The sequence below is a fragment of the Coregonus lavaretus genome, assembly GCF_964263955.1.
Source record: "Coregonus lavaretus genome assembly, contig: HAP1_SCAFFOLD_1023, whole genome shotgun sequence".
Taxonomy (NCBI): domain Eukaryota; kingdom Metazoa; phylum Chordata; class Actinopteri; order Salmoniformes; family Salmonidae; genus Coregonus; species Coregonus lavaretus.
In genome coordinates this window covers 3,499-147,180 of record NW_028162422.1, presented here as the reverse complement: position 1 = coordinate 147,180, position 143,682 = coordinate 3,499, and the positions used below count along the sequence as shown (strand labels likewise).

Genomic DNA, 143,682 nt, shown 5'->3' with positions numbered 1-143,682 from the left:
CAAAATCAAAAGTAACAGTCAGTATCTGGTGTGGCCACCAGCTGCATTAAGTACTGCAGTGCATCTCCTCCTCATGGACTGCACCAGATTTGCCAGTTCTTGCTGTGAGATGTTACCCCACTCTTCCACCAAGGCACCTGCAAGTTCCCGGACATTTCTTGGGGGAATGGCCCTAGCCCTCACCCTCCGATCAAACAGGTCCCAGACGTGCTCAATGGGATTGAGATCTGCGCTCTTCGCTGGTCATGGCAGAACACTGACATTCCTGTCTTGCAGGAAATCACGCACAGAACGAGCAGTATGGCTGGTGGCATTGTCATGCTGGAGGGTCATGTCAGGATGAGCCTGCAGGAAGGGTACCACATGAGGGAGGAGGATGTCTTCCCTGTAACGCACAGCATTGAGATTGCCTGCAATGACAACAAGCTCAGTCTGATGATGCTGTGACACACCGCCCAGACCATGACGGGCCCTCCACCTCCAAATCGATCCCTCTCCAGAGTACAGGCCTTAGTGTAACACTCATTCCTTCGACGATAAACGCGAATCCGACCATCACCCCTGGTGAGACACAACCGCGACTCGTCAGTGAAGAGCACTTTCTGCCAGTCCTGTCTGGTCCAGCGATGGTGGGTTTGTGCCCATAGGCGACGTTGTTGCCGGTGATGTCTGGTGAGGACCTGCCTTACAACATGCCTACAAGCCCTCAGTCCAGCCTCTCTCAGCCTATTGCGGACAGTCTGAGCACTGATGGAGGGATTGTGCGTTCCTGGTGTAACTCTGGCAGTTGTTGTTGCCATCCTGTACCTGTCCCGCAGGTGTGATGTTCAGATGTACCGATCCTGTGCAGGTGTTCTTCCACTGCGAGGACAATCAGCTGTCCATCCTGTCGCCCTGTAGCGCTGTCTTAGGCTTCTCACAATACGGACATTGCAATTTATTACCCTGGCCACATCTGCAGTCCTCATGCCTCCTTGCAGCATGCGCTAAGGCACGTTCACGCAGATGAGCAGGGACCCTGGGCATCTTTCTTTTGGTGTTTTTCAGAGTCAGTAGAAAGACCTCTTTAGTGTCCTAAGTTTTCATAACTGTGACCTTAATTGCCTACCCTCTGTAAGCTGTTAGTGTCTTAACGACCGTTCCACAGGTGCATGTTCATTAATTGTTTATGGTTCATTGAACAAGCATGGGAAACAGTGTTTAAATCCTTTACAATGAAGATATGTGAAGTTATTAGGATTTTTACAAATTATCTTTGAAAGACAGGGTCCTGAAAAAGGGACTTTCTTTTTTTATTGAGTTTATTTGTCTCAGACTAAGTAACTACTGCCAGGCAAGCATTTGTGTAGTAACTGAATTGTCGCAGCACGATCATACTACTACTCCTTGAAATGTCAGTACCCTCTTCGTCTCTGCCGTCACGAGAGGTCGTCACTAGTTACCACAGCCACAAAGTCATAACTATGGCTAAACCCCGCCTATTTCCAAAATGTATCTTCAAAAAAATCTGATGCTAAACCTAACCTTAACCACACTGCTAACCTTGTGCCTAATCACAACCTTAAATTAAGACCAATTGTTTTCATTAATTTTTATGATAGCCAATTCTGACTTTGTGGCTGTGGTAACGAGTGACAACCGTCCCGAGCGACCCATTCTGAACTTCACCAACCGTGAGAGCTCTGCTGAAGTTAAAAACTGCACGGGGTCCGAAAAGGCGCCCGCTTTCATCTCTTACTTTTTTCTCAGTCTTGGAACGATGGAGTTTAATCCAAAGAGGACTGTTTTGACGTTGCTTTTGATCCAGTGTAAGTAATTTGGCACTTCTATGGACTTCAGTATAAGATTAGAAAACTTTGTTTTGTAAAGTGTCAAGTGCCAGAGATATTCCAGTGCAATACAGGCTACTAATGCAATTGTATCAACGCTATGATTACGCTAGTTGGCTCTCTATGGAAAGTATACAAATGTTTCTAATGGCTCCCATGAGATAACTGGGCACAAGATACTGTTGTTTCAATCTCTCAGTGACATTTCTTTGAAAACATGTCAGTACAGATGAGGCTGGAGGGGTTCTCAAATATTGAAGATATTATGGATATCAGGAATAAAACACTTAATTTGGAGTGCAGTGTATTGGGTTATTTTACGTTATATTATGACTAGTCATCTGCTAGAAAGATAATGTTTTTTTGTAGTTGATGTCATGAGTGTTAGGCAGTGTTGGGAAAGCAGCACTATTGCAGGTTAGGTCAGGTTCTATTGCATTTCCATGTGTTCTCAGGTGAGAGCTGGGTTGACAGCCCAGTGAGATATTTGGTTGCCTGAAGCTATGAAAATTATTATTGTCAGCCAGGCATGCTCATACACTACATGACCAAAAGTATGTGGACACCTGCTCGTCGAACATCTCATTCCAAAATCATGGGCATTAATATGGAGTTGGTCCCCCTTTTGCTGCTATAACATCCTCCACTCTTCTGGGAAGGCTTTCCACAAGATGTTGGAACATTGCTGCGGCGACTTGCTTACATTCAGCCACGAGCATCGGGCACTGATGTTGGGTAATTAGGCCTGGCTCGCAGTCAGCGTTCCAATTAATCTCAAAGGTGTTCAATGGGGTTGAGGTCAGGGCTCTGTGCAGGCCAGTCAAGTTCTTCCACACCAATCTCGACAAACCATTTCTGTATGGACCTCACTTTGTGCCCGAGTGCATTGTCATGCTGAAAGAGGAAAGGGCCTTCCCCAAACTGTTGCCACAAAGTTGAAGCATAGAATTATCTAGAATGTCATTGTATGCTGTAGCATTAAGATTTCTCTTCACTGTAACTAAGGGGCCTAGGCCAAACCATAAAAACAGCCCCAGACCATTATTCCTCCTCCACCAAACTTTACAATTGGCTCTATGCATTGGGGCAGGTAGAGTGCTCCTGGCATCTGCAAAATCTAGATTATTCCATCGGACTGCCAGATGATGAAGCGTGATTAATCACGCCAGAGAACGCGTTTCCACTGCTCCAGAGTCCAATGGCGGTGAGCTTTACACCACTGCAGCCGACACTTAGCATTGCGCATGGTGATCTTAGGCTTGTGTGTGGCTGCTCGGCCATGGAAACCCATTTCATGAAGCTTCCAATGAACAGTTATTGTGCTGACGTTGCTTCCAGAGGCAGTTTGGAACTCGATAGTGAGTGTTGCATCCAATGACAGACAATTTTTACGCTCTATGCGCTTCAGCACTCAGCGGTCCTGTTCTATGAGCTTGTGTGGCCTACCACTTCACGGCTGAGCCGTTGTTACTCCTAGACGTTTCCACTTCACAATAACAGCACATACAGTTGACTGGGGCAGCTCTAGCAGGGCAGAAATGTGACAAACTGACTTGTTAGAAAGGTGGCATCCTATGACGGTGCCATGTTGAGCTCTTCAGTAAGGCCATTCTACTGCCAATGTTTGTCTATGGAGATTGCATGGCTGTGTGCTTTATATCTGTCAGCAAAGGGTGTTGCTCAAATTGCCAAATCCACTAATTTGAAGGGGTGTCCACATACTTTTGTATATATAGTGTATCATCATGATGAGGTTACAATGAGCTTTGCGAAGGAGGAGGACACACCTACTTCTCTGGCAGAGGTTTGTAGAGGTGTGTAGAAGAGCGTGCTGCAACAACGGTAGTAAAAACCACATTCTTCATTCTTTAGACTCTTGCCTGAAGAGTTTCAAAGCATAGTTAAAATGCCACAGTTAGGCAACTATTTATTAATGTATGGCATGATTCCTCCCTGTTTTTCCTCAGAGATGCTGACTGCAGTTCTCACCACCCAAACAAGCCATGTTTGCGATCATGTCATACAGTTGTTTGAGATGTTAGAGATGGTGAAAAGACAGCGTAGGGACCAGGAAGTCAGGGACCAGGAAGATCTCTAGTTTTATCTTATCTTGATTATTGTCCAGTCATATGGTCAAGTGCTGCAAAGAAATACCTAGTTAAGCTGCAGCTGGCCCAGAACTGAGCGGCACGTCTTGATCGTCATTGTAAGCAGAGGGCTAATATTAATGCCAGTTTCTGTTGGCTAAGGGTTGAGGAAAGACTGACTGCGTAACTTCTTGTTTTTATAAGAAACAATGTGTTGGAAATTCCAAATTGTTTGCATAGTCAACTTACACACAGCACTGACACACACACTTACCCCACCAGACATGCCACCAGGGGTCTTTTCACAGTCCCCAGGTCCAGAACAAATTCAAGGAAACGTACAGTATTATACAGAGCCATGAGTGCATGGAACTCCCTTCCATCTTATATAGCGCAAGTGAACAGCAAACCTGGTTTCAAAAAACAAATAAAGCAACACCTCACGGCACAATGGCTCTCCCACATGTGACCTACTTGTTGTGTTTATGTACTGACATGTATGTGTAACTGATAGATGCACACACACTACATGTTAATGTTTTTAAATGTATGCAAATTTTGTCTGTATTTTGTCTGTAATGTCTTTTTCGCTATATGTCGAACCCTAGTAAGACTAGTTGTCGCCATTGGTGCCGGCTAATGGGGATCCTAATAAATCTAATCAAATTAAAAAAAACTCCCAATAGACATGGATTGGATTGTCTATTGGATTCACCAGAGCCCCCGCTGCTCAGCCGCTGTCCAATGAGGTGCTCAGTCAGTCACAGAGCAGGGATCTAAAGTGGGTTATCCAGCTTGCTGCACACAATGCACCCAGCCGACTGGAACCACATTGGGACAGAATCAGCAAGGTTTACCTAGGGCCAGTGGGGACTCTCTCTGTATCTCTCTCTCTCTGAATCTCTGTATCTCTCTATCTCTCTCTCTCGCTCGCTCTCTCTCTCTCTCTGTCTCTGTCTGCCTGTCGGTCGGTCAGTCTGTGTATACATGTATATCTCACACGCACAAACACATACTCTCTCTCGCTCCCTCTACCGCTCTGCTCTACTCTCTCTCTCTCTCTCTCTCTTCTCTCTCTCTCTCTCTCTCTCTCTCTCTCTCTCTCTCTCTCTCTCTCTCTCTCTCTCTCTCTCTCTCTCTCTCTCTCTCTCTCTCTCTCTCTCTCTCTCTCCTCTCTCTCTCTCTCTCTCTCTCTCTCTCTCTCTCTCTCTCTCTCTCTCTCTCTCTCTCTCTCTCTCTCTCTGTCACACTGTATCTGTTCGCTTCAATTAAAGGTCCTCTTTGTGCTTTAGCCACTGCCTGGAATCCCTGTTTCCAGATGGGGAACATACTGACAGGGCATGCATGTGGTCGTTGACCATTTTGGCCAAGAGACAAAACATTTCTCACACATATCTCACATAGTCCGTCAGTGACAACCACAATGTTCTCTTATAGAATATGGGAAAATAACTTTAATCATTCAAAGTTTTTGTGGAAATATATTGACATCCAAGTTGAACTGTCAGAGTCATGTACACTATGTCACTGTGTTTGAGTAGTGTCTGAGGTATAGAGGATGTATTCATTGGTGTTGATGCTGTACATGAGCTCACTCTCAGGCACTCTTTAGGCAAGCGCTACCTAGCTTAACACAGACATGATAAATGGCTATAGATAGATCCACCAGTGTGACCACAACTCATAAGAGGATCATCACCTCGTCACATCCTGTTCTAAGATATCTGCCTGCCACTTGTCTAACGTGTGAATTAGACTCAAGACTGCATCCCAAATGGCATCCTATTTCCTATGTAGTGCACTACTTTTGACCAGAGCCCATAGGGAATAGCCTGGTCAAAAGTAGTGCACTACACAGGGAATATGGTGTAATTTGGAGCCTTTGGCCCTCTCACAGCCCTGTTTTAGTGTGTGGATGTGATGTGACTCACTGACCAGTTAGAAGGCATGCTGAACCATGATAATACTTAAGTAACTATACTATCGTATCTTTGCTGTCTAGTAGTATGGAGCAAAATATTGCAATTACAGAAGTGTGAGCCCTATTTCTCTATTTGTTTGGAAGTGTAAAGTTCACCTGGCCTGTGTTAGGTTAGGCCTTGTATGGTATGTGCATTTAACCTGATTGTGGTGTCACCACCCTACTAAGCAAATTATCTTTGTTGTTCCGCAGCATAAAATGCTCAGACCCCTTGGTTGGAATAAAGTTTATAAAATCTCTTTATGGTGGCTCACCTAGCATATGTGAAGAGTAACATTAGATCACATTCTTTATCACTGTCTCCAAGTAAGAAAAATGCATTATTGGGAAATGCTAAATCCTAACCCATTAATTATTTCTGTGCTTGTCAATTGTTCACGTTTTAAATGTTAGTCATTTAGCAGACGCTCTTATCCAGAGCGACTTATAGTTTTGTAAGACAATAGTCATAGTAAGTAAAACCTTTCCTCAATAAAGCAGCTATCAGCCAAGTCAGTGCTAGTAAGACAAGACAAGAAAGGCAAGGGTGTTAGTTTAAAAAACATACATTGCCAGTGTTTCTATTCTTACTCAGTGTCTCTGTTCAGTGTAGGCTCTGTTATAGAGCTTGTAGATGGTGTCGTGACGTGACTGTTGTTTTGTTGTCCTGAGAGGCCTTAGTAGTGGTTTGATATCCCTCACACTCATCTCAATAGGCCCCACTCTACTGTGTGTTCTCTATAAGGAGCCACTGCACTGACATGTCTGCACTTTAGACCAGTAATCTGAACATATTGTCATGCTGCTACTTGTCCAGATTGGTGATCACTGATACAGTCACACACAGCCAGATCCCTGTCTCTAGTTAAAGGATCTTCAGTACTATTGGGTAATGTAAGGCCGCTGAAAGTCTTACCTAGCTTTACAATAGAACAATGAGCATACTTCGGGCTGCTGTATGTATGAATTGTGATTTATACTAGCTAGGTCGTCTAAAAATGGAGTTGATTATTATTATTATTATTATTATCATTGTCATTATAGTTAGACCTAAAGTTCACATGGTGGAAGAATACTTTGTTTATGTTTCACTATGAATGCCTTAGGTGTTATGCCTTGATGGATGTGTTTGAATGTCTCTGCCAATCGATCACTCTGACATCTTTACTATTACAAGACCTGACACTGCGTAATACTGCATTATTGTTGGTATTAGGAATTTGTTGTTATTCCTGGTACAACGGTAGTATCCTAGGAACAAGGACAACACACACACACATAAAAGCTGAGCACTTCATATCACATATCACAGACGAAGAAGGTGTGGTGTTTTTTTGTCATTCAATTCATCTCCCTGTCTTACACAACCCTGAACCTGGCTGCTGCAGCATATTTGTGGTGGAGGAGAGTATTTTATTTATGATGGGAGTGTGATCTCTCTCTCTCTCTCTCTCTCTCTCTCTCTCTCTCTCTCTCTCTCTCTCTCTCTCTCTCTCTCTCTCTCTCTCTCTCTCTCTCTCTCTCTCTCTCTCTCTCTCTCTCTCTCTCTCTCTCTCTCTCTCTCTCTCTCTCTCTCTCTCTCTCTCTCTCTCTCTCTCTCTCTCTCTCTCTCTCTCTCTCTCTCTCTCTCTCTCTCTCCCTCTCTCCCTCTCTCCCTCTCTCCCTCTCTCTGCAGGTTGGAGCATCCCCCGATCCCTATCCTTTAATGTGGGGACGGCAGGAGCCAAGGTGTTCTCTGGACCTGCCGTAGAGGAGTTTGGATACACTGTGAAACAGTTCAGAAATCACCTGGGGAAATGGTGAGACTAGACTACTGAGTCATGCATAGGCTGCCATACAGAAGCAGTACAGAGTGGTAGAAAGTGCTAGACAGTGTTAGTTCTGACATGGTAAGAACAGCATCTCAGCACATTCACAGATGCACACTTGTACTACACTGTGCTTATGTACAGTTACTACAGTAGTACTGTGTCCAATCACTCTCGCACACAGTAAGCTGTATAGAGCCCAGGAGAGCTAAAACAAGCCCTAGGTTCGTTTGGGTCTGAGAGATCCATAACTGTTGTATAGCTGCTGGATTTGGAACCCCTACTGTGAGCATCCGTTTTCTCAAGCTAATGCTGTTCCTGTTCTCACAGTAGGTCACATGACCCTCCGGAGGGTTGTCAACGGGCAGGATGCAGGCACTTCAAACACTATATTGGCACACACATACACGCACACACGCACACACACACACACGCCCACACACTCACATTATACAGTTATCTGCTGATCACCACAGAGTAGACATCACAGACAGGGTTCTTGGTTTCACGTCTTGCTCACACACACACTTCCTGTAGTCCGTAGTGCCGTCTGTCTGCATCCGGGAGATCTCAGAGGAGACATTTTCCTTTTGAATGCATCTCTCCAGGGACATAACTGCCTTCCTTTCATTCTCATCATAAACAAACATGGAGACTGAGCCTGGCTTAACCTATGGCATATTAACTATGTGTGGATGGAAACATTGTTAACAAAGGAAAGGGCCCTGAAGATGTTGTTATGTCTCCACTAGACTAGATAAACATTTCATTAGAGGTTTTAGGGGGGAAATGATGGAAAAACACAAATAAATAGATGTCCCCTCTCATAAAGCACTTAGGCTGATGATGGGTTGTGTAATTGCATCAAGGACTTAAGTGGACTTCAATTGAATGTGGTTTTGACTAACCTCCTCCCCGGACTGACTCAACAGAAAGAGAGCTGGCTGGTAGACGAGACTAGGTTTTGACAAAATGACAGTAGAAAGAGGTTTACTGTTTCGTCATTTGTAATCTTGACAAATACCCCATTTGAAATGAGAGGCATAAAGACTCACAGCAGTGAATAACCCAACAGGGTCCTCTTAACCCCAGAGAAAAGAGGTGCATTGAAAGCCAGAGTGTATGACATCACAGAGATGGCCAGGTGAAAGTTCACTCCCTTTGTCTAATTGGCTGCCTCCTGTCTGAGAACGTGGGCTTTGGCTCTAACACAAAGTCAGTAAAGGCGTAGTTTTGGGATATTCAGAGAAACCACACCAAAACACGAATGCCAACCATTGGCAAACGTGTACCAAGTTCATAATGGAACTGAAATGTCTCTTTAGCTGTAACCAGTGGAATTCATGTTTATCTCTGTGGTTTAGTTTATAAACTAGGATGGCGAGGAAGTGTTTTTATCTGACCAGCCTATTTATTCTCCTGCATACTACTGATACCAAAGGTCATGCTTTGGGCTTCTATTCTGTCTTTATTAGGTTTAATATCACACCAACACACTGTGTCCTGGCCAAAAAGATATACAGTCACGACCTAAGTTATAGGCACCCTTGAAAAAGATTAGCAAAAAAGGCTGAATAAAATATAAAATACAAATACTGAGCTGTATTGTATACTCAAAATAATGGAGAGAAAAAAATAGTTTGCACCCCTAACGGTAAATAAAATCAAATAAAATTGAATATTTTTTTTATGAATCTCATCTTAAGGAACTGTATTGTGGCATTTCATGACATCCTGTTTCACTGGGGTATAAAAATGAGAACATGCATGTAAAATCCATTTGTCATCCATCACCATGGGAAAAGGCATATAACTCACAAATTTACCATGGGAAAAGGCATAGAACTCACAAATTAAAAGAGACAAATGGTTGTTGACTTTCATAAATCAGGCAATGGATACAAAAAAATTACTCAAAAACAAATATACCGCTTACCACTATTATGGCAGCAATTAGGACGTTTAAAACCACTGGAACAGTGGTAAACTTGCCTGGTAGAGGACCCAAGTGTATCTTGTCCCCACACACAGTGAGAAAGATGGTTTGGGAGGCAAAGAAAAGACCAAGGGCCACAGTTGGAGAATTACAGAACTTGGTCGCATCCTGGGGTCACCGAGTCTCCAAATCTACAATTAGACGCCACCATTTGGAAGGGTTGCCATAAAAAAAGCCTTTATTGAGGGCAACCAACAAATGTAAACGCCTGGTGTTTGCTAAACGGCATTGGCACTTGGATTTGAACCGGGTGCTTTGGTCAGATGACATGAAAATAGAGCTCTTTGGCCATGCACACCAGTGGTGGGTTTGGCCTCGAATTAAGGATGCATATGCAGAAAAGAACCTCATACCTGCTGTAAAATATGATGGTGGATCTTTGATGTTATGGACCTGTTTTGCTTCCACTGGTCCTGGGGCCCTTGTTAAGGTCAACGGCATGATGAACTCTACCAAGTACCTGGACATTTTAGCCAAAAACCTGGTTGCCTCTGCCAGGAGGCTGAAACTTGGCTGCAAGTGGTTCTTCCATCACACATCGAAATCCACAAAGAAATGGTTAATTGACCACAAAATCAACATTTGAATTGAAGAGGGCAGTTCTTAAGCGCAGACCGAAGGATATCAAGGATCTGGAAAGATTCTATATGGAGGAATCAAACATTATAGAAAAAGGCTAAGTCCCGTTATCCCTGCAAGGGGAGGGTGCACAAAGTATTCAAAACAGGGGTGCCGATCATTTTTAGATTATTTTTTTATTACCTGTTTGATAAAATATTTTTCTCTGAGCAATTGTATTAGTGGAAAATAATATACGTTTTAAATGTTTTTGGAGCATACAGTATTTAAACAATAAGGCATTAGAACCCGGGGATTATCATGTGTTATCTTCCGACTAAAGGCTGTTATTCTCCTAATTGAGGAGAATAAGAAAAATCCAAAATTTCTATTTGATACTGTCGCAAAGCTAACTAAAAAGCAGCATTCCCCAAGAGAGGATGCCTTTCACTTCAGCAGTGATGAATTCATGAACTTCTTCGACGAAAAGATCATGATCATTAGAAAGCAAATTACGGACTCCTCTTTGAATCTGCGTATTTCTACAAAGCTCAGCTGTCCTGAGTCTGCACAAAACTGCCAGGACCTAGGATCAATGGAGACACTCAAGTTTTTTAATCCTATATCTCTTGACACATTCATGAAAATAGTAATGGCCTCTAAACCTTCAAGCTGCATACTGGACCCTATTCCAACTAAATTACTGAAAGAGCTACTTCCTGTGCTTGGCCCTCTTATGTTGAACATAATAAATGGCTCCCTATCCACTGGATGTGTACCAAACTCACTAAAAGTGGCAGTAATAAAGCCTCTCTTGAAAAAGCCAAACCTTGACCCAGAAAATGTAAAATACTATCAGCCTATATCGAATCTCACATTCCTCTCAATTTTTTCTGAAAAAGCTGTTGTGCAGCAACTCACTGCCTTCATGAAGACAAATAATGTATACGAAACGCTTCAGTCTGGTTTTAGACCCCATCATAGTACTGAGACTGCACTCGTGAAGGTGGTACATGACCTCTTAATGGCGTCAGACCAAGGCTCTGCATCTGTCCTCATCGATCACCACATTGACACCATCGATCACCACATTATTTTGGAGAGATTGGAAACCTTAATTGGTCTACACGGACAAGTTCTTGCCTGGTTTAGATCTCATCTGTCGGAAAGATATCAGTTTGTCTCTGTGGATGGTTTGTCCTCTGACAAATCAGTTGTACGTTTCGGTGTCCCTCAAGGTTCCGTTTTAGGACCACTATTGTTTCCACTATATATTCTACCTGTTGGTGATGTCATTCGGAAACACAATGTTAACTTTCATTGCTATGCGGACGACACAAAGCTGTACATTACGATGAAACATGGTGAAGCCCCAAAATTGCCTACCCTGGAAGCCTGTGTTTCAGACATAAGGAAGGAGTTTTTACTTTTAAACTCAGACAAAAAGAGATGCTAGTTCTAGGTCCCAAGAAACAAAAATATCTTCTGTTGGATCTGACAATTAATCTTGATGGTTGTACAGTCATCTAAAAAAAAACTCTCTTTTGACGAACATATCAAGAATATTTAAAGGACAGCTTTTTTCCATCTTCATAACATTGCAAAAATCAGAACATTTTTGTCCAAAAATGAAGCAGAAAAGCTAATCCATGCTTTTGTCACTTCTAGATTAGACTACTGCAGTGCTCTACTCTCCGGCTACCCGGATAAAGCACTAAATAAACTTCAGTTAGTGCTAAACACGGCTGCTAGAATCTTGACTAGAACCCAAAATATATATAGGGCGGCAGGTAACTTAGTGGTTAAGAGTGTTGTGCCAGTAACCGAAAGGTCGCTGGTTCTAATCCCTGAGCCGACTAGGTGAAAAATCTGTCGATGTGCCCTTGAGCAAGGCACTTAACCCTAATTGCTCCTGTAAGTCGCTCTGGATAAGTATGTCTGCTAAATGACTTTAATGTGAATAATATTACTCCAGTGCTAGCCTCTCTACACTGGCTTCCTGTTAAGACCAGTGCTGATTTCAAGATTTTACTGCTAACCTACAAAGCATTACATGGGCTTGCTCCTACCTACAGTGAGGGAAAAAAGTATTTGATCCCCTGCTGATTTTGTACGTTTGCCCACTGACAAAGACATGATCAGTTTATAATTTTAATGGTAGGTTTATTTGAACAGTGTGAACAACAGAAAAATCCAGAAGAACACATGTCAAAAATGTTATACATTGATTTGTATTTTAATGAGGGAAATAAGTATTAGACCCCTCTGCAAAACATGACTTAGTACTTGGTGGCAAAACCCTTGTTGGCAATCACAGAGGTCAGATGTTTCTTGTAGTTGGCCACCAGGTTTGCACACATCTCAGGAGGGATTTTGTCCCACTCCTCTTTGCAGATCTTCTCCAAGTCATTAAGGTTTCGAGGCTGACGTTTGGCAACTCGAACCTTCAGCTCCCTCCACAGATTTTATATGGGATTAAGGTCTGGAGACTGGCTAGGCCACTCCAGGACCTTAATGTGCTTCTTCTTGAGCCACTCCTTTGTTGCCTTGGCCGTGTGTTTTGGGTCATTGTCATGCTGGAATACCCATCTACGACCCATTTTCAATGCCCTGGCTGAGGGAAGGAGGTTCTCACCCAAGATTTGACAGTACATGGCGCCGTCCATCGTCCCTTTGATGCGGTGAAGTTGTCCTGTCCCCTTAGCAGAAAAACACCCCCAAAGCATAATGTTTCCACCTCCATGTTTGACGGTGGGGATGGTGTTCTTGGGGTCATAGGCAGCATTCCTCCTCCTCCAAACACGGCGAGTTGAGTTGATGCCAAAGAGCTCGATTTTGGTCTCATCTGACCACAACACTTTCACCCAGTTCTCCTCTGAATCATTCAGATGTTCATTGGCAAACCTCAGACAGGCCTGTATATGTGCTTTCTTGAGCAGGGGGACCTTGCGGGCGCTGCAGGATTTCAGTCCTTCATGGCGTAGTGTGTTACCAATTGTTTTCTTGGTGACTATGGTCCCAGCTGCCTTGAGATCATTGACAAGATCCTTCCGTGTAGTTCTGGGCTGATTCCTCACCGTTCTCATGATCATTGCAACTCCACGAGGTTAGATCTTGCATGGAGCCCCAGGCCGAGCGAGATTGACATTTTTGTGTTGTTATTCTGTCTCTCACTGTTCAAATAAACCTACCATTAAAATTATAGACTGATCATTTCTTTGTCAGTGGGCAAACATACAAAATCAGCAGGGGATCAAATACTTTTTTCCCTCACTGTATCTCTCCGATTTGGTCCTGCTGTACATACCTACTCGTACGCTATGGTCACAAGACGCAGGCCTCCTTATTGTCCCTAGGATTTCTTAACAAACAGCTGGAGGCAGGGCTTTCTCCTATAGAGCTCAATTTTTATGGAATGGTCTGCCTATCCATGTGAGAGATGTAGACTCGGTCTCAACCTTTAAGTCTTTACTGAAGACTCATCTCTTCAGTAGGTCCTATGATTGAGTGTAGTCTGGCCCAGGGGTGTGAAGATGAATGGAAAGGCACTGGAGCGACGAACCACCCTTGCTCTCTCTGCCTGGCCGGTTCCCGTCTCTCCACTGAGATTCTCTGCCTCTGACCCTATTACGGGGGCTGAGTCACTGGCTTACTAGTGCTCTTCCATGCCATCCCTAGGAGGGGTGCGTCACTTGAGTGGGTTGAGTCACTGACGTGATCTTCCTGTCCGGTTTGTCACCCCCTTGGGCGCGTGCAGTGGAGGAGATCTTCGTGGGCTGTACTCAGCCTTGTCTCAGGATAGTAGGTTGGTTGCCTGTTGATATCTCTCTGGTGGTGTAGGGGCTGTGCTTTGGCAAAGTGGGTGGGGTTATATCCTGCCTGGTTGGCCCTGTCCGGGGGTATTGTCGGACGGTACCGTCTCAGCCTCCAGTATCTATGCTGCAATAGTCTATGTGCCAGGGGGCTAGGGTCAGTCTGTTATATCTGGTGTTATTCTCCTGTCTTATCCGGTGTCCTGTGTGAATTTAAGTATGCTCCCTCTAATTCTTTCTCTCTCCCTCCCTCACCTCCCGGAGGACCTGAGCCCTAGGACCATGCCTCAGGACTACCTGGCCTGATGACTACTTGCTGTCCCCAGTCCACCTGGTCGTGCTGCTGCTCCAGTTTCAACTCTTCTGCCTGCGGCTATGGAACCCTGACCTGTTCACCAGACGTACTATCTTGTACCAGACCTGCTGTTTTCAACTCTCTCTCTCTACCGCACCTGCTATTTCAACCTCTAAATGCCCACCTATGAAAAGCCAAGTGACATTTACTCCTGATGTACTGACCTGTTGCAACCTCTACAACCACTGTGATTATTATTTGACCCTGCTGGTCATCTATGAACGTTTGAACATCTTGGAGAAAAATCTGACCTTAATGGCCATGTACTGTTATAATCTCCACCCCTCAGAGCCTGGTTCCTCTCTAGGTTTCTTCCTAGGTTTCTGCCTTTCTAGGGAGTTTTTCATAGCCACCGTGCTTCTACATCTGCATTGCTTGCTGTTTGGGGTTTTAGGCTGGGTTTCTGTATAGCACTTTGTGACATCTGCTGATGTAAAAAGGGCTTTATAAATAAATATGATTGATTGATTCTTAGGGCCGAGGTGAAGCCAAGGGCCGGGAAACAGCTTTTAGGAGGGAGTTATCACACGATAATTCCCGGGTTCGGGTGCCTTATTGCTTTTATAAAATGGTTGCCAACATATAAAAAAATGATTAATGACATTAAAAACATTATTAAAAACATTATTTTAATGAGTAAATTAGTTTTATTTCACCCTTCCACCAGATGATATAGTCCGGGGAATATCCAGTTGTTCGTTCTGAACTTGCTAACCAAACAGGCTGGTCATTAATTATATTCTCATGTTTTGACCCAGTCATTCATTGGCATGTAGCTAGCTAGCAGAGGTTCAATGATTACAAGATAACTTCAATAAATAATGATCTAATAAATAATTTATAAATAGGCAACAACCAGCTGATTGTCGAGTCAATAATGTAGTTATGGAGGATAGCCAGGATAACGTTACTTCTCCTTTGTTAGCTAGCTAGCCAACTACAGCTATCACATCAAGCGGCTGAAATGACAGCAAACTATGTGTATTTTCATTTGTTTTATCTTAATTTTTATTGCCAATTCTTTGGATATATCCATTATAATGATACTGACAAATGAATTTGCCTGGATCAGATAAGCTGTCAGTCTCGTGACGGTCTGCACGGTGGAGATCGCAAAAAAAAACTGCAACATGTTGCACAGCACAGGTCGGATATGCACACAGTGAGGCTTATTAAGCTCCGCTGTACCAAACCAAATGCTAGGCTAGTAACATGAGGAAATACTGTCTAGATGCTTTTTTTCCAGGGGAGATTAAGTTTATACACTGAATAAAAATATCAACGCAACATGCAACAATTTCAAAGATTTTACTGAGTGACAGTTCATATAAGGAAATCAATCCATTTAAATAAATAAATTAGGCCGTAATCGATGGATTTCACATGACTGGGAATACAGATACCTTAAAAAAACTGTAGGTGCATGGATCAGAAAACCAGTCAGTATCTGGTGTGATCACCATTTGCATCATGCAGCGCGACACATCTCCTTCACATGGAGTTGATCAGGCTGTTGATTGTGGCCTGTGGAATGTTGTCCCACTCCTCTTCAATGGCTGTGCGAAGTTGCTGGATACTGGTGGGAACTGGAACACACTGTCGTACACGTTGATCCAGGGCTTCCCAGACTTGCTCAATGGGTGACATGTCTGGTGAGTATGCAGGCCATGGAAGAACTGGGACATTTTCAGCTTCCAGGAATTGTGTCCAGATCCTTGCGACATGGGGCCGTGCATTATCATGCTGAAACATGAGGTGATGGCAGCGGATGAATGGCACGACAATGGGCCTCAGGAGCTCGTCATGGTATCTCTGTGCATTCAAATTGCCATTGATAAAATGCAATTGTGTTCATTGTCCGTAGCTTATGCCTGCCCATACCATAACTCCACCGCCACAATGGGGCACTCTGTTCACAACGTTGACATCAGCAAACCGCTTGCCCACACAACGCCATACACAATGTCTGTCATCTTCCCAGTACAGTTGAAACTGGGATTCATCCGTGAAGAGCACACTTCTCCAGCGTGCCAGTGGTCATCGAATGTGAGCATTTTCCCACTGAAGTCAGTTATGAGACGGTTTCTGACAGTTTGTGCAGAAATTCTTCGTTTGTGCAAACCCACAGTTTCATCAGCTGTCTGGGTGGCTGGTCTCAGACCATCCCGCTGGTGAAGAAGCCGGATGTGGAGGTCCTGGGCTGGCGTGGTTACACGTGGTCTGCGAAATTCTCTAAAATGACGTTGGAGGCGGTTTATGGTAGAGAAATTAATATTCAATTCTCTGGCAACAGCTCTGGTGGACATTTCTGCAGTCAGCATGTCAATTGCATGCTCCTTTAAACTTGAGACATCTGTGGCATTGTGTTGTGTGGCAAAACTGCACATTTTATAGTGGCCTTTTATTGTCCCCAGCACAAGGTGTACCTGTGTAATGATCATGCTGTTTAATCAGCTTCTTGATATGCCACACCTGTCAGGTGGATGGATTATCTTGGCATAGGAGAAATGCTCACTAACAGGGATGTAAACAAATTTGTGCACAACATTTGAGAGAAATAAGGTTTTTGTGCGTATGGAACATTTCTGGGATCTTTTATTTTAGCTGATGAAATATGGGATCAACACTTTATATGATGCGTCTATATTTTTGTTCAGTATAAATTGACTGGCTGGGCTGTGCGACAGTGGATGCGCATTGATAAATCTAATGGAAATGTTAACAGGCATTACCCATGGAATGCGGGGATTGTGGTGCTACAACTCCCTGCTATCAACCAATCAGAATCCAGGATCCAAACAACCCATTTTATAAAGCTCAGTATTTGTATAATTTATTTTATACAGTATTTTTTGCTCATCTTTATCAAGGATCATGACTGTAGATTTAAAGCCGGTAGAATATCAAAAGGTTTATAGATCAACTACTGAGTGGTCTCTCTGTTCACACTATAGTCTAGCAAGGTGGGGCTTTTTTCAATGATGTGTAATGTGCAATGGAGTGGTCTTGGCATTTTTATGGTGTGTGTGTGTGTGTGTTAGGTCATCAGGAAAGGATAGTGTGACTTGTTTCTAATGTGGTAGGCTGGTTTGATGTCACACTGTGTAATGTAGTCGGCGTGTGTGTCCTGACTGATTGACTCACATGGCGGTAACTGGCAGTAACACCATGGATACCCAGGCCCTGAGCCACCAGCAGCAGACAACAGCACTGGCACAGGTCATTATGGCTCTCTCCTTCTCATGCAACAGGCAGAGTCTGAAAACATCCCTTCACTGTAAATGTCGCTGTACTTCCCCCTTCAGGGTTAAGGTGCTTATTATACTTTTCTCCCTAAGGTTAACTGTTAATGATGACCTTGGTAGAGTATGTGTTTACCTTCCACACCTGTAGATAACGAAAAACAGTACTTACTGATCATGTGCAAGTGGGTGTGAAATGGGTACTCTGTAAATGTCATTGTCTTGTTGTGAATGTATGGTACTGTTTCCAAATATGGGTACATATACAGTCTATGGTGTACAAGGACAGTCACATAAGTGTATTCCCTAACAATGGTATTAGCTACCAATAATTGTGTGTAATTTAGACACATGGCATTGTAATTATTATGTAATCAGTATGCAAATGCCTGTCTGTCTGTCTGTCTGCCTGTCTGTGTACATGCGTGTGTGTGTTCCCGCAGGTTGCTGGTTGGTTCTCCCTGGAGTGGATACAACCAGGACAGGAAAGGAGACATCTACAAGTGTGAGATCAGAGGGTCCAGTTCAGGCTGCCAGAGACTCAACCTGCAGAGTAAGACATACTTCATACTCTTCATACATACTTCATACTTTTCATACATGCTTCATACTCTTCATACATACTTCATACTCAACCTTTAGAGTAAGACATTGACAGATATTTATACTTTGCATACGACATTCAAACAGCTCCAGCTATTCATTAGCCTGGTCCCAGATCTGTTTGTGCTCTTGCCAACTCCATTGCTCTTATTGTCAAACCATTAAATTCCATAAAGAGTTGGCAAGAGAGTAGAAACAGACTAGCACCCAGGCTAGCAATTCCTTCTCCCTTTCTATATTTCTATCAACTCCTGCCCTTTTTTAGCAATCGTTGTATCCCCTAGCATTAGCTTGTGTTTCCCCACAATATTCTCTTTAAATCCCATTTGAATCCTGTCAAATCTGTCTGTAAGTCAGAGCGATGGCCACAGTGGTTAGAAAAGGAACTGTGTTCTTCAGAGTGTTGCAAGATCTCATTGTGTGTTTTAATGAATGTTAAGCACTGTAATTGCACCATGAGAATGTATTCGGTAACACTTATAGTGTTCTTAAAACTGTGTAATTATTTCTGTAAGGACACTGTAACAATGTATTTTCTCTCTCCTATACTTCAGACTCAGTCAGCATATCAACAGTGAAGAACGTCAATGTCAACATGAGTCTGGGGCTAACCCTCACCCGCACAGCTACAGAAGATAAATTCATGGTAAACAGTTTTTATACATCACTACATCTGTATAGAACTCCTAGCTATCCTAACCCTAACCCTAATCCTTACCCACACAGCTACAAAAGATACATTCATGGTAAACAGGTTTGGAATCATTACATCAGATTATTTACAGCCACACAAGATAGATTCATGGTTAACAGGTTTGGAATCATTATAAGTGATTCTTTACAGCCACTCAAGATAGATTCATGGTTAACAGGTTTGGAATCATTAGATCTGATTCTTTACAGCCACACAAGATAGATTAATCATGATAAACAGCTTTAACATCACTGCAGCTGGAGAGTTCATATAAGATCTTATCAGTCAATCAATCCCACATGTTTAGGGACTTGGGATTGATTGCCTAAATGTAATATTGTTTTGGATGTTTTACCTTATATCTTGTGTCTTCTTCTCCTGGTAGACATGTGGACCTCTGTGGGCTCAGAAGTGTGGCAGTCAGTATTATTACCCAGGGATCTGTGCAGAAGTTAGCCCTCTCTTCAGCCCCCTGTCTTCATTCTCACCTGCCCTTCAAAGTAAGAGTCCTTCATCATTTTAAATATCCTTAGCATAAGAGTTACAGTGGGGAAAAAAGGATTTAGTCAGCCACCAACTGTGCAAGTTCTCCCACTTAAAAAGATGAGAGAGGCCTGTAATTTTCATCATAGGTACACGTCAACTATGACAGGCAAATTGAGAAGAAAAAAATCCAGAAAATCACATTGTAGGATTTTAAATGAATGTATTTGCATATTATGGTGGAAAATAAGTATTTGGTCACCTACAAACAAGCAAGATTTCTGGCTCTCACAGACCTGTAACTTCTTCTTTCAGAGGCTCCTCTGTCCTCCACTAGTTACATGTATTAATGGCACCTGTTTGAACTTGTTATCAGTATAAAAGACACCTGTCCACAACCTCAAACAGTCACACTCCAAACTCCACTATGGCCAAGACCAAAGAGCTGTCAAAGGACACCAGAAACAAAATTGTAGACCTGCACCAGGCTGGGAAGACTGAATCTGCAATAGGTAAGCAGCTTGGTTTGAAGAAATCAACTGTGGGAGCAATTATTAGGAAATGGAAGACATACAAGACCACTGATAATCTCCCTCGATCTGGGGCTCCACGCAAGATCTCACCCCGTGGGGTCAAAATGATCACAAGAACGGTGAGCAAAAATCCCAGAACCACACGGGGGGACCTAGTGAATGACCTGCAGAGAGCTGGGACCAAAGTAACAAAGCCTACCATCAGTAACACACTACGCCGCCAGGGACTCAAATCCTGCAGTGCCAGACGTGTCCCCCTGCTTAAGCCAGTACATGTCCAGGCCCGTCTAAAGTTTGCTAGAGTGCATTTGGATGATCCAGAAGAGGATTGGGAGAATGTCATATGGTCAGATGAAACCAAAATATAACTTTTTGGTAAAAACTCAACTCGTCGTGTTTGGAGGACAAAGAATGCTGAGTTGCATCCAAAGAACACCATACCTACTGTGAAGCATGGGGGTGGAAACATCATGCTTTGGGGCTGTTTTTCTGCAAAGGGACCAGGACGACTGATCCGTGTAAAGGAAAGAATGAATGGGGCCATGTATCGTGAGATTTTGAGTGAAAACCTCCTTCCATCAGCAAGGGCATTGAAGATGAAACGTGGCTGGGTCTTTCAGCATGACAATGATCCCAAACACACTGCCCGGGCAACGAAGGAGTGGCTTCGTAAGGAGCATTTCAAGGTCCTGGAGTGGCCTAGCCAGTCTCCAGATCTCAACCCCATAGAAAATCTTTGGAGGGAGTTGAAAGTCTGTGTTGTCCAGCGACAGCACCAAAACATCACTGCTCTAGAGGAGATCTGCATGGAGGAATGGGCCAAAAAACCAGCAACAGTGTGTGAAAACCTTGTGAAGACTTACAAAAAACGTTTGACCTGTGTCATTGCCAACAAAGGGTATATAACAAAGTATTGAGAAACGTTTGTTATTGACCAAATACTTATTTTCCACCATAATTTGCAAATAAATTCATTAAAAATCCTACAATGTGATTTTCTGGATTTTTTTTCCTCATTTTGTCTGTCATAGTTGACGTGTACCTATGATGAAAATTACAGGCCTCTCTCATCTTTTTAAGTGGGAGAACTTGCACAATTGGTGGCTGACTAAATACTTTTTTTCCCCACTGTATGTATTGTTTTCACCATTGATTAAAAGTATAAATTAAAGCTAGAATCCTTATTTGAAACAATAACAAAGCATTCTCCCCATCCCTGTTTTGCTAAAAAAGCTAAGGGATGGGGCTGGAGAAATGTAACCACTCTCAAATTCATAGACAGAGCTGTGGATGCAAAGACTGTGTCACGATCGTCATTTGAAGAAACGGGCCAATGCGCAGCGTGGAATGCGAACATCTTTTATTTATATTTCACCACACGAACAAAAACGATACGTGAAGTCCTTGGGTTCATACACAAACCAACACGGAACAAGATCCCACAATACACTGTGCCAAACAGGCTGCTGATTCTCGTTGCCTCTGATTGAGAACCACCCCGGCCAACATAGATACACATGAACTAGATCCTAACATAGAAACACAAACACATAGAATCTACACACCCTGGCTCAACATATAAGAGTCCCAGAGCCAGGGCGTGACAGTACCCCCCCCCCCCCCAAAGGCGCGGACTGCGACCGCGCCAAACATAAACCGAACAGGGGAGGGCCGGGTGGGCATTCCTCCTCGGAGGCGGATCCGGCTCCGGGCGTGACCACCACCCTCTAATAACCCCCCCGTAGTGCCCCTGGTCTGGTCTGGCCCCGCTGGCTGGAGCTGGACTGGACATCGGTAGAGCGGATTGCTTAGGCTCCGGTGTGGAGCAGCTGACCGGTACCTGACCAGGCACCGGTGAACCGGGAACGGGCTGTGCCGGACTGATGACACGAACCCCAGGCTTGGTGCGGGAAGCAGGAATGGGCCGGACCGGGCTGACGACGCGCACCCCTGGCTTGGTGCGGGGAGCAGGAACGGGCCGGACCGGGCTGACGAAGCGCACCATAGGCTTGGTGCGGGGAGCAGGAACAGGCCGGGCCGGGCTGGCGACGCGCACCATTGGCTTGGTGCGAGGGGCAGGAACAGGCCGGGCCGGGCTGGCGACGCGCACCATTGGCTTGGTGCGAGGGGCAGGAACAGGCCGGGCCGGGCTGGCGACGCGCACCATTGGCTTGGTGCGAGGGGCAGGAACAGGCCGGGCCAGGCTGGCGACGCGCACCATTGGCTTGGTGCGAGGGGCAGGAACAGGCCGGGTCGGGCTGGCGACGCGCACCATTGGCTTGGTGCGAGGGGCAGGAACAGGCCGGACCGGGCTGGCGACGCGCATCACAGGCTTGGTGCGAGGGACAGGAACAGGCCGGACCGCACTGGGAACACACACCACTGGCCTTATACGGGGATCAGGAACGGGCCGGACCGGACTGGCAACACACTTCAGTACCTCTCGCCGTGCCTCTACACCTTCCCTCCCTCTCATCACCAATGGCTCCCGTAACCCGGTGGCCTTCTCTCCTCGTCCACAAACTCGCCCCTTATCTGCCTCCAGCAGCCACGTCGTCCATGCCATGTGCCCCCCCCCCCCTAAAAATGTATTGGGGTTGCCTCTCGCCTGTCCAACGACGACACTGTTGGCGCCGTACCTCCTCTCTCGCCAAAGCTTTAACCTTTGCCCATGGTCCTCTGCCCTCGAACATGTCCTCCCAGGACCACCATTGGCCCACCTGGGCCATCGCCAACTTCTCCATCTCCTTACCCGGCGTTAGCTCCGAAACACGCTGATTGGTCCAGTATTGGTGGTATCTTCTGTCACGATCGTCATTTGAAGAAACGGGCCAATGCGCAGCGTGGAATGCGAACATCTTTTATTTATATTTCACCACACGAACAAAAACAACAAAACGATACGTGAAGTCCTTGGGTACATACACAAACCAACACGGAACAAGATCCCACAATACACTGTGCCAAACAGGCTGCCTAAGTATGGTACCCAATCAGAGACAACAAGCAATAGCTGATTCTCGTTGCCTCTGATTGAGAACCACCCCGGCCAACATAGATACACATGAACTAGATCCTAACATAGAAACACAAACACATAGAATCTACACACCCTCAACATATAAGAGTCCCAGAGCCAGGGCGTGACAGACTGACCATCCATGATATTACATTTACATTTGTAACCACGTTTTGAGGCTATATAGAGTTAGTTTACATTTATGTTGTTTACAAATGTACACATTGGCATAAAACAAGCTTATATTTTGTGTTCTGATGGGGTACAACAGTTGAACTAAGCTCATGAGGCATTTCAAAGTTATATTCTTCAAGAACCAATGGGTTTACAGCTGTATATTAATTTATAATTCAAAAAATGGATGTAGAAACTAAGGATTCTAGCTAAGTCCTACTGTATATCATATTTAACACCCCTTTGTGATTGGAGTTATGAATGATTACCATAGAAAATGCACGTGCTGACATTAATTCAATTCTTATCTTGTCTTTCCAGCTTGTGGGGGTCCGATGGATATTGCTATTATTGTGGATGGATCCAACAGTATATATCCCTGGCCACCAGTTGTGGCTTTCCTCAAGAAACTGTTGGAGAATTTAGATATTGGACCGGATAATACTCAGGTAAGTGTGCTCACAGTTATCAATGTATATCAATTGCCAATTGTCAAGGTTGTTGACAATGCGTCTTTTAAAGACAATGTAGGTGTCTCATTCACGGTAAACACTGTATATATCAGCTCAGTCGGAAATTGCCTTTAAATGCTACATTGTTGACAACCCGCAGTCGGATTGAATCTCGGCCCAAGTAAATGATCTGTCCCTATCTGTTTTTGTTGCCTTTATGTTAATGCTTTCAGGCAAGTATTATACAGTACGGGGTTGATCCATTCGTTGAATTCAATCTGAACACCTACAAAACCAAAGACTCGATCATTGCGGCTGCAGCGAACATTCCCCAGAGGGAAGGCCTGGAGACCAACACCTTCCGGGCCATTGAATTTGCCAGGTGCGTCTCAGTCTACAACACTTTCTATTCTTGCAGTGCCAACATAGTCTAAGGCTGCATCCCAAATGGCACCATATTCCCTACATAGTGCACTACTTTTGGCCAGAAGTAGTGCACTATGTAAGGAAAAGGGTGCCATTAGGGATGCAAGCCTAAGGCATTTCCTCCTGTTCACTGCTAGTCAATGGGTCCTTAGGACTTACAGATGTAGAACATTTGATCACTCTTTTGTTGCTGTGAATTTTCCTGTACAGCAGGAAATGCAAACTTGTAGTGTATTCGAGGTTTAAAACGGCTTCTAAACGTAGTGATTTCCACTTTAAAATGTCAGACTTGATTTGTCCTAACGAAAAATGTATCAAGCCCTACAAAAAATTTAATTATAAGCCACATTTCCTGTTACTGCAGGATTATTTGCTGTAGCAAAGTGGCTCAAATTAAGATCCTACATTTGTAGGTGACCGTGACCCTCATGTATTCTAAATAAATATATCCTGACTCTGTTGACTCAACATATTTATAAAAAAGAACAAAAGGATCAGAATCTCTCTTTATATATTGAAAACCCCCCAAAGGGGGTTAGAATGGAACACTTTGAATGGAATAGAATGGAATACAACACAATGAAATGTGTTCAGAACAAACGTTTTAGAAGCTATTTATTTACATGGGTATTGAATCGGGTTTGAATATGTTGAGATGTGACACTTTTTGACCGTGTGTCTCAGACAGCAGGCGTTCCTGCCTAGGAACGGGGCTCGACCCGGTGCCAGCAAGGTGATGGTGGTGGTGACGGACGGAGAATCTCACGACAAGAACCTCCGAGATGACGTCATCAGGAAGTGTGAGAGTGAGAAGATCACCCGCTTTGGTATTGCTGTGAGTAAATATCCCACTTAACCTTTATTCATCCAGGTTAGTCTCGTTGACATAAAATCTCTTTAGCAAAAGACACCTGGATATACAGTACGTACAGTGTTGAGTGTGAGGTATTAACATTTACTGTTTGAGACCTTTGATACCTTTATAACATGACATTATTATGTTATAACAATCTTCCCTTTTATTCTAATATAAATTATTTTAAAATGTATTCTTTATTATGTTTCTAGGTCCTTGGGTATTACATAAGGAATGACATTGACACTAAGAACCTGATTGCTGAGATCAAGTCCATAGCCAGTACCCCGACAGATAGGTATTTCTTCAATGTATCAGCTGAGGAGGCTCTGCTCGAGATCGCTGGATCTCTGGGAGACCGCATCTTCAACATTGAGGGTAAAATATATATATATATATATTTTTAAAGTAATGCTGACTTAGTAAAGAAAGCAAATCTACATTGAAGATGGAATATCATGGTCCATTCTAACAATAATTAGTTACCTTTTACAAAGCTAGAAATAGTAACACAACCACTGTATTGCACTTAACCTAACCTGTTCATTGTGTTTTCTGGTGGTTAGGTACTGGGAAAGGTGGTGACTTTCAGATGGAGATGTCCCAAGTGGGATTCAGTGCCCACCAAACCAAGAAGCAGGTATGGGCTAAGAATACCGTCGTACAAACCCCAACTGTTACTTTAAATCGGCTTATTTGGTAACATTTTATTTTACGGGTGTCTACACATTCATAACACATTCATAACACATTCATAAGCAGTACATGAACATTTCTTAGTGTGTTTTAACAGGTACTTTTCTCGCTTTCATTACAGAACATGATTATGCTGGGTGCAGTGGGGGCCTATGGCTGGAGTGGTACTGTGGTTCACTACACTACCCAGAAATCAGACATCTTCCCCAAGACGGCCTTTGAGAAAATCCTAGAGGACAGAAACCACAGCTCACTATTAGGTAAATGAGTTTGCAATCATCTACGAGTCAATATTGATTCCTTTATCTTCATTTTATGTTGTGCTATTGTATTATTAGTTCATCAACACCAAGCCATCCTAAGGCCTCTTGCTTTTCCATTTCTAACTTCATTTGAATGTGTATTGAAGCTCAAACAATAGATATCTTGATTTACAGTGTGACTGGCAGTAAGACTACTAGCACTGGAAATTGTTACACATTTGTCAATAATATCCTGTTTGGCTGTTCTGCTCAGGCTACTCTGTGACAACGCTGAATGATGGGAGCATAGAGTACTATGTGGCTGGCGCTCCTCGGTCTAACCACACTGGACAGGTCATAGTGTACACCATCAACAGCAAGGGACAACCCACCGTCATAGACTCCCAGAGAGGAGACCAGGTAATGCTCTCTGATTCAAATGGAAGAGAAGAGCGGTTGACAATGTTGACAGTTCTGTAAGTTGCTTTGGATAGAAGTGTTTGCTAAATTAACCATATTGAAAAGAAGAATATGTAAATTGGTGTGGTGGTAGATGTTATGGCTCTATACTATATCTATCTATCTATCTATCTATCTATCTATCTATCTATCTATCTATCTATCTATCTATCTATCTATCTATCTATCTATCTATCTATCTATCTATCTATCTATCTATCTATCTATCTATCTATCTATCTATCTATCTATCTATCTATCTATCTATCTATCTATCTATCTATCTATCTATCTATCTATCTATCTATCTATCTATCTATCTATCTATCTATCTATCTATCTATCTATTCTATATATCTAGCTCTCTCTAATGATCTATCATATCTGACTTGTCCGATTTGTTCCCATCTGCTTTGTAAATGGCGTTATCCTTTGTTTCTGCTCATTGATTCTAAATATATTTTCTTCTTACTAGTTTGCTGTATGTGCTTTCGATTCTGTAGATAGGCTCCTACTACGGCAGCGTACTCTGTCCTCTGGATGTGGATAAAGATGGCGTGTCTGATCTACTACTGGTCGGAGCTCCCATGTTCATGAACGAACAGAAGAAGGAGAATGGAAAAGTGCATCTCCTGTCTTTCACTAAGGTAAGCCACACATACTGTACTGTATACAAAATCAGCCAGACACATCTTCCTAAAGCTTTTTATCTTTTTTGAGTGCAGACCCACTACTGTACATTTCATCTAATGGTTTAATTTTGGTGTACACACGGTATGCTCTGAGCACAGTGGGTTTCAAGACCTTTTGAAAGTCACATCTTCCTAAAGTACACTAATTTAAAGTAAACAACTTCATTGTTTGTTTTCCATTGGTGTTTCTAGGGCATCCTAAGTGACCAGGGGTTCCTGAAGGGTCCGTCCCAAGTGGAGAACGCTCGTTTTGGGATGTCTATCTCAGCGGTGCCTGACCTCAACATGGATGGCTACGGTGATGTGGTGGTGGGAGCCCCACTGGAAGACAACAATAAAGGTGTAATCTATGTCTTCAACGGGGACAAGAAGAGACTCAGGACACAGTACTCCCAGGTACAGCAGGTTGCAGATTGTGCTCAATGCTAACACTCAACGCAGCCTTATCCTAACTCTTGTCACTCGCTAGCACAGGGATGGGCAAACTACGGCCCATTCAATCCGGCCCACAGGAGTTTTTTTTAGTTTTTTTTTTTTGACTCCAGGCCACAGTTGAACGTCTAAAATAGATAGAAAGTATAAATTATAATAGATCTATATATTTGTTATAACTGAAATTTGTCTGGCCTGCAAATAAATTATCTGTGCGGCCTTCTATTGAATTTCTAAATCTCGATGTGGCCTTCGAGCCAAAAAGTTTGCCCACTCCTGCGCTACCAGCATGTCTCAATTTAACCTGTTGTGCCTGCATATAATTATCTGATGCTTTGGGATTCAATAGAAGTGTTTCTCTAGAAGTGTTTCTCAGTCTGTTGGAATTCAGCCAATGTGAGCATTTGATGTGAGATCAAGTTGTAAGATCATGTTTTATCCTGTTAATTTCAGAAAATCCTAGGCTCCAAGCTGGACCCTACATTGCAGTACTTCGGGCGGTCCATAGACGCCAGCTCCGACTTAAACGATGACACCATACCAGATGTCTCAGTGGGGGCTTACGGAAAGGTGGTCCAACTCTGGTGAGACTCGCTCCCTCGTTTCTTTCTCTTTTTTATATATTTTATTTTTCTTAACCCAGCTCGACCCCTCCTCTTCGGAGGACAACTATATAATTTTGTTTCCCTCAATTCACACACGTCTCACAAGTTATCTACTCGAATTACAGTGTTTACTTTAAACACTTGATACCAGCAAATTGGAACAGCTGTTTACGATGACCCAAAACTGAACAAATGAAATTACAGTAGGCTCTGAATGAAACATCTTATACTTACTGTATCTCCTCAAGTTTTTGTTGACTAAATGAGATGTGCTGTCTCATGGAAAGCCTTCTCTTACGTAACTGTGGGAAAGCATTTAATCTTGTCACCTCCCACTCCATCTAGAGAGCAGAACAGCTGGGTGGATTTGGTTTAAAGAGGTTATGCTGACCATTCCCATCTGGGTCTGACACTGCTAGTAACCACTTCTACGTAGTTCCTGATGTCACTTATATAATCAATACATGAATCAATCAATCAACCAATCTGAAGTTGACTCATACAGTAGTTGCCTTGTGATTAAAGCGTCTCTCAGTAGATGTAGTCATTCAAACATATAAAAGCTAGTTAGCTTGATATATGATTATGACACACTGATTATGACCTCTCCCAGGTCTCGTGGTATGGCCGTGGTGACAGCGAGGGCAACCTTCAACCCTGACATGGTCAGCATCCTGAGTAAGACGTGCGGGGTCAGTGGAAGGCTGGTGTCCTGCTTCAACACATCAGTCTGTTTCAGCGCCACCTTCAGGCCCAAGATACCTGTAGGACCTGTGGGTAAGCCCTGCTTTCCTCTCTCTCTCTCTCTCTCTCTCTCTCTCTCTCTCTCTCTCTCTCTCTCTCTCTCTCTCTCTCTCTCTCTCTCTCTCTCTCTCTCTCTCTCTCTCTCTCTCTCTCTCTCTCTCTCTCTCTCTCTCTCTCTCTCCCTGTTTCTCTTCCTCTTCCCCTCTCTCCCTCTTCACAGTGTCACTGTCAAATATGACAGGGGCTTTTCACATCCTAGCAATGGTCGTATCTCCCTCTAATTGTCTCTTGTTGCCTCTGTTACTTCTCACCTCAGCTGTCAGGTACAACCTGACCCTGGATGCTGAGCTCCAGTCGTCTCGTGTCACCTCCAGAGGTCAGTTCAGGAACTCAGAGAGAGTCATGCAGAAAGACATCAGGGTTTCCTCCGGGGAGGTCTGTGAGACCCTAGAGGTCTTTGTTCAGGTAAAGATAGATAATATTAAATGGTTTGATGATGATTTGCTGATTGAAGTATGTCTGGTTTTTCTCCTTTATCAGGCCTTATTGAATTACTGTGTTAATTTATAATGGAGGAAACATCCTTTTAACCAAGAATAATGTTTACTTGTATGTACAGTTGAAGTCAGAAGTTTACATATACTTAGGTTGGAGTCATTAAAACTCGTTTTTCAACCACTTCACAAATGTCTTGTTGTGGTCCTCTGTAGCTCAGCTGGTAGAGCACGGCGCTTGTAACGCCAAGGTAGTGGGTTCGATCCCCGGGACCACCCATACACAAAAATGTATGCACGCATGACTGTAAGTCGCTTTGGATAAAAGCGTCTGCTAAATGGCATATTATTATTATTATTAACAAACTATCGTTTTGGCAAGTCGGTTAGGTCATCTACTTTGTGCATGACACAAGTAATTTTTCCAACAATTGTTTACAGACAGATTATTTCACTTAGAATTCACTGTATCACAATTCCAGTGGGTCAGAAGTTTACATACACTAAGTTGACTGTGCCTTTAAACAGCTTGGAAAATTCCAGAAAATGATGTCATGGCTTTAGAAGCTTCTGATAGGCTAATTGACATAATTTGAGTCAATTGGAGGTGTACCTGTGGATTTATTTCAAGGCCTACCTTCAAACTCAGTGCCTCTTTGCTTGACATCATTGGATAATCAAAAGAAATCAGCCAAGACCTCAAAAAAATTATTGTAGACCTCCACGAGTCTGGTTCATCCTTGGGAGCAATTTCCAAATGCCTGAAGGTACCACATTCATCTGTACAAACAATAGTACGCAAGTATAAACACCATGGCACCACGCAGCCGTCATACCGCTCAGGAAGGAGATGCGTTCTGTCTCCTAGAGATTAATGTACTTTGGTGCGAAAAGTGCAAATCAATCCCAGAACAACAGCAAAGGACCTTGTGAAGATGCTGGAGGAAACAGGTACAAAAGTATCTATATCCACAGTAAAACGAGTCCTATATCGACATAACCTGAAAGTCCTCTCAGCAAGGAAGAAGCCACTGCTCCGAAACCGCCATAAAAAAGCCAGACTACGGTTTACAACTGCACATGGGGACAAAGATCGTACTTTTGAAGAAATGTCCTCTGGTCTGATGAAACAAAAATAGAACTGTTTGGCCATAATGACCATCGTTATGTTTGGAGGAAAAAGGGGAAGGCTTGCAAGCCGATGAACACCATCCCAACCGTGAAGCAAGAGGGTGGCAGCATCATGCTGTGGGGGTGCTTTGCTGCAGGAGGGACTGGTGCACTTCACAAAATAGATGGCATCATGAGGAAGGAAAATGATGTGGATATTTTGAAGCAACATCACAAGACATCAATCAGGAAGTTAAAGCTTGGTCACAAATGGGTCTTCCAAATGGACAATGACCCCAAGCATACTTCCAAAGTTGTGGCAAAATGGCTTAAGGACAACAAAGTCAAGGTATTGGAGTGGCCATCACAAAGCCCTGACCTCAATCCTATAGAAAATGTGTGGGCAGAACTGAAAAAGTGTGTGCGAGCAAGGAGGCCTACAAACCTGACTCAGTTACACCAGCTCTGTCAGGAGGAATGGGCCAATATTCACCCAACTTATTGTGGGATGCTTGTGGAAGGCTACTCGAAACGTTTGACCCAGTTTAAACAATTTAAAGGCAATGCTACCTAATTGAGTGTATGTAAACTTCTGACCCACTGGGAATGTGATGAAAGAAATAAAAGCGAAATAAATCATTCTCTCTACTATTATTCTGACATTTCACATTCTTAAAATAAAGTGGTGATCCTAACTGACCTAAGACAGGGAATTTTTACTAGGATTAAATGTCAGGAATTGTGAAAAACTGAGTTTAAATGTATTTGGCTAAGGTGTATGTAAACTTCCGACTTCAACTGTATGTATGTATGATGAAAAAAAACTGTGTACACTACTTTGCTGTATTATCTTGTGGTTTCCCTTTTGGACACTTATAGTTCTGATCCTGCTGATGAGAATTAGCTATGTAGTCAAATGAATTAAACTAATACAAAAAATCCTATATTTTGCTTATTGTTTGACAGGAGGCCCCTGACTTTTTGAGCTCGATCGGTCTGCGTGTGGACATCACTCTGCAGGACCCAGACTCCAGTCCTGTTCTGGATGTCCTCAGTCCCACTGCCTGGGAGTTCTTTGTGAGTTACCACTCAATTAAAATGCAATAATATGAGATGTACATTAAATGTATGTTGATGTTGCAATTGCTAGCAGTCGTGTCAGTGTCTATAGAAATGATCTGTGCTTTATGTGTTACTGATGATCCTTTTTGATGTTAATAGGAATGGAAATCTTGTAGTTTTAGACTATGATTTGATATCAAAGTGTCATGATTAGGCCTAGTCATGATCAAAGTTGAACCAGGATAGGACATGAAGCTAGGGTTAGGGTTAGGGTTAGGGTTGTGGTTGAGGCTAGGATATAGACATGAAGCTAGGGTTAGGGTAAATTCTTGTTATTTTATTATATATTGTATTACCTGGTCTTTGTTTATCAACTATTGTGCTCTTGTTATTTTATTACTATTTGTATTACTTTAATTAATCTACATTGTATATTGATAGTTTTGCTACTTTACATTTATTCTGCACTGTTGAGGAAAAGCTGCAAGTAAGCATTTAATTGTACCATTACACTTGCTGTATTCTGTGCATGTGACAAATAAACGTTGATTTTATTTTATTTGGCATGAAGGTAGGGTTAGGGTTGTGGTAGAGGCAATGGTTAGGGTTGAACCAGGACGTGGACATGAAGCTAGGGTTAGGTTTTGGGTTGTGGTTGAGGGTTAGGGTTAGGGTTGAACTGGGATGTGGACATGAAGCCAGGGTTAGCGTTACAGTTGTGGTTGAGGCTATGGTTGGGGTTGATCTGGGATGTGGACATGAAGCCAGGGTTAGCGTTACAGTTGTGGTTGAGGCTACGGTTGGGGTTGAACTGGGATGTGGACATGAAGCCAGGGTTAGCGTTACAGTTGTGGTTGAGGCTACGGTTGGGGTTGAACTGGGATGTTGAACAGTGATAAGGCTTCTCCACTTCTGAATTACCAATACCACAGAATGTAATGTGAACTCTTACAACAGATCCCATTCTCCAAAGACTGTGGCTCTGACGAGGTGTGTGAGAGTGAGCTGCTCTTGAAGTTGAAGAAAGGAGAGATGATTCCCAGGTGAAATCTGACACTCACTCAACCTAGCCTAGTAAAACCAGTCTGAACACGCCGCTCAATGTTGAGCACAGCATTCAGTCTGGTTAAACCAGGCTACTCTCAACCTACACTCTTCCTCCAAGAGCTCAGGAATAACAGACATGTCTCATATAAGTATTCCCAAATTCTATGGGACCAGACAAATAAATCCTGCTCTGTTCTGTTGGTCTGGTTTAGTGGGAAAACACTTCCTCTATTAAGCCTTGCTGGTTAAAGAAAACACATTAAAACTTGTTACATAAGTTCAATGACACAGGACGGGATTCAAACAAACCCCAATATGCCGACATTGCACTGCACTTGACTTTTAAAAGCAATTTCCCTGATGTTCGCGGAGATAGCATTTGCGGTAAACACTACAGATGTGTCTCAAACATAAATAACCTTTAACAGTCAAGTGCAATGCGATTTGTTTGAATCCCAGCCAGAGTCGTTATGATACACAGTTGACAGACAGACAGACAGACAGTGTCGTTATGACACACAGTAGACAGACAGACAAACAGACAGACAGACAGAGTCGTTATGATACACAGTTGACAGACAGACAGACAGACAGTCGTTATGACACGCAGTAGACAGACAGACACAAACGCACAGACAGCACCTCGTAAAGTGAGTGGTAAGGTCGTAAACCTTGGCCAGTCAGAATAACATATTTTATTTTCACTGCTCCAGTTAATGGTGACACCATACATGACCCATGAGATCTGTTCGTGGATTCCCAATCAAACTGTGGTGTCTTCATTCTACAGCATTGCATTTTCCCATTCACAAACAGGTATAATTATACATTAATTCTTACCCCCTCTGTATTGTTCTGAGTAAAATGAGTGTTGTGTTTTGCAGCTCGTCTAGGATGTTGGTCAGCTTTAAGGACAAGAGGCTCTCCTTTACTGTGTCTGTGACCAACAAGAAGGAGAATGCGTACAACACCCAAGTCACAGCCACATTCTCCAAAAACCTCTTCTACGCCTTCATCATTCCTCCAGTATGCATCAGCCTCTTTGCTTTTTAGGATGACACATACACATGCACTATAGGAGGACTATTTTGTTATTTATCAGTAAGCATTCCCTAACATTATGTTTCATTTCAGAGTGATGGAACAGAGGTGAAGTGCACCTCCACCAAAGAGTCTCTTACCCTCTTATGCAAGGTGGGATACCCAGCTTTAAGGCAGAACCAAGAGGTAAGACCTGACAACAAACAACAAAACAGCCGTCGTGTGTGTAGGTCTATCTCTCTGTCAGCCAGGGTTGTCGTTCCTAAACAATACCCTGTTCCCTGCAGGTGACATTTGGAATCAACTTTGACTTCAACCTGAATCAACTGCAGACCGAAGCCAGTGTGAGCTTTGAAGCTCTAAGGTAGGATCATACAGCACTTGTTTGCTTGTTTGTTACAGTGTATCAACCATAGTTGATCATAAAGTATTCTCTACTAGGACTATGGTTCTTCTTCTGTTGCATGTGCTTATGTCTCCTCTCTACAGTGACAGCACAGAGGTGAACCCGTCAGACAACAAAGCCTCTATCTCCATCCCTGTCCACTACGACTCAGAGATCTCCCTCTCCAGGGAAGCAAATCTCAATTTCTATGTGGTTGACATGGACAATGAAGTGAATACTGCAGTTAATACTTTCAATGACATCGGTCCTGAGTTCAAATTCTCTCTGAAGGTAAGAAATCATGCACCCAGCTACACAGTCATTTGAGTACTTTACAGTGTACACTGGTTTGCCAGTCTGTGGTAAAATACTTCCCCCTTTTTTTTATTTCACCTTTATTTAACAAGTTCTCATTTACAACTGCGACCTGGCCAAGATAAAGCAAAGCAGTGCGATAAAAACAACAACAACACAGTTACATATGGAATAAACAAAAACAAAACGTACAGTCAATAACACAATAGAAAATCTATATACAGTGTGTGCAAATGTAGTAAGTTATGGAGGTAAGGCAATAAATAGGCCATAGTGCAAAATAATTACAATTTAGTATTAACACTGGAGTAATAGATGTGCAGAAGATGATGTGCAAATAGAGATACTGGGGTGCAAATGAGCAAAATAAATAACAATGTAAATAACAATATGGGGATGAGGTAGTTGGGTGGTTTAATTACAGATGGGTTGTGTACAGGTGCAGTGATCGGTAAGCTGCTCTGACAACTGATGCTTAAAGTTAGTGAGGGAGATAAGTGTCTCCAGCTTCAGAGATTTTTGCAGTTCATTCCAGTCATTTGCAGCAGAGAACTGGAAGGAATGGCGGCCAAAGGAGGTGTTGGCTTTGGGGATGACCAGTGAGATTTACCTGCTGGAACGCATACTACGGGTGGGTGTTGCTATGGTGACCAATGATCTAAGATAAGGCGGGGATTTGCCTAGAAGTGATTTATAGATGACCTGGAGCCAGAGGGTTTGGCGACGAATATGTAGTGAGAGCCAGCCAACGAGAGCGTACAGGTCACAATGGTGGGTAGTATATGGGGCTTTGGTGACAAAACGGATGGCACTGTGATAGACTACATCCAATTTGTGGTATAAATGGTAAGAGAAGTGTGATGCATCAATTATAAGTGTTTAATCTTCTCTTTAGGTTTCTACAGGGAACTTCCCAGTCAGTCTGGCCTACCTCACAGTCTCATTGCCCAGCGCTACAGCAGGAGGGAACCCATTGCTGTATGTGACTGGAGTCAAAACGGCACCTGTGAGTATAAATAACCAGTCAACCTGTCTTGTCTCCAAATAACTAGCTTTGGCAGAGTTTGTGCCCTCTTATTCTGTGTCAATAGTCTTCGCTGCCAGATCCAGTGCCAATGTTGTTTTGGAATACAGCGGGGTAGTGTTCAGGAGGGAGAAAACAGAGTGAAACAGTGCAACGAGGGGCTCTATTCAATCCGTAGTGCTGAAGTTCTGCTTTATAGCGCGATTGACAATTAAAGGCAACGTTCCCGCGGTCGGAGACTGCATTCCCAGTAAACGCTGCATATTTCAGCTCAATCGGAAATTACCTTTACATTTGAACGTGTATCTTCCGCGATACTTCAGTGATACGGATTGAATCCAGCCCGAGGACATACCACCTGACCAATAAGAATACAAATGTTGTTGCTGTTCTGCAGGCTGGCGAAGTGAGCTGTGAAGTAACCAGCCTCGTCAACCCTCTGAAGATCAGTGAGAAGCCTTACACAGCATCCTTCTCCATGGAGAACCTTATGGGCACAGAGGATCTGGTGCGTGTGTGTGCTTGTGTGTTTGTGTGCAGCATGCCTGTGTGCGTGTGTATTTGACAGAGAGAGACAAAGATAGAGTCACAGTTTATATCTAATGATCTCCGAATACATCTATTGTTTTCTGATATTTCCAGAACTGTAAGACAGCCACGTGCCAGCCTATGAAATGTGTCCTGAAAGACATGGGGATAAAGAGCGATTTCTTTGTGAACGTGACCACACGGATATGGAACGGTACCTTTTCTGCTGTAAGTATAGAAGTATACACATTCTCCTACTCCTCATTCTTTACATGCTTGCTTCCAGTGGTGTAAAGTACTTAAGTGAAAGTACTTTAAAGTACTACTTAAGTCGTTTTTTGGGGTATCTGTATTTTACTTTACTATTTATATTTTGGACTACTTTTACTTTTACTTCACTACATTCCTAAAGAAAATGATGTACTTTTTACTCCATACCTTTTCCCTGACACCCAAAAGTACTGGTTACATTTTGAATGCTTCGCAGGACAGAAAATTGTCAAATTCACACACTTATCAAGCGCACATCCCTGGTCATCCCTACTGCCTCTGATCTGGTGGACTCACTAAACATAAATGCTTTGTTTTTAAATTATGTCTAAGTGTTGGCTTGTGCCACTGGCTATCCGTACATTTAAAAAATAAGAAAATTGTGCCGTCTGGTTTGCTCAATATAAGGAATTTTAAATTATTCGTACTTTATCTTTTACTTTTGATACTTAAGTATATTTTAGCAACAACATTTACTTCTGATACTTAAATATATTTAAACCAAATACTTTTAGACTTTTACTCAAGTAGTATTTTATTGGGTGACTTTGACTTTTACTTGAGTCATTTTCTATTAAGGTATCTTTACTTTTACTCAAGTATGAGAATTGAGGACTTTTTCCACCACTGCTTGCTTCTCCTCCTCTTGAATTGTGTCTTCTCATTACCTCATTAATTCTCCTCTTGTGTTGTCTCTGAGCAGTCATCCTTCCAGTCCACGGTGCTGACTGTGAGCACAGAGATAGAGACCTCCCAACCTGAACTGCTGGTCATCTCTCACAAGCACCTGAAGGTACTGGAATAATACATCAAATACATTTGAATACAGCCTAATCTAATATATTTGAAACCCAGAGAGAAGCTGTGAAAGGTGCCTTGTTTGTTGTTTTCTACAAGTTAACATCTACACTGCCCTCTTCTGGATCTAGGATGAACAGCATATTAACAGCTACACTACTTGTATTGCCTGACCGCTGGTAAGTGTGATACATCCCCTGTCTCTGGACCCCTGTCCTCTGTCTCCTGTCCTGTCTGCAGGTTGGCGTCACCATCAGTAAACCAGGGGTGAAAGGAGAGGTGCCTGTAGGCGTTATTGCGGGCAGTGTGATTGGAGGCCTGCTTCTATTGGCTCTCGTTATTGGCCTGCTTTGGAAGGTATGTGCCAGCCTTTTGTCTACTTTACTGCTGTAAAACTCTCTTAAAACAGTAGATGCTCTGAGCTTATCCTACCAAGACCAATAAATACTCCCATGTCATCTCTTATGTCTGTGTGCATCTCTCTCCCTCTCTCTCTCCCTCTCTATGTCTCTCTCTTCCTCTCTCTGTCTCTCTCTGTCTCTCTCTTCCTCTCTCTGTCTCTCTCCCTCTCTCTCTGTCTCTCTCTCCCTCCCGCTCTGTCTCTCTCTCCCTCTCTCTCTGTCTCTCTCTCCATCTCTCTGTCTCTCTCTTCCTCTCTGTCTGTCTGTCTCTCTCTCTCTGTCTCTCTCTCTCTTTCTCTCTGTCTCTCTCTGTCTCTCTCTTTCTCTCTCTTCCTCTCCCCCAGTTTGGCTTCTTCCAGAGAAAGTACAAGCAGCTGATGAAGAACACTGAGGAGGATGAGGCAGAGACCGAGGGACTGGAGAACGCAGCAGCGTGAGAACCAGGCACAGGAAAGAACCCATCTTGAAAACTACAATGTGCCTACAGACTGAGAACACATAATGACCAAAGACCACAACCACACACAAACAATAACTGAACAAACATGAATTGTACATACATATTGAACCAAGGGCTTGTTAGTGGAAAGGGCTGTCTGGTTGGGTTGGTGGCTTTAACATGGTTTGGGTTGTGGAGTGAACAGAGTGTTTTGAGTGAGCAGAAATACATTGTTTGAGCATGTTAGAGAGTGTGACTCAAGGCTTTCAGGACCAACGAGACAACAGCTTTTATGAGTGGAGGAGTCATGATCCTCTAACCATCAAACACATCTAAACAAAGACCCCATTATGTCCGCCATCTTGGATCCTCCATAGGAAAGTCATTAATCGACTGTGCATTTTTACTTGCTGAATTCACTTGGGTACTGGTATTTATTTTTATTTGTGTTTAAATAATTGTTGCTTTTAAGTCATAGGCTTAAGTCTATTGTTGGGTAAGAATCTTGTGTATAGTAATTTGTCATATCTATTGATGTTACTGTGCAATTTACTGTGCAATTGGTTGGAAAGCACAGTAGTATATTGTAAATAGCCTTTCAAATGGATATGGAAAATAGCTTACGCATAAGAGATTATGGAAAATCAGCATGGTTATCATATGTTGGCATTTGGCATTCTCAGTGCTTTACTTTGCAATGGGAGGGGTTTGACATATTGATGCTGAGGCATCTTTGTTTATTTGTGAAAGAGAAATGTACTTAAAAAGATCAACATTTTAACAGAACATCCACAACCCATCTTTCCTACTTTCACTGTTGCACTTCCTGCCTCTGAGTATCTCAGTCACTGTTTTATAGAGACAACACTGTATAGTTACCCCAGCCATACAACTGTCTTGGGAAAAACTGTGAAGACACTGTCTTTAGAATATACACTGTGTTCAAATCAGATTAATGTAAAAATTGATTTATTGGACTATTTGTACAAATGTTATGCTATCAGAGAAAAAGGCAGTTATTGAATGTGTATAAAATGAGAATATTTATTGTGTGATTTCAATATTAAATGTGTATCATTCAGATACATTATCATCAATTAAAAATGTGTTTCTTATTCCCTACATAGCTAGTATAAATATAATATTAGAAGCACTTACTGGTTAATTAGTTTATTTGTAAAGTTACTATATCATGATTGAGAGAAATGAGAAGCTCGGTGTAAGATACGCACAGTAGCAAAGACTAAACTCTGAGAGAATGTTTATGAGAAAAAGTTTGCAGATACATTTCTAGATATATTTTCAATGGGTACATGCCACTTCTTTCATTAAAATGTTATAGCATTCAAAAGTTTGTAAGTGTTGTAAATATACTGACGGTACATTTTATTTAATTAAAACCTTACGTACATAAAGGTGTGACTGACTTTATTTTTGTATTGTTAGGGACAGCTTTAGATACTGATACAGTGTGTGTGACCTAATATTTGGCATAGAAAAGCTCCTAGATGAGGTTAGAGGTCAACTCTGTTATGTCCACTGGCACTCTTTGTTCTCTTTCCAACAGGACTCGTCAGCTTCATACACCTCCTACCAAAGACAGAAAACATCCCCCAGCATTAGCTTCCTGTGGAACTAATGCACTAATTCAAACTGTGTCCTCTTCAGACAGGCTCTGCAGCCATGTGACTGAGTCACTTGACAATAATTAGTTTAGTTGTGGAAGTTCACACAACTCTTACTTAAAGGGAAACTTTGGGATTTTGGCAGTGAAGTATAGTAATTACATTGTTACTGCACAGGTATATGAGCAACTTAATTTAAATCGTTTACAAAATGTATGTATGGGTACAATGTAGTACAGAATGGTCACAAGACATAGGGTAATCATTAAAGGGATACTTCAGGATTTTGGCAATGAACCCCGTATCTACTTCCCAAGAGTCAGATGAACTCATGGATACCATTTTTATATCTCTGCATCCAGTATGGAGGAAGTTAGAGGTCGTTTTGCGAGCAAATGCTAACAAGTGTTAGCGCAATGACTGGAAGCCTATGGTATCTACTAGCATGCTAGCAGTTACCATAGACTTCCAGTCATTGTGCTAACACTAGTTAGCAATTGCGATAACGCTAGTTAACAACTTCCTTCAAACTGCACACCGAGACATAAAAATGGTATACACAAGTTCATCGGAAAGTAGATAAAGGGCTTCATTGCCAAAATCCTGAAGTATCCCTTTAATGATTACCCTATGTCTTGTGACCATTCTGTACTACATTGTACCCATACATACATTTTGTAAACACTTTAAATGAAGTTGATTTTAAACCTGTGCAGTAACAATGTAATGACTACAGTAACAACATTGTATTAATGTAGCATTTCAGTAATAAGAATAGGCAACCTTCTCTAACTACATGATCAGGCTCTGCATACCTTCTTCCATATGGGAACGGTGGCTTTCAGGGTGTCTATACAGTACTGCACTGCCTCCAGAGAGTCCCCTCGGTGAGGAGACGAGATGCCGATGATCACACTGGCCTCAGTCACAGGCACCACCCTAGAAAACAGAAGAAGAAACATCTTATAGCATAGTTATCCTATAGTTAGTGTTACAGTTCCCCGCCCATCGTCCGACATACAGTAGTAACTAAGTAGTTGTTTGTTTGTTAGTTAGTTAGTTAGTTAGTTAGTTAGTTAGTTAGTTAGTTAGGTAGGTAGGTAGGTAGGTAGGTAGGTAGGTAGGTAGGTAGGTAGGTAGGTAGGTAGGTAGGTAGGTAGGTAGGTAGTTTGTTTGTTTACCAGGAATGAGACAGTGAGGGATTTGTGAAGCTCACCCCAGTCGATGATGAACACAGATGTGCCTGACAGTCGGCCATCTTGCCCTGATGTCAGTGTATATCTTCCTGAGTTCTGATTCGGCCATGGGGACGTAGGCTTCATACTCCAGCTGCACCACCTTCATCCCCTCGAAACTGTTCCTCGTCGTCCCTGAAATAACGAATCACAATCATCACTGGCATTATGGCCTCAGCTTGGACTGAACATATGTGCCACAACACTGTGTTAGCCTGCTGAACTAAAATCTAGGCATTCATCGACCCACCTCCATTACACATGTATTTCACAGGTTACTCACTCAATGCTACATGACACCTTTCATTGGTCAGTAAAACCATGTGTGTTCTGATAAAACAATAGACATAAAACAGTAGTTGAGCTGAGTTGTGTATAGTCCATACCCACCTATGAAGATGGAGATGGCTCCACAGGAGGGGCAGGTGACAGAGTCTGACACTGTGTCCACAGAGAGTTTGTCATGTGTCAGTTTAACCAGATCCCTGGGATCCCCTTCCCCCTCAGCCATCTGGGTTAGGAATGAGGGATGAGGAATCTGAAAGAAGCAGACATATGACATTCAATTGAAATTGGTGGAGATTGGGAAAAAGTATAATTTACTGCTGGGGACAAAAATCTGCATTTAAAGGCAAAGTAATTCAAAAGGTCAATACTGCATTTGCAATATTCTTTTGTCTTCCATGATTAAGAGAGTTAATGTTAATTCATTTTTCACCTGATTTTTTTTTTTTATCCTCCACTCAATGGCGGAATGACAGCAACCTCATCCCCCTCCCTAAGGCTCACGCACTGGTCCCCAAGGGCCACGTACTCCTGTCGCACAGCCAAAACAACTGAATCGCGCACAGCAGATAGTCTGGGGAATAAAGACAATACATTACATCAACAAAGTAATGAGTTAAATGACTAAGAAATCTTCTAATTTAACTTGTAGGGTCTCGTATTTACCTGGGGTGTCTGCTGACAAGGTCTTGCCACAGCTCGAGGGTCGTCAGTTCTGAGGGGACCCTGATCGTCTCCGATTTGAGTCCCGTCAGCTCGGCACTTTTGGCGAAATAGAACACTGACACCTATTGTAAATGTAAAAACACATCAATTGTTGTAGGCCTACTTTTGACAGATATGAAGACACCGACTGTTCAGATCAATATTGAAATAATTCTGCAGCCCACTTGTTTTCTTTTGGCAAATACAAACTCTTGAACCGCCAACTGCGCTTACCTCGGTATTCATTAATTAAGTTGTATCCGCAACATTGATAAACGAATGTAGGCTACTATGTTTCTGCTGCTGGACTCCAGACCCGTAGACTACCAAGGGAGAATCTCAATTGTATACTCCTGGCATCCTCTCTCCTCGCCTCCTTCTCAAAACCCATTGGATGAGATAGCAATAAGTCCCGTCCCTTTGACCTTCTCCTCCAATGGGTTTTGAGAAGGAGGCGAGGAGCGAGACCACGAGGTAAATACAATTGAGATTCTACCATGCATATTTACTTTACACTCGCTCCTCCTAGCAGTCAGCTGACTGGTAGGCAGGAAATAGGAGGCGTGGACTTTCACTCCAAAAGTAACAGACAGGCCACCAGATGTCCCCATAACACATTACAAATGTAGGCTAGACTCAAATAAACTGAAATGATGCCATAATCTAAATCTAAAACCACATTTTCCCCCCTATCATTCACAGCTGTTATACCATGCTCTCTACTTATTCTATGTCTCTGTGGTATTGCTATTTGAGGATTAGCCTATGTAAACTAGGACTAATATGTATCGGTTGCAAAAGGATATAAATGTCAAATTAACTATTTAAAGGGAAAATCTGCAGTTGCTATATATATTTTTGGACTTTGGATAAATTAATGATATGTACCAATTGATTCTTGAAGAATATAACTTATAAATGCCTCATGAGCTTAGTTCAACTGTAGGTAGGTACCCACAATATAAGCGTGTTTTACTCCAATGTTTGTAAACAAAGTAAATGTAAACAAACACTATATAGCCTCAAAATATGATTCAAACTATAAATTCGATATCATGGATGGTAAGTCCGGGCATCCATAGCAGCTGTCTCTGAATTTGAGAGTGGTTACTTTTCTCCAGCCCCATAGAAATGTAAAGGTGATTTCTGATTGAGAAGAGATTCTCCAGCGTTTACCTTGAATGAAACGCGAGATGCCACCTGTTGACGGGTTGAGACATATGGGGAAGACCCATATACTAGAAACACTAAGGCTGTTCAGCAGGCAGCTAAGCATTGGGTAACAAATTATGTTTATCTTTAAAAGCCACTTTGGAGACGGGATTGGACAGACTATATTTACATATTTGACCCCAGCGAGTGAGGGTCAAACAACTGTCCAATCTATTATTGGAATGGTGGTATTCCAACAGCTATTATTATCATATGTTAGTAGGCTATCTATCCACACTGCAATGGAGCACTTTAAAAGATGAACGCATCAAAACTGAGGAACTGAGGCCACAGCCTATGCATTGGCATACTAGCCCACTGGAAAAAATGTAAATAATGCACATCTCAGTAACTCTTGTGTATTTGAATTTTTCGCTTGACAAGAAATCACTCTTGTAATAAATATTTTTGCATCAAATTAATTTAAATGACAATTTTAAACAGCTGATAGTATGACATTTTACTCAACAAATTTTTAGAGCAAACAACAGCAAATGAGCTGTGAAACATATCAATCATATGTTGTTCCAGTAGCTGTACAGTTCATGACACAGGTAGCCTACAATTTATGAAATCGGAATAAAAGGTGTGAGTCCCACCATAAAGCCTGAGCGTTTTGGACTTCTAACCCCTTTTAAACATTGTGTGTTTGAGCTACAGACTTCCGGGTTGTATCATTGGATTGTTCTATTTCTTCTACATCTGTAGATACCAACCATTAGTCTGTGTGATTAGTGGGAGATACCATCCATTAGTCTGTGTGATTGACAGGGGCTGAGCTAGAGCGGTGTTTGAGAGACAAGGGTGGATCCCGAAAGGGCCCCTGGCTTGGTCTTTTTACAAAAATATCTGTAGAGTGCGAATGGTTTGAGCTACAAACTATTCTAATCTATTTATGAAAAGCTGAGACTCTCACTAACACATGTTTTGCTCTATGGTGCTACACAAGCGTGATCAGAAGTTAAGGGGTTCTTCTACATAGAAGATCATAGGAAATCCCAGGACATAATGTTTATAATACTGTAATAAGATTACATAGTTGCTATCACAAAATCCAAACTCCACACAGTGGATATTCATTTCCCAGTGAGCAAGCAATTTCTGTACACACAGCATTAATATAAATTCATCTTTATCAGGTTTTTGCTTTGGCGGACCTTCTTTTTTTATTGACACTTGTAAAACTCATGAATGCAACTATTTATATCAAATCGTTTTGTGTTCTACTTGTAGCCATGGTTGTCCTGAAAATAAAAAGGTAAAACACTTCATTGTGAGGCTAAAACTAAGGTCTGGACATGCAGATAAATGAAAGTCAGATAAATTAAAAGCCGATTTTTTATCTGTGGTTTCGGGACTGATAGGGTTAATGCCCCCTCTGGTCAACATTGTGGTCTTGCCAATATCTATACACACCACCACCGTCAATACTCCTGACCCAAAGCAGTATTTAATTCACGCTCAATATTGAGTTGGTCTTCAGTAGGCTACCTGATGAAGGGGAAACTATTATAAAATATATATCTCTCTCCACCCCCCACCAATTTGAAGACCGCCCACTTCAGATATTTTGCTAGAGGAGACCCCCTTAAAGATTTAAAAAGAGAGACAGAGTCGGACAGTTTGACAGTCACTCACTGAGGGTTGGCATCGCCTTGCGCACAGACACAACTTCTCCGCTGCGCGTCTAGTCGCTCACGCCAGTCCGCCTTCTGTCCTCATGTTTAGGATGCTACAAACACCGCAGCTCCGCCAAGGCTTGATTGCGCTTTTCATGTGGTTCACTCACTTTATGGAGGACCACAAAGTCCAGGGTGAGTATGCTATGATTAATTATGTGATGTGGCATAACTTTTTAAGGTCAAGTTGTAGGCGACATTTGTAATTGGTTCATCAGTCCATGGGAACATTTAGTGAACCTAGTGAGATACAGTAGTGTCTTATCTCATGCAAAATGGAAAGGCGACTGCATGGGTGTGTAACTTTGAGTTATATCTTTGTGTCTGACTTTCTGGACTGAATTCAGTTGTTATGTACTTTCAAGTTTTTTCCACTTCCAAATTACAAAATGTTCTAAGGAAACGCGGTACCAAGCTCAGTAAATGCATCTTTCATATAGGTCATAAGAACATATGGGTGATTATGTACTTAATGATTGGTGATTGTATCTAAAACTAAATATGCTGGCTCTAATGGAGTTCATCAAAACATGCCATGAATCATAAAATTACGCATAAGTACTCTGAAGAAGGAATCTACACTTAGCTAAACTATTGCATACGGAGATTGGTCAACATGACTCCTTATACCTTTACAAGTGGGTCAATGTCCTACGAGCTGAGCTGAGACAGATGGACTGGTGAGTACCAAGGAGGAGTTACGCGCGGCTCCTCTCGTGCGGCCTTTGGTGAAATCCCGCTGCGTTGGGATTTATTGGTCTTTACGCAATCAGACACATTTGGCACAGCCTGTATTGTAGAACTTCGCTCTAAACACACACACACACACACACACACACACACACACACACACACACACACACACACACACACACACACACACACACACACACACACATATATATATATATATATCCATTTATGCTTTTTTGTTTAGAGCAAAGTTCCAGGGTGCTATAGGGGAAAATGGGGTATTGTTTATAATAATATAATATGCCATTTAGCAGACGCTTTTATCCAAAGCGACTAGCCTGCTCAAATAATGCTATACTTTACCGTTATACCCGTGATATGAGACGTTAATTGGACATGGACTGTCTCTCTCTAGCCGGTAACTGCTGGTTGCAGCAGGGAAAGAACGGCCGGTGCCAGGTGCTCTACATGTCCGGGATGACCCGGGAGGACTGCTGCCGGAGTGGTCGTCTGGGCACGGCATGGACCGAGGAAGACGTGCCCAACAGCACGCTGTTCCGGTGGATGATCTTCAATGGAGGCGCGCCTAATTGCATACCTTGTAAAGGTGAGTGAAGTGGGTGGTAATGATGAATATCATCATTGCAAGTGGTGCAACATTATTCTGAAACCTGGTGGAACTTTTTGCAAGAAACTCCAACATGTTATAAAGTGTATGGCATGTAATGTTAAATAATTACTCCCACATAGTATCCTGTAATAATGGGTTTTGATAAAGGCATTTGTCCTTATATCAGACGGACCCATTATGCATGATGACCAGTTCCTCCATCCATCGACCCAACCATCCATCCATCCATCCATTTCAGAAACATGCGACAGTGTCGACTGTGGTCCTGGGAAGAGATGCAAGATGAACAAGAGGAACAAGCCTAGGTGTGTGTGTGCTCCGGACTGCTCTAACGTCACAGGGCGGGGGTCCGTCTGTGGGTCTGATGGAAAGTCCTACAGGGACGAGTGCACCATGCTCAGGGCCCGATGCAGAAACCATCCCGACCTGGAGGTGCAGTATCACGGGCGCTGCCGCAGTAAGTCCCTCTCAGGATTAGGATAGCAAAATTCTGGAAATTTTCCCCAAATTCGTACGTTTTCCAGATACAGTATCCCAGTTGTAGCATACCTCCCTGTTTATTCCCTTCTGATTCTGGGAATTATTGGAAACGTTTCAGGAATTTTGCAACCCAGCCAGTTCATTTATACAGGGTCAAATGAGGACATGCTCTTACTTTCAGTGAGGACCTTTGCCAGACTTAGCTTCCATTTCCAGTCTTTTACATATATGTATTATTTTGGAAACAGTTGTCTGACTTGTGAGACTATGCCAGTCTTAGGTTAAAAGACTGTTTGCCCATGTATGGCACAAGGGGCTTACTATACAGTGGGGGGAAAAAGTATTTAGTTAGCCACCAATTGTGCAAGTTCTCCCACAGGCCTGTAATTTTCATCATAGGTACACGTCAACTATGACAGACAAAATGAGAAAAAAAAATCCAGAAAATCACATTGTAGGATTTTTAATGAATTTATTTGCAAATTATGGTGGAAAATAAGTATTTGGTCAATAACAAAAGTTTCTCAATACTTTGTTATATACCCTTTGTTGGCAATGACACAGGTCAAACGTTTTCTGTAAGTCTTCACAAGGTTTTCACACACTGTTGCTGGTATTTTGGCCCATTCCTCCATGCAGATCTCCTCTAGAGCAGTGATGTTTTGGGGCTGTCGCTGGGCAACACAGACTTTCAACTCCCTCCAAAGATGTTCTATGGGGTTGAGATCTGGAGACTGGCTAGGCCACTCCAGGACCTTGAAATGCTTCTTACGAAGCCACTCCTTCGTTGCCCGGGCGGTGTGTTTGGGATCATTGTCATGCTGAAAGACCCAGCCACGTTTAATCTTCAATGCCCTTGCTGATGGAAGGAGGTTTTCACTCAAAATCTCATGATACATGGCCCCATTCATTCTTTCCTTTACACGGATCAGTTGTCCTGGTCCCTTTGCAGAAAAACAGCCCCAAATAATGATGTTTCCACCCCCATGCTTCACAGTAGGTATGGTGTTCTTTGGATGCAACTCAGCATTCTTTGTCCTCCAAACACGACAAGTTGAGTTTTTACCAAAAAGTTCTATTTTGGTTTCATCTGACCATATGACATTCTCCCAATCCTCTTCTGGATCATCCAAATGCACTCTAGCAAACTTCAGACGGGCCTGGACATGTACTGGCTTAAGCAGGGGGACACGTCTGGCACTGCAGGATTTGAGTCCCTGGCGGCGTAGTGTGTTACTGATGGTAGGCTTTGTTACTTTGGTCCCAGCTCTCTGCAGGTCATTCACTAGGTCCCCCCGTGTGGTTCTGGGATTTTTGCTCACCGTTCTTGTGATCATTTTGACCCCACGGGGTGAGATCTTGCGTGGAGCCCCAGATCGAGGGAGATTATCAGTGGTCTTGTATGTCTTCCATTTCCTAATAATTGCTCCCATAGTTGATTTCTTCAAACCAAGCTGCTTACCTATTGCAGATTCAGTCTTCCCAGCCTGGTGCAGATCTACAATTTTGTTTCTGGTGTCCTTTGACAGCTCTTTGGTCTTGGCCATAGTGGAGTTTGGAGTGTGACTGTTTGAGGTTGTGGACAGGTGTCTTTTATACTGATAACAAGTTCAAACAGGTGCCATTAATACAGGTAACGAGTGGAGGACAGAGGAGCCTCTTAAAGAAGTTGTTACAGGTCTGTGAAAGCCAGAAATCTTGCTTGTTTGTAGGTGACCAAATACTTATTTTCCACCATAATTTGCAAATACATTCATTAAAAATCCTACAATGTGATTTTCTGGATTTTTTTTTCTCCATTTGTCTGTCATAGTTGACGTGTACCTACGATGACAATTACAGGCCTCTCTCATCTTTTTAAGTGGGAAAACTTGCACAATTGGTGGCTGACTAAATACTTTTTTCCCCCACTGTACTTACTGCTTATGACCTGGAGGCAGTAGACTAGGCATTACTAGGCTCAGTGCCTAAATTGGGCCAGGACTCACTCACTGGAAGACATTACACACACTTCAGGGTGTGTGAGGCTGAGTATCAACTATTGTAGACTGGTGTATCAACCTGATTTACAACACATTATCTGGTGCATGGGCACAGAAACAACTGGTTAAGACAACTTTAGAGTTATGCAGGTCCAAAAAAGACCAGAAGTGTGAGGTGTAGTCTGTCATCTGACTTGGGCAGTATGGAAAGCTTATATATTACTGCAATATAGCAGCAAGGGAAAACAAACATCACATGTGAGTGAATACTCACCTGATGTCACCTGAGATTGGTGAAGTGAAACATTTGAATTGTGTGTAATTGAATGTTTCACATGACATGAACGATGTCACATATGTCAGTCATGCCTGTGTGTGTGTGCGTGTGTCTGTGTGTGTGCGTGTGCGTGTGTGTGTGTGTTTCCATCCACAGAGACATGTCATGGAGTTCGCTGTCCTGGTAGCGCGTCGTGTGTCGTGGACCAGACGAATAACGCCTACTGTGTGACATGTAATCACCAGTGTCCAGAGGTGACGTCACCAGACCAGTACCTGTGTGGGAACGATGGTGTTGTTTACGCCAGTTCCTGCCACCTGAGGAGAGCCACGTGCATCTTGGGAAGGTCCATTGGTGTGGCCTACGAAGGGAAATGCATTGGTAAGTACTGGAGAGTCAATATGTGGAGTTGTATGTAAAGTTGATACATCACTTGTAGAATGGAGTTTCTGTACACTTAGATCGATGAAGATTTGAGTGCTTTGATGTGCCAAGCTTTCGGTCACAAAGACCTTTGTCAGAGCATACTAGAGTAGTAGGCCTGCTGAGCATCAAAAAACATGTCTGTTCTGTCTGTTCAAATTCACACAGACAGGGCACTAGGTCTATTGGCGCCATCACCAGAATCATGCTGTCTGTGTGAGTCAGAAATGAATCTGCGCTGGCCTGGGCCTGTGAGGGAGTGTAATAATAGCGTCTGATGCTCTCTGTGTGTGTCTCCTCTCCAGACGCCAGGTCGTGTGAGGACATTGTGTGCCGGGGAGCAAAGCGTTGTCTGTGGGATGAAGCAAGTGGCCGTGGACGCTGCTCTGTGTGTGACGAGGCGTGTCCGGAAAGTCGCCAAGCCGAGAGTGTGTGCTCCAGCGACAACAACACTTACCCCAGCGAGTGTTCCATGAGGCAGGCCGCCTGTGCTCAGCAGCGCCTCCTGGAGGTCAAACACTCAGGATCCTGCAACTGTAAGTCTACGGTTGTGTCTGAAACGGCACCCAATTCACTATATAGCGCATTACTTTTGACCAGAGCGACGCATCCATTGAGAACTTAGGAGAAAGTGGCTCCTACTCCAATACATGTATTTCCCCAGTCAGTTTACCCAACTGTTTACCCAAAGTTTACCCAAGGTCATCATTGAGGGGCAAATCCTAACTGACACTTAGCCAAATTTTCACTTAGTCACATTGACATCAATGCATGACTAAGTTAAAATGTTACTTAAGTGGAAGTTAGGATAAGCCCCTGAGGGAAAAGAATGTGGGACCAACTCCAACCCATCCCTCATCCTATTTTCACAATGTGATGTTATGTTAAAGATGTCTTAGTGTGCCTATCACGGCAAAGTCACTTTCACAAAAACAACTTGCTTGTGAAAGTATGATAATGTAGTCTCTATCTCTCTCTGTGGAAGAAATTAGCCTGGGGATGAGGTTAGATACAATGTAAAGGCAAACCTTATGACCGACCACCTCATAAATTGACCGTTATTCTATTGTTCCCGTGATGTTTGGTTCATTCATAACATGGATGAATGTCTCTCAGTGTATCCTTCCTATAATTACCACAATGCCTTGCATTTCTCCTGTAAACAGTAAACAGTAATGTTGCTGTGATTAAATTATTTCAGCATGTGGATTATGAGGACTGGGTTTTGGATGAGTTGCTTTTTGGATGGGGTTTCGACTACATCTGCCTGTGGATGTTTGTTTTGAAGATAAATATTTTTAAAGGGCAAATACCACACCAACAGGGTGGTCCTTTGCAGAAATGGGATAGGTCCCAGTCCCCTGTCTTGTGCATCATCTGAAAGCAGAGTTTCACAATACAGAAATTAAGTTGTATTATATTGTATTGTAAGGATGAGTATATGAGCTCTGTTCTGTTCTCTCTATCTTCAGGTTTAAACCTGGTTTAAACCACTGAGCCAACAGACCCTCATACACCACCACGACCACCACTGCCCTGCCCAGCCCAGCCAACACCCCAGCGTCTCAGCCTCCCAGGACCCAGCTTCTATCATAACCAGAATCACCTTGCTTCATGTCCCATATTCTGGTCCATGGGAGAAGAAGACTGTCAGTGAATCAAGTCAAGGAAAAGAAGCTAAATGTTGCAGTGAGATTCTGTGCTGTTGTTATGTTCACTGATGCAACAGCAAGTGGACCATTTGTTCTTCCATATATTCAGCATCAGACATGGAACTTTGAGGAAAAGGAGGATGAAGAGGAGGATGAAAAGGATCTTCTCAATCAATACGTCCTCCAAAACAGACCGGATGATAAACATTCATAATAGCTGAACAGTGTTTCAGCTCAGCCACAGAATACTGTTCATACTGTACATAAAGTGTATGATTATTTATTGTCCTGGGCGCAGTTTCCCAAAAGCATCTTAAGGCTAGGATCCTATGCTTCTAACGATGAACTTAGCCTTAAGATGCTTTTGGGAAAGCGGACCCAGGAAGAGAAGAGGAACTAAGCAATCGTATATTTCAGAACTTCTGTGTGTTGTTTACTTGTATGTATTTAAATATTTTGTTTATGATTATTTATACATTTACAGTGTCAGTCTGTCTTACTGTATACCCTTTGTCTCTTGCATTTTATCCAAAGAGAAAGTGTATTATTTATTTGAGGTGCAATGCTACCCACATTGATATTCTTCTCATGTAAACTCCTGTAACACATTCTCTATCTGACTTGTACACATCTGCTTGTTGTGGGCAAAGATTTGGATTTTTCCCATCTTCCCGTGTTCCTCCATTGTGAAATGTTGGCTAGCTTGTTGTGTGTGTTCCAGTTTATTTTATTGAGAACTTGTTGCTCACTGATGTATATACCCTAGTGAGAGAAAGACCCTGGTTTTGTTTACAACTCAAAGCTGACCCAAATGGCTTTGTCTAGTTTTTGTTGAACAAAAGTTACCTGTCCTAGTCCTAGTACAGTGCATACTAATACCTTTAGTCAATTGTCGCTTTCCCTTCAGAAATGTAATAGTTTTGTGCATTATGGGGAAGAGGATGGAGAATACTGTGACTGAAACAATGTATGTATTATGTTTTATACAACATTTAAGTAGGTATAATGTCATTATTCATTTTTGAGTTGACAATATTTTTGTTTTTAATATTTCATAATGTGCCATTGATACTCTTGTACACTTTTATTTGCCAATGTCTTTCAGCGCGGTCAATCGTGGAATTCATATCACTCCCTCGGAGCCAAGTAAATGCAACTTACCACACAATGTTCATCACATACAATATATCAAACTTAAGCATGCTGTATTTCCTCCCACTTTGGGGGATATTCATATGACTTAACTGCTGCGGTAAATGTACTACCTGTTTGTCCAAAACAGAAATCTGTTTTCAGAAGATAACAGCTTCTAAATTTACAGTGGGGATGAATATTGATGAATAAATCTTGGTCTATTTTGTTATATTATGTTGAATAGAGATTCAGTCATAAATATATAGTTTTGTATTTTTTATGTGAATGTTAAATGTACATAATAGCTATGATGATGATATTTGTACAGGGCAGGAGAGTAAAGAATAAAATAATGTTTTTCCCTCAAACGTTTTTGTCCTTTGTCTATCATTTACACACACATTACACAAAGCAAATACCTACCTTTCCTCTCCTGTGTACTCAATCCAGTCCAGTATTCTACATCATCATCAGATTTACAGTAATACAATCTCAGCCAGACAGTCAGTCAGTAATTTTCTCTCCTCAGTGCTCCATGTGCTCCTCCTCAGTCCTCAACTACCTGAGTGTTATCTTGTGCTGAAATACCATATAGACAGATACTGTATTTATGTATTTATCTCTATGTGCAGGATAGGAGTGTGTCACTCAGTCACAGCCATATCTAAACCAGTATAGCACAGCTCAACCACAGCAGAACAAACTTGTGGCTGAAGCTTGTTTGGCATCGTTTCCACAGCTGTGAGAAAAGCTGACATAGCTTCTGTGCTAAGTTGTTGTGTTTGGTCTGCTCTCTGTATGCGTGTGAGATCGGGGGCATCAGGGTCCAGCAGACATGAACCAGCTCTCCTCCTCTCCATCCCTCTTCCTGCTCTGCCTTGGATCAGAACCTGAGACTCTCATCTAATCACATTTCAGCAGCAGTAAATGCGATACTAATCGTACTGTGTGTGCCGTGACTGGTCCTTGTCTGTCTTTTTTGGAAAATGCTGTCTGGGCCTGGGAGTCCACACTGCTAATATAACAACATTATGGAAATGCTGATGCGACAGTCTGAGCCCAGGCTGAGCTGAGTGGGAGCATTTCCTATGGTGGCATCAGAGGTGAGGTGTACTCTCTCTCCTCTCTCTCCTGTCCTGACCTTGGCATAGCATGAAAGGCAAAACCTGGAAGGTTGCACTGGGAACCAGTGACTCATCACTAAAGTTACGGTCATAGATTATAAAGTCATATAAATGATTATAAACTGATTGATATATGGACTTCTATTTGGATTGTACATACAGTAGATCTTGAATGATGGAAAGGATTGCAGAATGTATGCCTGTTTTTAATAAGAGAAGAGGACATTTTGAGGGAGGGAGGGAGCGAGATAGAGAGGGGGAGAAAGAGAGAGGGGGAGAAAGAGAGGCAGACAGGCAGAGAGAGAGAGAGAGAGAGAGAGAGAGAGAAGAGAGGGAAGTAATGACTCAAAAAAAGGATGTGTTGCTGAAGTTTCATACGAAAAGTGTTAGACAGTAACAGTGCTTGACGGGGTGCTCAAAGTGCTGCCCACACACAATGCCATCTGCCAGAAACTGGGGACCTTTTTGGACTAGAGTCTAGATAGATGGACCGGATGAGTGTGTTATATGAATCCTTTCCTCTTTCCTGTTCACAGACAGACCCCTCTAGCCCTGACAGACAGACCCAACCAGACACGCTATAGACCCTGCTGAGCTCCTCTTAGGTGTTCAATAGAAACTTGTGAAAATGTGTAGATGTCTGTAGAACAGGACTGTACCAGTCAGTCATAGCAGGTCCTCGCAGGGCAGGGGACTGGCTGGGAGCTGGGAGCACAGCACAGCACACTGTGTACAGTAACACTCATACACTCTGGAATAGGAATGAACTAACATTGGGGATCTATTGAAATTGAAACAGTACAGTCCCACTGGGCACACACTGGTTGAATCTACGTTGTTTCAACGCAATTTGTCGACGTATTGTGAAATGGAATCAATGTGGAAAATACATTGAATTTGAAAAAAAGTCATCAACCAGTACTGTTTTCATCTCATTTCAACCAGCGTTGTAAATATTGAAATTAGGGTAAAACTTCAACTTAAATACATTGACTTAACTTGACTAACAGGTTGTTATATCAATCTAATTTCAACTAAGCCAAATTCATTATATTAATAATATACTTTTACCTTTGGATATTGTCTTGTATATGGATGAAGTCACATCGCCATCTCAACCAAAACTCTAACTTGAAGAATAGGACTAAATCAAATTAAACTTTTATTGAAGTGCATTTAAAGTTTGATTTGATTTAGTGCTATTCTTTAACTACAGTGAAGGAAAAAAGTATTTGATCCCCTGCTGATTTTGTACGTTTGCCAACTGACAAAGAAATTATCAGTCTATAATTTTAATGGTAGGTTTATTTGAACAGTGAGAGATAGAATAACAACAACAAAAATCCAGAAAAACGCATGTCAAAAATGTTATAAATAGATTTGCATTTTAATGAGGGAAATAAGTATTTGACCCCCTCTCAATCAGAAAGACTTCTGGCTCCCAGGTGTCTTTTATACAGGTAACGAGATGAGATTAGGAGCACACTCTTAAAGGGAGTGCTCCTAATCTCAGTTTGTTACCTGTATAAAAGACACCTGTCCACAGAAGCAATCAATCAATCAGATTCCAAACTCTCCACCATGGCCAAGACCAAAGAGCTCTCCAAGGATGTCAGGGACAAGATTGTAGACCTACATAAGGCTGGAATGGGCTACAAGACCATCGCCAAGCAGCTTGGTGAGAAGGTGACAACAGTTGGTGCGATTATTCGCAAATGGAAGAAACACAAAAGAACTGTCAATCTCCCTCGGCCTGGGGCTCCATGCAAGATCTCACCTCGTGGAGTTGCAATGATCATGAGAACGGTGAAGAATCAGCACAGAACTACACGGGAGGATCTTGTCAATGATCTCAAGGCAGCTGGGACCATAGTCACCAAGAAAACAATTGGTAACACACTACGCCGTGAAGGACTGAAATCCTGCAGCGCCCGCAAGGTCCCCCTGCTCAAGAAAGCACATATACATGCCTGTCTGAAGTTTGCCAATGAACATCTGAATGATTCAGAGGAGAACTGGGTGAAAGTGTTGTGGTCAGATGAGACCAAAATCGAGCTCTTTGGCATCATCTCAACTCGCCGTGTTTGGAGGAGGAGGAATGCTGCCTATGACCCCAAGAACACCATCCCCACCGTCAAACATGGAGGTGGAAACATTATGCTTTGGGGGTGTTTTTCTGCTAAGGGGACAGGACAACTTCACCGCATCAAAGGGACGATGGGCGGGGCCATGTACCGTCTAATCTTGGGTGAGAACCTCCTTCCCTCAGCCAGGGCATTGAAAATGGGTCGTAGATGGGTATTCCAGCATGACAATGACCCAAAACACAAGGCCAAGGCAAAGGAGTGGCTCAAGAAGAAGCACATTAAGGTCCTGGAGTGGCCTAGCCAGTCTCCAGACCTTAATCCAATAGAAAATCTGTGGAGGGAGCTGAAGGTTCGAGTTGCCAAACGTCAGGCTCGAAACCTTAATGACTTGGAGAAGATCTGCAAAGAGGAGTGGGACAAAATCCCTCCTGAGATGTGTGCAAACCTTGTGGCCAACTACAAGAAACATCTGACCTCTGTGATTGCCAACAAGGGTTTTGCCACCAAGTACTAAGTCATGTTTTGCAGAGGGGTCAAATACTTATTTCCCTCATTAAAATGCAAATCAATTTATAACATTTTTGACATGTGTTTTTCTGGATTTTTGTTGTTGTTATTCTGTCTCTCACTGTTCAAATAAACCTACCATTAAAATTATAGACTGATCATTTCTTTGTCAGTGGGCAAACATACAAAATCAGCAGGGGATCAAATACTTTTTTCCCTCACTGTATAATTTTTGGTTGAGATGGAGACGTGAATCCAACATATAAATCATTAATTTGTAAACAAACTGGATATTGAATTACGAACGCAACCAAATATCAACAATTGAAGGAGATGCATCTTTTGCTTGGATAGTGTATATTATGAATAACATACAGTACCAGTCAAAAGTTTGGACACACCTACTCATTCAAGGTTTTTTCTTTATTTGTATATTGCAGAATAATAGTGAAGACATCAAAACTATGAAATAACACATATGGAATCATGTAGTAACCAAAAAAGTGTTAAGTATTTTATATTTGAGATTCTTCAAAGTAGCCAGCCTTTGCCTTGATGACAGCTTTGCACACTCTTGGCATGCTGTCAACCAGCTCATGAGGTAGTCACCTGGAATGCATTTCAATTAACAGGTGTGCCTTCTTAAAAGTTAATTTGTGGAATTTCTTTCCTTCTTAATGCGTTTGAGCCAATCAGTTGTGTTGTGACAAGGTAAGGGTGGTATACAGAAGATAGCCCTATTTGGTAAAAGATCAAGTCCATATTATGGCAAGAACAGCTCAAATAAGCAAAGAGAAACGACAGTCCATCATTACTATAAGACATGAAGGTCAGTCAATCCGGAAAACTTCAAGAACTTTGAAAGTTTCTTCAAGTGCAGTCGCAAAAACCATCAAGCGCTATGATGAAACTGGCTCTCATGAGGACCGCCACAGGATAAGTTAATTAGAGTTACCAGCCTCAGAAATTGCAGCCCAAATAAATGCTTCACAGAGTTCACGTAACAGACACATCTCAACATCAACTGTTCAGAGGAGACTGTGTGAATCAGGCCTTCATGGTCGTATTGCTGCAAATAAACCACTACTAAAGGACACCAATAAGAAGAAGAGACTTGCTTGGGCCAAGAAACACGAGCAATGGACATTAGACCGTGGAAATTTGTCCTTTGGTCTGGAGTCCAAATTGGAGATGTTTGGTTCCAACCGCTGTGTCTTTGTAAGATGCGGTGTGGGTGAACGGATGATCTCCGCATGTGTATACATTTTTTTGGGTTACTACATTATTTCATAGTTTTGATGTCGTCACTATTATTCTACAATGTAGAAAATCGTTTTTTAAAAACTGGAATGAGTAGGTGTGTCCAAACTTTTGACTGGTACTGTGTGTATATATACAGTGAGGGAAAAAAGTATGATGGTGTGGGGGTGCTTTCCTGGTGACACTGTCAGTGATTTATTTAGAATTCAAGGCACACTTAACCAGCATGGCTACCACAGCATTCTGCAGCGATACGCCATCCCATCTGGTTTGCGCTTAGTGGGACTGTCATTTGTTTTTCAACAGGTCAATAACCCAAAACACACCTCCAGGCTGTGTAAGAGCTATTTGACCAAGAAGGAGAGTGATGGAGTCCTGCATCAGTTGACCTGGCCTCCACAATCACCCGACCTCAACCCAATTGAGATGGTTTGGGAAGAGTTGGACCGCAGAGTGAAGGAAAAACAGCCAACAAGTGCTCAGCATATGTGGGAACTCCTTCAAGACTATTGGAAAAGCATTCCAGGTGAAGCTGGTTGAGAGAATGCCAAGAGCATGTAAAGCTGTCATCAAGGCAAAGGGTGGCTACTTTTAAGAATCTAAAATCTAAAATATATTTAGATTTGTTTAACACTTTTTTGGTTACTACATGATTCCATAAGTGTTATTTCATAGTTTGTCAACATAATTTCAATCATCCAATACACAGTATATTGAATATAGGATTTTAACGATCCTACCTGGGATGTTCAACGTAATTTCAACATATACAGTGGGGAGAACAAGTATTTGATACACTGCCGATTTTGCAGGTTTTCCTACTTACAAAGCATGTATAGGTCTGTAATTTTTATCATAGGTACACTTCAACTGTGAGAGACGGAATCTAAAACAAAAATCAAGAAAATCACATTGTATGATTTTTAAGTAAGTAATTAGCATTTTATTGCATGACATAAGTATTTGATACATCAGAAAAGAAGATCTTAATATTTGGTACAAAAACCTTTGTTTGCAATTACAGAGATTATACGTTTCCTGTAGGTCTTGACCAGGTTTGCACACACTGCAGCAGGGATTTTGGCCCACTCCTCCATACAGACCTTCTCCAGATCCTTCAGGTTTCGGGGCTGTCGCTGGGCAATACGGACTTTCAGCTCCCTCCAAAGATTTTCTATTGGGTTCAGGTCTGGAGACTGGCTAGGCCACTCCAGGACCTTGAGATGCTTCTTACGGAGCCACTCCTTAATTGCCCTGGCTGTGTGTGTCGGGTCGTTGTCATGCTGGAAGACCCAGCCACGACCCATCTTCAATGCTCTTACTGAGGGAAGGAGGTTGTTGGCCAAGATCTTGCGATACATGGCCCCATCCATCCTCCCCTCAATACGGTGCAGTCGTCCTGTCCCCTTTGCAGAAAAGCATCCCCAAAGAATGATGTTTCCACCTCCATGCTTCACGGTTGGGATGGTGTTCTTGGGGTTGTACTCATCCTTCTTCTTCCTCCAAACATGGCGAGTGGAGTTTAGACCAAAAAGCTCTATTTTTGTCTCATCAGACCACATGACCTTCTCCCATTCCTTCTCTGGATCATCCAGATGGTCATTGGCAAACTTCAGACAGGCCTGGACATGCGCTGGCTTGAGCAGGGGGACATTGTGTGCGCTGCAGGATTTTAATCCATGACGGCGTAGTGTGTTACTAATAGTTTTCTTTGAGACTGTGGTCCCAGCTCTCTTCAGGTCATTGACCAGGTCCTGCTGTGTAGTTCTGGGCTGATCCCTCACCTTCCTCATGATCATTGATGCCCCACGAGGTGAGATCTTGCATGGAGCCCCAGACCGAGGGTGATTGACCGTCATCTTGAACTTCTTCCATTTTCTAATAATTGTGCCAACAGTTGTTGCCTTCTCACCAAGCTGCTTGCCTATTGTCCTGTAGCCCATCCCAGCCTTGTGCAGGTCTACAATGTTATCCCTGATGTCCTTACACAGCTCTCTGGTCTTGGCCATTGTGTAGAGGTTGGAGTCTGTTTGATTGAGTATGTGGACAGGTGTCTTTTATACAGGTAACAAGTTCAAACAGGTGCAGTTAATACAGGTAATGAGTGGAGAACAGGAGGACTTCTTAAAGAAAAACTAACAGGTCTGTGAGAGACGGAATTCTTACTGGTTGGTAGGTGATCAAATCTTATGTCATGCAATAAAATACAAATTAATTACTTAAAAATCATACATTGTGATTTTCTGGATTTTTGTTTTAGATTCCGTCTATCACAGTTGAAGTGTACATATGATAAAAATTACAGACCTCTACATGCTTTGTAAGTAGGAAAACCTTCAAAAACGGCAGTGTATCAAATACTTGCTCTCCCCACTGTACATAGTTCTGATGATTATGTTGAAATTAGATTGATGTAACAACCTGTTAGTCAGGATAAATCATTGTACACTGAACAAAAATATAAATGCAACATGCAACAATTTCAAAGATTTTACTGAGTTACAGTTCATATAAGTAAATCAGTCAATTACAATGAATCCATTAAGTCCTTATCTATGGATTTCACATGACTGGGAATACAGATATGCATCTGTTGGTCACAGATACCTTTAAAAAAAAGATAGGGGCGTGAATCAGAAAACCAGTCAGTATCTGGTGTGACCACCACTGGCCTCATGCAGCATGACAGATACAGTGGCTTGCGAAAGTATTCACCCTCTTGGCATTTTTCCTATTTTGTTGCCTTACAACCTGGAATTAAAATAGATTTTTGGGCGGGTTGTATCATTTGATTTACACAACATGTCTACCACTTTGAAGATGCAAAATATATTTGATTGAGAAACAAACAAGAAATAAACAAAAAAAACAGAAAACTTGAGCGTGCATAACTATTCCCCCCCAAAGTCAATACTTTGTAGAGCCACCTTTTGCAGCAATTACAGCTGCAAGTCTCTTGGGGTATATCTCTATAAGCTTGGCACATCCAGCCACTGGGATATTTGCCCATTCTTCAAGGCAGAACTGCTCCAGCTCCTTCAAGTTGGATTGGTTCCGCTGGTGTACAGCAATCTTTAAGTCATACCACAGATTCTCAATTGGATTGAGGTCTGGGCTTTGACTAGGCCATTCCAAGACATTTAAATGTTTCCCCTTAAACCACTCGAGTGTTGCTTTAGCAGTATGCTTAGGGTCATTGTCCTGCTGGAAGGTGAACCTCCGTCCCAGTCTCAAATCTCTGGAAGACTGAAACAGGTTTCCCTCAAGCCATCCATCATTCCTTCAATTCTGACCAGTTTCCCAGTCCCTGCCGATGAAAAACATCCCCACAGCATGATGCTGCCACCACCATGCTTCACTGTGGGGATGGTGTTCTCAGGGTGATGAGAGGTGTTGGGTTTGCGCCAGACATAGTGTTTTCCTTGATGGCCAAAAAGCTAAATTTTAGTCTCATCTGACCAGAGTACATTTTTCCATGTGTTTGGGGAGTCTCCCACATGCCTTTTGGCGAACACCAAACCTGTTTGCTTCTTTATTTCTTTAAGCAATGCCTTTTTTCTGTCCACTCTTCTGTAAAGCCCAGCTCTGTGGAGTGTACGGCTTAAAGTGGTCCTATGGACAGATACTCCAATATCCGCTGTGGAGCTTTGCAGATCCTTCAGGGTTATCTTTGGTATCTTTGTTGCCTCTCTGATTAATGCCCTCCTTGCCTGGTCTGTGAGTTTTGGTGGGCAGCCCTCTCGTCAGGTTTGTTTTGGTGCCATGTTCTTTCAATTTTTTTTTATAATGGATTTAATTTTGCTCTGTGTGATGGTTTTTATGACCCAACCCTGATCTGTACTTCTCCATAACTTTGTCCTTGACTTGTTTGGAGAGCTCCCTGGTCTTCATGGTGCCGCTTGCTTGGTGGTGCCCCTTGCTTAGTGGTGTTGCAGACTCTGGGGCCTTTCAGAACAGGTGTATATATACTGAGATCATGTGACAGATCATGTGACACTTAGATTGCACACATGTGGACTTTATTTAACTAATTATGTGACTTCTGAAGGTAATAGGTTGCACCAGATCTTATTTAGGGGCTTAATAGCAAAGGGGGTGAATACATATGCACGCACCACTTTTCCGTTATTTATTTTCTATAATTTTCTGAAACAAGTAAAAAAAAATATTTCACTTCACCAATTTGGACTATTTTGTGTACGTCAATTACATGAAATAAAAATGAAAATCAATTTAAATTACAGGTTGTAATGCAACAAAATAGGAAAAACGCCAAGGGGGGTGAATACTTTTGCAAGGCACAGTATCCTTCATATAGAGTTGATCCGGCTGTTGATTGTGGCCTGTGGAATGTTGTCCCACTCCTCTTCAATGGCTGTGCGAAGTCGATGGATATTGGCGGGAACTGGAACACGCTGTTGAACACGTCGATCCAGAGCATCCCAAACATGCTCAATGGGTGACATGTGTGGTGAGTATGCAGGCCATGGAAGAACTGGGATATTTTCAGCTTCCAGGAATTGTATACATATCCTTGCGACATGGGGCCATGCATTATCATGCTGAAACATGAGATGATGGTGGCAGATGAATGGCATGACAATGGGCCTCAAGATCTCGTCACGGTATCTCTGTTCATTCAAACTGCCATCGATAAAATGCAATTGGGTTCACTGTCTGTAGCTTATGCCTGTCCATACTATAACCCCAACAAGGGGCATTCTGTTCACAACCTTGACATTAGCAAACTGCTCACCCACACGACACCATACAGGCTGTCTGCCCGGTACAGTTGAATCCGGGATTCAGTCGTGAAGAGCACACTTGTCCAGCATGCCAGTGGCCATCGAAGGTGAGCATTTGCCCACTGAAGTCGGTTACGATGCCGAATTGCACTCAAGACCCCGGTTGTAATGAGGGGAAACTTACATCCGTTCTACCTCATTTCTACCAGCATGTTAAATGTACAACCAGAGGGAAAAAAACTCTAGACCACCTTTACTTCACACACAGAGACGCGTACAAAGCTCTCCCTCGCCCTCCATTTGCCAAATCTGACCATAACTCTATCCTCCTGATTCCAGCTTATAAGCAAAAACTAAAGCAGGAAGCACCAGTGACTCGGTTAATAAGCAAGTGGTCAGATGACGCAGATGCTAAGCTACAGGACTCTTTTGCTAGCACAGACTGGAATATGTTCCGGGATTCTTCCGATAGCATTGAGGAGTACACCACATCAGTCACTGGCTTCATCAATAAGTGCGTCGATGACGTCGCCCCCACAGTGACCGTACGTACCCCAACCAGAAGCCATTGATTACAGGCAACATCCGCACTGAGCTAAAGGGTAAAGCTGATGCTTTCAATGAGTGGGACTCTAACCCGGACGCTTATAAGAAATCCCGCTATGCCCTCCGATGAACCATCAAACAGGCAAAGAGTCAATACAGGACTAAGATTGAATTGTACTACACCGGCTCCGACGCTCGTCGGATGTGGCAGGGCTTGAAAACTATTACAGACTACAAAGGGAAGCACAGCCGTGAGCTGCCCAGTGACACAGCCTACCAGACGAGCTAAATCACTTCTATGCTCGCTTCGAGGCAAGCAACACTGAAGCATGCATGAGTGCATCAGCTGTTCCGGATGACTATGTGATCACACTCTCCATTCACAAGGCCGCAGGGCCAGACGGATTACCAGGACGTGTGCTCCGGCATGCGCTGACCAACTGGCAAGTGTCTTCACTGACATTTTCAACATGTCCCTGTCTGTAATACCAACATGTTTCAAGCAGACCACCATAGTCCCTGTGCCCAAGAACAGTAAGGTAACCTGCCTAAATGACTACCGACCCGTAGCACTCACGTCTGTAGCCATGAAGTGCTTTGAAAGGCTGGTTATGGCTCACATCAACACCATTATCCCAGAAACCCTAGACCAACTCCAATTTGCACACCGCCCCAACAGATCCACAGATGATGCAATCTCTATTGCACTCCACACTGCCCTTTCCCATCTGGACAAGAGGAACACATATGTGAGAATGCTATTCATTGACTACAACTCAGGGTTCAACACCATAGTGCCCTCAAAGCTCATCACTAAGCTAAGGACCCTGGGACTAAACACCTCCCTCTGCAACTGGATCTTGGACTTCCTGACGGGCCGGTAAGGTAAGGGTATGTAACAACACATCTGCCACGCTGATCCTCAACATGGGGGCTCCTCATGGGTGTGTGCTCAGTCCCCTCCTGTACTCCAACACCATCATTAAGTTTGCCGACGACACAACAGTGGTAGGCCTGATCACCGACAACGACGAGACAGCCTACAGGGAGGAGGTCAGAGACCAGGCTGTGTGGTGCCAGGATAACAACCTCTCCCTCAATGTGATCAAGACAATGAAGATGATTGTGGACTACAGGGGAAAAAAAGAGGACTGAGCATGCCCCCATTCTCATCGACGGGGCTGTAGTGGAACAGGTTGAGAGCTTCAAGTTCCTTGGTGTCCACCACCAACAAACTATCATGGTCCAAACACACCAAGATAGTCGTGAAGAGGGCACGACAAAGCCTATTCCCCCTCAGGAGACTGAAAAGTTTTGGCATGGGTCCTCAGATCCTCAAAATGTTCTACAGCTGCACCATTGAGAGGATCCTGACTGGTTGCATCACTGCCTGGTATGGCAACTGCTCGGCCTCCGACCACAAGGCACTACAGAGGGTAGTGCGTACGGCCCAGTACATCACTGGGGCCAAGCTTCCTGCCATCCAGGACCTCTATACCAGGCGGTGTCAGAGGAAGGCCCTAAAAATTATCAAAGACTCCAGCCACCCTAGTCATAGACTGTTCTCTCTGCTACCGCACGGCAAGCAGTACCGGAGCGCCAAGTCTTGGTCCAAAAGGCTTCTTAACAGCTTCTACCCCCAAGCCATAAGACTCCTAAACAGCTAATTATGGCTACGCTGACTATTTTCATTGCCCCCCAACCCCCTCTTTTACGCTGCTGCTACTCTGTTTATTATTTATGCATAGTCACTTTAACTCTACCTACATGTACACTACTGTTTGGGGTCACTTAGGAATGTCCTTGTTTTCGAATGAAAAGCAATTTTTCGTTAAAATAACATCAAATTGATCAGAAATACAGTGTAGACATTGTTAATGTTGTAAATGGCTATTTTAGATGGAAACGGCTGATTTTTATGTTATATCTACATAGGCTTACAGAGGCCCATTATCAGCAACCCTCAGTCCTGTGTTCCAATGGCACGTTGTGTTTGCTAATCCAAGTTTATCATTTTAAAAGGCTAATTGATCATTAGAAATCCCTTTGCAATTATGTTAGCATAGCTGAAAACTGTTGTGCTGATTAAAGAAGCAACACAACTGGCCTTCTTGAGATTAGTTGAGTATCTGGAGCATCAGCAATTGTGGGTTCGATTACAGGCTCAAAATGGCTAGAAACAAATAACTTTCTTCTGAAACTCATCAGTATATTCTTGTTCTGAGCAATGATGGCTATTCCATGCGAGAAATTGCCAAGAAACTGAAGATCTCGTACAACGCTGTGTACTACTCCCTTCACAGAACAGCGCAAACTGGCTCTAACCAGAATAGAAAGAGGAGTGGCGTCTCCTGAGTGGCGCAGTGGTCTAAGGCACTGCATCGCAGTGCTAGCTGTGCCACTAGAGATCCTGGTTCGAATCCAGGCTCTGTCGCAGCCGGCCGCGACCGGGAGACTCACGGGCAGCGCACAATTGGCCTAGCGTTGTCCAGGGTAGGGGAGGGAATGGCCGACAGGGATGTAGTTCAGTTGATAGAGCATGGCGTTTGCAACGCCAGGGTTGTGGGTTCGATTCCCACGGGGGACCAGTATGAAAAAAAAAAAAAAAAATGTATTCATTAACTGTAAGTCGCTCTGGATAAGAGCGTCTGCTAAATGACTAAAATGTAAATGAGTGGGAGGTCCCAGTGCACAACTGAGCAAGAGGACATATACATTAGCCATTTTGAGCCTGTAATCGAACCCACAATTGCTGATGCTCCAGATACTAGTCTCAAGAAGGCCAGTTTTATTGCTTCTTTAATCAGCACAACAGGTTTTCTAATGATCAATTTGCCTTTTAAAATTATAAACTTGGATTAGCAAACACAACGTGCCATTGGAAGACAGGACTGATGGTTCCTGATAATGGGCCTCTGTACGCCTATGTAGATATTCCATTAAAAATCAGCCGTTCCCAGCTACAATAGCCATTTACAACATTAACAATGTCTATACTATATTTCTGATCAATTTGATGTTATTTTAATGGACAAAAAAAATGCTTTTCTTTCGAAAACAAGGACATTTCTAAGTGACCCCAAACTTTTGAACGGTAGTGTACATATTACCTCAATTACCTCGACTAACCAGTGCCCCCGCACATTGACTCTACCGGTACCCCCTGTATATAGCCTCCCTACTGTTATTTTATTTTACTGCTGCTCTTTAATTATTATTATTTTTCATTATTTTAATTTTTTACTTATCTATTTTTTACTTAACACTTTTTATTTTATTAAAAACAACATTGTTGGTTAAGGGCTTGTAAGTAAGCATTTCACTGTAATGTCTACACCTGTTGTATTCAGCGCATGTGGCAAATACAATTTGATTTGATTTGATGATGAGCATGCAAATGAGCTTCCCTGAGATGGTTTCTGACAGTTTGTGCAGAAATGTTTCATTTGTGCAAACCCACAGTTTCATCAGCTGTCCAGGTCTCAGACCATCCCGCAGGTGAAGGAGCCAGATGTGGCGTTCCTGGGCTGGTGTGGTTACACATGGTCTGCGGTTGTGAGGCCGGTTGGACGTACTGCCAAATTCTCTAAAACAGCATTGGAGGTGGCTTATTGTAGAGAAATTAACATTCAATTAGCTGGCAATAGCTATGGTGGACATTCCTGCAGTCAGCATGCCAATTGCACGCTTCCTTAAAACTTGAGACATCTTTGGCATTGTCTTGTGTGACAAAACTGCACATCCTTTTATTGTCCCCAGCACAAGGTGCACCTGTTTAATGATCATGCTGTTTAATCAGCTTCTTGATATGTCACACCTGTGAGGTGTATGGATTATCTTGGCATAGGAGAAATGCTCACTAACAGGGATGTAAACAAATTTGTGCACACAATTTCAGAGAAATTAGCTATTTGTGCATATGGAACATATCTGGGATCATATATTTCAGCTGATGAAACATGGGATCAATACTTTATATGATGCGTCTATATTTTTGTTCAGTATAAATTGACAGTCTGGGCTGTGCGACAGTGGATGCACATTGATACATCTAATGGAACTGTTACAGGAATTACCCATGGAATGTGGGGATTGTGGTGCTACAACTCCCCACTATCAAGCTCAAGAAATATGGGACTAACACTTTACATGTTGTATTTATATTTTTGTTCAGTGTATTAGACTTGAGCTGAATATTTTGCTCATTGAAGTTACTGCAAGTATGAGGCAATTTTTCCACATCAAACCTTTTGTATTTCGTTGTAAAATCTTTCTGAATGGGTGCCCGGATGGTTTGAAGTGCCAATAGGCTTCTAGGTATTCTCCCGCATTCCAACAGAACCATTGTAAGGTTCTTTCAAAAGAAGCGGAAAACTAACTTCCACTTAGTTCTCATTCAATTAGATGCCATCACTGACTGAAATACAAAATTTACTTAGAAACCAAAAATCAACATTACAATAAAGCATTCATCAATTAGCAGAAAATATGGACACCGGACTGACGGTAGTCCCCGGCTGCAGTCTTTGGCCCGACGGACACTTTTCCCATTGGCCTTTTATATCTGACAGGGACTGAGAGGAGGAGTCCTCTGGAAATGAGAAAAGGATGTTAGAATGAGCTGAAAATACATACAAGTCCCATCTCTGACTTCCCTTACCTATAATCACGTTTCAAAGAGCACAAAATGGCCCGTATTCAGAGCATGTTGGCATTTATTGTCATAAATCTTGCACTGGAGGCAGCTCTGCAGAGTAGTCCCTAGCTATCACAGCCACAAAGTCATAAATCTAATATAAAACCTAACCCTAACCTTAACCACACTGCTAACCCTAATCCTAACCTTAAATTAAGACCAAAAAGCTCATTTTTGTTTTTATACTTTTTTTTAATATAGCCAATTTTGACTTTGCAGCTGGCCCATCTCGCGGAAATCGCTCAGTTCTTTCTCCAGGGCAAGATTCATGACATTAAACCTGTGTATTCACAAAGCGTCCCAGAGTATGAGCACTGATCTAGGATAGGACATCAGGTCCCCGCTGTCCATATAATTATGATCTAAAAAGCAAAGCTGATCCTAGATCAGCACTGATCCTACTCTTAGACACTTTGTTAATACGGGCCAATATGTCCCATAAGAGTGAGTATGCGTGCATGCCTCACTGCTCCCATATCTAATGAGCCGCTTTAAACGAAGAGATGAAAGATTGAATGCTGCTGCTTCTCTTTTATTAGGGCCATTAGCAGAGCAAACGTCTAGTACAACATGGACAGTTAGTTGGGCCACGTTGACCCAAAGTTTCGCAACAAGGATGTCAGTGTTGTACTGTAGTATGGGCCACAGCAATGTATCTTTGTTTGTTTAATGGTGGTAACTTAGATTATAGGCGTAAATGTGCTATAATTAAGCAATAAGGCACAAGGAGGTGTGGTATATGGCCAATATACCACGGCTAAGGGCCGTTCTTAGGCACGACGCAACGCAGCCTTTAGCCGTGGTATATTGGCCATATACCACAAACCCCTGAGGTGCCTTATCGCTATTATAAACTGGTTACCAATGTAATTAGTAAAAATAAATGTTTTGTCATACTCATGGTATACGGTCTGATATACCACAGCTATCAGCCAATCAGCATTCAGGGCTCGAACCACCCAGTTTATAATCTTGTTTATGAGGTGTCTGAAGTGAGCTATAACACAGCACAATTCCAAAACACTCCATGGATCACTACTTATAATTTACATTTATTAAAATGTTATTCTATCACCTACTGTATATGTAAAATATTTCATTGTCTATAGAAGTATTATATGTTTTCTACTCTGTGAACATTATATGAAATGTTACATTACAGCATTATCATTGATATTTCCACATGGTTGCAAGGTGTGTCAGAAAAGTAAGCGATTCTTTACTATTGTGTCATTCTTTACTATTGTTTGCTGAGATACTTTCCTGGGAAATGATGTGCTAATGTCCAGGTGTAATGGAAAGGGAAGATGAGACTTTTTAAAGAAGATTAGTGTAATGCTGTCTAGCCAGACCCTCGCTGGATAAAAGCGAGAACAGATTTAAAGTTTCTGTCTTGCAGACGGCTTTGTAAAGTTGCTCAGACATGGTTTTAGTTTTCAGGTTAATCCCAAGTGTTCATCTGTCTGCATACTAATATTTGTCTGGGACAGACAGAGAGCTAAGGACAGAGACAGTCAGAGCAATTGGAAATGGACTTAACTTCTTTTAAAATATGTTTTTTCTTGACTGAGACAGAATGCTTATTGTTATAAGAATGATTGAAGAAAGTCAAAGTACCATTGTTTCCTTTCAAGTAATTAGCATTTCTCAGCGGTGAGAGACTGTTTTCAAGCTCTGTTAAACTAGAAACAAAGATAATGACTTTCAGTCCAAATGAGGAAAGAATCTCTCTATCCTGTCCTTAAAACTGTGGTTCTAGACAGCATATTTTGGGAAGGTTTATATTCTAGAAATGTCCTTGTTTTCCATGAAAACATACATGAAATGAGTTTGAATAGGAAATGCAGCAAAATGCATAGGAAATGTAGTCATTGACAAGGTTAGAAATATTGATTTTAAATATAAATAATAATTGTGTCCTTCAAACTTTGCTTTCGTCAAAGAATCCTCCATTTGCAGCAATTACAGCCTTGCAAACCTTTGGCATTCTAGTTGTCAATTTGTTGAGGTAATCTGAAGAGATTTCACCCCATGCTTCCTGAAGCACCTCCCACAAGTTGGATTGACGGGCACTTCTTACATACCATACTGTCAAACTGCTCCCACAACAGCTCAATAGGATTGAGATCTGGTGACTGTGCTGGCCACTGCATTATAGACAGAATACCAGCTGACTGCTTCTTCCCTAAATACAGTGGGGGAAAAAAGTATTTAGTCAGCCACCAATTGTGCAAGTTCTCCCACTTAAAAAGATGAGAGAGGCCTGTAATTTTCATCATAGGTACACGTCAACTATGACAGACAAAATGAGAAAAGAAAAGCCAGAAAATCACATTGTAGGATTTTTAATGAATTTATTTGCAAATTATGGTGGAAAATAAGTATTTGGTCAATAACAAAAGTTTCTCAATACTTTGTTATATACCCTTTGTTGGCAATGACACAGGTCAAACGTTTTCTGTAAGTCTTCACAAGGTTTTCACACACTGTTGCTGGTATTTTGGCCCATTCCTCCATGCAGATCTCCTCTAGAGCAGTGATGTTTTGGGGCTGTCGCTGGGCAACACGGACTTTCAACTCCCTCCAAAGATTTTCTATGGGGTTGAGATCTGGAGACTGGCTAGGCCACTCCAGGACCTTGAAATGCTTCTTACGAAGCCACTCCTTCGTTGCCCGGGCGGTGTGTTTGGGATCATTGTCATGCTGAAAGACCCAGCCACGTTTCATCTTCAATGCCCTTGCTGATGGAAGGAGGTTTTCACTCAAAATCTCACGATACATGGCCCCATTCATTCTTTCCTTTACACGGATCAGTTGTCCTGGTCCCTTTGCAGAAAAACAGCCCCAAAGCATGATGTTTCCACCCCCATGCTTCACAGTAGGTATGGTGTTCTTTGGATGCAACTCAGCATTCTTTGTCCTCCAAACACGACGAGTTGAGTTTTTACCAAAAAGTTCTATTTTGGTTTCATCTGACCATATGACATTCTCCCAATCCTCTTCTGGATCATCCAAATGCACTCTAGCAAACTTCAGACGGGCCTGGACATGTACTGGCTTAAGCAGGGGGACACGTCTGCACTGCAGGATTTGAGTCCCTGGCGGCGTAGTGTGTTACTGATGGTAGGCTTTGTTACTTTGGTCCCAGCTCTCCGCAGGTCATTCACTAGGTCCCCCCGTGTGGTTCTGGGATTTTTGCTTACCGTTCTTGTGATCATTTTGACCCCACGGGGTGAGATCTTGCGTGGAGTCCCAGATCGAGGGAGATTATCAGTGGTCTTGTATGTCTTCCATTTCCTAATAATTGCTCCCACAGTTGATTCCTTCAAACCAAGCTGCTTACCTATTGCAGATTCAGTCTTCCCAGCCTGGTGCAGGTCTACAATTTTGTTTCTGGTGTCCTTTGACAGCTCTTTGGTCTTGGCCATAGTGGAGTTTGGAGTGTGACTGTTTGAGGTTGTGGACAGGTGTCTTTTATACTGATAACAAGTTCAAACAGGTGCCATTAATACAGGTAACGAGTGGAGGACAGAGGAGCCTCTTAAAGAAGTTGTTACAGGTCTGTGAGAGCCAGAAATCTTGCTTGTTTGTAGGTGACCAAATACTTATTTTCCACCATAATTTGCAAATAAATTCATAAAAAATCATACAATGTGATTTTCTGGATTTCTTTTCTCAATTTGTCTGTCATAGTTGACGTGTACCTATGATGAAAATTACAGGCCTCTCTCATCTTTTTAAGTGGGAGAACTTGCACAATTGGTGGCTGACAATTTTTTTTTTTCCCCCACTGTAGTTATTGCATAGTTTGGAGCTGTGCTTTGGGTCATTGTCCTGTTGCAGGAGGAAATTGCCTCCAATCAAGCGCCGTCCACAGGGTATGGCATGGCGTTGCAAAATGGAGTGATAGCCTTCCTTCTTCAAGATCCCTTTTACCCTGTACAAATCTCCCACTTTACCACCACCAAAGCACCCACAGACCATCACATTGCCTCCACCATGCTTGACAGATGGCATCAAGCACTCCTCCAGCATCTTTTCATTTGGTCTGCGTCTCACAAATGTTCTTCTTTGTGATCCGAACACCTCAAACTTTGATTCATCTGTCCATAACACTTTTTTCCAATCTTCCTCTGTCCAGTGTCTGTGTTCTTTTGCCCATCTTAATCTTTTATTGTTATTGGCCAGTCTGAGATATGGCTTTTTCCTTTGCAACTCTGCCTAGAAGGTCAGCATCCCGGAGTCTCCTCTTCACTGTTGACGTTGAGACTGGTCTTTTGCGGGTACTATTTAATGAAGCTGCCAGTTGAGGACCTGTGAGGCATCTGTTTCTCAAACTAGACACACTAATGTATTTGTCCTCTTGCTCAGTTGTGCACCGGGGCCTCCCACTCCTCTTTATATTCTGGTTAGAGACAGTTCTGTGAAGGGAGTAGTACCAGATCATCAGTTTCTTGGCAATTTCTCACATGGAATAGCCTTCATTTCTCAGAACAAGAATAGACTGACGAGTTTCAGAAGAAATGTATTTGTTTCTGGCAATTTTGAGCCTGTAATCGAACCCACAATTGCTGATGCTCCAGATACTCAACTAGTCTCAAGAAGGCCAGTTTTATTGATTCTTTAAATCAGCACAACAGTTTTCAGTTGTGCTAACATAATTGCAAAAGGGTTTTCTAATGATCAATTAGCCTTTTAAAATGATAAACTTGGATTAGCAAACACAACGTGCCATTGGAACACAGGACTGATGGTTGCTGATAATGGGCCTCTGTACACCTATGTAGATTTTCCATAAAAAATCTGCCGTTTCCAGCTACAATAGCCATTTACAACATTAACAATGTCTACACTGTATTTCTGATCAATTTGATGTTATTTTAATGGACCAAAAAATTGCTTTTCTTTCGAAAACAATACAATTTTTAAGTGACCCCAAACCTTTGAACAGTAGTTTATATTAATGTCACCATTTAGACATGCAAGACCAATAATTGAATATAGAACATAGTGTTATATACAGTCAGGGCTTACCCCAAACAAACACCTCTTAATTGTCCTGGCATTCAGACCAAAGAACACAAAAAGATGGAGACAACATATCCAAATAAGGACTTCCTGACAGAAAACTACCCTGTGACGTCAACATGGTATTCACTAGGCACGAAACGGAAGAAAATATGACGAAACGGTTACTGTAGGTACTATCTGAACTCTATCCAATAAGAAACACTCATTTTAGTTTTCTGTTGCACAGCGGTTTGCAACATTTTTCTACTATGAATTCAACCCATGTTTGTCAAGCTAAACAATGGCATGGTACATGTAATAGGGACTTCCTGACTAAAAACTAACCCCTGTGACGTCTTGTCTAGCACGAGATATACAGTAGGCTTTGAAATTATTGACACCCTTGATAAATATTAGCAAAAATGACTATATTATTTCATATACAATTTTATAGGCCTCCTGTAGCTCAGTTGGTAGAGCATGGCGCTTGCAACGCCAGGGTTGTGGGTTTGATTCCCACGGGGGGCCAGTATGAAGAATGTATGGACTCACTAACTGTAAAATGACTAAAATGTTTTTTTTTTAAATACTAATACAATTGCTCAGAGAAAGAGATTTTAACAAGTAAACATTTTTTTTTTTTAAGGTAGGGGTAAAAATGATTTTCAATACCTCACCCTGCGAGGATAACGGCACTGAGCCTTTTTCTAAAATGTTTTATTAGTAGGAGAGCACATTGGGAGGGATCCTAGACCATTCCTCCATAAAGAATCCTTCCAGATCATTGATATCCTTTGTCTGCGCTTATGGACTTACATTTACATTTACATTTTCATAATTTAGCAGACGCTCTTATCCAGAGCGACTTACAAATTGGTGCATTCACCTTATGATAGCCAGTGGGACAACCACTTAAACATTTTTTTTTTTGGGGGGGTGGGGTAAGGGGCGGTAGAAGGATTACTTTATCCTATCCATTTTACATTACATTTACGTCATTTAGCAGACGCTCTTATCCAGAGCGACTTACAGTTAGTGCATACATTATTCTTTTTTATTTTCATACTGGCCCCCCGTGGGAATCAAACCCACAACCCTGGCGTTGCAAACGCCATGCTCTACCAACTGAGCTACCTCCCTATTACATGTACCATGTCATTGTTTAACTTGACTATCCCAGGTATTCCTTAAAGAGGTGGGGTTTCAAGTGTCTCCGGAAGGTGGTGAGTGACTCCGCTGTCCTAGCGTCGTGAGGGAGCTTGTTCCACCATTGGGGTGCCAGAGCAGCGAACAGTTTTGACTGGGCTGAGCGGGAACTGTGCTTCCGCAGAGGTAGGGGGGCCAGCAGGCCTGAGGTGGATGAACGCAATGCCCTCGTTTGGGTGTAGGGACTGATCAGAGCCTGAAGGTACAGAGGTGCCGTTCCCCTCACAGCTAGGCTGCACCCCTCAAGGCAAGCACCATGGTCTTGTAGCAGATGCAAGCTTCAACTGGAAGCCAGTGGAGTGTGCGGAGGAGCGGGGTGACGTGAGAGAACTTGGGAAGGTTGAACACCAGACGGGCTGCGGCATTCTGGATGAGTTGTAGGGGTTTAATGGCACAGGCAGGGAGCCCAGCCAACAGCGAGTTGCAGTAATCCAGACGGGAGATAACAAGTGCCTGGATTAGGACCTGTGCCCCTTCCTGTGTAAGGCAGGGTTGTACTCTGCGAATGATGTAGAGCATGAACCTACAGGATCGGGTCACCGCCTTGATGTTAGCGGAGAACGACAGGGTGTTGTCCAGGGTCACGCCAAGGCTCTTTGCACTCTGGGAGGAGGACACAACGGAGTTGTCAACCGTGATGGCGAGATCATGGAACGGGCAGTCCTTCCCCGGGAGGAAGAGCAGCTCCGTCTGGCCGAGGTTCAGCTTGAGGTGGTGATCCGTCATCCACACTGATATGTCTGCCAGACATGCAGAGATGCGATTCGCCACCTGGTTATCAGAAGGGGGAAAGGAGAAGATTAATTGTGTGTCGTCTGCGTAGCAATGATAGGAGAGGCCATGTGAGGATATGACAGAGCCAAGTGACTTGGTGTATAGCGAGAATAGGAGAGGGCCTAGAACTGATCCCTGGGGGACACCAGTGGTGAGAGCACGTGGTGCGGAGACAGATTCTCGCCACGCCACCTGGTATGAGCGACGTGTCAGGTAGGACGCAATCCAAGAGTGAGCCGCGCCGGAGATGCCCAACTCGGAGAGGGTGGAGAGGAGGATCTGATGGTTCACAGTATCAAAGGCAGCAGATAGGTCTAGAAGGACGAGAGCAGAGGAGAGAGAGTTAGCTTTAGCAGTGCGGAGAGCCTCCGTGACACAGAGAAGAGCAGTCTCAGTTGAATGACCAGTCTTGAAACCTGACTGGTTTGGATCAAGAAGGTAATTCTGAGAGAGATAGCAAGAGAGCTGGCTAAAGACGGCACGCTCAAGAGTTTTGGAGAGAAAAGAAAGAAGGGATACTGGTCTGTAGTTGTTGACATCGGAGGGATCGAGTGTAGGTTTTTTGAGAAGGGGTGCAACTCTCGCTCTCTTGAAGACGGAAGGGACATAGCCAGCGGTCAAGGATGAGTTGATGACCGAGGTGAGGAAACCCGTGCAAAACCTGTGGTTTAAATTGAAGACAGCAGCCCATAAACGCAGATGAAGGATATCAAGGATCTGGAAGGATTCTGTATGGACTTTCCCTCTTCAATTCAAAAAACAGATTTTTAATGGGTTTCAAGTCCGGAGACTGAGATGGCCATTGCCAAATGTTGATTTTGTGGCCAATTAACCATTTCTTTGTAGGTTTTAATGTGAGCTTGGAGTTATTGTCTTGCTGGAAGATCTACTTGTGACCAAGTTTCAGCCTCCTAGCAGAGGCAACCAGGTTTTTGGCTAAAATGTCCTGGTACTGGGTAAAGTTCATGATGCCGTTGACCTTAACAAGGGCCCCATGACCAGGGGAAGCAAAATAAGATGCACCACCGTATTTTATAGTAGATATTGGGCTCTTTTTTGCTTATGTATTCTAATTTCGACGCCAAACCCACAACTGGTTTACGTGGCCAAAGAGCTCTATTTTCATGTCATCTGATCAGAGCATTGGTTCCAATCTAACTACCAATACTGTTTAAAAAACTCCAGGTGTTGGCATGAAAATATAGCTTTTTGGCCACGCAAACCAGTGGTGGGAAATGATCATGCATAAGCAGAAAATAACCCCATACCTAATGTAAAATGTTATGGGCACAATGTTACTTCCACTCGTCCTGGGATCCTTGTTAAGGTCAACACTCAATAGCATCATGAACTTTACCCAGTACCCAGGACATTTTAGTCAAAAACCTGGTTGCCTCTGCCAGGAGGCTGAAACTTGGCCTAAGATGGATCTTCCAACAAGACATTAACCCCAAGCACACATCAATTGGCCAAATAATCTACATTTTGCAATGGCCAACTCAGTCTCCGGACTTGAAACCCGTGCAAAACCTGTGGTTTGAATTGAAGACTGCAGTCCATAAACGCAGATGAAGGATATCAAGGATCTGGAAGGATTCTGTATGGAGGAATGGTCTAAGATCTCTCCTAATGTGTTCTCCAATCTCATAAAACATTTGAGAAAAAGGCTCAGTGCCATTATCCTCATAGGGTGAGGTATTGAAAGGTGTTGAAAACAGGGGTGTCAATAATTTGTACCCCTACCTTTTTGAGAAGAAATGTATTATTTGTTAAACATAATCTCTTTCTCTGAGCAATTATATTAGTATAAAATAATATAATTTCCCAATTTTTCTTAGCATTCAATATAGCTTAGTATTTTATTTATTTATTTTATACAGTTATTTTTGCTCATCTTTATCAACGGTGTCAATAATTGCGGAGCACACTGTATATCTCGTGCCAGACAAGACGTCACAGGGGTTCGATTTTAGTCAGAAGTCCCTATTACATGTACCATGTCATTGTTTAACTTGACAAACATGGGTCGTATTCATAGGGCTCATAGTAGCAAAAAGTTGCAAACCGCTGTGCAACAGAAAACTAAAATGAGTGTTTCTTATTGGATAGAGTTCAGAAGTTCAGATAGTACCTAACAGTTTCGTCATATTTTCTTCAGTTTCGTGCCTAGTGAATACCATGTTGACTTCACTGGGTAGTTTTCTGTCAGGAAGTCCTTATTTGGATATGTTGTCTCTATCTTTTTATGTTCTTTGGTCTGAATTCCAGGACAATTAAGAGATGTTTGTTTGGGGTAAGCCCTGACTGTATACTGTACTACTGTATGACTCATCACTGTACACAACACACACGCATGCACGCACACAGACTTGGGGTAAGCCCTGACCATAAACTGTACTGAATGAGTCACCACCACTTAGGGAAATACAATGAGCAGTTCCTCTTGCTTATGGCTCTAAGTGTAGCAGGCTGCAGGGAGAGGGTTTGTGGCCTCAGTGTAGCAGGCTGCATGGAGAGGGTTTGTGGCCTCAGTGTAGCAGGCTGCAAGGAGAGGGATTGTGGCCTCAGTGTAGCAGGCTGCAGGGAGAAGGTCTGTGGCCTCAGTGTAGCAGGCTGCAAGGAGTAGGTTTGTGGCCTCAGTGTAGCAGGATGCAGGGAAAGGGTTTGTGGCCTCAGTGTAGCAGGCTGCAAGAAGAAGGTTTGTGGCCTCAGTGTAGCAGGCTGCAAGGAGAGGGTTTGTGGCCTCAGTGTAGCAGGTTGCAGGGAGAGGGTTTGTGGCCTCAGTGTAGCAGGTTGCAGGGAGAGGGTTTGTGGCCTCAGTGTAGCAGGCTGCATGGAGAGGGTTTGTGGCCTCAGTGTAGCAGGCTGCATGGAGAGGATTTGTGGCCTTAGTGTAGCAGGCTGCAAGGAGTGGGTTTGTGGCCTCAGTGTAGCAGGCTGCAGGGAGAAGGTTTGTGGCCTCAGTGTAGCAGGTTGCAGGGAGAGGGTTTGTGGCCTCAGTGTAGCAGGCTGCAAGGAGAAGGTTTGTGGCCTCAGTGTAGCAGGCTGCAAGGAGAAGGTTTGTGGCCTCAGTGTAGCAGGCTGCAAGGAGAAGGTTTGTGGCCTCAGTGTAGCAGGCTGCAGGGAGAGGGTTTGTGGCCTCAGTGTAGCAGGCTGCAGGGAGAAGGTTTGTGGCCTCAGTGTAGCAGGTTGCAGGGAGAGGGTTTGTGGCCTCAGTGTAGCAGGCTGCATGGAGAGGGTGTGTGGCCTCAGTGTAGCAGGCTGCATGGAGAGGGTTTGTGGCCTCAGTGTAGCAGGCTGCAGGGAGAAGGTTTGTGGCCTCAGTGTAGCAGGCTGCAAGGAGAAGGTTTGTGGCCTCAGTGTAGCAGGTTGCAAGGAGAGGGATTGTGGCCTCAGTGTAGCAGGTTGCAGGGAGAGGGTTTGTGGCCTCAGTGTAGCAGGTTGCAGGGAGAGGGTTTGTGGCCTCAGTGTAGCAGGCTGCATGGAGAGGGTTTGTGGCCTCCGTGTAGCAGGCTGCAAGGAGAGGGTTTGTGGCCTCAGTGTAGCAGGCTGCAAGGAGGTTTGTGGCCTCAGTGTAGCAGGCTGCAGGGAGAAGGTTTGTGGCCTCAGTGTAGCAGGTTGCAGGGAGAGGGTTTGTGGCCTCAGTGTAGCAGGCTGCAAGGAGAGGGATTGTGGCCTCAGTGTAGCAGGCTGCAAGGAGAGGGTTTGTGGCCTCAGTGTAGCAGGCTGCAAGGAGAGGGTTTGTGGCCTCAGTGTAGCAGGTTGCAGGGAGAGGGTTTGTGGCCTCAGTGTAGCAGGCTGCAAGGAGAGGGATTCCTTGTTCCTACTCACGAGAGGCTCAGTCTAGTCCAGGGGAAGAAATAAATGCAACAGAATAATAACAAATCAGGCTTTTTCAAATGTCAAACTAAATCTGATCGAGAGAATAATATGAAAAACATCCTATTAATAACTCTAGAAGAATGATTCATGTTTAAGTTCCATGTTAACGTAGTGTAAATGTCAAATTCCTCGAGGTCTGGGGTGAATTGGGGTGCTCCATTTTACAGTGATACGTCATCATCAACATCAATGGATAGCCATAAGCAGTAACCACTGCACATTTTCCTTTACGTTTCAGGGCTCAAAGAAAGACAACAACAAATTATCTGGTGACAAAATATAATTGATGAAATTAGACTACTCATCTTTGAAATTTGAAGATCTTTCTTACGATCTTTACTTTTTTTATCTGGGAAAATGCAGCCATAGTACAGTACATCATTCAAAAGAGGGTCTGAAATACAGTATTAGATAGTTCTTGACAGGGCCATATCTCTTTATATGGCTCTGATTCTTGATAAGGTCATTTAAGGTATCCTAGCAACCTGACACAATGAAAGAATTGATGGAGTGAACACAAATGTCATTTTTTAGCCTTTATTGTCCATTAGCCAAGTGGAATTATGCATAAATTACGTATATACACAGTAGACCTTCAGAATAGACTCGAAGCCACTAAAGCAAACTGCTAAATGTCAATTTCTTCTTCCAGTATAAACACAGAGATGTGCCTGCCCTTGCAGATTATAACAAACCCATCTGTAACAAATGTACAAATTGATCTTGATATAGATATAAATGAATTAGAAAAAAGGCAGCTTGAAGTGTTTGGCTATCAGGGTATAAACATTTGATATATACATTACTGTAAATACAACAATATGTTCAGGTATTGGTATACTTCTCTCTAAAAAGACTAAACATATCCCAGATCTAGTACTCTGAGATACACCTGTGGCACATGGACAGTCTGGTAACCACAGAAACCAGGTGGGTCATCTCAAAGGGTCAGGGGGGCGGGGCAACCAAACATATGACATCATCAGAAGGGGACAGCAGTCTCAGATGATTGACAACATTAGGTGTTCACACTGACTGACATGCTCAGGTACAGGAGTGTTTCTTACATTCAAAAGTGCCAACATCATCACTGTACACGAAACACACAACTACTCAAATACTTAAACATAACATTAAAGTTAATTCTACACAATATGTATTTCAGTGAAAACAGTGAGAGAAAGCTTTCAATTCAAACCTCTATCTGCGTCCTACAAATTGATGTTGTGGAGTTGAGCGAAAATCTAACCAACACTTGTTTGTGAAGACACTTATAAAAAGTTTGGCTTTAAAACACATTAAGGCCTTGAAGTAAAAACATTTGTTAGAGACAAAAGTGTTGTGGGACAAATCACTATTCAGCATGATACACTGAGTGTACAAAATATTGGGAACACCCCCTTTTGCCCTCAGAACAGCCTCAATTCGTTGGTGCATGGACTCTACAAGGTGTTGAAAGCGTTCCACAGGGATGCTGTCCTATGCTTCCTACAGTTGTGTCAAGTTGTCTGGATGTCCTTTGGGTGGTGGATCATTCTTGATACACACAGGAAACTGTTGAGTGTGAAAAACCCAGCAGCGTTGCAGTTCTTGACACAAATCGGTGCGCCTGGTACCTACTACCATACCCAGTTCAAAGGCACTTAAATATTTTGTCTTGCCCATTCACCTCTGAATGGCACACATACACAATCCATGTCTCAATTTTCTCAAGGCTTTAAAATCATTCTTTAACCTGTCTCCTCTCCTTCATCTACACTGATTGAAGTGGATTTAACAGGTGACATCAATAAGGGATCATAGCTTTCACCTAGATTCACTTGGTCAGTCTATGTCATGGAAAGAGCAGGTGTTTCTAATGTTTTGTGCACTCAGTGTATATTTGTATAGAAAACATAGTGTTTTTATCTCTCACCTTTAGTTATTTTATTTGTTAAGCACTTTGAAATGCATTCTTTGTAAGAAATGTGCTATATAAATAAAGTTTGATTGAAATTCCAGTTATTCTAAATGCCACGCAAACGTGTTCACATACTACAGACAGTCTAGTAGCAATGTGCAACTATCAGTTATTGAATGGACAATAATAATTATGAGTGAATAACAATAATTATAATAACACATTACAGATAGTGGCAAACTGATGTTCTGTATGTCTTAAAAATAGGGATATTTATTTTGAGTGGAGGCAATGCATTTCCAACATGAAATGTCATTTTTCAGGGAGTCCACTAGGTCTCTACAGCTTGAAATGTAATTTTTCAGGGAGTCCACTAGGTCTCTACAGCTTGAAATGTCCTTTTTCAGGGAGTCCACTAGGTCTCTACAGCTTGAAATGTCATTTTTCAGGGAGTCCACTAGGTCTCTACAGCTTGAAATGTCATTTTTCAGGGAGTCCACTAGGTCTCTACAGCTTGAAATGTCCTTTTTCAGGGATTCCACTAGGTCTCTACAGCTTGAAATGTCCTTTTTCAGGGAGTCCACTAGGTCTCTACAGCTTGAAAGCTGTAGTAGTCTTTTCCTCCTCTTACCATGAAAGCCCTGGAGGCCCATAGATTCTCGGTGGCATGTTCTATTACTCCTCTGGGATCAGGTTGCACCATTGTGGTTTGCCATTCCATGGCCTTTGTAGCTATGATGTAGCTCCTGTGGGGTCCGACTGTAGACCCATGTGGGGTTTAAAGTTCTTATGGTTTAACAGGACCTGTGGGGTTTGTAGTTCTTGTGGCTCAGCACGTCCTGTGAGATCTGTGGGATTTGTAGTCTCTGTAGCTCAGCAGGTCTTGTGGGACCTGTTGGTTTTGTAGTAACCAGTAGATGTGCAGGACCTATGGGGATTGTAGTTCATGTACTCAGCAGGTCCTATGGGATTTATAGTTCCCTGTAGATGTGCAGGTCATGTGGAGTCTGTAGTTCCTGTGGAATTAGTAGTTCCTAGTAGATGTGCACATCATGTGGAGTCTGTAGTTCCTGTGGGATTAGTAGTTCCTAGTAGATGTGCACGTTCCGGCTCATATCCTGCCTGTGTCTTGGTCCTTGTCCTCCAGCAGCTCAATAAGCTGAGTGAAGCTCTGCTTCACGGCATCTATGTTGTCCACTGAGCTGCCCTCTAGAATCCAGCTCTTCCCTCGGGCCAGGGGCTCCAGCTCAAAATACTTCTTTATCTAACAGAGAAACAGACAGAGAAGGAGAGAGACAGAGTTTTAACACCATCATTTCAAGTAACATATCAACAAGACAGAGTGAGAGAGAGATAGGGGGAGAGACAGAAACCAACAGAGAGAGAGGGGGGGGGGGGGGAGAAACCAACAGAGAGAGAGCGAGCGAGAGAGAGAGAGAGAGAGAGAGATTGAGAGCGAGAGAGAGAGATTGAGAGCTCAGCAGTTTGGACACTTTGAAAAACACAACAGTGAATAAATATCTGTAACGTTATCTCATTTGGTATTTCCTTCTTGATGCGTGGGTGTACGGCATAGTATAAGATAACTGATTTTGTCTAAATAGTTTTCATTCCTATGTAATTACACCAATATCTGCCAACACTTGCATTCCATCTAACAAGAGCCAAGTGGAGACCACAAACTAGGCCAAAGTTGTACAAAGAGTGTCTAAAGAAATGAAGCAATACAACTACGTCCAACCATGGAAGCAGGTCCCATGTTGGAAGTCTGCATGAGAGCACAACAATACCAGTCAATCCTGAATCAAATGGGAGAAAGGTTACCCTTGTGATTTCTACGAACTCCCAGTTGAGCTTTAGTACACACAATTTTGAAAACAAGAACAGTGTCCAGCTATATCAAAATGTTGAAAAAGACAAAAACACTGCCACAATTCTCTCACTATAAAAACCTCCAACTTCTGCAAACACTGACTCACATTGATAGGTGGTCAAGCCATCATAGCAGACAGTTTCTGTGAAGATTTACTACTTGGTACCAGGCATCCCAGTAATATATGGGAGCCACACAGGACCACTTATATATGGGCCAGCAGGCCTAAGGCCATTGCGGTCAGTCTCTGTGGTGGTTTCCTACCGGGGGGGATGAGGCGAAGCCAGCCAGGCCATAACCATATAAATAGAATGAGGGGCTTTTCCATTCTACTAGTTCTATTTCTAGAGCCACAAGTAGGGCATCAGACAGTTTCAGTGAGGGTTTACTACCAGGGTGATGTAAGGCCATGCTGGTCTCCTGGCCATCAGACAGCGTGGTGACAGAATGCTACTTGTTGCCCTCTCCGGGTAATAATGATCTGAGAGAGCAGAGTGGTGTCTGGAGAACCTTGACCTTTGACCCCACACCGGCCAAGAATAAATACCTGGCAAAGCCCCCCGAGTGTCAGGTCAGGACTCAGAGGAGTAATCTTTCACATTCGGAATACTACTGGTCTGGATAGTGGATGCTATAGCAGGGTCGTGGTATGTAGGGCAAGAAAACACTTAGAAACGGAGTGAAACGAGGAGGTACTAAATGCTTGTTTTAGTTTTTTCATGGCAAAATGTTTTGCTACGGTGTGCACTAAAGAACATGACTCAGCACTTGGATAAATGGAATAGGAAATGAGGTCAAATAAATAAAACAAACCAATTTGAGTAAACAGAGTCTTAACAGTTAACTTTTCCAACAGATTCTGTCCATCTGTGTTTAAAGAGGAGAGTCCAGTGTTTGGCTGTGTGTGCCTGTGTGTCTGTCAGTGCCAGTCAGTGGGGACAACATCCTCTTCTCTGTGCAGACTGAGGAGGGGGGAGATATCATGTTCAAACCCATTTAGAGAATAGGACTAGGGAGGATATCATAGGATACCCTAGGACACCACACCGCACTGATGGCCAAACCGACAGGAACAAGAGAGACTAGAATCTGCACTGACAGGCTGTAAAAAGCTGGAGCTGCCCTTGCCTTTTTCTTTCAGAGCAGAAAGAAAGAGAATAAATAAATAATCAAACAAAACATCCTTTGAGCCAAAGCTCCCATAGCATGCCAAGAATGCTGATTAAGATTTCCCTGTCTGGGACTTCATCGCTCGCTGCTATGAAATTACACAATCCTCCCTCCTCCAAGAGAGAGAGAGAGAGAGGCAGAGAGAGAGAGAGAGAGAGAGGCAGAGAGAGAGAGGCAGAGAGAGAGCGAGAGGCAGAGAGAAAGAGAGAGGCAGAGAGAGAGGCATAGAGAGAGAGAGAGAGGCAGAGAGAGGGGCATAGAGAGATAGGCAGAGAGAGAGAGAGAGAGAGAGAGAGAGAGAGAGAGAGAGAGAGAGGCAGAGAGAGAGAGGCATAGAGAGAGGCATAGAGAGAGAGAGATGCATAGAGAGAGAGAGGCAGAGAGAGAGAGAGAGAGGCATAGAGAGAGAGAGAGAGGCAGGGAGAGAGAGGCAGAGAGAGAGAGAGAGAGAGAGAGAGGCAGAGAGAGAGAGAGAGGCAGAGAGAGAGAGAGAGGCAGAGAGAGAGAGAGAGGCAGAGAGAGAGCGAGAGAGGCAGAGAGAGAGAGAGAGGCAGAGAGAGCGAGAGAGGCATAGAGAGAGAGAGAGAGGCATAGAGAGAGAGAGGCAGAGAGAGAGAGAGGCAGAGAGGCAGAGAGAGAGGCAGAGAGAGAGAGAGAGAGAGGCAGAGAGAGAGAGAGGCAGAGAGGCAGAGAGGCAGAGAGAGAGAGGCAGAGAGAGAGAGAGAGAGAGAGAGAGAGAGAGAGAGAGAGAGAGAGAGAGAGAGAGAGAGAGAGAGAGAGAGAGGAGAGAGAGAGAGAGAGGCAGAGAGAGAGAGAGGCAGAGAGAGAGAGAGAGAGGCAGAGAGAGAGAGAGAGAGAGAGGCAGAGAGAGAGAGAGAGAGGCAAGAGAGAGAGAGAGAGAGAGGCAGAGAGAGAGAGAGGCAGAGAGAGAGAGAGAGAGGCAGAGAGAGAGAGAGAGAGAGAGAGAGAGAGAGAGAGATAGCAGGAACAGGCTTGGAAGGCACCGCAGCTTTTGTCTATTGTTTTCCTTTTTGTGTGTGTACTCTGTGTGTGTGTGTGTGTGGTGTGTAACAGTGGGATGAATGTTGATGAAATTAAACATGGAGAAAGCAACAAGTCTATGAAGAAGGAGAGGTTAGAGGTTCGTGGCTAGCCTGGCTAGACTGATACAGTACAACAATCCACTGTCTTGTGGAAGAGGCTGACACAGCAGAAACATGTCCATTCCTAGTCTATCTCTGCTGGACATCTCAACGGGGTCATGATGGGCAAGCTGGTAGCCTCACTTGGCCCAATTTAGCCTACATGTAGGCTGAGCTAGCTAACGCAAGACTTTGCTAACAAGCTGGGGGAGAGACATTGGTGGGACAAATCAGTAAAATCAGAGGGTTTCCCTTCCCAGACTGGGATTACCTATCAGGTATTCTTGTGCACCAGACAATTGATGTGCTCAATTAGCCTGGGGACGAAGTTACCTGTCAGGTACATGAGTTTCTCTCTGATGGACGTCTCAACAGGGTCATGATGATGGGAAAGCTGGTAGCTTCGCTTAGCCTGACTTACATGTAGGCTGAGCTAGCTAACACACGACAAGTAGAGGTTGCGAGGCTAATAAGATGAAGTAGATGTGGGAGGGTCATTCAGTGTGAGCAGCAGATAAAGGGTTGAAGGCATAGAAATAGAATGATTAGAACGGGCTTGGAACCTCTAACCCTGGTAATTTGACTGGTAAACTCATTGGTACACTCACAATGGCTGCCTCGAATTGTGATGCAATAATTTCCATGGTAATGTAGAATGTTCCAGCAACTGATGCTGGATTACAATGGTACTGTAGAATGTGCATTAACATTTTGCTAACTGATGTGGCTCATGCAATGGAATGTATTTTTTGTCATGTCAGTTGAGTTGATTCAACAAATCACAGCACAGATTGATGGGTACACTTCCTGCTTTTACTTCCTGCTTTGCTCCAATGGGAATACTCGCAATGTCTGCCAGTCCACCCATTATGCCATCATTGACTTGAATGGGGACTCCTGTTCTATTCACTCTATTTCTATGGTTGAAGGTTTGACTCTACGGACCGTGGTGGTGTGACCTATATGTCATACAGCTCCAGACCAACCTGCTCAAAGCATAATTTTTCAGGGCTGTCAAGATAAAAATCGGATCAAGATCAAGTCTGATTAAAAACGGTGTGAGGCTGGGAGCTGAATCCACAGTAAGACAGTGTTAGCCAAAGGAAGGGCCATGTGCTTTAAACATAATGATCAAAGGGGTAAGAGTTAATTTGAGGAAAGAGAAACTAAACTCTTCCAAAACATGATTGTTCCTCCCGTGGTGACAGTTCACAACTGCTCAAATCTAGACCTGCATCTGGAAGACAACAGGGTCATGTCCAGTATACAAAATGTTTTGAAACAGGAAGGTATTACCTAAAGCTGTTCCATAAGAAACGCTTGTTTTCTTTTTCCTTGTCAAATCAAATCAAATGTTATTTGCCACATGCGCCGAATACAACAGGTGTAGGCTTTACAGTCAAATGATTACATACAAGCCCTTAACCAACAATGCAGTTTTAAGAAGTAAAAAATAGATGAGTGAAAAATAAAAATAAAAAAGAATTAAAGAGCAGTAGTAAAATAAAATAACAGTAGGGAGGCTATATACAGGGGGTACCGGTACAGAGGCAATGTGCGGGGGCACAGGTTAGTCGAGGTAATTACATGTGGGTAGAGTTAGTGACTATGCATAGATAATAAACAGAGAGTAGCAGCAGCGTAAAAGAGGGGGTGGGGTGGGGTGGAGAGGGGGGACAATGCAAATAGTCTGGGGAGCCATGATTAGCTCTTCAGGAGTCTTATGGCTTGGGGGTAGAAGCTGTTAAGAAACCTTTTGTACCTAGACTTGGCGCTCCGGTACCGCTTGCCGTGCGGTAGCAGAGAGAAGTCTATGACTAGGGTGGCTGGAGTATTTGACAATTTTTAGGGCCTTCCTCTGACACCGCCTGATATAGAGGTCCTGGATGGCAGGATGCTTGGCTCCAGTGATGTACTGGGCCGTACGCACTACCCTCTGTAGTGCCTTGCGGTCGGAGGCCGAGCAGTTGCCATACCAGGCAGTGATGCAACTAGTCAGGATGCTCTCGATGTTGCAGCTGTCTAACTTAATGATAGTGTTGGAGTCGTGCCTGGCAATGCAGTCATGGGTGAACAGGGAGTACAGGAGGGGACTGAGCACGCACCCCTGAGGGGCCCCCGTGTTGAGGATCAGCGTGGCAGATGTGTTGTTACATACCCTTGCCATCTGGGGGCGGACCGTCAGGAATTCCAAGATCCAGTTGCAGAGGGAGGTGTTTAGTCTCAGGGTCTTTAGCTTAGTGATGAGCTTTGAGGGCACTATGGTGTTGAACACTGAGCTGTAGTCAATGAATAGCATTCTCATGTAGGTGTTCCTCTTGTCCAGGTGGGAAAGGGCAGTGTGGAGTGCAATAGAGATTGCATCATCTGTGGATCTGTTGGGGCGGTATGCAAATTGGAGTTGGTCTAGGGTTTCTGGGATAATGGTGTTGATGTGAGCCATGACCAGCCTTTCAAAGCACTTCATGGCTACAGACGTGAGTGCTACGGGTCGGTAGTCATTTAGGCAGGTTACCTTAGTGTTCTTGGGCACAGGGACTATGGTGGTCTGCTTGAAACATGTTGGTATTACAGACTCAGTCAGCGACATGTTGAAAATGTCAGTGAAGACACTTGCCAGTTGGTCAGCGCATGCTCGGAGTACGCGTCCTGGTAATCCGTCTAGCCCTGCGGCCTTGTGAATGTTGACCTGCTTAAAAGTCTTACTTACATCGGCTACGGAGAGCGTGATCACATAGTAATCCGGAACAGCTGATGCTCTCATGCATGCTTCAGTGTTGCTTGCCTCGAAGCGAGCATAGAAGTGATTTAGCTCGTCTGGTAGGCTTGTGTCACTGGGCAGCTCGCGGCTGTGCTTCCCTTTGTAGTCTGTAATAGTTTGCACGCCCTGCCACATCCGACGAGCGTCGGAGCCGGTGTAGTACGATTCAATCTTAGTCGTGTATTGACTCTTTGCCTGTTTGATGGTTCGTCAGAGGGCATAGCGGGATTTCTTATAAGCGTCAGGGTTAGAGTCCCGCTCATTGAAAGCTACCCTTTAGCTCAGTGTGGATGTTGCCTGTAATCCATGGCTTCTGGTTGGGGTATGTACGGTCACTGTGGGGACGATGTCATCGATGCAATTATTGATGAACCAGTGACTGATACTGATGTGGTGTACTCCTCAATGCCATCAGAAGAATCCCGGAACATATTCCAGTCTGTGCTAGCAATAACAGTCCTGTAACTTAGCATCTGCGTCATCTGACCACTTCTTTATTAACCAAGTCACTGGTGCTTCCTGCTTTAGTTTTTGCTTATAAGCAGGAATCAGGAAGATAGAATTATGGTCAGATTTGGCAAATGGAAGGCGAGGGAGAGCTTTGTACGTGTCTCTGTGTGTGAAGTAAAGGTGGTCCAGAGTTCTTTTCCCCTCTGGTTGCACATTTAACATGCTGGTAGAAATGCGGTAGAACGGATTTAAGTTTCCCTGCATTAAAGTCCCCGGCCACTAGGAGCGCTGCCTCTGGATGAGCGTTTTCCTGTTTGCTTATGGCCTTATACGGCTCATTGAGTGCAGTCTGGCCCCGTGTAGCTCAGTTGGTAGAGCATGGCGCTTGCAACGCCAGGGTTGTGGGTTCGATTCCCATGGCGGGCCAGTATGAAAAATGTATGCACTCACTAACTGTAAGTCGCTCTGGATAAGAGCGTCTGCTAAATGACTAAAATGCTAAATGTCTTAGTGCCAGCATCGGTTTGTGGTGGTAAATAGACAGCTACGAAAACTATAGATGAAAACTCTCTTGGTAAATAGTGTGGTCTACAGCTTATCATGAGATACTCTACCTCAGGCGAGCAAAATCTCGAAGACATCCTTAATATTAGATTTCGTGCACCAGCTGTTGTTTACAAATATACACAGACCGCCACCCCTTTCGTACCGGAGTCAGCCGTTCTATCCTGCCGATGTAACGTATATCCCGCCAGCTGTACGTTATCCATTTCGTCGTTCAGCCACGACTCGGTGAAACATAAGATATTACAGTTTTTAATGTCCTGTTGGTAGGATATCCGTGATCGTAGGTCGTCTATTTTGTTTTCCAATGATTGTACGTTGGCTAAAACTTTAGAAAAAGCTGTTGCGCAGCAACTCACTGCCTTTCTGAAGACAAACAATGTATACGAAATGCTTCAGTCTGGTTTTAGACCCCATCATAGCACTGAGACTGCACTTGTGAAGGTGGTAAATGACCTTTTAATGGCGTCAGACCGAGGCTCTGCATCTGTCCTCGTGCTACTAGACCTTAGTGCTGCCTTTGACACCATCGATCACCACATTCTTTTGGAGAGACTGGAAACCCAAATTGGTCTACACGGACAAGTTCTGGCCTGGTTTAGATCCTACCTGTCGGAAAGATATCAGTTTGTCTCTGTGAATGGTCTGTCCTCCGACAAATCAACTGTACATTTCGGTGTTCCTCAAGGTTCCGTTTTAGGACCACTATTGTTTTCACTATATATTTTACCTCTTGGGGATGTTATTCGAAAACATAATGTTAACTTTCACTGCTATGCGGATGACACACAGCTGTACATTTCAATGAAGCATGGTGAAGCCCCAAAATTGCCCTCGCTAGAAGCCTGTGTTTCAGACATAAGGAAGTGGATGGCTGAAAACTTTTTACTTTTAAACTCGGACAAAACAGAGATGCTTGTTCTAGGTCCCAAGAAACAAAGAGATCTTCTGTTAAATCTGACAATTCATCTTGATGGTTGTAAAGTCGTCTCAAATAAAACTGTGAAGGACCTAGGCGTTACTCTTGACCCTGATCTCTCTTTTGACGAACATATCAAGACTGTTTCAAGGACAGCTTTTTTCCATCTACGTAACATTGCAAAAATCAGAAATTTTCTGTCCAAAAATGATGCAGAAAAATTAATCCATGCATTTGTTACTTCTAGGTTAGACTACTGCAATGCTCTATTTTCCGGCTACCCGGATAAAGCACTAAATAAACTTCAGTTAGTGCTAAATACGGCTGCTAGAATCCTGACTAGAACCAAGAAATTTGATCATATTACTCCAGTGCTAGCTTCCCTACACTGGCTTCCTGTTAAGGCAAGGGCTGATTTCAAGGTTTTACTGTTAACCTATAAAGCGTTACATGGGCTTGCTCCTACCTATCTTTCCGAGTTGGTCCTGCCGTACATACCAATACGTACGCTACGGTCACAAGACGCAGGCCTCCTAATTGTCCCTAGAATTTCTAAGCAAACAGCGGGAGGCAGGGCTTTCTCCTATAGATCTCCATTTTTATGGAACAGTCTGCCTACCCATGTGAGAGACGCAGACTCGGTCTCAACCTTTAAGTCTTTACTGAAGACTTATCTCTTCAGTAGGTCATATGATTGAGTGTAGTCTGGCCCAGGAGTGTGAAGGTGAACGGAAAGGCTGGAGCAACGAACAGCCCTTGCTGTCTCTGCCAGGCCGGTTCCCCTCTCCACTGGGGTTCTCTGCCTCTAACCCTGTTGCAGGGGCTGAGTCACTGGCTTGCTGGTGCTCTTTCATGCCGTCCCTGGGAGGGGTGCGTCACTTGAGTGGGTTGAGTTACTGACGTGATCTTCCTGTCTGGGTTGGCGCCCCCCCCTTGGTTTGTGCTGTGGTGGAGACCTCTGTGGGCTATACTCGGCCTTGTCTCAGGATTGTAAGTTGGTGGTTGGGGATATCCCTCTAGTGGTGCGGGGGCTGTGCTTTGGCGGAGTGGGTGGGGTTATATCCTTCCTGTTTGGCCCTGTCCGGGGGTTTCTTCGGATGGGGCCACAGTGTCTCCGGACCGCTCCTGTCTCAGCCTCCAGTATTTATGCTGCAGTAGTTTATGTGTCGGGGGGCTGGGGTTAGTTGGTTATACCTGGAGTACTTCTCCTGTCTTATCCAGTGTCCTGTGTGAATTTAAGTATGCTCTCTCTAATTCTCTCGTTCTCTCTTTCTCTCTGAGAACCTGAGCCCTAGGACCATACGTCAGGACTACCGGGCATGATGACACCTTGCTGTCCCCAGTCCGCCTGGCCTTGCTGCTATTCCAGTTTCAACTGTTCTGCCTGCGGCTACGAAACCCCTACCTGTCCCAGACCTGCTGTTTTCAACTCTTAATGATCGGCTATGAAAAGCCAACTGAGAGACCTGAGCCCTAGGACCATACGTCGGGACTACCGGCCGTGGTGACTCCTTGCTGTCCCCAGTCCGCCTGGCCTTGCTGCTATTCCAGTTTAAACTGTTCTGCCTGCGGTTATGGAACCCCTACCTGTCCCAGACCTGCTGTTTTCAACTCTTAATGATCGGCTATGAAAAGCCAACTGAGATTTATTCCTGATTATTATTTGACCATGCTTGTTACTTATGAACATTTTTGAACATCTTGGCATGGTTCTGTTATAATCTCCACCCGGCACAGCCAGAAGAGGACTGGCCACCCCTCATAGCCTGGTTCCTCTCTAGGTTTCTTCCTAGGTTTTCGCCTTTCTAGGGAGTTTTTCCTAGCCACCGTGCTTCTACACCTGCATTACTAGCTGTTTGGGGTTTTAGGCTGGGTTTCTGTACAGCACTTCGAGATATTAGCTGATGTAAGAAGGGCTATATAAAATAAAATTGATTGAAATTGATTAATAGGACTGATGGTAGAGGCAGATTACTCGCTCGCCGTCGGATCCTTACAAGGCACCCCGACCTACGTCCACGATATCTCTGTCTCTTTCTCATGCGAATGACAGGGATTTGGGCCTTGTCAGGTGTCTGTAGAATATCCTTTGCGTCCGACTCATTGAAACAAAAAACTTTGTCCAATCCGAGGTGAGTAATCGCTGTCCTGATATCCAGAAGCTATTTTTGGTCATAAGAGATGGTGGCAGAAACATTATGTACATAATAAATTACAAATATCGCGAAAAAACACACATAATAGCACAATTGGTTATGGGGCTGTAAAATGGGAGCCATCTCCTCCGGCGCCATTATAATTGTGCCCTACTAAACATGACCCTGAAGTAGCTAGTAGAACCAGTCACTTCCTGTTCTGCTCAGAGAGTACTGTAGGTTTTATATGGGTATAGGTATAGGTATGAAACAGGGTGCTGACTGACTGACTTCCTGTTTAACTATAATGCTTAGAGTGGAGGCTATAGATCTGTTTAAGCCTTTCCTCCAATGCGTCTTGAGAGGGAGGTGAGGAATTGAGGAATCAAGGACTGGAGGAATCAAGGATTTGACCTCTTAAACACTTTGACAGAGTCTGTGTATTGGTACCATAGGGTGCTGCTGAGTGACTCCTGTATAACCCCTTGAGTAGAAACAGGGGCCTCCCTCTAAACAAGAGACCTGTTTCCCAACAGGCCTTGAGGGGATGTGGAGGAGGCAGCAAAACACCCCTGGTAGATTTACAGTAACTCAATTTTACAGGGGGCTACGACTACGAGCCGCCTGAACGGGCTGACAGCAAACATCTGGTCCTGAGGCTGGAGCTGGACTGGGGAGCTGGGCTGGGGAGCTGGCAACATGCCATGTCTTCAGCAGTATCAGTGGAAAGGAGAGGGCCCCAGACTCCAGCCCTCACAGGTCTCCCTCCTTCCCTTCCTCCCTTACCCCCCTCTGTCCATCCATCTATTCATCCATACATTGAGAAATATACACAAGGCTTCACAAAGAAAACAACCCATTGATTGACAGGTGACCCAATACTTTAACACCAAGATACTCTGAAATCTACCAATCAACCTGAAGGGGATTTACGCACTCACACACACAATTGATAGAGGTAAACCTTTTTAATGGCTTACATTCTACATAACTTTCATAGTCATGGGAGACCTTTCCAGGACCGTTCATATTAAGTGGAGGCTGATGACAGCCACAGTAACATGCAATATTTGACTCAATATCTCACTGATAAGGGGAAATATAACCAGGAAAATCATTTAAATCCGTAATACTGTATGAAAACATCTCAGAAAAAGAACTTCAGCCCTCCAACAACACAGCTCGATCTGAAAAGTGAGATTCAATTCTGATGGTCTGACGTACCTCTCATATTTCAGACCGAGGTAGCTCCAGTTTTGTTTAAAATATGTGAAAATCCGGACCGTTCCAAACCAAACCTCCTGTAAGACCTGTAACCTCCACAAACAAGCCTTGGGATCGTCCCTGCTATTTCCCCACAGCAGTGGAGGGAATAATATTTCATGTTGGAGCAGTAGAGGGCCAAGCATTGGGGATTCCTCAGCGGTAAAACATTCTCCATGAGGTAGCTCAGTAACCAACGCTGAGCCAAGACCTGATTCACATTTTAAAACAGCAGAGAAGCACACTAATATTCTAACAAGGCCTGTGTGTAACTTGTTCTGTATGTACATTGAGCTTCTTATACATTACTTATGCACCATTTAAATCAAATGACATATACATACATTTTGCATAACAGTTTTCACAGAGCACTGGGAACAAGGCCTGGATGAATTAACCTAGGTCGCCTACGTACGTAGGTACTATGTACTAGTACCTACACATGCCTAGATATAACGCTGCTTTTATACATGACTTATGAACCATGTCAAATCTAATGTAAATACTGTAGATGAACAGTTTGCATAACAGGAAACGTCCGAGGAGCACTTTACTCTTTTCCTCTCTCATTCCTTCAGTCTCAGTCTCTTTCAAAATGGCAGATTGAGGGTCTGTCCCAAATGTCACCCTATTCCCTATATAGTGCACTACATGGTCCCCTATGGGCCCTGGTCAAAAGTAGTGTGCTACATAGTGTGCCATTTGGAATGCAGTCTGAGTCTAAAGTGAGATGTTATGTGTGAGTGGGGTTGAGAGGCTGTGATAGCCCGTGAGCCCCGTGAGTAACAGTGGCCAACATAAAGCCCACCTGAGATAAAAGGCCCCATCTGGTGCCATCATTCATTTACATTAACATTTTAGTCATTTAGCAGACGCTCTTATCCAGAGCGACTTTACAGTTAGTGAGTGCATACATTTTTTTTCTCAAACTAACGTCATGACTAGTGACGCCACTCCATTATGTAAGGCTGGTGTGTGAGTTCTGGCTGCTGAGTGGAGTGGATGGCTGGGGCTGGAGTAGGTAGTCCATAACTCACATACAGTGTAATAGACTGGGTCCGGCTGGCTGGTCCCTCAGAGGCTTCAGCGCCAGAGGGCCAGAACAACTGAAACACATTGGGGTGTGGCAGTAGCCTCCATCGGTCGGGGGCCACAGTCTAGGGTTGTGTACCAAACGGTATCCTATTCCCTATATAATGAAATGCTTTTGACCAGAGCCATTTGGGACACAATCTAGTACAGTTAGACACACATCTTGGAGCAGAGGAGGTTGAGGCTCCCATCTAATACATGCTACAGCAACACACTCCCTCCAGGGTTGGCCATCAGACAGAGAGGCCCCTGGGAACACAGGAGCTACTACAGACCTCAATTATAAACGCATGTAGTTCTATCCTTGTGATGTACTTGTCTATTAATGTTATGTATTATGTCATGTTTTATGTGGATCCCAGGAAGAGTAGCTGCAGCTTTAGCATTAGCTAATGGGGATCCTAATAAATTACTAAATCGATATAAGCTACACGCACACGTCATATGCGCAGGCACACACACACACACATGAATAAATGTACATGTTCCATTCATCCATCCATGCACACACACACACACACACAATGCCGTGCACCCAGTCACAAAACCAGACTTCCCACTCAGACCTGGAAATCTAATTGGTTAAAAATACCTATTGGTGAAAGTTGTCTACTCTACTGCCATGAAAAGAAGTCTAGCTAGTAGTTAATGTGATTAGTCTGCCTGCTCTGGCCAAATGGGATCTGGCCAGACAGGCGCGCGCGCGCGCACACACACACACACACACACACACACACACACACACACACACACACACACACACACACACACACACACACACACACACACACACACACACACACACACACACACACACACACACACACACACACACACACACACACACACACACACACACACACACACACACACACACACACACACACACACACACACACACACACACACACACACACACACACACACACACACACACACACACACACACACACACACACACACACACACACGGCATGGTGAGATAGATGTCAGCAGGCTGTCTGGATGTGGGGCTGTCTGGCCGGTGAAGACAGGGTCGAGGGACAGAGGGCCCGTGTTGTTCCTGTTACTCGAGCATCGTGGGTAAAGAATGTTGAACTGGACTGTCTGTCTGCAATAGGTGAAGTTTACACTTAGCCTAATGTGGGTATGCAGGATGCTGTTGGTTTGAGTGGCTGTATGCAATACGTAGGCGTACATTAAGCCTGGTGGGAGGAAATATTATGCATGATGTTGGTTTGAATGCCTGTATAATTCTCGGAGACATGATGACGAGATGTATACAAATCAGCCATGTATCCACATATACAGTACCAGTCAAATGTTTGGACACACCTACTCATTCAAGGGTTTTTCTTTATTTTTACTATTTTTTACATTGTAGAATAATAGTGAAGAAATCAAAACTACGAAATAACACATATGGAATCATGTAGTAACCAAAAAGAAAGTGTCAAACAAATTCAAAGTAGCCAGCCTTTGCCTTGATGACAGCTTTGCACACTCTTGGCATGCTGTCAACCAGCTCATGAGGTAGTCACCTGAAATGCATTTCAATTAACAGGTGTGCCTTGTTAAAAGTTAATTTGTGGAATTTATTTCCTTCTTAATGCGTTTGAGCCAATCAGTTGTGTTGTGACAAGGTAAGGGTGGTATACAGAAGATAGCCCTATTTGGTAAAAGATCAAGTCCATATTATGACAACAACAGCTCAAATAAGCAAAGAGAAATGACAGTCCATCATTACTTTAAGACATGAAGGTCAGTCAATTCAGAACATTGAGAACTTTGAAAGTTTCTTCAAGTGCAGTCGCAAAAACCATCAAGCGCTATGATGAAACTGGCTCTCATGAGGACCGCCACAGGAAAGGAAGAACCAGAGTTACCTCTGCTGCAAAGGATAAGTTCATTAAAGTTACCTGCCTCAGAAATTGCAGCCCAAATAAATGAGTTCAAGTAACAGACACATCTCAACATCAACTGTTCAGAGGAGACTGTGTGAATCAGGCCTTCATGGTCGAATTGCTGCAAATAAACCACTACTAAAGGACACCAATAAGAAGAAGAGACTTGCTTGGGCCAAAAAAACACGAGCAATGGACATTAGACCGATGGAAATCTGTCTTTTGGTCTGATGAGTCCAAATTTGAGATTGTTGGTTCCAATCGCCGCAGAGTAGGTGAACGGATGATCTCCGTATGTGGGGTTCCCACCGTGAAGCATGGAGGAGGAGGTGTGATTGTGTGGGGGTGCTTTGCTGGTGACACTGTCTGTGATTTATTTAGAATTCAGCATGGCTACCACAGCATTCTGCAGCGATATGCCATCCCATCTGGTTAGCGCTTTGTGAGACTATCATTTGGTTTTCAACAGGACAATGACCCAACACACCTCCAGGCTGTGTAGGGGCTAATTGACCAAGAAGGAGAGTGATGGAGTGCTGCATCAGATGACCTGGCCTCCACAATCACCTGACCTCAACCCAATTGAGATGGTTTGGGATGAGTTGGACCGCAGAGTGAAGGAAAAGCAGCTAACAAGTGCTCAGTATATGTGGGAAATCCTTCAAGACTGTTGGAAAAGCATTCGAGGTGAAGCTGGTGGAGAGAATGCCAAGAGTGTGCAAAGCTGTCATCAAGGCAAAGGATGGCTACTTTGAAGAATCTCAAATATGTTTAACACTTTTTTGGTTACAACATGCTTCCATATGTGTTATTTCATAGATGTCTTCACTATTATTCTACAATGCAGAAAATAGTAAAAAATTAAGAAAAACCCTTGAATGAGTAGGTATGTCTAAACTTCTGACGGGTACTGTATGCATGAATGCATACTGTAAATATAGTGAAGACCTATACGTAATGTGTGTGTATATGTCTGTAAAGGCATATGTCTCACACACACACACGTCCAGCCCGTGGGACAGCAGCAGTCTAGACAGTACTAGCTGCTACAATGCCAAGGTAGATGTGACACAGGTGGCGTTGGGGACAGCAACAAAAGGAGCCAGTGGGTTCAGCAGACCTGGCCAACGCCACCACAGTGTGTGTGTGCGTGTGTGGACCTGGCCAGTCCAGACAGCCCCTCTCTGTGTGACCAACAGGCGCGGCGACCTTTCTCCCAGAATGGGAGCGCCACACAATGGCGTCTGGAATCCTCTCCCTTAACCTCTCTTTTTCCCTCTTCTTCTCCCCCCCCCCTCTCTCTCTCAATCTCTCTCTTTCCCTCTCTCAGGGCAGACAGAACGTAACACACCCCAGGACATGCCACTGTCACAGTCCTGCCTCTGTCTGTCTGTGAGACACACAACATGGCCTTTGTCTGCCGCCTCTCAAACACATCTTTCAATAAGAGGAAAGAAAATGTCCAGCCTCCCCAAAAAATAATTGTCTAAATGATCGAGCCTGAACGCTCTCGCTCTTTTCTTCCTCTCTCTCCACTTTCTTTCTCTCTCTCTCTCTTTACATCTCAAGTATGGGTACTATTCACTTTGGGCAGTGCCTTTACACCTACGTTGATCGGATCATGCTCTATCTTTACAAGTAATCACTCACCTGCAACAGTTTTACGTTCAAAGGGAATACGAGTATCTCTGTTATGCTACACTTCCAGGTACGAGCGCCTAGGGACAGAGAACACACCAGAAGGTCCCTAGATAGATTATTATCTGGACGAGGTCTTCCTCTACTAGCGGCCCCATGTGCTGTGGGTTTCCTAGGCATCCGTCTCTATCAGTCAGTCATAACTCTATTAGGTGCAGATGCTGGGTAGGGATGCTCTGTCTAGTCTCTCAAGCCGAGGTAATTCTATTATTATTCTAAATTACCAGCCAGCCAGATCAGGGACAGGAGGAAGGGAGATGGGGGAGGAGGGGTGAGACCCCAGCAGATTATTTTAAAGGAAAGGCATTGACCCCCATTACTGCACAGAGGGAGGGCAGCCTCCCCAGACAGGGGGAGACGGGGGGGGACGGGGACGGGGACGGGGGGGGGGGGGGCAGTAAATTACCCCAGATAGTCAAGCCTGGGCTGGGTAGAGTTTCAGCTGCCACGGGGGTTAGTTATGGAGAGAGTGGAGGCTTAAGGGCACCGCACATCAATAATCAAAGAGCAAAAGCCTTTGTTTTATAATGAGGATAAGAGCACAGAGGTTTACTCACCAACTGTGCATGTGTGCTCATGATGTGCATGGGGGGAATGCATGCACACAGGCAGACACACACAGTACACACCCACACACAGCAGTACGTTGAGGAGGCGGCTAAGGTGATACTCTTTCTTACCACAAAACATCAGCATACGTTTTACCTAGAGCTACGAGGGACTGCCAAGACATGTTGCCTTGCCTTGTTCTCTTGTGCTTCAGACAGAGAAAGGGGTGTCACTGTTCCTGTGTGTGCTTCCTGCGGCATTACCATCCATGGTGGTTCTTCCCGACAGTAGGAAGTGTCATAGGAGAAGGATGAGGGGGGATACTGACAGACAGAGGAGGGAGGGAGGACGTGGGTTGTTGCTGTGGTTTGGTGTGTGGGGTTTGGTGTTCCTCCTGCTGATCAGACACCGGCCTTGGCACCCATATTAGGCGAAGATGCCAACGTCGCCTGAGTGAATTCCCATCCCTCTGCACAAAACAAACGGGCCCGTTGTGGTCGGAGTGGAGAGCGGAGGGCGTGCTGTCTGTCGGAGTTGCTGAACACAGGGACAAACAAGGACACAAACACAGATTCCAACAGACTCCACAGGCTCTGGCTGGGCCCTCCCTCTAGACCGGAGTTCAAGCACTATTAAACATAATTTTAAATACTTTTGCTGTGATCGATTGAGCTTGCCTGCTGTAATAGAAAAGTCCCAAAAACGCCAAACCCGCCTACCGGTGACTCCAAGCAGGCTAAAGAAAACACTCAAAGTATCTGAACGATTTCAAATAGTATTTGAACCCCTGTCTGCCTCCCTCCACAGTGTTGTTGGCCCACTGGAATCCAGAATCCAGAACATTCCACTTGAGATTCAGGAGGAAACAAGAGCAGGTTGATTCCAGACCCAAATTATTTTCCTTCTGAGTCAAATACCTACCTACGCCTACCACCCGTGGTGCAGACTGGAACAAATGTTGTGGCATATCATATTTGTTTCTTATCTGTCGTAATATCAAATGAAAATTCCAACAAAGTATGAGAGAACGCTGTGACATTTTTCATTAAAAGGCTTGAGTTTTGAGTCATGGAAGGATTCAACTGAGTTACTAATGTATGCCATTCCCTTAAAGCTTTTTCATGTGAATTTGCTCAGTTTCAAAGTGCTATATTTTAGTTGATGGTAAAACCAGCTGCCCTCAGTCACCAACACTCTCAAGCAGACTCAATCACACACAACTTTTCCATATTAAAAATATTATAGATTTCTTTGTTGATCCTCCTAAAAAAAACTTGCTTTTGTTGTGTCCTTCACCCAAACATTCACAAGAAAGTGGTTCTCCAAGTGGCTCTGTTAGCTGTGATACCGTACCTCCTTTATCTGCAATATAGATGCATCTGTGGCCATTGTGAAACTCACACTGCAAAACTCATCATTCTTGAATATACTGTACAATGAACTGTATCACAGTGAATGATTTACATTAACTTCCCATTTGTGTGTCATCCCTTCCCTACACATCTTCATGGTGTTGCACACTGTAAACACAGCACAGATTTTCTGTGTTCAATTGTCTGTATGGTATTAAAATTACAGTGGCTCTCCTCATTTCTTTCCAGTCTCCATCCCTTAGCTTAGGCCTTCCCGTCAGTCCTCTTAGACCTGGGCTCCATCTCAATAGTCTACAGTGTATTCCTCTTCTTGTCTCCTTATCGTCATTTGCACTGATTGGAAAAGATTTGACAGGTCAAATCAAATTGTATTTGTCACATGTAACGGGTGTAGACTTTACCGTGTAATGCTTGCTTATGAGCCCTTTCCAACGTTGCGGAGTTAAAAAAAAAGTAATACAAAGAAAAATTGTAACACAAGAGGAATAAAATACACAAGAATACAGTGGGGAGAACAAGTATTTGATACACTGCCGATTTTGCAGGTTTTCCTACTTACAAAGCTTGTAGAGGTCTGTAATTTTTATCATAGGTACACTTCAACTGAGAGAGACGGAATCTAAAACAAAAATCCAGAAAATCACATTGTATGATTTTTAAGTAATTCATTTGCATTTTATTGCATGACATAAGTATTTTGATCACCTACCAACCAGTAAGAATTCCGGCTCTCACAGACCTGTTCGTTTTTCTTTAAGAAGCCCTCCTGTTCTCCACTCATTACCTGTATTAACTGCACCTGTTTGAACTTGTTACCTGTATAAAAGACAGCTGTCCTCACACTCAATCAAACAGACTCCAACCTCTCCACAATGGCCAAGACCAGAGAGCTGTGTAAGGACATCAGGGATAAAATTGTAGACCTGCACAAGGCTGGGAAGGGCTACAGGACAATAGGCAAGCAGCTTGGTGAGAAGGCAACAACTGTTGGCGCAATTAGTAGAAAATGGAAGAAGTTCAAGATGACGGTCAATCACCCTCGGTCTGGGGCTCCATGCAAGATCTCACCTCGTGGGGCATCAATGATCATGAGGAAGGTGAGGGATCAGCCCAGAACTACACAGCAGGACCTGGTCAATGACCTGAAGAGAGCTGGGACCACAGTCTCAAAGAAAACCATTAGTAACACACTACGCCGTCATGGTTTAAAATCCTGCAGCGCACACAAGGTCCCCCTGCTCAAGCCAGCGCATGACCAGGCCTGTCTGAAGTTTGCCAATGACCATCTGGATGATCCAGAGGAGGAATGGGAGAAGGTAATGTGGTCTGATGAGACAAAAATTTAGCTTTTTGGTCTAAACTCCACTCGCCGTGTTTGGAGGAAGAAGAAGGATGAGTACAACCCCAAGAACACCATCCCAACCGTGAAGCATGGAGGTGGAAACATAATTCTTTGGGGATGCTTTTATGCAAAGGGGACAGGACGACTGCACCGTATTGAGGGGAGGATGGATGGGGCCATGTATCGCAAGATCTTGGCCAACAACCTCCTTCCCTCAGTAAGAGCATTGAAGATGGGTCGTGGCTGGGTCTTCCAGCATGACAACGACCCGACACACACAGCCAGGGCAATTAAGGAGTGGCTCCGTAAGAAGCATCTCAAGGTCCTGGAGTGGCCTAGCCAGTCTCCAGACCTGAACCCAATAGAAAATCTATGGAGGGAGCTGAAAGTCCGTATTGCTCAGCCCCGAAACCTGAAGGATCTGGAGAAGGTCTGTATGGAGGAGTGGGCCAAAATCCCTGCTGCAGTGTGTGCAAACCTGGTCAAGACCTACAGGAAATGTAAGATCTCTGTAATTGCAAACAGGTTTCTGTACCAAATATTAAGTTCTGCTTTTCTGATGTATCAAATACTTATGTCATGCAATAAAATGCAAATTAATTACTTAAAAATCATACAATGTGATTTTCTGGATTTTTGGATTTTTAGATTCCGTCTCTCACAGTTGAAGTGTAAGTCGCTCTGGATAAGAGCGTCTGCTAAAAAAAATAAAAAAATAAAAATAAATAAAGTGTACCTATGATAAAAATTACAGACCTCTACATGCTTTGTAAGTAGGAAAACCTGCAAAATCGGCAGTGTATCAAATACTTGTTCTCCCCACTGTATATGCAGGGAGTACCAGTACCAGATCAATGTGCAGGGGTACGAGGTATTTTAGGTAAATATGTACATGAAGACAGGGTAAAGTGACTAGGCATCAGGATAGATATTAATAAGAATAAAGAACAGAGTAGCAGCAGCATATAATGACTATAAAAGTGTGTGTGTATGTGTTAGTATATGTAGTGTATGTGGATGTGTGTTGGTTTTGTATTGAGAGTATCAGTGAGTGAGTAAATATATGTACACACACACACACACACACTGAACAAAAGTATAAAGGCAACATGTAAAAAGTGTTGGTCTCGTGTTTCATGAGCTGGAATAAAAAATGCAATACATTTTCCATACGCACTAAAAGCTTATTTCGCTAACATTTTGCGCAAATATATTTTTTTACATCCCTGTTAGTGAGCATTTCTCCTTTGCCAAGATAATCCATCCACCTGACAGGTGTGGCATATCAAGAAGCTGATTAAACAGCATGATCATTACACAGGTGCACCTTGTGCTGAGGAGTATTTATGTCTGTAATAAAGCCTTTTGTGGGGAAAAACTCATTCTGATTGGCTAGGCCTGGCTCCCCAGTGGGAGGCCTGGCTAGGGCTGTAGAGGTCACGCAATTTCGTCAGCTGGTGATTGTGAAGCAAATAACTGCCGGTCTCACGGTAATTTACCGTTAATTAACATAAACACATTTAGCATCTCCTGGCTTCCACACATAGCCTACAAGCCACTGATGCAGACCTTTCGAACATCTACATTTAAAAAAGTCTAATAAATCCATGTAATATAGCCTACACCTTCACAATAAATCCATTATTTATTTTAGACAGGTGTAAAGAAACATGATTGGAAGAAAATGTAGTCTATTTCAGAAGAACAGAATAGCATACTCTGAGTTGTCCTTATTTTAGGTCCTGATCTGGCTATGCCATATGGCTGTGGGCTACACTAGTTCATTTAGCAGACAAGATTTGCTTAGAATTCCGTGGCATTATTTTATATTATTTTATAGTATGAAGAATACAATTGAACAAAGCTAAAAATAATTGAAATAATATTTTCTCTAAACGATTTGTGGGAGTTCGCACATGTGGCTATTCTGTGTTGAGCGGTTACAATAGCTGGAACGACCTAGCGAACAGACGCGAACTGGCTGAGTCAATTCAGTGGCTAGCTTTGCACTTGGCTAGCTAACAGTAGCTGCTAGGGGTAAGTTATAACTTACATTTGTGTTTTGTTTTTACATATTGGTAGCCAGAGTCGTTCAAGGGAATTCGGGACATGGGTGACTAGTTAACGTTAGCTTGGCTCTCTCTGTGTGTTCGTGCCGTGAAAGGAGGGGTTTCTTCTTTGTCTGAAAGCAATGGCTAGCTAGTATGCTAACTATTCTAGCTAACTAACTGTCTGAATAAGATGACGACGGACTCGCTCAAGCTGTCGGGACTAACCCACAACGTTAGACACGGACACGAATGATCTGCTTGGTGTGTTGACACACTGGTGGTTTGTTGTGGCCGAGTATTGGTGCTAAACCGTGTTGTTGGAGTCCGGCATGCTAGCTGGCTGTGGCGTCTTATGACTAGGTACCCTGCACGATTTTCACGGAAGAATACTGTACCAAGTTAGCTAGCTGAATAAACTAAGTTAGTCTATTCCTAGAAAACATTGAACCGCTGTAGTTTACAACAATTATAGTTTCTGAGGTGGAAGTTGGGAGAGTTATATTTGGGTGTTGTGGTGAGGGAGGCCCCGCTCTCTCCATTCCCAGATGTTTAGTTCATTTCATTCCGATCTCCTTTGCATTATTGTAGCCATTTTCTGTAGCCTGTCAACTATGCCTCTGTCTATCCCTGTTCTCTCCTCTCCGCACAGGCTATACAAATGCCTCACACCGCGTGGCTGCTGCCTCTCTAACCTGGTGGTCCCTGCACGCACCACCCACGTGGAGTTCCAGGTCTCAGGCAGCCTCTGGAACTGCCGTTCTGCTGCCAACAAGGCAGAGTTCATCTCAGCCTATGCTAACCTCCAGTCCCTCGACTTCCTGGCGCTGACGGAAACATGGATTACCACTGAAAACACTGCTACTCCTACTGCTCTCTCCTCGTCTGACCATGTGTTCTCTCATACCCCGAGAGCATCTGGTAAGCGGGGTGGTGGCACAGGAATCCTCATCTCTCCCAAGTGGACATTCTCTATTTTTCCCCTGACCCATCTGTCTATCTCCTCATTTGAATTCCATGCTGTCACAGTCACTAGCCCATTTAAGCTTAACATCCTTGTCATTTATCGCCCTCCAGGTTCCCTTGGAGATTTCATCAATGAGCTTGACGCCTTTGATAAGTTCCTTTCCTGAGGATGGCTCACCCCTCACAGTTCTGGGGGACTTCAACCTCCCTACGTCTACCTTTGACTAATTTCTCTCTGCCTCCTTTCCACTCCTCTCCTCTTTTGAACTCACCCTCTCACCGTCCCCTCCTACTTACAAGGCAGGCAATACGCTTGACCTCATCTTTACTAGATGCTGTTCTTCTACTAATCTCACTGCAACTCCCCTCCATGTCTCCGACCACTACTTTGTAACATTTTCTCTCTCGCTCTCCTCCAACACTACTCACTCTGCCCCTACTCAGATGGTAATGCGCCGTCGCAACCTTCGCTCTCTCTCTCCCGCTACTCTCTCCTCTTCCATCCTATCATCTCTTCCCTCTGCCCCATCCTTCTCCCTCCAATCTCCTGATTCTGCCTCCTCAACCCTCCTCTCCTCCCTTTCTGCATCCTTTGACTCCATGTCCCCTATCCTCCCGGCCGGCTCGGTCCTCCCCTCCAGCTCCGTGGCTTGATGACTCATTGCGAGCTCACAGAACAGGGCTCCGGGCAGCCGAGCGGAAATAGAGGAAAACTAGACTCCCTGCGGACCTGGCATCTTTTCACTCCCTCCTCTCTTCATACGTTTCTGATGCTAAAGCCACTTTCTACCACTCTAAATTCCAAGCATCTGCCTCTAACCCTAGGAAACTCTTTGCCACCTTCTCCTCACTGCTGAATCCTCCTCCCCCTCCCCCCCTCCTCCCTCTCTGTGGATGACTTTGTCAACCATTTTAAAAAGAAGGTTGACGACATCCAATCCTCGTTTGTTAAGTCAAATGACACTGCTGGTCCTGCTCACACTGCCCTACCCTATGCTTTGACTTCTTTCTCCCCTCTCTCTCTCCAGATAAAATCTTGCGACTTGTGACGGCCGCCCGCCCAACAACCCGCTTGACCCTATCCCCTCCTCTCTTCTCCAGACCATCTCCGGTGACCTTCTCCCTTACCTCACCTCGTTCATCAACTCATCATTGACCGCTGGCAATGTCCCTTCCGTCTTCAAGAGAGCGAGAGTTGCACCCCTTCTCAAAAAACCAACACTTGATCCCTCCGATGTCAACAACTACAGACCAGTATCCCTTCTTTAATTTCTCTCCAAAAAACTCTTGAGCGTGCCGTCTTTAGCCAACTCTCTTGCTATCTCTCTCAGAATGACCTTCTTAATCCAAACCAGTCAGGTTTCAAGACTGGTCATTCAACTGAGACTGCTCTTCTCTGTGTCACGGAGGCTCTCTGCACTGCTAAAGCTAACTCTCTCTCCTCTGCTCTTGTCCTTCTAGACCTGTCTGCTGCCTTTATTACTGTGAACCATCAAATCCTCCTCTCCACCCTCTCCGAGCTGGGCATCTCCGGCGTGGCTCACTCTTGGATTGCGTCCTACCTGACCGGTCGCTCCTACCAAGTGGCGTGGCGAGAAGCTGTCTCCGCACCACGTGCTCTCACCACTGGTGTCCCCTAGGGCTCAGTTCTAGGTTCTAGTACTAGGCCCTCTCCTATTCTCGCTATACACCAAGTCACTTGGCTCTGTCATATCCTCACATGGCCTCTCCTATCATTGCTACGCAGACGACACACAACTAATCTTCTCCTTTCCCCCTTCTGATAACCAGGTGGCGAATCGCATCTCTGCATGTCTGGCAGACATATCAGTGTGGATGACGGATCACCACCTAAAGCTGAACCTTGGCAAGACGGAGCTGCTCTTCCCCCCGGGGAAGGACTGCCCGTTCCATGATCTCGCCATCACGGCCATCACGCAGCCTGTCTGGTGTTCAACCTTCCCAAGTTCTCTCACGTCACCCCGCTCCTCCGCACACTCCACTGGCTTCCAGTTGAAGCTCGCATCTGCTACAAGACCATGGTGCTTGCCTACGGAGCTGTGAGGGGAACGGCACCTCCGTACCTTCAGGCTCTGATCAGTCCCTACACCCAAACGAGGGCATTGCGTTCATCCACCTCTGGCCTGCTGGCCCCCGTACCTCTGCGGAAGCACAGTTCCCGCTCAGCCCAGTCAAAACTGTTCGCTGTTCTGGCACCCCAATGGTGGAACAAGCTCCCTCACGATGCCAGGACAGCGGAGTCACTCACCACCTTCCGGAGACACTTGAAACCCCACCTCCTTAAGGAATACCTGGGATAGGATAAAGTAATCCTACCCCCTTCTACCCCCCCAATTTCAATTGACTGATTTCCTTATATTTATGTTCAGTACACAAACTATATACAGTTGAAGTCGGAAGTTTACATACACTTAGGTTGGAGTCATTAAAACTTGTTTTTCAACCACTCAACAAATGTCTTGTTAACAAACTATAGTTTTGGCAAGTCGGTTAGGACATCTACTTTGTGCATGATTCAAGTAATTTTTCCAACAATAGTTTACAGACAGATTATTTCACTTATAATTCACTATCACAATTCCAGTGGGACAGAAGTTTACATACACTAAGTTGACTGTGCCTTTAAACATTCCAGAAAATGATGTCATGGCTTTAGAAGCTTCTGATAGGCTAATTGACATCATTTGAGTCAATTGGAGGTGTACCTGTGGATGTATTTCAAGGCCTACCTTCAAACTCAGTGCCTCTTTGCTTGAAATCATGGGAAAATCAAAAGAAATCAGCCAAGACCTCAGAAAAAACATTGTAGACCTCCACAAGTCTGGTTCATCCTTGGGAGCAATTTCCAAATGCCTGAAGGTACCACGTTCATCTGTACAAACAATAGTACGGAAGTATAAACACCATGGGAACACGCAGCCGTCATACTGCTCAGGAAGGAGACGCGTTCTGTCTCCTAGAGATTAATGTACTTTGGTGCGAAAATTGCAAATCAATCCCAGAACAACAGCAAAGGACCTTATGAAGATGCTGGAGGAAACAGGTACAAAAGTATCTATATCCACAGTAATATATCGACATAACCTGAAAGGCCGCTCAGCAAGGAAGAAGCCACTGCTCCAAAACCGCCATAAAAAAGCCAGACTACGGTTTGCATCTGCTCATGGGGACAAAGATTGTACTTTTTGGAGAAATGTCCTCTGGTCTGATGAAACAAAAATAGAATTGTTTGGCCATAATGAACATCGTTATGTTTGGAGGAAAAAGGGGAGCGCTTGAAAGCCGAAGAACACCATCCTAACCGTGAAGCACGGGGGTGGCAGCATCATGCTGTGGTGGTGCTTTGCTGCAGGAGGGACTGGTGCACTTCACAAAATAGATGGCATCATGAGGAAGGAAAATTATGTGGATATATTGAAGCATCATCTCAAGACATCAGTCAGGAAGTTAAAGCTTGGTCGCAAATGGGTCTTCCCAATGGACAATGACCCCAAGCATACTTCCAAAGTTGTGGCAAAATGGCTTAAGGACAACAAAATCAAGGTATTGGAGTGGCCATCACAAACCCCTGACCTCAATCCTATATCAAATGTGTGGGAAGAACTGAAAAAGCGCGTGTGAGCAAGGAGGCCTACAAACCTGACTCAGTTATACCAGCTCTGTCAGGATGAATGGGCCAAAATTCACCCAACTGATTGTGGGAAGCTTGTGAAAGGCTACCCGAAACGTTTGACCCAAGTTAAACAATTTAAAGGCAATGCTACCAAATACTAATTGAGTGTATGTAAATTTCTGTCGCACTGGGAATGTGATGACAGAAATAAAAGCTGAAATAAATAATTATCTCTACTATTATTCTGACATTTCACATTCTTCAAGTAAAGTGGTGATCCTAACTGACCTAAGACAGGGAAATTTTACTAGGATTAAATGTCAGGAATTGTGAAAAACTGAGTTTAACTGTATTTGGCTAAGGTGTATGTAAACTTCAACGACTTCAACTGTACATACATAACCGGTCAAAAGAGATAGCCAATCAGTTGTGTTGTGATAGCCCTATTTGGTAAAAGACCAAGTCCATATTTTGGCAAGAACAGCTCAACTAAGCAAAGAGAAATGACAGTCCATCATTACTTTAAGACATGAAGGTCAGTCAATACGGAACATTTCAAGAACTTTGAACGTTAAGGATAAGTTCATTAGAGAGTTACCAGACTCAGAAACTGCAGCCCAAATAAATGCTTCACAGAGTTCAAGTAACAGCCACATCTCAACATCAACTGTTCAGAGGAGACTGTGTGAATCAAGCCTTCATGGTCGTATTGCTGCAAAGAAACTACTACTAAAAGACACCAATAAGAAGAAGAGACTTGCTTGGGCCAAGAAACACGAGCAATGGACATTAGACCGGTGGAAATTTGTCCTTTGGTCTGGAGTCCAAATTGGAGATGTTTGGTTCCAACCGCTGTGTCTTTGTGAGACGCGGTGTGGGTGAACGGATGATCTCCGCATGTGTATAATTTGTTTTGGGTTACTACATTATTTCATACATTTACATTTTCCATTTTAGTCATTTAGCAGACGCTCTTATCCAGAGCGACTTACAGTTAGCGAATAGATCTTTTTTTTATACTGGCCCCCCGTGGGAATCAAACCCACAACCCTGGCGTTGCAAACGCCATGCTCTATCAACTGAGCTACATCCCTGCCGGCCATTCCCTCCCCTACCCTGGACGACGCTGGGCCAATTGTGCGCCGCCCCATGGGTCTCCCGGTCGCGGCCGGCTGCGACAGAGCCTGGATTCGAACCAGGATCTCTGGTGGCACAGTTAACACTGCGATGCAGTGCCTTAGACCACTGCGCCACTCGGGAGACTTTTGATGTCGTCACTATTATTCTACAGTGTAGAAAATAGTTTTTAAAAAAAACTGGAATGAGTAGGTGTGTCCAAACTTTTCACTGGTACTGTGTGTATATATACAGTGAGGGAAAAAAGTATTTGATCCCCTGCTGATTTTGTACGTTTGCCCACTGACAAAGAAATGATCAGTCTATAAGTTTAATGGTAGGTTTATTTGAACAGTGAGTGACAAAATAACAACAAAAAAATCCAGAAAAACGCATGTTATAAATTGATTTGCATTTTAATGAGGGAAATAAGTATTTGACCCCCTCTCAATCAGAAATATTTCTGTCTCCCAGGTGTCTTTTATACAGGTAACGAGCTGAGATTAGGAGCACACTCTTAAAGGGAGTGCTCCTAATCTCAGCTTGTTACCTGTATAAAAGACACCTGTCCACAGAAGCAATCAATCAATCAGATTCCAAACTCTCCACCATGGCCAAGACCAAAGAGCTCTCCAAGGATGTCAGGGACAAGATTGTAGACCTACACAAGGCTGGAATGGGCTACAAGACCATCGCCAAGCAGCTTGGTGAGAAGGTGACAACAGTTGGTGCGATTATTCGCAAATGGAAGAAACACAAAAGAACAGTCAATCTCCCTCGGCCTGGGGCGCCATGCAAGATTTCACCTCGTGGAGTTGCAATGATCATGAGAATGGTAAGGAATCAGCCCAGAACTACACGGGAGGATCTTGTCAATGATCTCAAGGCAGCTGGGACCATAGTCAACGAGAAAACAATTGGTAACCCACTTCGCCGTGAAGGACTGAAATCCTGCAGCGCCCGCAAGGTCCCCCTGCTCAAGAAAGCACATATACAGGCCCGTCTGAAGTTTGCCAATGAACATCTGAATGATTCAGAGGAGAACTGGGTGAAAGTGTTGTGGTCAGATGAGACCAAAATCAAGCTCTTTGGCATCAACTCAACTCGCCGTGTTTGGAGGAGGAGGAATGCTGCCTATGACCCCAAGAACACCATCCCCACCGTCAAACATGGAGGTGGAAACATTATGCTTTGGGGGTGTTTTTCTGCTAAGGGGACAGGACAACTTCACCGCATCAAAGGACGATGGACGGGGCCATGTACCGTCAAATCTTGGGTGAGAACCTCCTTCCCTCAGCCAGGGCATTGAAAAATGGGTCGTGGATGGTTATTCCAGCATGACAATGACCCAAAACACACGGCCAAGGCAACAAAGGAGTGGCTCAAGAAGAAGCACATTAAGGTCCTGGAGTGGCCTAGCCTGACCTCTGTGATTGCCAACAAGGGTTTTGCCACCAAGTACTAAGTCATGTTTTGCAGAGGGGTCAAATACTTATTTCCCTCATTAAAATGCAAATCAATTTATAACATTTTTGACATGCGTTTTTCTGGATTTTTTTGTTGTTATTCAGTTTCTCACTGTTCAAATAAACCTACTATTAAAATTATGGACAGATCATGTCTTTGTCAGTGGGCAAACATCCAAAATCAGCAGGGGATCAAATACTTTTTTCTCTCACTGTATGTATGTGTATATATATATATATATATATATATATATATATATATACACACACACACACAAACAAAAGTATCCCCCCCCAAAAAAAAAAAAAAGTATGTGGACACACCTTCAAATTAGTGGATTCGGCTATTTCAGCCACACCCTCAATTCGTCGGGACATGGACTCTACAAGGTGTTGAAAGCGTTCCACAGGGATGCTGGCCCATGTTGACTCCAATGCTTCCCACAGTTGTGTCAAGTTTGCTGGATGTCCTTTGGGTGGTGGACCATTCTTGATACACACGGGAAACTGTTGAGCGTGAAAAACCCAGTTCTTGACACAAACCGATGCGCCTGGCACCTACTACCATACCCAGTTCAAAGGCACTTTAATATTTTGTCTTGCCCATTCACCTCTGAATGGCACACATACACAATCCATGTCTCATGGCTTAAAAATCCTTCTTTAACCTGTCTCCTCCCCTTCATCTACACTGATTGAAGTGGATTTAACAAGTAATAAGGGATCATAGCATTCACCTGGATTCACCTGGTCAGTCTATGTCATGGAAAGAGCAGGTGCTCTTAATGTTTTGTACACTCAGTGTATATAGTCTAGTGAGTGTGTCAGTGCAAGATAGGGTTAATGCAGATAGTCAGGGTAACCAATTAATTAACTATTTCGTCTTATGGCTATTTAGCGGTCTTATGGTTTGGGTGTAGAAGCTGTCTAGGAGCCTGTTGGTCTGAGAGCCGATGCTCCTGTACCATTTGCCAGGCGGTAGCCGAGTGAACAGTCTATGGCTTGGGTGGCTGGAGTCTTTGGCAATTTTTCGGGCCTTCCTCTTATACCGCCTGATATAGTGGTCCTTGTTGGCAGCGAGCTCGGCCCCAGTAATGTACTTGGCTGTCTGCACCACCCTCTGTAGTGCTTTGCGGTCGGGGGCGGTGCATTTGCCATAGCAAGCGGTGATGCAGCCAGGCAAGATGTTCTCAATGGTGCATCTGTAGAACTGTTTGAGGATCCGACAGCCCATGGCAATTTTTTTCAGCCTCTTGAGAGGGAAGAGGCACTGTCGTGCCCTCTTCACGACTGTGCGGGTGTGTGACCATTTTAAGTCCTTTAAGCTCTCGATCCGCTTCACTACTTTCCCGTTGATGGGGGTGTGCTTGGCCCTCTGTTTCCTGTAGTCCACGATCAGCTCCTTTGTCTTGCTGATGTTGAGGGAGAGGTTGTTGTCTCTGACCTCCTCCCTATAGGTTGTCTCATCGCCGTCAGTGATCAGGCCTACCACCGTCGTGTTGTCAGCAAACTTGATGATGGTGTTGGAGTCGTGCGTGGCCATGCAGTCGTGGGTGAACAGGGAGTACAGGAGGGGACTGAGCACACATCCTTAAGGGGACCCCATGTTGAAGGTCAGCGTGGCAGAGTTGTTGTTGTCTACCCTCACCACCTGGGGACGGCCCGTCAGGAAGTCCAGGATCCAGTTGCAGAGGGAGGTGTTCAGTCCCAGGGTCCCTCGCTTGTGATGAGCTTGGAGGGGACTATGGTGTTGAATGCTGAGCTGTAGTCTATGAACAGCATTCTCACATAGTAATTTCCCTTACTGTCCAGGTGGGAGAAGGCAGTAGAAGTGAAGTGCAATTGAGATTGCTTCATCTGTGAATCTGTTGGGGCGGTATGCAAAACTGGAGTGGGTCCAGGGTGTCTGGGATGATGGTGTTGATGTGTGTCATGACGCAGCCTTTCAAAGCAAGATCACACAGGTGAAGGCTCATCATAAGACTGGCTTTCACCTGGTCAGGGATGAGGCAAGGATAGAAAGAGACTTTAGACTATTGAGAAATAGGCTACCCCTGGACACAGGCTATCCTACCTGCTAGAGGGAGGTGGAATGAGGCCCTGGACCGAGTGAACCCCTCTCTATAGCTTAACCTACAGCATATATCTAAACCTATAGAATACATTCCCCATACATAACTACTGGTCATCAAACTGTTATGGGCTTTGACGTTCCGAGAACAGATCCAAAGACAGGTAGTGAAAGAGAGCTGACTCGAGCTCATTTGACCTCTAATGCTGAACAAATGTCTCGCTACAACAAATCAAGTTATAAAAGGTCAACCAAGAGAACCATAATTCAATGAAGCGCTTGCCTTGCCTGTCAGGCAACCACAGCAGCGCTAAACAATACAATACTACCGCCCAAAACACAGCAGGGAGTACTGTTGGACAAAAACACATTATCAAATGGCCGTTCCAAGTCAACGTGTTCTGAGCCAGCCAGATAATCCATCATCATTATCCCCCTTAAGTATCACATGGAACTGGCCCCCACGTCCTCGCTCATCATGCTCACACACACATGCACACACAAACATGCTCACACAGCCGCACACGTCTTTCTCACACACACCCACCCACCCATGCACACACACACATATGCACGCAGACACACGCGCACACACATCCCAATTGCTTATAACGTATCGGATGGATACTCCATCCGATACTGCCCACATCCCAGAGGTGCGAGAATTGCAAAGGGGAAATATTTGAGGGGACTATTTCGGAAGACAAGTATTACATTTACATTTACATTTTAGTCATTTAGCAGACGCTCTTATCCAGAGCGACTTACAGTTAGTGAGTGCATACATTTTCATACTGGCCCATACATTGCGCCATACATTTGGCTGACTGTACTGAGCTGAGCCTTGCTAATCTGCAGGATACATACTGTGCACCTCTATAGAGAAAGCACAAAGTTTGATTTACTTCAATGAGAAGTAGACTATTGTAATGATTCAGACTGACTGATTCAATTATCTTTAAAATGTAGATAAGCTTATAAATTGTGCAAGGTGTGCTAATCTCCCCTGTCTAGCAGTGTGCACATGCAGGATTATAATCAGATGGAGAGGCTGGAGTCTGGATTACGGTAGCTGATTACAGTTTTTCATGTTAGCTTCATTGCACATCATCAGCTGTTGGTATCATATGCCAGCCTCCTGCAGCTGGTATAGCTGATCTGATATGAGACAAATCTGAGTGCAACACTGCCCAGAGAAAATGCACACACACACAGTGTATACAGAGAGAGAGAGACGCACACAGACTCACGCACGCACACGAACACACACGTGTATTGGAAGGTGAGGTGATACTCTGTAAGGGGCTGATATTTACTACCCACCCAGGACTACTGCTCAGCCAGGTCATTAGAGCTCTGGGCTTTCACTTCCCCCCTGGAGCCTTCTACAGCCTCAGCCTGATACAGACCCATTTTACCATGACCTGCAGTGCCGAACACACACATGCGTGCAAGCACGCACGCAGACACACACTGCTGACACACACATACACACAGGCGTGCACAGGCACACAGAATTACAACACTCACTACAAACTACGCACCTAGAAAACATTCCATTCAAACTTGATCTACTTCCACCACACAATGGGGGGGAAAACACCGCGAGCATCAGAAAAATTACAATGTGAAAAAGTACATTATGACAAAAAGCATATTGAGAGATAATACAGTGTTAAAGATGACAGAAAACATCTGCACCTCTGGTTAGTGCCTCGAGACAGGCAGATTGCAGGTCATGAATAGGGTTGCAAAGTTATCAGAATCTTTAAAACAGTTCCAGATTTTAATGGATGTGACAGGAAAAAAAACTGTGGATGGATCAACAACATTGTAGTTACTTCACAATACTAACCTAAATGACAGAGTGAAAAGAAGGAAGCCTGTACAGAATAAAAATATTTCAAAATATGCATCCTGTTTGCAATAAGGCACTAACGTAAAACTGCAAAAAAATGTGACAAAGAAATGAACTTTTAGTCCTAAATACAAAGCTTTATGTTTGGGGTAAATCCAATATAACGTCACTGAGTACCACTCTTCATATTTTCAAGCATGGTGGTGGCTGCATCATGTTATGGGTATGCATGTCATCTGCAAGGTCTAGGGAGTTTTTTAGGATAAAAAGAAACAGAATAGAGCTAAGTACAGGCCAAATCCAAGAGGAAAACCTGGTTCAGTCTGCTTTCCAACAGACACTGGGAGACAAATTCATCTTTCAGCAGGACAATAACCTAAAACACAAGGCCAAATATAAACTGGAGTTGCTTACCAAAACGACATTTTATGTTCCTGAGTGGCCTAGTTACACTTTTTACTTAAAATCGTCTTGAAAATCTATGGCAAGACTTGAAAATGGCTGTCTAGCAATTATCAACAACCAACTTGACAGAGATTGAATAATTATTTTAAGAATAATGTGCAAATATTGTACAATCCAGGTGTACAAAGCTCTTAGCGACTTACTCAAAAATACTCACAGCTGTAATCGATGCAAAAGGTGATTCTAACATATATTGACTCATGGGTGTGAATACTTATATTTCTGCAATTAATATGTAAACATTTCTAAAAAAACATGTCATTATGGGGTATTGTGTGTAGAATGGGTGAGAATTTGTTTATATTTAATACATTTTTAATTCAGGCTGTAACACAACAAAATGTGGAATAATTAAAGTGGTATGAATACTTTCTAAAGGCACTGTACCCTCCCTTTGCAACCCTGGTCAGGAATCCTGTGTTCCCATCCAGTTCTCCCTCAGTCTTTTTGAGTGAGAGATGCTAAAGTGGATCCATTAAAACTAAATAAAATTAAAAAGGTAAAATACACCCAAAACCACTCATTAAATATGTGAGAACAATTTTTTGGTGTACCAATGTTTCATATACAGTGGGGAAAAAAAGTATTTATTTGCAAATTATGGTGGAAAATAAGTATTTGGTCAATAACACAAGTTTCTCAATACTTTGTTATATACAGTGGGGGAAAAAGGTATTTAGTCAGCCACCAATTGTGCAAGTTCTCCCACTTAAAAAGATGAGAGAGGCCTGTAATTTTCATCATAGGTACACGTCAACTATGACAGACAAAATGAGAAAAAAGAAAATCCAGAAAATCACATTGTAGGATTTTTAATGAATTTATTTGCAAATTATGGTGGAATATAAGTATTTGGTCAATAACAAAAGTTTCTCAATACTTTGTTATATACCCTTTGTTAGCAATGACACAGGTCAAACATTTTCTGTAAGTCTTCACAAGGTTTTCACACACTGTTGCTGGTATTTTGGCCCATTCCTCCATGCAGATCTCCTCTAGAGCAGTGGTGTTTTGGGGCTGTCGCTGGGCAACACGGACTTTCAACTCCCTCCAAAGATGTTCTATGGGGTTGAGATCTGGAGACTGGCTAGGCCACTCCAGGACCTTGAAATGCTTCTGACGAAGCCACTCCTTCGTTGCCCGGGCGGTGTGTTTGGGATCATTGTCATGCTGAAAGACCCAGCCACGTTTCATCTTCAATGCCCTTGCTGATGGAAGGAGGTTTTCACTCAAAATCTCACGATACATGGCCCCATTCATTCTTTCCTTTACACGGATCAGTCGTCCTGGTCCCTTTGCAGAAAAACAGCCCCAAAGCATGATGTTTCCACCCCCATGCTTCACAGTAGGTATGGTGTTCTTTGGATGCAATTCAGCATTCTTTGTCCTCCAAACACGACGAGTTGAGTTTTTACCAAAAAGTTATATTTTGGTTTCATCTGACCATATGACATTCTCCCAATCCTCTTCTGGATCATCCAAATGCACTCTAGCAAACTTCAGACGGGCCTGGACATGTACTGGCTTAAGCAGGGGGACACGTCTGGCACTGCAGGATTTGAGTCCCTGGCGGCGTAGTGTGTTACTGATGGTAGGCTTTGTTACTTTGGTCCCAGCTCTCTGCAGGTCATTCACTAGGTCCCCCCGTGTGGTTCTGTGATTTTTGCTCACCGTTCTTGTGATCATTTTGACCCCACGGGGTGAGATCTTGCGTGGAGTCCCAGATCGAGGGAGATTATCAGTGGTCTTGTATGTCTTCCATTTCCTAATAATTGCTCCCACAGTTGATTTCTTCAAACCAAGCTGCTTACCTATTGCAGATTCCGTCTTCCCAGCCTGGTGCAGGTCTACAATTTTGTTTCTGGTGTCCTTTGACAGCTCTTTGGTCTTGGCCATAGTGGAGTTTGGAGTGTGACTGTTTGAGGTTGTGGACAGGTGTCTTTTATACTTATAACAAGTTCAAACAGGTGCCATTAATACAGGTAACGAGTGGAGGACAGAGGAGCCTCTTAAAGAAGAAGTTACAGGTCTGTGAGAGCCAGAAATCTTGCTTGTTTGTAGGTGACCAAATACTTATTTTCCACCATAATTTGCAAATAAATTCATTAAAAATCCTACAATGTGATTTTCTGGAAAAAAAAATCTGAATTCGTCTGTCATAGTTGACGTGTACCTATGATGAAAATTACAGGCCTCTCTCATCTTTTTAAGTGGGAGAACTTGCATAATTGGTGGCTGACTAAATACTTTTTTCCCCTACTGTAATAAGGTTGGTAGCAACATGGAAAATCATTGTGGAAATATGTTGCAGCTCAGCTAGCAAGCAACCAAACATAGCTACACGCAATAATACCAAAGACAATATCAGCATGTAACATAGCTAGTTTGCTGTAAAATCGCCTAAACAAACTGCACTATCAATTTAGGGGTTTACAATCTCACCATGTTCAACCTGCAGATCGAGGTGCCTCACAGAATGGAGTCTAACATTCGCAACGGCAGACATACTTTTGAGGAGATGGGAAACGTTGCCCATGTTACACCAATAGGCCGCGCGGTGCATTCTGGGCGATTTTGGGACAAGGAGCGCTCTCCTTCAACTAGTGAATAGGCAATATGTACATTGTTACGTCATGCCAATAAAGCAAATTGAATAGAATTGAATTGAATAGGAGTCTATTGGACGCTAGCTCAAAAACCTAACATTAACACGAATTTGCCATCAAGAAGTACAACATTACAAATCTTTTCCGATATGTGAGATAATTAACTTGCTATCTGTAGTATCGTATAGCTTTGGAATCGTGACATTACCCTTCTCCCGGCTATCTACCTCTCTGTCAACCGGACGGGACCTCCTAGTGTTGACACGGAGCCCCGCCGATCCAACACGACTGGTCTGCCGACGAAATCGTCTGATGTGATTACAACAGGTTTCCCGTTACGACGTCGACCACGAAGATCCATCTGCTAGCCCCGGCCCGCTAGCACACGCTAGCCGTGGCCTCTTGCTCGCTAGTGCTATAGCAGCCCCCAAACTACCTCCGAACTCTCCTATTGCTGTTCACCGGACCTTATGATAACTCAGCTATACAGCTGATGCCTGCTGAACTGTTCCTTTATACGGTACCGCATCCTGTTAATGTTTAGCCTCAGCCCAAACTTTGTCGCCATTACCAGCTGTTGTCTTAGCTCTCGAATAACACCTGTGATTGCTTTATGCCTCTCTCCCATTTCAATATGCCTTGCTTATTGCTGTTTCGGTTATTTCTTATTTTACTATTTCACTGTAGCTCCCCCAGGACAGCTCAACCTGCCATAGATAGCTCCTTTGTCCCACCCCCCATACACGCGGAGACCGACTCAATCGGTGCCTCCAGTGATGCTCTCTCTTTCATCGTTACCCAACGCTTAGGTTTACCTCCACTGTACTCATATCCTTCCATATCCTTTTCTGTACATAATGCCCTGAATCTATTCTACAACGCCCAGAAACCTGCCCCTTTTTTTCTCTGTACCCAATGCACTAGAAGACTAGTACTTAAAGCCTTTAGCCGTATCCTTATTCTACTCTGTTCCTCTGGTGATGTAGAGGTTAACCCAGGCCCTGTAGCCCCAAGTATCACTCCTACTCCCCAGGCGTTATCATTTGTTGACTTCTGTAACCGTAAAAGCATTGGTTTCTTGCACGTTAACATCCGAAGCCTCCTCCCTAAGTTTGAGTTATTCACTGCATTAGCACACTCCGCCAACCCTGATGTCCTAGTAGTGTCTGAATCCTGGCTTATGAAGGCCACCAAAAATTCAGAAATATCCATCCCAAACTACAACATTTTCCGTCTCAATAGAACTGCCAAAGGGGGGTGGGGTTGCAATCTACTGTAGAGATAGCCTGCAGAGCTCTATCATACTATCCTGGTCTGTGCCCAAACAGTTTGAGCTTCTACTTCTAAAAATCCGATCACTGCCTTATTGCCTGCGTCCGTAATGGGTCCGTGGTCAAACGACCACCCCTTATCACTGTCAAATGCTCCCTAAAACATTCATTCCGTCAGTAGAGGATGCCTGGTTGTTCTTTAAAAGTGCTTTCCTCTCAATCTTAAATAAGCATGCCCCATTCAACAAATGCAGAACTAAGAACAGATATAGCCCCTGGTTCTCCTCAGACTTGACTGCCCTTGACCAGCACAAAAACATCCTGTGGCGTACTGCATTAGCATCGAACAGCCCCCGCGATATGCAACTTTTCAGGGAAGTCAGGAACCAATATACACAATCAGTTAGGATTCGTAGGTAGGTAGTTGTAGTTAGGTATTGTAGGTAGTTTATTTAGGTAGTTATTGTAGGTTTCCGTAGGTAATTATTGTAGGTAAGTATTGTTTACGGCGGAGCCCGGAGAAAGCACGAGGCTAGCTAGCTAGCGGGTAGCTACTGGTAACGTTTAGCAACGGTGGAGAGTTGTTTCCAATGTTAATGTATAGCTAGCCAACGTTTAACTTTTGCTGCGTTATGAAAGGAACTAGACACGGACACGAATTATCTGTTTAGTGTGTTAACACACTATTGGTAGTTTGTTGTAACCAAGTATTGGTGCTAAACTGTGTGTTATTGGATGCTAGCATGCTAGTTAGCTATGGCGTCATAGTTAGGCATCGTGGGCTGTTGTGGGTAGTTACTGTAGGTTAGCATTGTTTTTCGGCGGTGCCGGGTCTAGCACGAAGCTAGCTAGCTAGCCGTTCTTCAAACAAAGTCAACACAGTGGCCATTGCTAGCTAGCCAACACGACCAGCTAACTGTACTGTAGTAGCTAAATACAATATACTTATGCTAGCTAGCCAACGTTTAATTATTGCTGCGTTATGAAAGGAACTAGACACGGACACGAAAGATCTGTTTAGTGTGTTAACACACTATTGGTAGTCTGTTGTAACCAAGTATTGGTGCTAAACTGTGTGTTATTGGATGCTAGCATGCTAGTTAGCTATGGTGTCATAGTTAGGCATCGTGGGCTGTTGTGGGTAGTTACTGTAGGTTGGCATTGTCTTCGGTGTAGCACGAAGCTAGCTAGCTAGCCGTTTTTTCGAACAGAGTCAACACAGTAGCCATTGTGTGCTGTACTGTGGCAGCTAAATACAATATATTTGTGCTAAGCTAGCCAACGTTTAATAATTGCTGCGTTATGAAAGGAACTAGACATGGACACGAATTATCTGCTTAGTGTGTTAACACACTATTGGTGGTTTGTTGTGACCAAGTGTTGGTGCTAAACTGTGTGTTATTGGATGCTAGCATGCTAGTTAGCTATGGTGTCATAGTTAGCTAGCTGAATAAAGTGGGTTGAGTCTACTCCTTTAAACATTGAACCGCTGTGGTTCACAACAATTCTGATTTCTAAAGGTGGAAGTTGGGAGAGTTTTTGTTCGGGTGGTTCAGTGAAACAATTATAGTTTCTGAGGTGGAAGTTTTGGTGAGGGAGGCCCTGCTCTCTCCTCTTCCAGATGTTTAGTTCATTTCATTTCGATCTCCTCTGCATTATTGTAGCCATTTGCTACAGCCTGTCAACTATGCCTCTGCCTATCCCTGTTCTCTCCTCTCTGCACAGGCTACACAAACGCCTCACACCGCGTGGCTGCTGCCTCTCTAACCTGGTGGTCCCTGCACACACCCCACACCTGGAGTTCCAGGTCTCAGGCAGCCTCTGGAACTGCCGTTCTGCTGCCAACAAAGCTGACTTCATCCCAGCCTATGCTAACCTCCAGTCCCTCGACTTCCTGGCGCTGACGGAAACATGGATTACCACTGAAAACACTGCTACTCCTACTGCTCTCTCCTCGTCTGACCATGTGTTCTCGCATACCCCGAGAGCATCTGGTCAGAGGGGTGGTGGCACAGGAATCCTCATCTCTCTCAAGTGGACATTCTCAATTTTTCCCCTAACCCACCTGTCTATCTCCTCATTTGAATTCCATGCTGTCACAGTCACTAGCCCATTTAAGCTTAATATCCTTGTCATCTATCGCCCTCCAGGTTCCCTTGGAGAGTTCATCAATGAGCTTGACGCCTTGATAAGTTCCTTTCCTGAGGATGGCTCACCCCTCACAGTTTTGGGGGATTTCAACCTCCCTATGTCCACATTTGACTCATTTCTCTCTGCCTCCTTCTTTCCACTCCTCTCCTCTTTTGACCTCACCCTCTCACCGTCCCCCCCTACTCACAAGGCAGGCAATACGCTTGACCTCATCTTTACTAGATGCTGCTCTTCTACTAATCTCACTGCAACTCCCCTCCATGTCTCTGACCACTACTTTGTTTCCTTTTCTCTCTCGCTCTCCTCCAACACTACTCACTCTGCCCCTACACAGATGGTAATGCGCCGCCGCAACCTTCGCTCTATCTCCCACTACTCTCTCCTCTTCCATCCTATCATCTCTTCCCTCTGCTCAATCCTTCTCCCTCCAATCTCCTGATTCTGCCTCCTCAACCCTCCTCTCCTCCCTTTCTGCATCCTTTGACTCTCTGTGTCCCCTATCCTCCCGGCCGGCTCGGTCCTCCCCTCCAGCTCCGTGGCTTGATGACTCATTGCGAGCTCACAGAACAGAGCTCCGGGCAGCGGAGCGGAAATGGAAGAAAACTAAACTCCCTGCCGACCTGGCATCTTTTCACTCCCTCCTCTCTACATTTTCTTCATCTGTTTCTGCTGCTAAGGCCACTTTCTACCACTCTAAATTCCAAGCATCTGCCTCTAACCCTAGGAAGCTCTTTGCCACATTTTCCTCCCTCCTGAATCCCCCCCCCCTCCTCTCTCTCTGTGGATGACTTCGTCAACCACTTTGAAAAGAAGGTTGACGACATCCGATCCTCGTTTGTTAAGTCTAATGACACTGCTGGTCCTACTCACACTGCCCTACCCTATGCTTTGACTTCTTTCTCTCCTCTCTCTCCAGATAAAATCCTGCGACTTGTGACTGCAGGCCGCCCAACAACCTGCCCGCTTGACCCCATCCCCTCCTCTCTTCTCCAGAAAATCTCCGGTGACCTTCTCCCCTACCTCACCTGGCTGATCAACTCATCCTTGACCGCTGGCCATGTCCCTTCCGTCTTCAAGAGAGCGAGAGTTGCTCCCCTTCTCAAAAAACCAACACTCGATCCCACTGATGTCAACAGCTACAGACCAGTATCCCTTCTTTCTTTTCTTTCCAAAACTATTGAGCGTGCCGTCTTTAGCCAACTCTCTTGCTATCTCTCTCAGAATGACCTTATTGATCCAAACCAGTCAGGTTTCAGGACTGGTCATTCAACTGAGACTGCTCTTCTCTGTGTCACGGAGGCTCTCCGCACTGCTAAAGCTAACTCTCTCTCCTCTGCTCTTGTCCTTCTAGACCTGTCTGCTGCCTTTGATACTGTGAACCATCAGATCCTCCTCTCCACCCTCTCCGAGCTGGGCATCTCCGGCGCGGCTCACTCCTGGATTGCGTCCTACCTGACCGGTCGCTCCTACCAAGTGGCGTGGTGAGAAGCTGTCTCCGCACCACGTGCTCTCACCACTGGTGTCCCCCAGGGCTCAGTTCTAGGCCCTCTCCTTTTCTCCCTATACACCAAGTCACTTGGCTCTGTCATATCCTCACATGGCCTCTCCTATCATTGCTACGCTGACGATACACAACTAATCTTCTCCTTTCCCCCTTCTGATAACCAGGTGGCGAATCGCATCTCTGCATGTCTGGCAGACATAATCAGTATGGATGACGGATCACCACCTCAAGCTGAACCCTGGCAAGACGGAGCTGCTCTTCCTCCCGGGGAAGGACTGCCCGTTCCATGATCTCGCCATCACGGTTGACAACTCCGTTGTGTCCTCCTCCCAGAGTGCGAAGAGCCTTGGCGTGACCCTGGACAACACCCTAACATCAAGGCGGTGACCCGCTCCTGCAGGTTCATGCTCTACAACATTCGGAGAGTACGACCCTGCCTTACACAGGAAGCGGCACAGGTCCTAATCCAGGCACTTGTCATCTCCCGTCTGGATTACTGCAACTCGCTGTTGGCTGGCCTCCCTGCCTGTGCCATTAAACCCTACAATTCATCCAGAACGCCGCAGCCCGTCTGGTGTTCAACCTTCCCAAGTTCTCTCACGTCACCCCCCTCCTCCGCACACTCCACTGGCTTCCAGTTGAAGCTCGCATCCGTTACAAGACCATGGTGCTTGCCTATGGAGCAGTGAGGGGAACGGCACCTCTGTACCTTCGGGCTCTGATCAGTCCCTACACCCAAACGAGGGCATTGCGTTCATCCACCTCTGGCCTGCTGGCTCCCCTTCCTCTGCGGAAGCATAGTTCCCGCTCAGCCCAGTCAAAACTGTTCGCTGCTCTGGCACCCCAATGGTGGAACAAGCTCCCTCACGACGCCAGGACAGCGGAGTCACTCACCACCTTCCGGAGACATTTGAAACCCCACCTCTTTAAGGGATACCTGGGATAGGATAAAGTAATCCTTCTACCCCCCCCCCCTCAAAAAAAAAAATTTGTAAAGTGGTTATCCCACTGGCTATAGGGTGAATGCACCAATTTGTGAGTCACTCTGGATAAGAGCGTCTGCTAAATGACGTAAATGTGCCCTTGAGCAAGGCACTTAACCCTAATTGCTCCTGTAAGTCGCTCTGGATAAGAGCGTCTGCTAAATGACTAAAATGTAAATGTAAATGTAAAAGGCTAGCTTTTTCAAACAGATATTTGCATCCTGTAGCACTAACTCTAAAAAGTTTTGGGACACTGTAAAGTCCATGGAAAATAAGAGCACCTCCTCCCAACTGCCCACTGCACTGAGGCTAGGAAACACTGTCACCACCGATAAATCTACAATAATCGAGAATTTCAACAAGCATTTTGCTACGGCTGGCCATGCTTTCCACCTGGCTACCTCTACCCCGGCCACCAGCTCTGCACCCTCCGCTGCAACTTGCCCATGCCCCCCACGCTTCTCCTTCACACAAATTCAGACAGCTGATGTTCTGAAAGAGCTGAAAAATCTGGACCCCTACAAATCAGCTGGGCTAGACAATCTGGACCTTTTCTTTCTAAAATTAGCTGCCGAAATTGTCGCAACCCTTATTTCTAGCCTGTTCAACCTCTCTTTCGTAACGTCTGAGATCCCCAGAGATTGGAAAGCTGCCGCGGTCATCCCCCTCTTCAAAGGGGGTGACACTCTAGATCCAAACTGTTAAAGACCTATATCCATCCTGCCCTGCCTTTCGAAAGTATTTGAAAGCCAAGTTAACAAACAGATCACCGACCATTTCGAATCCCACCGTACCTTCTCCGCTATGCAATCCGGCTTCCGAGCTGGTCATGGGTGCACCTCAGCCACGCTCAAGGTCCTAAACGATATTATAACCGCGATCGATAAAAGACAGTACTGCGCAGCAGTCTTCACTGACCTGGCCAAGACTTTCAACTCTGTCAACCACTGCATTCTTATTGGCAGACTAAATAGCCTTGGTTTCTCTAATGACTGCCTCGTCTGGTTCACCAACTACTTCTCAGATAGAGTTCAATGTGTCAAATCGGAGGGCCTGTTGTTTGGACCTCTGGCCGTCTCTATGGGGGTGCCACAGGGTTCAATTCTCGGGCCGAGTCTATTCTCTGTGTATATCAATGATGTTGTTCTTGCTGCTGGTGAAGCTCGGATCCACCTCTATGCGGACGACACCATTTTGTATACATCTGGCCCTTCATTGGACACTGTGTTAACAAACCTCCAAACGAGCTTCAACGCCATACAACACTCCTTCCGTAGCCTCCAACTGCTCTTAAACACTAGTAAAACTAAACGTATGCTCTTCAACCGAACGCTGCTTGCACCCACCCACCCGACTAGAATCACTACTCTCGGCGGGTCTGACCTAGAGTATGTGGACAACTACAAATACCTAGGTGTCAGGTTAGACTGTAAACTCTCCTTCCAGACTCACATTAAGCATCTCCAATCAAAAGTTAGATCTAGAATCGGCTATCTATTTCGCAACAAAGCCTCCTTCAGTCATGCTGCCAAACATGCCCTCGTAAAACTGACTATCCTACCGATCCTTGACTTCGGCGATGTCATTTACAAAATAGCCTCAAACACTCTACTCAGCAAACTGGATGTAGTCTATCACAGTGCCATCCGTTTTGTCACCAAAGCCCCATATAATACCCACCATTGTGACCTGTATGCTCTTGTTGGCTGGCCCTCACTACATATTTGTCGCCAAACCCACTGGCTCCAGGTCATCTATAAATCACTGCTAGGCAAATCCCTGTCTTACCTTAGCTCACTGGTCACCATAGCAACACCCACCCGTAGTCTGCGCTCCAGCAGGTATATCTCACTGGTCATCCCCAAAGCCAACACCTCCTTTGGCCGCCATTCCTTCCAGTTCTCTGCTGCCAATGACTGGAACGAACTGCAGAAATCTCTGAATCTGGAGAGACTTATCTCCCTCACTAACTTTAAGCGTCAGTTGTCAGAGCAGCTTACCGATCACTGCACCCGTACACAGCCATTCTGAAATTAGCCCACCCAACTACCTCATCCCCATATTGTTATTTATTTTGCTAATTTGCACCCCAGTATCTCTATTTGCACATCATCTTTTGCACATCTATCATTCCAGTGTTAATACGAAATTGTAACTATTTTGCACTATGGCCTATTTATTGCCTTACCTCCATAACTTACTACATTAGCACACACTGTATATATATTTTCTGTTTCTATTTTTGACTTTATGTTTTGTTTACCCCATATGTAACTCTGTGTTGGTGTTTTTATCGCACTGCTTTGCTTTATCTTGGCCAGGTCGCAGTTGTAAATTAGAACTTGTTCTCAACTGGCTTACCTGGTTAAATAAAAAAAAGGCAAGCTTCTCGACATTTACACTGACTTTGAGAAGGGATTGCGTGACGATTAGTTTATCAATCGCGTGACGATTAGTTTATCAATCGCGTGACGCAGCATGACATCGTGAACACGATTGGTCGACAGTCTGCTGGGTGGGGCGTTAAACATTCCTTCATTCACTGCATTCCTATCTCCTTTCTATAATATCTCTGGCAACTGCACCATGCAATGCACCCTGGACTAAAGAGACAGACAAACAGGGAAAATGTGCTAGACCCTCCGTTAAATTACACATTTCTCGAGGTAGGAATATCGCAAAAATATGATCAATGGCTCATTCGAGAGAAGACATCCTCCCGAGTTAAGCCATCGACCAGTATTGAAATCTGACATGTATGATAGACGTTTTCGATGATAGACATTTAAAATGGGTGAACCTTTCCTTTAAGATATGTGTACCAGGCACGGTCAAAGACCAGTGACTGAGACAGACAGGTGTTACGACCAAAAAAGCACCCTATTCCCTATATAGTGCACTACTTTTGAACAGAACCCAGTGGGTCCTGGTCAAAAGTAGTGCACTAACACAGGGAATAGGGTGTCATTTGGGACACACACGGACTGATTGCAAAACATAAAAAGGAATGTACATCCTGTTCACAACTTGGGACAGAACTTTTACTGTTTGTATGTTGTTGGTTTTTTAACTCAGGTCAATATGAGAACTCTCCAGTCCCTAGCTTAAACAGCAGGAGAGAAGTGTGGTGAGGGCAGACATGAGAAGGTGTGAGACGACAATTAAAATCCTCACAGACCTTTATTCTTCAGTTTTTTGTGTTGTTTTATTGGACAGTGAAGAGGAGCCAGGAAAGGTAGGACAGAGTGCGAATCAGAAAGGCAGCGGTTTGGATTCAAACCCACACCAATGGCGACTCTCGTATACATGTGTGCCGGTGTCCACAACACTACCTGCTGGACCACACAGGCCTCACATGCAAACAAACACCTAGCCTCCATGACCAAATCCTCTTTGTTGTTAAAACTAAAGCACAGCAGAACCACAGCGCCAGCCACCGGACGCAGCTAAGGGAGTAATGCAATTGCCATTTACCGGCTGCTTTAAAATAGGCAGGTTAACAAGGGTAATCAGACAGCTACTTTAATTGGTTTAGCTCGCATGAGCACGGCTAACCTTAAAACAACTCTGGAGTGGGATCTATGACGACAGTCTGACCCCTGCTGTGATCACAGGGCTGCGCTGGGGCATCATGGGATTGTGAGAAGTTAGTGCAGGTCAGGCAGAGCCTCTATTCTATTAAACACGAAAACTATATGTTTTGTGTGAGAAGTAGGCAGGCCTGTAGCCGAAAAATAAAGAAAATTCACAATGCCTACTTCACCCATGCTCTACCAAGGTTATACAACACACAGCTTTGACTTACTACAGTAACTATGTTGGTCTATTTTACTTCAAACAAGGTGTAGGCAGGTTGTTTATGATTCAAACCTTCTCAAAAAGCCTAATTCATACTCTTAGAGAAGGTACTCCCACAATAATGTGATTAGCAATTTGTGAGTTGCAATGACATCATTATGACGTCTTTTAGGACTTCATACTCAGGTTGATTGTATGAGAAGACGTGTTTATTTGATTGTAATCTGGTTATATGACCTCTTCTCAACCAGAACTTAGTGCAGGTCAGGTACAGTGCCTTGCAAAAGTATTCAGAGCCCTGGATTTCTTCACATTGTATTGTGTTATAAAGTGGGATTCAAATGAATTGAATTGTAATTTTTTGTCAACAATCTACACAAAATAGTCTAATGTCAAAGTGGAAGAAAATGTTTAACTTTTTTAAAAGATTGATACAAATTAAATAACTAAAATATAGTCGTTGCGTAGGTATTCAGTTCCCTGAGTCAATACATGTTAGAAACACCTTTGGCATCGATTACAGCTGTTAGTCTTCTTGGGTGAGTCTATAGAAGCTTTGCACACCTGGATTGTGCAGTATTTACCCATTATTCTTTAAAAAATTCTTCAAACTCTGTTAAGCTGTTAGGGATCATGGCTAGACAGCAAATTTTCAAGTCTTGCCACAGATTTTAAAGCAGATTTAAGTCCAAACTAACAGAACTAACTTCTTGGTAAGCAACTCCAGTGTATAGTTGGATTTTGTCCCACTCCTCTTTGCAGATCTTCTCCAAGTCATTAAGGTTTCGAGGCTGACGTTTGGCAACTCAAATCTTCAGCTCCCTCCACAGATTTTCTATGGGATTAAGGTCTGGAGACTGGCTAGGCCACTCCAGGACCTTAATGTGCTTCTTCTTGAGCCACTCCTTTGTTGCCTTGGCCGTGTGTTTTGGGTCATTGTCATGCTGGAATACCCATCCACGACCCATTTTCAATGCCCTGGCTGAGGGAAGGAGGTTCTCACCCAAGATTTGACGGTACATGGCCCCGTCCATCATCCGTTTGATGCGGTGAAGTTGTCCTGTCCCCTTAGCAGAAAAACACCCCCAAAGCATAATGTTTCCACCTCCATGTTTGACGGTGGGGATGGTGTTCTTGGGGTCATAGGCAGCATTCCTCCTCCTACCAAACACGGCGAGTTGAGTTGATGCCAAAGAGCTCGATTTTGGTCTCATCTGACCACAACACTTTCACCCAGTTCTCCTCTGAATCATTCAGATGTTCATTGGCAAACTTCAGACGGGCATGTATATGTGCTTCTTGAGCAGGGGGACCTTGCGGGCGCTGCAGGATTTCAGTCCTTCACGGCGTAGTGTGCTACCAATTGTTTTCTTGGTGACTATGGTCCCAGCTGCCTTGAGATCATTGACAAGAATCTCCCGTGTAGTTCTGTGCTGATTCCTCACCATTCTCATGATCATAGCAACTCCACGAGGTGAGATCTTGCATGGAGCCCCAGGCCGAGGGAGATTGACAGTTATTTTGCGAATAATCACACCAACTGTTGTCACCTTCTCACCAAGCTGCTTGGCGATGGTCTTGTAGCCCATTCCAGCCTTGTGTAGGTCTACAATCTTGTCCCTGACATCCTTGGAGAGCTCTTTGGTCTTGGCCATGGTGGAGAGTTTGGAATCTGATTGATTGATTGCTTCTGTGGACAGGTGTATTTTATACAGGTAACAAACTGAGATTAGGAGCACTCCCTTTAAGAGTGTGCTCCTAATCTCAGCACGTTACCTGTTTAAAAGACACCTGGGAGCCAGAAATCTTTCTTATTGAGAGGGGGTCAAATACTAATTTCCCTCATTAAAATGCAAATCAATTTATAACATTTTTGACATGTGTTTTTCTGGATTTTTTGGTTGTTATTCTGTCTCTCACTGTTCAAATAAACCTACCATTAAAATTATAGACTGATCATTTCTTTGTCAGTGAGCAAACTTACAAAATCAGCAGGGGATCAAATACTTTTTTCCCTCACTGTACTTTTGCAAGGCTCTGTAAATTAGAACTCTATATGGTGTCTACTGGCCTATAACTGGTTGGAGTGACGTTGTCATGACGCCATTGGCAGGTTGTATGGGGAAGACGTCTTTACCTGATTGTAATGTGCCAAATTATGCCTGCTGGGTATGGTTTTTAGTATTCCTTGTCTGTTTGAATTCAAAAGGTGCGAAAGGAAGGGCGTAAATATCCCACTGTTTAAGTGTTATGTTACCATAATTGATCTACTTGAGTGTGAAGCTGCATCCCCAGGCCCAGGTTTGTATTTCAGTGTTGCATTGTTACCATAAGTAGTCTTGTCTGAGCCAGAACATCCCTGTACCCTGAGGCAGCTAGTCTATCGTTACCATATATATACACACTGAGTGTACAAAACATTAGGAGCACATGCTCTTTTCATGACATAGACTGACCAGGTGAATGCTATGATCCCTTAGATGTCACTTGTTAAATCCACTTCAAATCAGTGTAGATGAAAGGGAGGAGACAGGTTAAAGAAGGATTTTTAAGCCTTAAGACAAATGAGAAATGGATCGTGTATGTGTGCCATTCAGAGGGTGAATGGGCAAGTCAAAAGATTTAAAGTATCTTTGAACGAGGTATGGTAGTAGGTGCCAGGCGCACCGGCTTGAGTGTGTCAAGAACTGCAACGCTGCTGGGTTTTTCACGTTCAACAGTTTCCCATCTGTATCAAGAATGGTCCACCACCTAAAGGTCATCCAGCCAACTTGACACAACTGTAGGAAGCATTGGAGTCAACATGGGCCAGCATCCCTGTGGAATGCTTTCAACACCTTGTAGAGTCCATGCCCCGACGAATTGAAGATGTTCTGAGGGCAAAGGGGGGTGCAACTCAATATTAGGAAGGTTTTTTCACATTTTGTTACGTTCCAGCCTTATTCTAAAATTGATTATTTATTTTTTAATCTCATCAAATCACACACAATACCCCATAATGACGAAGTGAAAACAGGTATTTAGAATCTTTTTCAAATGTATTAAAAATAAAAAACAGAAATACCTTATAAGTATTCAGACCCTTTGCTATGAGACTCGAAATTAAGCTCAGGTGCATCCTGTTTCCATTGATATTTTTGAAATGTTTCTACAACTTGATTGGAGTCCAACTGTGGTAAATTAATTTGATTGGACATTATTTGGAAAGGCACACACCTGTCTGTATAAGGTCCCACATTTGACAGAGCATGTCATAGCAATAACCAAGCCATGAGGTCGAAGGAATTGTCCGTAGAGCTCCGAGAAAGGATTGTGTCGAGGCACAGATCTGGGGAAGTGTACTTTCTGCAGCATTGAAGGTCCCCAAAAACACAGTGGTCTCTATCATTCTTAAATGAAAGAAGTTTGGAACCACCAAGACTCTTCCTAGAGCTGGCCACACTGGACAAATTTAGCAATCGGGGGAGAAGGGCCTTGGTCAGGGAGGTGACCAAGAACCTGATGGTCACTCTGACAGAGCTCCAGAGTTCCTCTGTGGAGATGGGAGAACCTTCCAGAAGGACAACCATCTCTGCAGCACTCCACCAATCAGGCATTTATGGTAGAGTGGCCAATCCTCAGTAAAAGGCACATGACAGCCAGCTTGGAGTTTGCCAAAAGGCACCTAAAGGACTCTCAGACCATGAGAAACAAGATGATCTGGTCTGATGAAAGATTGAACCCTTTGGCCTGAATGCCAAGCATCACGTCTGGAGAAAACCTGGCACCATCCCTACGGTGAAGAATGGTGGTGGCAGCATCATGCTGTGGGGATGTTTTTCAGAGGCAGGGATTGGGAGACTAGTCAGGATCGAGGGAAAGATGAACGGAGCAAAGTACAGAGAGATCCTTGATGAAAACCTGCTCCAGAGCGCTCAGGACCTCAGACTGGGGCGAAGGTTCACCTACCAACAGGACAACGACCCTAAGAATACAGCCAAGACAACGCAGGAGTGGCTTCAGGACAAGTCTATGAATGTCCTTGAGTCCAGAGCCCGGACTTGAACCCGATCAAACATCTCTGGAGAGACCTGAAAATAGCTATGCAGCGACGCTCCCATCCAACCTGACAGAGCTTGAGAGAATCTGCAGAGAAGAATGGGAGAAACTCCCCAAATACAGTTGTGCCAAGCTTGTAGAGTTAGACTCGAGGCTGTAATCGTTGCCAAAGGTTCTTCAACAAAGTACTGAGTAAAGGGTCTGAACATTTATGTAAATGTGATATACGTTTTTTAATTTTTTTTTATCATTTTCAAAAATGTCTAAAAACCAGTTTTTGCTTTGTCATTATGGGGTATTGTGTGTAGATTGATGAGGGGGGGAAAAAACAATGTAATCTATTTTAGAATAAGGCTGTAACATAACAAAATGTGGAAAAAATCAAGGGGTCTGAATGCATTCCGAATGCACTGTATGTGATCGTATACAAATAATAATAATTAATAATAATTGATTGGATTTATATAGTGTTTTTTTACTAACTGAGGTACTCAACGTGCTTTACATAGCAGGGGGAAACTCACCTCATCCACCATCAATGTGTAGCACCCACCTCAGTGATGCACAGCGACCATTTTTGTGCCAGAACACTCACCACACATCAGCTATCAGGTGGAGAGGTGAGGAGTGATATATGCCAATTAGGAATGAGGGGAATGATTAGGTGGCCATGATGGAATGTGGCCAGGTTGGGAATTTAGCCATGACACCGGGGTGAACACCCCCACTCCTACAATAAGTGCCATGATTTCGAATGACTAGAGAGTCAGGACATGCAGGACAATGTTCCCAAATGTAATCAAGGTTTGAAATGATTATGTTTTAGTCAAATATTATATATCTGTTTAGGCTTCTTGCGGTCAATTAGCAGTATACATTTTTGGGTTATTATGTTCCGGCCCCCCGAACATCCGCTCAAGAACAAATTGGCCCGCGGCTGAATCTAGTTGATGATCTCTGATCTATAGCGTTTGTATGCATCATTGGTTGTTTCCTCCTGTTTAGAGTGTGTAGCATGTGTGTGTGAGTGTGTATCTGTTCGCGTGGGTGCGGATTCGTCCATGTGCTTGTGCATGTGTGCGTTCGGTCTACCTCTTGTGTGGTGCGAGCAGCTGGTTTGTCCTGGTGGTTGGCTAGTATGAGGAAGGGCAGGGTACAGAGCTGGGGGTGCTGCAGGGCAGAGTGAAGCTCAGTTCGGGCCATCTCCAGGTCCTCGTCTGTGGAGGCGCTGTCCAGGACAAACACCACCCCCTGGGAACCCTGGTAGTAACGCGACCAGTACTTCTTTATCGAGTCCGCTCCTAGAGACAGACAGGCAGTCAGACACAGACATGCACATATATAGACACACAGCAATGCAGGCATACGCACACACAGTTAGTACCAGTGCACCAGTGGAGGCTCCTCAGAGGAGGAAGGGGAGGACCATCCTCCTCAGTGAAATTTCATAAAAATAAAAATTGTGAAAAATAAAATAAAAAAGTTATCCTTTTTAGATCAAACTATACTTAATATATTAATATGTCACCAAATAATGTATTAAAATACACTGTGTTGCAATGAAGGTCTACAATAACTTCAACAGGACTGTCTGGGGTAGCACCATGGTGTAGCCGGAGGACAGCTAGCTTCCGTCCTCCTCTGGCTACATTGAATTCAATACAAAACCTAGGAGGCTTGTAGGCCTCACCCCCTTCCATAGACATACATGGTAATTATGACCACTTCTGGAGGACGTCCTCCAACCAATCAAAGCTTTTGCAGTATGAACTGAAGTGTTGTCCATCCAATCATAGAATTGGGATCAGAGAATGAACCTAGTGTGTTGTATTGGGATTGTGCCACAGAGCATTAATGGGGGTTATATGTGTTGAGAAGCTTGGTGACATTGTTGGATAGAGATTAAGAGTGAAGAGTGATAGTTGAGCATATTTTTGTTGATATTATTCAATTCTAAATTAGTTTTTTCAAATTACAAGAGACAGAGGAGGTATATTATAAATTGTTTTCTTGGTTTTGTAACTTTATTTTTGGGTCCAGTTAGCAAGGCACATTTAAATTATTATTATTATTATTATTATTTATTATTATTATTTAAATAAATTGCACTAACTTCAGTAGCTAGCTAGCTAGCTATCAGCTCGAGTCTGCAGTTTTCTCGGCCAGAATGGTAGAATGGCCAACGATGCCGAAAATGTTGTGGACTTTTTGTTGAAGAACCCCTTTCATTCTCTGGGGTAAACGGAAAAGGTGCTAATTAAAAGTGAGGGTCGACTTCTGCCTGAGATCAGTTTCATGAAGAAGGATGAGAAGGTGAGGGCGTTCAATACCAACTGGTATCAAAAGTATAGCTGGTTAACAGGGAGTCTTTCATCAAGCCGCCTGTATTGCTGACATTCCCTGCTTTTGGAAAGTCTGAGCCTTGGTCAGAAGGTGGGTACAGTGACCTGAAGAACATCGATCGTTCAGCTAAACGACAAAACAAAAGCAGGGAGCATATAAATGGCCACATCAGAGTCAAGCTTCTGGGGAAAAAATGCATAGATTATGACGAAGGTCTGGGTATTCAAACTGCGCAACAAACGAGAAAGTAAGAAGAAACAGGGATGTTCTCAAGCGGCTTATCAACACCACTGCGTTTTTGGGCATGCAAGAATTTGCTTTTAGAGGACACGATGAGAGGGAAAGTTCCGCCAACAAGGGCAGCTACAGGGAGCTTGCAGAGGTAATTGCACGTTACAATGCTTTCCTCGCTGAACATATCGAACTTTCGACTATCTATTCTGGGATGTCGAAAACAATTCAGAATGATTTGATAGCTTCCATCGCATCATCCATTAAAAGTTAGATTAAAGAGAGAGGTTGACGCATCACATTTTTTCCATGCGCTCAAGTAGGCTTTCCACTTTCCTCCGGTATTTATTTAGCAAAGATGATAACACATAATCACTTCTGACAGACACAAGCAAAAACTCATGACATAAATGAGCACATGGATGAAAACTAGACAATTTTTCAGTCTGATCAACTGTAGGCTACTAATAAGAGCAGCTGCATACAGCCTATGCGCCCAGTCCATCTGGTCCATGGTAAACTAATTGGCAACGTTATGTATTTATAGTCCATTTGTGTGTCAGGAGAAAATGTGAATGTGATCAAATTTAGTTTATTTCAAAATTGGGCTGGCTAGGCTGCCTATGTTTTTAATCCAAAATTATTAACTGGAATTGATCAATTAACATAATAGTGATGAAAGATGTGAGTACATTTTTTATAAGGCCTACAGTTGCATAGGCCTGCGTGATGCAAACATGCATAAAGCAAGCTCAGCCCTGTGAGTTCTATTGTCTATCAGTTGTTGTCTATGTGTCTGGGTAGAGGAAATCCCTCTCCTAATCTAGTCTAAATGTAATTTATAAGAACAAATAAGGTAGTTGCAGTTTGACAGGGTTTTCATTCCTCCCGGGACAGGAGGTTTTTTCAGGAGTTTTTTTAAAACCATGTGACCTGATTAGGAAAAACTGGTCCCATCATAGCCCATATAAAACCTTTTTACAACTGATTAATCACGGTCATACCTTATAGGGTCCAGAGTTTTCCTAGTTATGTTAACGTTTAAGTAAAAACTCCAGGCCCAAGGGGGTAAAAATTGCCCGACCGCACTGGGACCTATCTGCTGTAATGGAATGTATCTGCTATTTTTATTTACAGCTAAGTCCCCTCCTGTTCCCTGATTGGCACAACTGCAGCAGTCTTATCAAAAGCATGATTATAAATGGTAACACTGTCATAAACAATTAAAATATTATATTTTTGTGCCTGTCACGTTTTTCTGCAACGAAACTGGCTTTCAACCTCAACTTCAAGAGGCTCATTCTACCTAATTCAATTGTACGTTGATAATCCAGCAAATAAAATGGATACCTATGAGTAATGGAGACCTCCAGCAAGAAAGGGAAAAAATGCATTGAATTTCAACATCTTTTCAATTGGAGCACGTCTGGAGTGCATTTTGCAAATGCTTCCACCCTCCTTTCATAAAATCTTTGCGGATATTGCATTATGTATTTTTCAGACTTCAGGACTGCATGCCAACTTTTAGCCTTCTGCACTGCACTGGGGGACCGGTGGGAAAACGACATGTCTGTCTAAATGAAGTGTTTTCAACACACACAAAATCAGCGGCCCAAATGACACCCTATTCCCTTTATAGTGCACTACTTTTGACCAGTGCCCAATAGGGGTCTGGTCAAAAGTAGTGCACTATAAATGGAATAGTGTGCCATTTGGGGCGTACGCCAAGATTCTCTTTAAAGCAGAACTAACTCAGAGAGCACATTAAAGCAGTTTCCTATGCTGGCCACTCTACAGCACAGTTCAAATGAACCTTCTTCTTTTACAGTGAACATATGGTTCCTTTTCTGCACAGCAATTTGGGGGTACAAAAATGTGGCCACCAAGGCTCACAAGGCAGGGCATGGCTTTGGTTAGCGTGAGTGACAGAGTGGTGGAATAGAACCAGAAACTCATAGGAATAAGGTCAATTGTGTCAGTTCAATTACTCTCCCTGAGTGTGGCTGGAAAAACACCCACTTCTTTTTCTGAAATCTAAAGAGGAGGAAGCCATGGTTTAAATCTTCCATCTCTGGGGCTATAGTAAAAGTGGACCTGACTGTAATTTGACCACACCCACCTTCATCGCTAGTAAAAAGGATCCTCATCTCGATGGTAGTCATTAGGGCATCAAATGGAGGAAACATTTCTGAAACAGGGAGGGACTACCTGGGCTTGTTTTCCATTGCAAACCACATTAAAACATTTCGGTACAAAGGGTCCTAATGAACACAACCCAGGCTAGTTTATGGTGAGACTCCGCCCCTCGTTACAAGTGTTTACAGGCGATTAGCCTTCTATGACCCTTTGAGAATCCATGAAAAACTCCACCCCCCAAAACTAGACCAATTTGCCTGCTCTGAAATGGAGTAATATTGCGTGGCAGTAGTATTATGAGCTGAAACAGTTTACAGATTAACTATTACGTTTCAAAACACCTCAAATAATTGTGTGAGGGGGATGCGGGTTAGAGGGGAGGAAGGAAGTAAAGTCTCAACCAGGCCATATTATCAAGACTAATGTATTGCTCAAGAACAGATGCTGAAAAATCTGCCAAGCATAAGAGCTAGGCTATTCATCACTATTGTGGCCTGGCCTGTTCAATTCTGCCTCCTCCTGGCTTCCTGGCTCTAGCTACAAAAACCAAAAGAGACTTCAGTGGTGCACCGAAACATAGAGGCTTTAGAGGGATTTACAACATGAATCTAAGGATGAATATTGAAACCAATGTTCAAATGCCATCTGAGTGATGTTTTACAGACTATTATAGCAACAAGTTTCCCATTAATTCCTGTAACAATGTAGGCTATTGGCTATTGTGTTTTTCTCACTCTCTCTCTCTATCTATATATATATATATATATATATGTATGTATGTAGCTTTAGAGTAACAAAAACATGACCACAAGCCAGTTTACCAGAAAACATATTGCATTACAATCACGTGTGACAGTAACAGAAACCACACTTTCCACAAATGGCATTACATCATGCTTGGTTTCTCAAGAAAATAAAGAGATAAGTGTTTTCAGATGCCTGGGCTACACACTAACTGACTGACTGCTACACACTGGTCTACTCTACACTGGAGCATCTGGGCATTCAGAGCGTCTTCCTGGTGCGATCTGCCAACCGACTGGGCAGAAAGACAGGCTCAATCTCAATTCATCTTTTCACGATTCCTCACATCCTATTTCCTCACCTTGTTCTCAACCTTATTGGAGAAGGTCCAACCCACTGGGCACAGACGTCAATTCAATGTCTATTCCACGTTGGTTCAACGTAATTTCATTGAAATTATGTGGAAACAATGTTGATTCAACCAGTGTGTGCCCAGTAGGAAGTTTCCCCCCTCTTGTCCCTTCTTCTCCAATGCATCTTGGGGAAAGAGGTGAGGAGAGATGATGCAAGGATTCGAGGAAAGATTAATTGAGAAAGAGCTAGAAAAAACAAGTTTCCATTCAGCCATTACATGCAGATGAATTACCTGACGCATATAAAAAGTTCACGACATGCCTTATGGAAACAGCAAATTTGTCAACCAAATACGCTAGACAAGGTGGCCCAAAATAGATTGTGACATAAATAAACAAATGTATTTCTGCGTAAATCTTGACATAATAGCATCATGTCAAAGTAAACGTGGAGTCTCGTGATGATATGTTACATTTAGGAGTGCCACCGGATTATCGCATCTCCGATTTCATGATGGGCATATAACCTACATGGAGGGGTTTTTACGCACATCCAAAATAATAATAGGAGCTGGTTAAAATAATGTACAATAGCCTACATAGATAAAAAGTGGATGTCCACTCACTGTTTTGTTGCTCCCAAATTAGATTTTTCCAATATCCTTTTGGTGATTAAGATTTATTTCAAAGCGGTCTAACGAGCATAACCCTTTATTGATAGTCCTGACTACATGGCGAATGCATTGGGCAGGACAAATAAAAATGCCTTCATTGAGAGGAGTGGAGGCTATGCTTGGATTTTAATCAAATTAAACGAAAATGGGAAAAATTTGTTTTTTATGTTTCTAAATACGAGGTTTACTGGCACAAAAAACACATCTCTCTTGTTCAATATGGAAATTGTGCATCACGGCTGGATATGCTGTGCTACCATCGGTAAAATCCATGCCATAACCAACTGCGTTACCGCTAAGGCCAGCTTTCGGTTGGTCTTAAATATCCCCACCAGCCCATACTGAAATTGGCACTTTGGCGCACGTTTTAAAGAACACGCCTCAGATATTGACACCCCTCCCAACTAAGCGCAAGCGAGCTCATATAAGACAGGTAAATTACAAATCCTGGTGCTGGGTAAAAAATAATAATATATAAATAAATAAGAGTGCTGGCTTTAACAGGTCGAAATTGCAATAGAGCCCAGAAACTTTAAGTGTAAAAATGCTTTTATGTGCACTATATCATTATGCACAGATTTTTAAGTCAGTTTGATGGAAACATACCTCTGGTGGGAAAATGCGCATATATTTTCTATGCAGATTTTAGAATAGACGCATGCAAATCTGTTGCCAATTGGATGGAAACCTAACTACAGACGGACAGAGGGATTACACACACACAGTATGGTGTCATCATCCCATTGATGGGAAACTGGCTTTGAACTCCCATCTCATCTCTCATAAAGACTCACACACACAGACCAAAAACATCACAGAGACAAAACAAAAACATCCCAGCCAGGGGGCAGACGAACCAACAACACTAAAACCCATAGCAGACAGACAAGACTACTGTCATTGAGATAAAGAGAGACCCAAACAGAAACATTACCAGTACTGTTTGACCTGTTGACCTGCAAACACCCCACAGATAACCTTCAAACATCACAGTACTGTCTCCCGAACTACCAGAGACACCCAATGATTCATTCATTAGTGAGTGAACTAAATGACAAAACAGACTGCACCGACGAATGGTTAAAAGCAGCGGGTGCCGGGTGGCCATTCTATCTACCACATCATCGGCCATTATTTTCTGTTAATTTCCCCACAATTCTACATGTTGAATTACCACCATTCGTCGACACCCAACAGGTGATCTATTGCGCACAGCCAGCGTTCGTTATGGTGTGTACTTAACATTTCTTTGAAACATTGGTTTGGTCCCTAAAGAATAGCTAAATAATACATTAAACTGATTACAGAGTGTGCGACGGTCATTGTTTTCCCCAAGTTTATGGACTGTTACTCTGCACCTTGTCAACATTTTGGGGTGTGTGTCTCCAGCTCCTAACTGTAGGATGAGGCTGAATGTTCCCAGCCTCAGGTTGCATCCCAAATGGCACCCTATCTCCTATATGATCCACCACCTTTGGTCAGAGCCCTATGGGTCCTGGTCAAAAGTAGTGCACTAAATATGGAATAGGGTGCCATTTGGGACACGGCATCAGAGAACAGCAGCTAGGGGATCCCTGTCTGGAAATAAGGGAGAGTCCCTGTCCACACCAATGATGTCATACGGACCACTCCACACACACACACCCACACTGCAGAAAGGACTTACGCATTACTGCCTCTCTGACACACACAGTTGCACGCCCAGCGGGCGAGTGACATTTGAGAGAATGTGTTAGCTACTTCATTTGCGTGTTGTCTGTCCGACACGTTGCTTTCTGCTGCAAAGATCATCAGTGGAGAGATAACTATGACTCATCTTCACATAGAGGATGTGTCATTCAAGGTCTCAATAACATTTACTATCTTAGGGGACTCTAACATTTAGCTAGCAAAGGAAAAGTTCCTTAAATTTTTTTTAGGACCTTTAGGGGTTCTTATATGGTTATATTTTTCAGATATTGTTGGACTGTGCATAGCTAGGGTCATGTTCAGTTGGCACGGAATGGGAGTAAACTTTTTGTGAAATGGAGGAAGTCCCATTGACACTTGTCCAATAAGAAGACCCAATACGTTTCAAAAAAAATTCACCCACTGAACTAGGAAACTTGAGTACTTTGACAACGTGAACATTGTGTTCACATCATAATGGAAAATAGGTGAAAAAATACCTCCGAGCTCCTTCACGTTCAGGATGGCATTCTGGAATGGAACAGCTTTGATGCTAAAACCTAGAAAGGAGAATGAAATGTAAAGCCTTACACATGAAGACATGGCAGACATTGCTTAAAAAGAGGCAAGAGAAAGTACATCTATTCAGCACATGTAAAGCACCTGTATAAGTGTTGGAAAATACTCATATCATGCTCTTTTCTGCAGGTAGGGAATATGCCTGAAAGCTCACCACTTAACTACTGAAGCTAAATTGTTTCAATGCATGGTATACTTGACTGCTGTACTTCAAAAAACTTCACGCAGTGTAAGGAGAACTCTGTAAGGAGAATTTGGACTGTGATTTCATCAGGTGTCGAACCTCACCCGTGGTTGGCCCAATGTTGTCTGTGGCTTCACTGCAGAGTCTTGACAGTAGACTGGTCTTCCCAGAGCCTGTGAGTCCAATACACACCAGGTCATACTCAGGTCTGGGAGGAGGCGGTTCTTTACAGCACAGTGTCCTGAAACACTGGAGGTAGAAGGGAGAGAGGGAGAGAAAGAGAGAAAGAGAGAGTGGGATAGAGAGAAAAGAGGTGATGGAGAGCGGGGGAGAAGAGGGAAGGAGAGAAGGGCCAGAGAGTCAGAGATCAGTCATGAGAGGTGTGATGGGCAGAGCTAGTGCACAGGGAGTCCGTGTTTTGGCATTTGGATGCTGCACCCACGTCACCCACTGATCTACTCTGTGACACTACTGACGTCTGTTCTGTCACTGAGCACGCCACTCTGGAGACGCCGGGCAGGATCACATCTGTTAACGCCATCTGTTTCCAGCCAAAGATACTGTAAGATCTGGAGAGAAAAAACATTGTGTCCTCTCTCTCTCCTCTCCGTTTGTATTTCAATTCAGTTGTGCCCAGCCACACTACACGTCCTTTGAACTCACATAGCCAGTGTGATAAAATAACCTTTGAGTCGTATATAGCATATAGAATGCACACTACAGGCACCCTGTGCGTAGTAAGAGTGGATGCATTGATGTACCATAGTATAGGGGCACAGGATGTTGTTAGTGAAGTAAACCTCAAGATGTGGTATGCAACATGGTCAAGGGATTGAGGGACTGCTACTCCGTCAACATGGAAGATCAAAGAAAAAGGGGGCCTCCGATTGAAATAGAAACCAGGGTCACGGTCTCACACACGCACACTCACACATACACATACACACACAGGGACAGTAAGGGCCCGATAGAGGTTATGTCATGTTTCTTTCTACACAACAAGCAAATCGGCCTCCGGACTCCGGTCTGTTCAGTAGAAACAGATCCGAAGGTCCCTCACCTTTCTCTGGGTGCTGATAAAGGACATGACATGGGTCAGACTCTGTAGATTCACTGTAGACACTCTGCAGGCTCTGCAGCTCAAACATAGAAACCCAAACCAGAAGCATGCTCTGCTCTATAAAAACAGCAGACCCACTGACCTCCCTTTGTGCTACGAGATAAGACAAGGCAAACCTTTCATTTTACACAGATGCTGCACCAGATAAACATCTTCATCACTGGTATGTACCACTTACAGACCTGCGTGTCTACCAGACTCTGAAATAGCAACTTATACAAACTTATCGTAACATAACATATACAGGAAAGGATTAAAAGGTAGGTCCGGTTGAGATTTTGAAAGTCTACATCAGTATACCATCCTCAGGGTATGATTGATAACAGCACAGGAACAGTGTAGTCAATGCGCCGTAACTGTTGGCTACCATTACAAAGGAAGAGAGTGCTCTCTGGTGGTGATAATAGGAATTGCGCCAATCTACACAATCTATGGGAGATTCTCGTTTGGGCATAAGACCGTCCTCTGTCTTGTCTCCTCCATCCTCTCTCCTCCATAACCCAGAACCCAATAAGTGGTCGAGGAGTGTGCCAATTCGTTATTAGACAAACGGATGAGTGTCCTCCCCTCCTCGATAGCCACCTTTCATCAAGGATGCTCATGGGTATCCTACCGCAGAAGAGTTTTGAAATGTACCACCCCACCTTTGAATCAGCTTTTGTTTTGTCAGAGGAGAAAAACATGCACACATTTAAAAACAAAGTTACTTATTGTTATCTATAAAATAGTAACTTAATTTGTAATGAGCACTTTACACATTTATTTGGGGATCCACCCCTGTAAACATCATTTGCCTAATGTGTGGAGAAGCACCATCTCATTTCAAGCAAGTGCATTTCCATTCCATTTCACTCTCCTCGCCGACTCTCCTCGATTAACTTTGACCTTTTTCAAAAGGAGGCGAGAGAGGACAGAGTGGAGGAGAGAGAGCGTAAGAGGTGAGCAAATCTAATTGATAAAAGTCCAATAGCTCATTCTCTCACATCACTATTATGAGATATGGTTATGGCAGGACCAGTCTTGAACATAATCTCAAATAAAAATCTCTCTAGAAGAGATGGCAGGCTCATGAAGTATGCCTAAATCACATGCTTTTCCAAAGCTGAGAAGATGGTAAACCATATTATTGTTTTCAGAACAGATTTTTTTTCTGATCCTCAACTGCCCCAAATAAAATGTCCATCTTGTGAATTACACTGAACAAAAATATAAATGCAACAATTTCAAAGATTTTACTGAGTTACAGTTCATATAAGGACATCAGTCAATTTAAATAAATTCACTAGGCCCTAATCTATATATTTCACATGACTGGGAATACAGATATGCATCTGTTGGTCATAGAAACCTTTAAAAAAAAAGTAGGGATGTGGATCAGAAAACCAGTCAGTATCTGGTGCGACCACTATTTGCCTCATGCAGCGCGACACCTCCTTCGCATAGAGTTGATCAGGCTGTTGATTGTGGCCTGTGGAATGTTATCCCACTCCTCTTCAATGGCTGTGCGAAGTTGCTGGATATTGGCGGGAACTGGAACACAGAGTCGTACACGTCGATCCAGGGCCATGCATTATCATGGTGAAACATGAGGTGATGACGGCGGATGAATGGCACGAAAAGGGGCCGGCCTCAGGACCTCGTCACGGTATCACTGTGCATTCAAATTGCCATCGATAAAATGCAATTGTGTTCGTTGTCTGTAGCTTATGCCTGCCCCTACCATAACCCCACCGCCCCCATGGGGCACTCTTGCTCACAACGTTGACATCAGCAAACCGCTCGCCCACACAACGCCATACACGCTATCTGACATCTGCCCAGTATAGTTGAAACCGGGATTCATCTGTGAAGAACACACTCCTCCAGCGTGCCAGTGGCCATTGAAGGTGAGCATTTGCCCACTGAAGTCGGTTACGGCGCCAAACTGCAGTCAGGTCAAGACCCTGGTGAGGACGACGAGCACGCAGATGAGCTTCCCTGAGACGGTTTCTGCAGAAATTCTTCAGTTGTGCAAACCCAGAGTTTCATCAGCTGTCCGGGTGGCTGGTCTCAGACCATCCCGCAAGTGAAGAAGCCGGATGTGGAGGTCCTGGGCTGGCGTGGTTACACGTGGTCTGCGGTTGTGAAGCCGGTTGGACGTACTGCCAAATTCTCTCAAATGACGGAGGCGGCTTATGGTAGAGACATGAACATTAAATTCTCTGGCAACAGCTCTGGTGGAGATTCCTGCAGTCAGCATGCCAACGGCACGCTCCCTCAAAACTTGAGACATCTGTGGCATTGAGTTGTGTGACAAAACTGCACATTTTAGAGTGGCCTTTTATTGTCCCCACCACAAGGTGCACCTGTGTAAACAGCTTCTTGATATGAAACACATATTAGGTGGATGGGTTATCTTTCAAATAAAAAAAATGCTCACTAACAGGGATGTAAATACATTTGTGCACAACATTTTAGAGAAATAAGCTTTTTGTGTGTATAGAAAATGTCTGGGATGTTTTATGTCAGCACATGAAACATGGGATCAACATTTTACATGTTGCGTTTATATTTTTGTTCAGTGTAGTTTATTATTTCAACTCCAACACCAGGTGGCATGTGGCAGCAAGTTATTCCATTACTGAGGCTACAAGATCAGATGACAAAGCTCTAGCAATCCTTTACCAGACAGGCAAGTCTCAGAACAAACAGACAACTTGACTAGTGTATTTGTAGTTGGGCTCCCATGGAGATAGAGAGAGCGGGTTGGGGGGTTTTAGGAGCATGAACAATAGGTTGAACCAGTTGATCAATAGCCAATGAGTCCTATCTGAGGGAGTCCTTGCAGACCCCTACTGCAGCCTTGCTATAAGAGATGGTCAGGAGCAACAAGAGACACCCACGCTAACACAAACATACACTGAGTGTACAAGACATTCGGAACACCTGCTCTTTCCATGACAGACTGACCAGGTGAATCCAGGTGAAAGCTATGATACCTTATTGATGTCACTTGTTAAATCCATTAAAATCAGTGTAGATGAAGGGGAGGAGACAGGTTAAATAATATTTTTTATGCCTTTAGACAATTGAGACATGGATTGTGTGTGTGCCATTCAGAGGGTGAATGGAAAGACAAAATATTTAAGTGCCTTTGAATGGTGTATGGTAGTAGGTGCCAGGTGCACAGTTTTGAGTGTGTCAAGAACTGCAACGCTGCTGGGTTTTTCACGCGCAACACGTTCCCGTGTGTATCAAGAATGGTCCACCACCCAAAAGGACACCCAGCCAACTTGGTTACTTAGGTAATAAACCACATGCATTCAATGCACTGTACTACACAACAACAAAGAGTGTCTTGTGTAATAATAGATGTTGTGTAGGCTGCTTGCTGTGACCGGAGAGCTTTCGCTGGCCTATTCTTAGCTGGCTCTGAAAATATCCCAGAAAGAAGGAAATTGAGGCGTGAGTTTGCTTCCATGTCATCGGAGCGGATGACACCAGGCTTTGTTAAGGAAGCATTTTTACCTCCTCACTGACAGAAATATGCTGCCTTGAGGACAGACAGGGTCCATGATAGACTCACTTGCCAGACTCATGGCACGCTTTCCCGTGAGTGTCAGAGGCATAATGGCTGTGGGAAGAGCCTGGTCCATGACAGACTTAGTAAAATGTAGGTTGGGGCTGAGCCCTCTGTAAAACTTAACAATCAACATCGAAATAGGCCTAGTTCTTAAAATCTGTTCATGTAGGCTTAGGCTTATACTGTATGTTGCATAGACTGAAGCACAATCAACTGTAGGTAGGGACTGAGCCGAGCTCTCTCTCCAACACTTTACAATCAACACCAAAATAGTTAATCAAATCTGTTCAAACATTGACATTGCGCTTTTAAAGGGAAACTTCACAGCTAGACACTATTTGGGGTGTTTTTCCAGTCTCTCTACATAATTATGAATGATGAGAGGGTGTTTCAGTCATATTATGCACTATAGCTGTATTTTATTATTTTGGCGCTGGGAGAGTTCAACTAGCTTGCC

The 143,682-nt window shown here is 43.7% G+C and overlaps 4 protein-coding genes across 4 annotated transcripts; 2 read left to right on the top strand and 2 right to left on the bottom strand.

Annotated features, from left to right (window-relative positions):
• The first annotated feature begins 1,751 nt into the window (after nt 1-1,751).
• Nucleotides 1,752-39,082, top strand: LOC311119276 (integrin alpha-2-like). The gene is made up of 29 exons (XM_084193996.1): nt 1,752-1,808; nt 7,552-7,675; nt 18,091-18,200; nt 18,805-18,896; nt 19,330-19,444; nt 23,475-23,602; nt 23,839-23,987; nt 24,716-24,866; nt 25,100-25,265; nt 25,454-25,527; nt 25,705-25,843; nt 26,100-26,245; nt 26,788-26,931; nt 27,169-27,372; nt 27,862-27,992; nt 28,627-28,790; nt 29,074-29,222; nt 31,328-31,438; nt 32,381-32,466; nt 33,355-33,496; nt 33,605-33,697; nt 33,799-33,875; nt 34,001-34,187; nt 35,107-35,217; nt 35,633-35,743; nt 35,878-35,991; nt 36,737-36,826; nt 37,072-37,188; nt 37,577-39,082. The coding sequence occupies exons 1-29, from the start codon at nt 1,760-1,762 to the stop codon at nt 37,667-37,669; spliced, it is 3,567 nt and encodes a 1,188-aa protein (XP_084050122.1). The 5' UTR covers nt 1,752-1,759; the 3' UTR covers nt 37,670-39,082.
• On the bottom strand, nt 38,624-41,339 carry LOC311119277 (molybdopterin synthase catalytic subunit-like). The gene is made up of 5 exons (XM_084193997.1): nt 41,250-41,339; nt 40,922-41,069; nt 40,513-40,666; nt 40,112-40,235; nt 38,624-39,261 (listed from the first exon to the last, which is right to left on the bottom strand). The coding sequence occupies exons 2-5, from the start codon at nt 41,040-41,042 to the stop codon at nt 39,202-39,204; spliced, it is 459 nt and encodes a 152-aa protein (XP_084050123.1). The 5' UTR covers nt 41,043-41,069; nt 41,250-41,339; the 3' UTR covers nt 38,624-39,201.
• Nucleotides 41,340-44,367: 3,028 nt separating this feature from the next.
• On the top strand, nt 44,368-52,049 carry LOC311119279 (follistatin-A-like). The gene is made up of 6 exons (XM_084193999.1): nt 44,368-44,547; nt 45,521-45,712; nt 45,975-46,193; nt 48,632-48,856; nt 49,204-49,434; nt 50,371-52,049. The coding sequence occupies exons 1-6, from the start codon at nt 44,454-44,456 to the stop codon at nt 50,385-50,387; spliced, it is 978 nt and encodes a 325-aa protein (XP_084050125.1). The 5' UTR covers nt 44,368-44,453; the 3' UTR covers nt 50,388-52,049.
• A 25,995-nt stretch (nt 52,050-78,044) lies between these two features.
• Nucleotides 78,045-139,084, bottom strand: LOC311119278 (ADP-ribosylation factor-like protein 15; the record flags this gene model as incomplete). The annotated part of the gene is made up of 5 exons (XM_084193998.1): nt 78,045-80,685; nt 130,724-130,932; nt 138,281-138,340; nt 138,648-138,792; nt 139,034-139,084. The coding sequence occupies 5 exons, from the start codon at nt 139,082-139,084 to the stop codon at nt 80,533-80,535; spliced, it is 618 nt and encodes a 205-aa protein (XP_084050124.1). The 3' UTR covers nt 78,045-80,532.
• Nucleotides 139,085-143,682: the final 4,598 nt, after the last annotated feature.

Coding starts and splice junctions, on each gene's coding strand:
- LOC311119276 (XM_084193996.1), top strand. CDS start 1,760: ATGGAGTTTAATCCAAAGAGGACTGTTTTGACGTTGCTTTTGATCCAG. Junction 18,897..19,329: donor CTACAGAAGATAAATTCATG/GTAAACAGTTTT, acceptor TTCTCCTGGTAG/ACATGTGGACCTCTGTGGGC. Junction 33,876..34,000: donor GTGAGCTTTGAAGCTCTAAG/GTAGGATCATAC, acceptor TCCTCTCTACAG/TGACAGCACAGAGGTGAACC.
- LOC311119277 (XM_084193997.1), bottom strand. CDS start 41,042: ATGGCTGAGGGGGAAGGGGATCCCAGGGATCTGGTTAAACTGACACAT. Junction 40,667..40,921: donor AGCCATCTCCATCTTCATAG/GTGGGTATGGAC, acceptor TCGTTATTTCAG/GGACGACGAGGAACAGTTTC. Junction 40,236..40,512: donor TGTGTTCATCATCGACTGGG/GTGAGCTTCACA, acceptor TCTGTTTTCTAG/GGTGGTGCCTGTGACTGAGG.
- LOC311119279 (XM_084193999.1), top strand. CDS start 44,454: ATGTTTAGGATGCTACAAACACCGCAGCTCCGCCAAGGCTTGATTGCG. Junction 45,713..45,974: donor TAATTGCATACCTTGTAAAG/GTGAGTGAAGTG, acceptor CATCCATTTCAG/AAACATGCGACAGTGTCGAC. Junction 46,194..48,631: donor GTATCACGGGCGCTGCCGCA/GTAAGTCCCTCT, acceptor TTCCATCCACAG/AGACATGTCATGGAGTTCGC.